Genomic DNA, 144179 nt, shown 5'->3' with positions numbered 1-144179 from the left:
AATGCAGCCAACTCGGGCTCCGACATGGAATACAAACGCCCCACTGGGAGAGGCGCATCAGGAACTAGTTCAATGGAACAGTCATAGGGCCTGTGCGGGGGTAATTGGTCCGCCTCTGACTCGCTGAACACATCAGCAAAGTCGGACAGTTCGGGAGGCAAAGAAACTCCTGAGGAGCCCTCCACCTGGCCGGCACAGATATGGCGGGTGTGGTCCACGCACTGCAAACTTGGGAAGGTGACCAAGTTCTGAGACCAATAGATCTGTGGATCATGCGCCCGGAGCCACGCCAGTCCCAGGACCACGGGGAAGTGCAGATCCGAAGTGATGTAGAACTGAATGGCCTCCACATGGGTACTGATAGCCATACTCACTGGTTGCGTGGCGGCCGTAATAGGCCCGGACAGGAGCACTCGACCATCAATAGTCTCCACTAGCATGGGCGGATCCACCGGACACAGAGGAACAGCCCATTTGGCCACGAAGGCCGAGTCCATAAAGTTAGTGGTAGCCCCAGAGTCAATTAAGGCATGGACCGGAATCCCCTCTGGCTTGCCAGGAAGGATCAGTCGTGCCTCCAAAATCAAATGCCGTGGAGGTTCACAGGCACCATCGGAATGGCGTCGCTCGGCGTGGTCGTGGTGGGTCGTCCGATCTATCACACCGTCTAGATCGGGCTCGGGCCGTTTCCCGACAGCAAAGCAGGGGACTTTCTCGGGGCCGGCTTGGTCACTGATGCCCGCTGACGCTTCTTTGGACAAGAAGCAGCCAAATGTCCAGGGTCCCCACAGTAAAAACACAACCCCTCCGATCGTCGTCTGTCCATTTCCGTCACCGATAGACGGGACCTGGCGGCACCCAGCTCCATTGGCTCCTCCCTCTGGACTGGGGGCTCACGCACAACAGGGGCGGCAGGGGTCTGTGGGGTGGCACGGCGACTCTTTCGCTGCTGCAGCCGGGCATCGATCCGCAGACAAAGATGGATCAGCCCATTCAGATCTGAGGGAATGTCCACGCGGGCCAGCTCATCCAACATCTCCTCTGACAAGCCATCCTGAAAGGCATCCATGAGCGCAGCCTCATTCCAGGCGGAATCCTGGCTAAGCAGCCGGAAATCGCTGATATAGGCCTGTAGAGGGCGCTGACCCTGCCTCAAAGCTTTCAGGCATCGGGTGGCAGTCTGCGCCTTAATCGGGTCCTCGTACATGAGGCACATATGGTCACAAAACCCCCCCAAAGTTATCCAACAAAGGGCTAGGCTGTGCCAACAGAGGCGTGCCCCAACGAGCTGCATCTCCCGACAGAAGGCTCAACACGAATCCCACCTTATCTCGGTCAGTGGGGAAATCAGCTGCTCTCACGCTGATAAAAAGCTGGCATTGTCCCAGGAAGGCAGGAAACAGTTCTGGCTTACCAGCAAATTTATCCGGCATAGCTATCTGACATTTCCTCCTGGGTGGGGGTGCAGCATGTACCTGAGCTTGCAGTTGAGCCACCTGAGCTGCCAGCAAAGTGAGTTGCTGGGTGAGCTGGGCATTCTCGGCAAGAAGCTGCTCCATCGTAGTAATAAGGGGTGGGTGGCTGAAAGCAAACTGTTCTGAACCAGCCCTCTTCTGGCCTTGTAATAAGGCAAACCCCTATTCAGAAAGAAGAGACTGGAGAGCGTCCAAGGCTAAAAGGCATCTGCCAAGATTTATTACGCAGTTAACAAAAACACTAGAGCTTGTCTTCTCAAGCGGAAAAGTTGCTTTCAGCAACCAGCCCCTCCCCAAACACTCCTTTTATAGAGAGCTCAGGGCGTGGTCTCCCTGTGCCTCCTCCCGAGGAGTCCCGCAGCCTTTCTTTGTTTGTTCCTGCTCGACTGCCTCCTGCGTCGGGCATCCTTGAACAGGGCCAGCTGTGGGTCATCTTCCTCCGCACTCTCGGGCTCACGCAGCTGAGAAGAGGTCCCCGGCTGAGGGCTCTGCAAAGCCTCCAAACCGTCATCAGCCGGTTCGTTTCCCTCCTCCCCCTCATCTGAGTCATCCGATACATCGGAGCCGGCTGTCGGACCCACAGGCTGGCCCTGAGTCACAACACTATCCCGCACCGCAGGGCCCTTCCCCCGGGTCTGCCGATCTGGATGCGGTCGGGATGGGAACTGTTCGTGAAAAGCAGTCACCAACGCAGGGGCATGAACGGCGGTCGCGTCTTCCCATGTGAAGTCCTCCGGCCCGTACCCTTTCCACTCGATCAGGTACTGGAAGCGACCTTTCAGCCAGCGGGAATTCCTGATGCTGGCGACCTCGTACTCGGGGGTGCTGTCGCCATCACCAGGTCCTGATGGGGGAGGTTCCGCTTGGCGAAGTGGACAAGCCGGTTGTTCGGGGACCAACAAGGACCGATGGAAGACGGGGTGCACGCGCAGGGAACGTGGCAGAGTTAAACGATAGGCGACCGGGTTGATGACGGCCTCGACTGGGAACGGTCCAAGGTAACGGTGGTCCAGCTTCCTCGCCGGCCGAGTGGATGGTAGGTTCCTGGTGGACAGCCAGACCCGATCCCCCACCGATAATGGAGGCGTATCCCTTCTCGACCGATCGGCGAACCTCTTGTAGTCGGCCTTGGCCTTCTCCAGCTGCCGTCGCACCAACCGATGGATCGCCTGTAATTCCGCCATGAATTCGTTCGCTGCCGGCTCCGGTGAGTCCACGGGAGAAAGGGGGAAAAACCTGGGGTGATAACCCACGTTGGCCAAGAACGGTGTCATCTGCGTGGAGGTGTGCTGCGAGTTGTTAAAGGCAAACTCGGCTATGGCCAAATAGTCCACCCAATTGTCCTGCTGCAGGTTAACATAGCAGCGCAGATACTGCTCTAAGATGCCGATGACCTTCTCGGTACCCCCGTCGGTCTGAGGATGATGCGCGGACGAGAGGCAAACCTTAATGTCCAACGCCCGCATCAACTCCTGCCAGAAGCGGGCTGTAAACTGGGCCCCCCTATCGGAGACGACCCTATCGGGAAGGCCGTGCAGCCGGAACACCTGTTGGATGAACATGCGACTAGTGGCGCGAGCTGACGGTAAGCCGCGACAGGGGATGAAGTGCGCCATCTTGGTCAACATGTCCACCACCACAAACACTGTCGTGAAGCTGGAGGATGGGGGTAGATCCGTCAGAAAGTCCATGGACACAGCCCCCCAGGGTCTCTTGGGCGTTGGCAAAGGCTAAAGTAAACCAGGCGGGGCCCCTGTCGCTGACTTGGCCTGCCTGCATGGGACGCAGGAGGTGACATAAGACTGGACATCGTGTCGGACTCGGGGCCACCAGAAGGTACGGGAGACCAGGTTCAGAGTCTTGAACAGGCCAAAATGCCCCGCAGCCGGGTTATCATGACATTGGCTGAGGACGAGTCCCCTGAGTGGCCCTCCTGGAACATAGAGCCGGTCACGATAATACAGGAGTCCATCCGTGACCGACCAAGGCGAATCTGGCCCCACCTCTTCCTTCCGCTGAGCCACCCACGCCTCCTGCTGCTGCGCCTCCCGGATCCGAGCCCGTATATCCACCGGCTCCCGCACCGCAGCAAAAGACTCGACGGGGATCACTGTCCTGGGCGGAAGCTTGTCTTCCACTCGGGTGTACTCGGGCTTCCTGGACAGAGCATCCGCTCTCTGGTTGTGCCCGCTTGGTATGTACCGCACCCGGAAGTCAAACCTCGCAAAGAAGAGGGACCACCGGATCTGGCGTTGGTTCAAATTCCGAGCGGTCTGCAGGCTTTCCAGATTCTTGTGGTCCGTCCGGACCTCGATTTGATGCCGCGCCCCCTCCAGATGATGCCTCCAAGCCTCGAACACCGCCTTAATGGCCAGCAGCTCCTTCTCCCAAATGGTATAGTTGCGCTCCGAGGGGTTCAATTTCCGAGAGTGATACGCGCAAGGGAAAAGGGTACCGCTGGGCGTCGTTGCCTGGAGTAACACCGCCCCAATGGCAATGTCGGAGGCGTCCGCCTCCACGACAAACGGCCGTTGCGGGTCAGGATGCTTCAAGATGGGCTCCTTCATGAAGGCGTCCTTCAAAGCTTGGAACGCCTGTTGTTCGGGGGCGTTCCACTGGAACCGAGTCTTCTTCTGCAGGAGCCGGGTAAGGGGGGCTGTCAAGGCAGCAAAGCCAGGAATGAATGTTCGATAGTAGTTGGCAAATCCAAGAAGTCGCTGAACATCCTTCACGCGACGTGGGGGTTGCCAACTCTGCAACGACTCAACTTTACTCGGTTCCATGGCGATGCCCTCAGGAGAAATGCGGTGACCCAAGAAATCGATGGTCACCTGGTAAAACTGGCACTTCTCCAACTTGGCAAACAGCCGATGTTTCCGGAGGCGCTGCAGGACCTGACGGAGATGCTGATGATGCGCTTCACGCGACGGGGAGTAAATCAGGATGACGTCCAGGTAAATCACGACAAACTGGTCCAACAGATCTCGAAAGATGTCGTTCATAAAATGCTGAAACACAGCGGGGGCGTTGGTCAGGCCAAACGGCATCACCGTGTACTCGAAATGTCCATAGCGAGTACCAAACGCCGTCTTCCACTCATCACCCGGCCGAACCCTGACGAGGTTGTAAGCTCCACGCAGGTCCAGTTTCGTGAAGATCTTAGCCTCCTGGAGTCGGTCCAAGAGCTCGGGGATGAGGGGCAGCGGGTAGCGGTTACGCACCGTGATGGCGTTGAGTTTCCGGTAGTCACAGCAGAGCCGTAACTCGCCCGACTTCTTTTTGACGAAGAGCACGGGCGCAGACACTGGCGAGGACGAGGGCCGGATGAAACCACGAGCCAAATTCTTTGTCAAGAAGTCCCGCAATGCAGCCAACTCGGGCTCCGACATGGAATACAAACGCCCCACTGGGAGAGGCGCATCAGGAACTAGTTCAATGGAACAGTCATAGGGCCTGTGCGGGGGTAATTGGTCCGCCTCTGACTCGCTGAACACATCAGCAAAGTCGGACAGTTCGGGAGGCAAAGAAACTCCTGAGGAGCCCTCCACCTGGCCGGCACAGATATGGCGGGTGTGGTCCACGCACTGCAAACTTGGGAAGGTGACCAAGTTCTGAGACCAATAGATCTGTGGATCATGCGCCCGGAGCCACGCCAGTCCCAGGACCACGGGGAAGTGCAGATCCGAAGTGATGTAGAACTGAATGGCCTCCACATGGGTACTGATAGCCATACTCACTGGTTGCGTGGCGGCCGTAATAGGCCCGGACAGGAGCACTCGACCATCAATAGTCTCCACTAGCATGGGCGGATCCACCGGACACAGAGGAACAGCCCATTTGGCCACGAAGGCCGAGTCCATAAAGTTAGTGGTAGCCCCAGAGTCAATTAAGGCATGGACCGGAATCCCCTCTGGCTTGCCAGGAAGGATCAGACGTGCCTCCAAAATCAAATGCCGTGGAGGTTCACAGGCACCATCGGAATGGCGTCGCTCGGCGTGGTCGTGGTGGGTCGTCCGATCTATCACACTGTCTAGATCGGGCTCGGGCCGTTTCCCGACAGCAAAGCAGGGGACTTTCTCGGGGCCGGCTTGGTCACTGATGCCCGCTGACGCTTCTTTGGACAAGAAGCAGCCAAATGTCCAGGGTCCCCACAGTAAAAACACAACCCCTCCGATCGTCGTCTGTCCATTTCCGTCACCGATAGACGGGACCTGGCGGCACCCAGCTCCATTGGCTCCTCCCTCTGGACTGGGGGCTCACGCACAACAGGGGCGGCAGGGGTCTGTGGGGTGGCACGGCGACTCTTTCGCTGCTGCAGCCGGGCATCGATCCGCAGACAAAGATGGATCAGCCCATTCAGATCTGAGGGAATGTCCACGCGGGCCAGCTCATCCAACATCTCCTCTGACAAGCCATCCTGAAAGGCATCCACGAGCGCAGCCTCATTCCAGGCGGAATCCTGGCTAAGCAGCCGGAAATCGCTGATATAGGCCTGTAGAGGGCGCTGACCCTGCCTCAAAGCTTTCAGGCGTCGGGTGGCAGTCTGCGCCTTAATCGGGTCCTCGTACATGAGGCGCATATGGTCACAAAACCCCCCAAAGTTATCCAACAAAGGGCTAGGCTGTGCCAACAGAGGCGTGCCCCAACGAGCTGCATCTCCCGACAGAAGGCTCAACACGAATCCCACCTTATCTCGGTCAGTGGGGAAATCAGCTGCTCTCACGCTGATAAAAAGCTGGCATTGTCCCAGGAAGGCAGGAAACAGTTCTGGCTTACCAGCAAATTTATCCGGCATAGCTATCTGACATTTCCTCCTGGGTGGGGGTGCAGCATGTACCTGAGCTTGCAGTTGAGCCACCTGAGCTGCCAGCAAAGTGAGTTGCTGGGTGAGCTGGGCATTCTCGGCAAGAAGCTGCTCCATCGTAGTAATAAGGGGTGGGTGGCTGAAAGCAAACTGTTCTGAACCAGCCCTCTTCTGGCCTTGTAATAAGGCAAACCCCTATTCAGAAAGAAGAGACTGGAGAGTGTCCAAGGCTAAAAGGCATCTGCCAAGATTTATTACGCAGTTAACAAAAACACTAGAGCTTGTCTTCTCAAGCGGAAAAGTTGCTTTCAGCAACCAGCCCCTCCCCAAACACTCCTTTTATAGAGAGCTCAGGGCGTGGTCTCCCTGTGCCTCCTCCCGAGGAGTCCCGCAGCCTTTCTTTGTTTGTTCCTGCTCGACTGCCTCCTGCGTCGGGCGTCCTTGAACAGGGCCAGCTGTGGGTCATCTTCCTCCGCACTCTCGGGCTCACGCAGCTGAGAAGAGGTCCCCGGCTGAGGGCTCTGCAAAGCCTCCAAACCGTCATCAGCCGGTTCGTTTCCCTCCTCCCCCTCATCTGAGTCATCCGATACATCGGAGCCGGCTGTCGGACCCACAGGCTGGCCCTGAGTCACAACAGCCTTTTGGATAAAAATTTGGTGGAATATGCAGAAGATTTTCAAGCAAAGGATAAAGTTTTGTCCGCAACTCTTCTTGTTGGGAATAATTACAGATGCTACGGTTGTGGACACTAAGTTGATGTTGAATTTAATCACGGCAGCAAGACTTTTAATAGGTCAGTACTGGAAGAAAGAGGAACTGCCGACTATAGAAGAATGGACTTTAAAGGTTTCCGACCTGGCAGAGATGGCAAAGATTTCGGCTTACTTGAAAGATCACTCGCAAGAACGTTATATTATGGAATGGAGAAAATGGGTTGAGTACATCCAGAACAAATATAGGGTTAAGAAGTTTCATGTAGCATTTGAATAAGTCTTCCTTCGCTTTTTCTTTCTTTATTTCCTTTTTTTCCTTTCTTTTTTCTTTTCTATATATATTTAATATCATTAAGATTTGTATTATCCTGTATAAGCTAGAGAGTGATGGATTTTAGAGTTTATGGTTGTTAGTATATGGTTGTTTATGATTGTTTTTCTTTTCTATACCTTGTATTTAGCTCTGGGAAGTCGGGGGGGAGGGGGGGAGGGGTAGGGAGGGAGGGAGAGGGGAGGGGGAGGGGGGATTGTTAAAGATAAACTGTATGTTAAAACTTTTCAATTAAAAAAAAAGAAAGAAAAAGAAAAAATAGAATCTTTAAGGGAAAATTGCAGTACCTAGTACAATGGGATACCCACTGTCTGAAGTCATTTGGGTGAAATCTAGCAATGTGAAAGCTGACAGACTTATCAAAATGTTTTATGAGAGACACCCCAGTAAACCAAAAGCCAGCTCCTACCTTGTGTTTGTTTACATTACAGGATCTGTTCTTTTGTCAGGGTGGCTGGATGTCAATGCTGCAAATATTGACATGTTTTTGCACTGACAATATAAGAGACAGCCTGTTATTTTAATTGCTTCATTTGGGATTAAGGAATCACCCGGAAGTTGTGGTAAGATAGCAAAAGCCCACGTAAAGAATGGGAAGTGAAACCTCATATGTAAAACTAATTGGATAATGTGATTTATGATGTGTAGATAAGGGCGGGGATTGTGTGTGTGTTATGATAGGTTTGGGGGGAGGAGATTTCAGATTCTGGCATCCCTCCATGAGTGCCGATGTTTTGTTTCATTACTAAGACTTTTTAGATAAATAATATGCCTGCAAATTGTTTGATTTGTCTCATTCATTGGAACCATGACACCAAGATGTACTTCTGCAGAAGTGATGGGGGGCAGTGAGTGAGGAGATTATGTTAATAGCGCTATGAAGGCTACCACCAATGGCTTAATAAAATAACCAAACACCTTCTTGGGATTAAAAATGGAGTCCCTTTCCTGCCGCTGCTTCTCCTTTGCAATCCTCCACTGCTGCTACATGCAAGGAAACAAAGAAGTCTTTTTGAAAAAAAAAAGGTCAATCAATTCCAACTTGGCGATCTTTTACAAGAAGTTGGAATTGATCTATTGACCTTTCCCCCCCCTTAAAAAAACCTTTTGTTTTCTTGCACACGGCAGCGGTGGCAGATCACAAAGGAGCAACGGCATGGGGCTGGGAGTCAAGTCAGGCCACTTGTTCTGAGGCCACTTTTTGCTGAGATGAGTTGCTCTTGCCAATGGCCCAACTGCCCACTTCAGCACCCTCCCTCCCCGAGCCTCCATGCTTCACCTGCTGCTATGGTTGGCCTGCCGGGCCCTGCCTCAACGCCCTGCCCACTGTCGCCTAGCATAGCCACACGGGCTGCAGGGGCTGGTCTGGTATGGGAAGGGCACATGCCCCACCCTCCTGCCACCATGCAGGGTAAGGTTGTTGTGCCTGCCCCCACCCAGATGCCCTTGCCTCCCCCCAAAGTTTTTTTTTTACTAATCTGCCTTTCAGCTTCATTCCATTTCTCCATTTGCTTCTCAGTCTTTGTGTTTGAGATCTTGCGAGAAGTTAGAAAGTCTGATGGAACTTTTTTTTTACCAATAGTCCCAAAAATACACAGCGAAGGCTGAAAAGTAAACAGAGAAATGGAATGCAGCTGTGTAAAAAAATGCTTGGGACAAGCGAGGGCGGGCATGGCAACCTTATCCTGTGCGGGTATTGATGCAAGTTGCTCATGGATGAAACTGAAGGCCTAGGACTGGGATGACAGTGTGCATGCCCACAGAGAGGGCTCAGCATGCCACCTGTGGCATGCGTGCCAGAGGTTTGCCACCACAGACCTAATACTTTTTTCAACATTATAGAGGAAATTGGTGTGCAAGATACTTGGAGAGAAATGAATCCAGAAAAACTACAATATACATTTTACTCAAACAGTCACAAATCTTGGTCCAGAAATGACATGATTTGGATGATGCCTGAACTAAAAATTAATATGCAGGAAACTGAGATAGAATTAAGCACTTGGGCAGACCATGATCCCTTAAAGATTACATGGAAAAAATACAGAAAAAAATAAGGTGGACTTTGAACCTATCAATATTAAAAGAGAAAGAGTTTATAGAACTAGCAACAAATGAAGATACAACATTACAAAATGTATGGGACATGGCCGAAGCATATTTTCGAGGTGTAGCTATAACATATATGGCAAAAAGGAAGAAAGAAAAAAGACAACAATGTGTGCTATTAAGGGAAGAATTTAAAAAAATAGAATTAGAACTACAAATAAATCCACAAAAGAAAGTATTGAAAAGACAAATGGAAATAATAAAACATAAACTATATTTAACAGAATCAGAAAAACTGGCACAACAAATTAAAAGAGCAAAACAATTGTTTTTGAAAATGCAAATAAACCAGGAAGATGGCTAGCTTATAAACTTAAAAAACAGGAGAAAAATTTAATAAGCAATTTAGCAGATAAAAAAGGCTGTCTACAATTTAAAAATGAGGCAATAAAAATATAATTAAAGAATATTATGAGAAACTGTATGATATGGAAGAAATTCCACAGGAGGAAATGATTCAATATCTGGAAAAAAAATAACTTACCAAAAATTCCAGAAATTTTTAAGACTATCTTAAATGAGAAAATAACGATGGAATTGATAGAGGTTATAAAAAGACAAAATATATATATAGAAAAAACACCCGGACCAGATGGGTTACCATTTGTTGTTGTTAGTTGCGAACTTGTTCCAACCCATCGCGACCCCCATGGACAATGTTCCTCCAGGCCTTCCTGTACTCTACCATCTTCTGGATAGGTTTCATATTGTGTTAGCAACAAAATATATATCATTGTTAAGATATAAGGCATTAGTGATTATAACCTTGGAAGAATAATAAATTCTCCAGGTGTGGAGGAGGGAAAGACAAAGATCATGTATAAGTGGAAGGGTTGGTTGACGTCATTTAGAAAGATGACAAGCAAATCTAACAAGAGTTGGGACTGGAAGAAGGCAGATAACCCAAGCCTCATTGGCAGAATTAAGCCCAGCAGGGCAAAGATCCATAGAAGAGATGATGCCATGGGAGAGAGCAGGTTCACTTAAAGACCTACTAGCAATGCTACAATCCATGCAAGAGGTTATGCTGAGAAATCATGAGGATCTAAAAAAAGAAATAGGTGAAATAAGGAATGATACTGGAGAACTTAAAGAGAAGATGGGAGCAATGGACGGAAAATTTGAATGTTTCCAACAACAAATATTGAAAAATGAACAGAAATTATTAGAAATGGAGGACAGAATGAATAAAGAGGAAAGAAGAGTAGATGAAATGAATGAAAAACTCTCACAAGCAAACAAAGAACTAGAAAAAAGGTCATTCTGCTTGAAACTGAGAAAGCAGATCATTATCTATGTTTCCAAAACGTGAAAGAAGAGAGGGGGGAGGACCTCCCAGAAATGATGACGGAGTTGTTAGCAAGGGCCCTAGGGACAGGGAAAGAAGAGATGGCAAATGAGATTGATGAAATATACAGAATCCACACAAACTACGTGAGAAGAAATAACCTACCCAAGGAAGTACATACTAGATTTGTGAAGAAGTCAATTAGGGATGAGATTTTGCACAGAACAAGGGACGACCCAATAGAATACAGAGGCAAACAACTGTTCTCAAACAAGTCCCCAGGAGGGTAAGAGACCTGAGAAGGCCCTACCAACATTGTTGTTGTTGTTAGTTGCGAAGTTGTGTCCAATCCATTGCAACCCCGTGGACAACGTTCCTCCAGGCCTTCCTGTCCTCTACCATCTTCTGGAGTCCATTTAGGCTCATGCCTACTGCTTCAGTGACTTCAGCCACTTCATTCTCTGTCGTCCCTTTCTTCTCTTGCGCTCAACCTTTCCCAGCATTAGGCTCTTCTCCAGTAAGTCCTTCCTTCTCATTAGGTGGCCAAAGTATTTGAGTTTCAACTTCAGGATCTGGCCTTCTAAAGAGCAGTCAGGGTTGATCTCCTCTAGGACTGACTGGTTTGATCGCCTTGCAGTCCAGGAACTTGCAAGAGTCTTCTCCAGCACCATAGTTCAAAGGTCTCAATTCTTTGGTGCTCAGCCTTTCTTACGGTCCATCTTTCACAGCCATTCATTGCAACTGGGAAAGCCATGGCCTTGACTATATGCACTTTTGTTGGCAGGGTGATGTTTCTGCTTTTTAGTCAATGAAGCAAAAGTAGATGTTTTTTTGGAACTTCCTAGCTTTTTCCATGATCCAGCATATATTGGCAAATAATAATAATAATAATAATAATAATAATAATAATAATAATAATAATAATAATAATAATAATAATAATAATAATAATAATAATAATAATAATAATAATAATAATTAATAAGAAGAAGAAGAAGAAGAAGAAGAAGAAAAAGAAGAAAAAGAAAAAGAAGTTGGAAGGGACCTTGGAGGTCATCTAGTCCAACCCCCTGCTAAGGCAGGAAACCCTATACCATTTCAGACAAATGGCTGTCCAGTCTCTTCTTAAAAACTTCCAGTGTTGGAGCATTCACCACTTCTGGAGGCAGGTTGTTCCACTGGTTAATTGTTCTAACTGTCAGGAAGTTTCTCCTTAGTTCTAGGTTGCTTCTCTCCTTGACTAGTTTCCATCCATTTCTTCTTGTCCTGCTTTCCGGTGCTTTGGAGAATAGCTTGACTCCCTCTTCTTTGTGGCAGCCCCTGAGATATTGGAACACTGGTATCATGTCACCCCTCACCCTTCTCTTCATTAAACTACACATACCCAATTCCAGCAACCGTTCCCTATATGTTTTAGCCTCCAGTCCCCCAATCATCTTTGTTGCTCTTCTCTGTACTCTTTCTAGAGTCTCGACATCTTTTTTACATTTGATCTCTAGTTCCTCTGCCTCTTCAGAATCCTGGTAGTTCTTGATCCACATACTGCTGGAGTCTAGCTTGTAGGATTTTAAGCATAACTTTACTAGCATGTGAAATGAGTGCAATGGTGAGATAGTTTGAACATTATTTGGCATTGCCTTTCTTCGGAATTGGAATGTAAACTGACCTTTTCCAATCCTGTAGCCACTGTTGAATTTTCGGCAAATTGTGTGTAGCACTTTTACTGCATTGTCTTTTAAGATTTTGAATAGCTTAGCTGGAATACTGTCCCCTCACTAGCTTTGTTTTGCTCAGATTTCCTAAGGCCCATTTCACTTCACATTCTAGGATGTATGGCTCGGGGTCAGTGACCACCCCATCGTGGTTATCTGGGATGTTAAGCTCATTCTTGTATAGTTCTTCTGTGTAGTTTTGCCACCTCTTCTTAATCTCTTCTGCCTCTGTTAGGTCCCTGCCATTTTGGTCCTTTATCATGCCCATCTTTGAATGAAACGTTCCCTTCATATCTCCAATTTTCTTGAAGAGATCTCTGGTCCTCCCTATTCTATTGTTTTCTTCGATTTCTTTGCACTGTTCATTTAAGAAGGCATTCTTATCTCTTCTAGCTATTCTCTGGAATTCTGCATTCAATATGGTGTATCTTTCTTTTTCTCCCTTGCCTTTCACTTCCCCTCCTGTCTGCTTCCTCAGACAGCCATTTTGCTTTCTTGCATTTCTTTTTCTTTGGAATGGTTTTAGTTGCTACTTCTTGTACAATGTTGCAAACCTCCATCCATAGTTCTTCAGGCACTCTGTCTATCAGATCTAATTCCTTAAATCTATTGTCACCTCTACTGTGTATTCATCAGGGATATGATTTAGTTCATATCTGCGTGGCCTAGTGCTTTTCTCTACTTTCTTCAATTTAAGCCTAAATTTTGCAACAAGAAGCTCATGATCTGAGCCACAATCAGCTCCTGGTCTTGTTTTTACTGACTGTATAATCCAGTCAGTTCAAAAACGTAAAAAGCCCTCTATCTCCAAATAGTTTCTATAATAGTTATATCCAGGGTCAAAAGATATAATTGTAGGAGGCCTTTTCTAGTATAGATTTTTGTTTACAACTGGTGTTAATCCATTTCTCTGATTCCTTTTGTATTATTGTAGTGCCTTCTTCTCACCACTAGATGTCCACAAAGGTTTGGAGCTCCTCCGTCTCTCCTGGGGTTATGGAGTACACCTTTGGTTTGGGAAGTTTTGCCCCAGCAACAACTCAACTGCACAGTCTGTGGGGCAGTGAGGAGAGAGTGCATAAGATTCCCACTCACTAAATACTTCGATTAAGTGTTAATACTCTTTCGGGATGCTTGGTTCTGCTTCACTGCTCTCAGGTAGCTGTTAATTGTCCCCACTTTCACAGCCAATTGGACTGTCACGGAACAATTAACAGTCCGACCAGAGGTGGATGGACCGTGGTTCATTTGCATGGTCAATATCAAAGAAAAGAAATCCAAGGCATATTCTATAGTAAAACTTTTAATGAGAAAACAAAAGACCTAGACTGACTACATTCTCTCATCAGGCAGAAGGAGAAAGTGAAACAGAACTGTGAGAACTTTTTCAGGCCTGCGCACAAAACAGTTTAAAACCAAAACATTGGCTGGACATAGCTGGAGTCACTATGGTTACAAGATAAGATAATACACAGTGCAGAGCAGAAAAAGATGTACAATTAGAAATGAGCGAAGCTGGCAAAACTAAAAAACACGCAGTGACATCCCTTCTTTTGTCAGCGAAGCAGAAAATCAGATAAGGCACATCTTCTTGCGCAGGTACTCGTGTTGGGCTGTAGGAAGTGGTTTGTTCAGCATATCAGCAATTTGGTCATGTGTAGGCACATACTGCAATTTGACAAAACCTTGTTTAACTGCTTGTCTTATATTTTGGTAACGGATGTCAATGTGTCTAGACCTGGAACCTGTAAAGCGATTCTCAGATATATAGACCACAGATTCGTTGTCCTCCATCACAGTGATTGGTTGAATCGGAGGTGTCCAGATATCTGTGATTAAGGCATCACAGATATCTGTCTCTAATGTGGTTACATTAGAGAATTACATGCATCTGAAACACAAGCATACTCAGCTTCTGTAGAAGAACAAGAAACAAAATTCTGTTTACGCACATGCCAGTAAACAGGACATCCATTTAAAAACATCATATAACCTGAAGTGCTTTTACGTGATTTCTTATCACTTGCCCAATCGGAATCCGCATAACAACATAACTCTGCATAGTCAGTATGTGTGGGTTCTAACAACAACTTCATGTCTTTGGTGTGTTTTAGATATCTCAATAATTTCTTAACACATGTCCAATGAAACTGTTTTGCCTTGCCTACGTGTCGTGATAGGAGATTAACACTAAGTGCAATGTCAGGTCTAGTCCAACTACTAATATATAGCAGCGACCCAATGACTGAGCGATATAGTGTTTGATCTTCGAACTCAGGACTTGGTTCATGTGTCAAGTTGTGAAAATCAGTTTGCATGGGTATACTCACAGGGTTAGCATCCTTCATGTTGCAGTGATGCAATAGTTGTTCAATTTTATCTTCCTGTGTAAGACTGAACCCCTTCTGAGTTTTGGTAACTTGAACACCTAAATAAGTGTTAATATGTCCTAAAGACCTCAATGTGAAAAACTGTTGTAAAGCTTTAGCAAAACATTCACTCATCTGCTTATTTGGACCAATATAAACAATATCATCAACATAAACAAGAAATATCTCATACCTATTATCAGATCTTTTTGTAAACACGCATTCATCTGTTTCGGACTTAATAAAGCCCATTGAATTTAGTTTGTCAGAAAGACATAAGTACCACATTAAACCAGACTGTTTCAGACCATAAAGACTTTTGTGTAGAAACCGAGTATCCCCTTCTTGCTGTCGGAAACCTGGAGGACCTTTGACATAAATTTCTTCATCAAGATCAGCGTGAAGATAAGCTGTTTCAACATCAAACTGGAAAACTTCTAGGCCAAGGATAGTTGCAGTGGCTAAGGCAATTTTCACACTCTCAGTCCGCACTGTGGGTGAATAGGTATTTGTATAGTCCTCAGGATAACATTGAGCGAAACCCTGGGCTACAAGTCTGGCCTTGTACAACGACTCATCATTCGGCTTCTTTTTAATTCTGTAGACCCACCGAGTGCCAATAACTTTCTTGTTTGCTGGAGAGCTTGCAGGCGTAAACACCTGAAGTTTCTTTAGACTGTTCATTTCAGCCTGCATTGCCTCAAACCATTTATCTTGCTCTGCTTCAGGAAGATGTTTGATTTGTGTGAACGTCTCAGGAGGAAGTGTAACATTACAAATCAAAGGTAAAGGTGCTTTCGTTACCTGCCACGAATATCGCTTTGGAGGAATTCCCTTTGTGGTCCTCTTGAAACGTCTTGGACCAACCGTCCATTCTTCTTCCATTTTGTCCTCGTCTTCATCATCGTCACCAGCAGCATCGGCGGCTTGCGAAGACGGAACAATGGGTTGAGAAGAACTCGTGGAAGGAACATTCGCCTGTGCGTAGCATCAGCAGCATCATCTCTAGGAAAATAAACTCCAGGATCGTTAGAATGAATCCTGGACCAGTCAGCATCTTCCTCAAAAATAGCAGATTGTGAAATGACTACGACGTGATGAGAGTCCATGTATTTGCTCCATTTTGAATTATCATCAATGCCCATAAATCTCAATCTTTTTGCTGCAGGACCCCCTTTCTTTCTTTGGGCTAAAGGAATATTGACCATAGCATAGGAACCAAAAATATGGAGACGTGAGAGGTCAGGCTTGTGTCCATATAACATGAAATAAGGGGTCTGATTTATGACACTACTCCAAGTGCGGTTGATGATATGATTAGCATATTTGATAGCTTCACCCCAGTATGGAAGACTGAGGTTAGCATCTTCAAGGAGGCAACGCATCATGGTTTGCAGAACTCCATTTCTGCGTTCTGCCACTCCATTTTGAGCTGGAGCGTAAGGAGCTGAGGTCTGGTGTAGTATCCCATTCTTACGCATCCAGTCCTGGAAACGCTGAGACATGAATTCAGCACCACGATCACTCTGAATTCTGGCAATGCTGACTTCGAATTGGGTATAGACAAGATTGGCAAAGTCTTTAAAGATCTGAAAGGTCTCAGATTTTTCTCTCATAGGAAATACAATTATCAACAATTGTCAAGAAATATCTTTTACCACCAATTGTTGGTGCAAAAGGACCCACTATGTCAGTGTGTACCAAATCAAAAATGCGTGTTGACAGGCGTGTAGCGCGTTTTGGAATTTCTGCTGCTTTAGATTTGGCTTTCTTGCAGACAGCACAGTCCAAGAACACCTTACACCCCTTTAGATCCAAACCTCTTGCGAACTCTGGCATCTTCTTCAGAACACGGAAACTGGCATGACCCAATCTTCTATGCCACTTATGGATACACCTGGAATGCAAAGGTTTACCTGTTAGTGAATTCTCAACATTAGCATTTTTATTAGGAACCTCAGGCTTGCTATGAGCAACCTGTGTCTTATTTGTCCTTTTATTGGCTTTAGGAGCCTTTGGAGTAGCAACAGGATCTCTCTCTGGGACATCTCTCACTGGGCCTGGGCCCTCCCTTTTTGGAGCTTGTATACTTGCCTGCTCTTGCGGCTTAGACTTTGGTTTTAAGTAATAAACACCACCAATCAACGTGGTTTCAGCAACAATATCTCCATCTTTAACTACATAACTTGCTTTTTCGAGATGGTGTACCTGGAATTTTGACACCCTAAACAAGTGACTCTGACTAAGCAAACTACTATTAGCTGATGGTACGTAGTAAACATCGGGAATGAATGCACCGAGCTCTTCAATGTAGACAGTTCCTTTTCCCATGACCTGAACAGGATGATTTGAAAAAGAGTACAGTTCATGAAGTTCAGGTTCAGGCTCGTGCATCTCTGTGTAAAGCTCTTTTCTGTCCAAAGTCCAAAGTAGGCGTCTGTCATACTCTGGTTGAGGCTGTGGATCGTTGGTTACAACCAATGTGGCAAGTGGAGCTTGAGGATCACGCCTGGGACCACGACCACGACCTTGTCATCCGCCTCTACCTCTGCCTCCTCTGGAATCTGTTCCTCTGGGCTGGTACATGGTGGGCGCTGGAAACCGTTGGGGACAATCCCGGGTGGCATGTCCCACACGATTGCAGATGTAGCATCTTGGCATTCTTGGAACGTAGGCTCTTCCACGGAAGGGACGCCTCACTGGAGCCTTCGATGCAGGTGGTTCCCTTAAATGTGGCACAGCTTGCATAAGTGCCTCTTCTTCGGTTAAAATTCTGCATACATGATCCACTGTGCGTTGAGCAATGGGCACTTGATTAATCTTGGAAATAGCATCTTTCCAGTCATAATTCAAAGAGTTAATGATAATGCTGATCATTTGAAAGTCATCAATAGGATAGCTTTTTTCACCCAGTTCTTTTCTTATTCCTTTCATTTTAGTTAAGTGTTCTCCCATATGCTCACCAGGTTTTAATCTGGAACCATGGAACTCGGACAAAAGTAAACATGTAGACTCAATTGATGTAGGCCGATAACATGTCTCTAACTGAGTCCAAATTTGTTGGGCAGTTGCATCTTGTGAAAATGTGAGCTGCAATTCAGTGTCCATGGACATCAATAATGTTGTGCATGCTCTATTATTCAAGTCCCTTATGTCAGGAGGCCATGGCTGGGCAGGAGGATTAAACACCATCACATGGGTACCTTCTCTACGAAGCAAAATTCCAACTTCACTGACCCATGCCCTGTAATTCTGTCCTGACCGCTTCAGTTTTGAATCACCAGCCAGTGGTACAATAGAGGGTGCCTGTTGAGGAACATGCAATTGGGGTACTGGCTGTGCAGGTTGTGCAATTGGGACTTGGCCTGCAGGGGGCACCAGTGGCCCCTGTGCCAGGGCCTGCGGCAGTTGCATTGAAGCTGCTACAGGTACTGGTGCTGGTGGTGGCTGTACTTGAGCTGCAATGCCACCCTGGCCAGCAGAAGGTGCTGGTGCTTGAGCTGCTACATTAAGTTGGCCTGCAGTCAGCACTGGCCTTTGTATTTGAGGAGCCAGTGGAGGCTGCACTTGGGGTGAAAACTGCTGTGCTCCATCTGAGACAGGAACTTTAATAGTAGCAGTATTAATAGGCATTCTAGCTGAAGCTCCCAATGAATGAGGAGGTGTGGCAGCTTGGAGTGATGCCTGCTGAAGGGATATCTGTGAAAATGCATTCTGCATTCTTTGACACAGAAGACAGTCACCTCCCATTCGTCTGACACAAGATTCCACTGTGGGTGTGCCTCTGTCTTTGAGGAAGAAGGCAAAAAGGTGATCCCTTGTGGGTGTGGCTTTGCTTGTGAAGAGCGAGGCAAAATGGCCGATTCTGAAAACTGAATGCCAGCAGAGGCTCTCCCATGCTTTTCATACCATGCTGCACACAACTTGCATTTAGCAGATCCTTCTCAAAAACTTCATTTTGTTCATAAATAACTTTGCAAAGCCTTCTCATGCACAGTTTGGCCAGGGCTTGGAGGATAATAGCTCACTTCCTTCCCTAGTGAAGCCTTAGGTCTAGCACCAAATCTCTCATAATCAGCCTGATCCCCATGAGCAGAGGTTACAACTGGGGCATCAGCTTGAGAGTCTGTAGAAACAGAAAATGGTGAAACTGACCTTGGCTCAGAGGCTGCTTCTCCGTAGCCGATGCCAACAGAGTCTGTAAACTTGAAGGAAGATCTCTCTGTGAAACGGCTTCCTCCTCCTCAGCAGACAGATAACCGGCCTTCTTCTTTCTCCTTTTCCTCGGCATATTTGCAGCAATTAATCACAGCCTCCTCAGTGCCGGACTAACTGCCTGGCTAATTGCCTATCAATAAATCTTGAAAATAAAAATAAACCATCCTCGGGGACAAAATGTCGCGGAACAATTAACAGTCCGACCAGAGGTGGATGGACCGTCGTTCATTTGCATGGTCAATATCAAAGAAAAGAAATCCAAGGCATATTCTATAGTAAAACTTTTAATGAGAAAACAAAAGACCTAGACTGACTACATTCTCTCATCAGGCAGAAGGAGAAAGTGAAACAGAAACTGTGAGAACTTTTTCAGGCCTGCGCACAAAACAGTTTAAAACCAAAACATTGGCTGGACATAGCTGGAGTCACTATGGTTACAAGATAAGATAATACACAGTGCAGAGCAGAAAAAAGATTTACAATTAGAAATGAGCGAAACTGGCAAAACTAAAAAAACACGCAGTGACATGGACTCACCTAACTTCCAGCAGTTTCTCCATCCCCCACCATTCCTCGGCTTTACTCCTCAGTCGCTACTTGTTACTCCCCCATCAATTGATGGGTTCCACTTTTTCAGCCACAACAACCCCAATATCATAGTCTGCTATTTTCAGGGCTACAACAACATGGATAATCTCTTTCTGGCTCCCTGCCCTTAAGACTGGCAGGTGGCAGGCAACACCTACTCCAGGTAAGCGAGGCATCTATGTGCTCAAATTTCATGGGTTGCTCCAGTCTCTTAAGTCTTAGTCCCAATGCATCCACTGTCTGTTGGCTGATTAAGCAGTGAATGCACCCCAAGTCTAACAGGACGGTGAAAACGCCCCTTGGTCCTGACTGGGAAACTACCAGTTCCACCTGGGCAGTCAATGGCACCCCATTGACTGCCCAGGTGGAACTGGTAGTGTCCCAGTCAGGACCAAGGGGCGTTTTCACCGTCCTGTTAGACTTGGGGTGCATTCACTGCTTATTCAGCCAACAGACAGTGGATGCATTGGGACTAAGACTTAAGAGATTGGAGCAACCCATGAAATTTGAGCACAATGCCACTTACCATTGGGTCTTCTTCCTCCTTGCTGTCACTCTCATAGACCAGTCCAGGGTTGCCAGGGGTCGGAGTTCCCTCTCCTTTGCTTGATTGGGGGAAACCCCCATGTCCTGCTGCACTGCTCACAGTTTCTCCTTCAACTTCTTTGGAGTTTTCTTTGGCTTGGGTAGGCTTGGATCCTGAGCATCGACACAGGTTGGGGGAGGCAGGCAATTGTCCATTTGGTGGCCTTCTTTCTCACATCAGAGGCAAACTCCTGCAGGGCAGGAGTTCTCTAGTGACTTTCTCTAGTGATCAGAGGAGGGGGCCCTCCTCCCCTGTATGTTGATGCATTCTTTTCTTGGCTTTGGTGAGGGTGGTTCCCAGGTGTGGTGCACCACTGATAATTCATCAGATCCAAGTCCACTGTGGTGGCTAGTTGGTACCATGCTTGGAGATCATCAGGGATCCCTCAGGGTAGGCAGTTCTAGTACACCTCTCTGCTTAGCCCATCTCAAAATTAGTGGACCAGTAGGTGTTCTGGACATGGACCAGATATCGAATTCTGCCAGTGGTGAGATTCAAATAATTTAACAATCAGTTCTCTGGTTGCTATGATAGACACGAAGTGAGGGGGAATGTCATGTGATTGAAAATGATAACTATGTTGATGTAATTAGTGCTTTTTTTCTAAAAAAAGGTGCTGGAACTCTCATCTAGTTAATCTTTTATTTATATAATTTTATTTACATATTTATTTATATAATTAAAAATTATATATTTACTGATTATTTGGAGTTTTGTCACTCAGCCTTAGCTGCACAATCACTGGGAAGGGGGATGTATTAAAATGTGACACAAATTCTACCCCTTACATCACAACACCAGTACAAAAGGGGGCTGGGCCGGGTGTTGCTGGTGGAGTTGCTGCAGGCTCAGGTGGCATTGCTGCTGCAGTCAGGGCATGAGAGGTATCATCAGCAGACTGCTTGCCGCGTCCCACATGCACCACCTCTGCACCCAGCGCCTGCAGCCACCCCACCAGCGCTGCCCACCCCACCATGTAGAGTGGGCCCTGCGGCTCCCACAGAACCAGCTGCTCCAGCGCTGACTCTGGCCTCAGGGGGCAACCTGCCGTCACCACACCATGCCCCATTTGCAGCCATCCCACCAGTGACGGCACTCAACCCTGTGTAGAGCAAGCCCCATGGCTCCCACAGCACCAGCCGCTCTGGCCCCGGGGGACAGCCCACCACTGACGCTCCCTGCCCACACCAGTGCCACTGCCCCTGCCTCCTGGTCTCTCTTACTTACCACTAGGAGATGGTGTAGTTGGGCAGCAGGGAGCAGTGCAAAGTTCCTGCCAACTCGCCTTTGCTGCAGACAACTTTCATATGCTATGTTTGCCATCCAGGTCTTTTGGCACACTCAGCAGCAATTCCTATTGGCTTTCAAAAGCCAATAGAGAAAGTAGCACAGCTCGTGCAAAAGTTGAAAAGATCTACCAAAAAAAGGTGCTGGAATGCCGTTCTGAGCGTTGTATGACAAAAAAAGTGTGGGATGTAATGCACTTAATTAAGTTAATTAAATACCTACACATATTAAGCTATATGTAGGGCTAACAGACTGCAAAAATAACAGCTTTGCTCTCTGGATGTGTAAATGTGTAGCTTAACCTGCTGGCAAAAGATAGTTTCTCAAGTCACCTCCACAGTCTGCCTCTCTGATGGGTGCAGCTGCTCCCTCAAATGGCACTCTGCACAGCTGGTCAACATATATCTATGACCTCCGCCTTTACTTTTCCTGTTTCCGGTCTCACCCATTTTCAGTGGTAGCGGGGCCTGTGGGGCAATGGCAGCTCTATGGGGCCTCAGTATTTTGATGAACACAACCAAGACGGAGCCCATGGAAGTGGAAGAGGGCAAGCTGTTGGTTCAGATTGGTGCCCCTGCTACCACCTTGCCTCTGCTGACATCAGTGGTGGGATGCTTGCTGAGGCAGCTGCTATCATAAAAGATAAACTTTATTGAATTGAAGAAGGAACTTGAATTGAAGAAGGAAAACTGGTTCTGGTTTTTCCTGCACAAAAATCTGCCTAGTTAACAATAGCTTCCCTTAATCACCAGCCATTGAATCTTCAGGTTGCCAAGCATATGTCAGTGGTTTTGTCAGAATGCATTTATATTTCATTTCTAACTATCTCCTCTGAGCTAAAATCAAATCTCACTTTCTCCTGGATTCTGCCATATTCCCAAGGGGGAGAGTGACCAGGCATGGTGCTTTATTGCTTTCACTTCCTCCATTAAATGTAACCTTTTGTTCATTTGCCTGTCTGCTATCCATTACAATGTAATCAATTGCTTTCTATATTAGGTATTCTCTCTGAACTTACTGGGCAACTAGAAAAAGGGGTGGGGGGGGAAGAACTGCCTGGTTTGTTTCTCCGAAGAGGTGTGAAGAGTGCTGGAAATGATAATGCTGCAAACGGAAGCGGACTGATGTTATCTTTCTTTTCCCATGATGGACTTGCCGCCTGGAGATTGGCTGATCTGGAACTGGCTGAATGAACTATGAGGTGGGGTTTGCTTGGGGGCATTTTAAAAATATTAATCTGTAAGGGAATCCCTCAGATCCTGTCTATTATGCCTGCTATCTTCTATTTCTTAGTAAAAGTTTCTGCTTGGAAAAAACTGTCTCCAAGAGTTCTGCTTTCTTAAGATGTGGGTGAAGTAGGTCCTAACAGGTTTGTTATGAGATTGGTCCATTTCTCTATCAGACACCTGCATTAGTGACCTTCACATTCTTGTAGACTCTCAAGATCTGTGGACAGCTTCTTAGACTTCCATTTCCTCTCCATGCTTTCTACCCCTTCCCCATTTCTATGGCAAATTGAATAGTGATAAAATTTAGCATCAAAACTACTGTTTCTATTACAAACAATACTTACAAAAATAGAGAACATTTTTTTTATTATTTTGAAATTTATTTGGAAAGGGAAAAAAGCTAGAATTAGGCTGAAATTGTTACAAGAATTTAAAGAAAATGGAGGCTTTAGATTCCCGGACTGGGTGTCATACTACCAAGCATGTGCATTAACATGGTTAGACATAAAAATATTATATTTAGAGGGACATGACCTACAATTGGGATGGACCACTTTTCTATGGTATGGGAAGAACAAAATTCATTGTGTAAGAAATGCTTTATTTTAAGTATGGGGAAAAATAAACATAAAAATCTATATGAAAATAGATTGGCTCTCAACAATGGAAGAATTTGCTCACTCATATTTAATTAATCCTGAGAAAATTGTAACCTACAAAAATATCTTAAATATTCAAGGGAATTTAAAAACTAAACAAGAGTTTGAAAAACAGAGCACTGATTTATCATGGTGGCCTCATTTACAAATATAAACGGGATATGAGAAAGATAATAAAATATATGGTTTTTATAAAAAGCAGACAATGTTTGATCAGGTATTATTAACATCAGATGAAAAACTGATTAAGAAATTGTATAATTTTTGTTAAGCTTAAAGATGGAAGATGAACAAGTAAAAGAAACAATGCGAACATGGGCTAAAAATTTTGGGCACAATATAGAGTTAAAAAAATTGGGCAAAACCTTTCAGAAAGAAAATATAAAATAACAATGGCAACTGCATATAAAGAAAACCTGTAAAAATGTTTTATAGATGACACTTACCACCTACTACACTAGCAAAAATGTTTAAAAATATGTGTAGCAGTTGTTGGAAATGTAGGCATAAACCAAGAACATATTATCATCTCTGGTGGATGTGCCCTAAAGCAAAAAAATTCTGGACAAAAATTAATACTTGGTTAGAAAAATGTTAAGCTAACATGTAGATTTTAAGCCAGAACTATTTCCATATGTAGGTATAATTACAGGAAACTATAAGAAAAAATATATATTTAATGCTACATGAGCAGCCAGAATTGTTTTTGCATAGCATTGGAAAAATGAAGAAACCACCATCTGAAGATGACATAATTAAGAAAATTCTGGAATGTGCAGAAATGGATAGACTAACATTAAAGATTAAAGAAAAAGCAGATTCAGAATATTTTCAAATATGGGATGTATTTTACCAATCACTGGAAAAATGGAAGCCATAAGCGATTAAATTAAGCGAATTGAAAACAGCATGTTTGAATCTGGGTAAGAATACTGATTTTTTTTAAAAATCCCATTTATATCCCGCCCTTCTCCGAAGACTCAGGGCGGCTTACAATCTAAGCACAAATCAATGTGCTTAGCAATAGCCTTCATTCTATGTATATGCCTGCTTATTAGGGCTTTTGCCCCCCTCCCAGCAGCATTATTACAATTATTACAATTATTTTCTCTATCCTACCTACTTTCCTGAAGAAAAAAATCCACAAAATAAGAGATCTCTGAAGAAGGAAAGAGGGAGGGGAACTCCGTTGCTTCTCTTTCATTTTGGCGGTGGAATTTACTCTTTAGAGAAACAAAAAGCTAGAAAAACATGAAAAATGAGCAAATGCTGACCTCTGCTGGTGAATGAGGATATTTTTTCTTTTTTTTTTCTTTTCCCTTTGAACTCTTAAGCTTTTAGGAATGCACCTGTCTAAACAATAACACAGCTGAAGCAATGAATACTTTACAAAAACATGTGATGAGCGACAACAATTTCAAAGGACAATGGCTTTAAACTACATAGAAATTCAGAATAACTTTGAGAGTATGAATCAACTTATTTTCAACTTAATTTCACTCCAAGAAATTTCTCAGGAAAATACAATAGAGATGATTGAACAAAATTCTGAAGATAAAGACAAGGAACTTTATAAAATGCTCATTTCACAAAAGGAAACATATGATAAGCAGCAAAATTTCCAAAGGACAATGACCTTAAACTACAAGGAAATGCAGATAAACCTTGAGAGCATGAATCAACTTATCTTCAACTTAATTTCACTTCAAGAACTTTCTCAGGAAAACATAGCAGAGATGATTATATATAACTCTGAGGATAGAGACTTGAAGATGGGATTATATAAAATAAAAAACTATGATTTAATCAAAATGGGAAATATTTTAATACGTATGAACAATTTTGAAGATAAGGAAAAGAATGAGAAAAAATTCCTTTTAGGGTAACAAATGATACAGCAAAATATATTGATTATGAAAGACAATGACCAGATCAAAATAAAATTCCAGGAAAAAGATGGAATTTATCAGAAAGAATACTTCAAAAAGAGACATTTGTTTGAATATGGCTAAGAAATGGAAATTTTTTGAAATATATTACTTTTAGAGGGAATTTTTTTCTATTTTTTTCTCTTACTTTTAACTAATACAATTGTGTTTTTTTTCTTGTTCTATTCTTCTAAGATGAAATGATTGAAACAAAAGTAAAATATAAAAAATATTCTTTGAATAAGTTTTAAAGGATCAGATGATTATAATCATTGAAGGGAATGGTTAAAGTTTAAATAGTTTAAATACACTCTTAGCTAAGGTTAAAAAAATGAGAAATTGAGGGAATAAATATATATTAAATTAGGAGAAATATAGATCTACATACTGTATGTTATTTTTTGTAATTTAGTATTTTTGTCTCTTTTTTTCTGTTCTCTTCTTTAATGATTGTTATTTGTAAGAACATTTAGAATTTGGAGGGAGAAATAAGCTGTTCTTTTTTGTTGTTGTTTCTTTTTACTTTTTTACTTATTGATTGGGAAATACAAAAGCATGAGAGGGTTTGTATGGAAAAAAAGCAGAATGAAATTCACCAATGTAAATATAGTTAAGTGTTAAAAAAGATTGTCACTTGTAAAAATATTTAGAATTTGGGGGGAGAAATAAGCTGAAATAAATATGGTGACAGGATTCATGATAAGGCAACTAAAACAATACACAGGACTACTGAAACTATGTTGTTGTTGTTGTTAGCTGCGAAGTCGTGTCCGACCCATCACGACCCTATGGGCCTTCCTGTCTTCTACCATCTTCCTGTCTTCTACCTTCCTGTCTTCTACCATCTTCTGGAGTCCATTTAAGCTCACGCCTACTGCTTCAGTGACTCCATCCAGCCACCTCATTCTGTCGTCCCCTTCTTCTATTGCCCTTGATCTTTCCCAGCATTAGGCTCTTCTCCAGTGAGTCCTTCCTTCTCATTAGGTGGCCAAAGTATTTGAATTTTAGCTTCAGGATCTGGCCTTCTAAAGAGCAGTCAGGATTGATCTCCTCTAGGACTGACCGGTTTGATCGCCTTGCAGTCCAAGGGACTTGCAGGAGTCTTCTCCAGCACCATAGTTCAAAGGCCTCAATTCTTCGGCGCTCAGCCTTTCTTATGGTCCAACTTTCACTGCCATACATTGCAACTGGGAAGACCATAGCCTTGCCTATACGCACTTTTGTTGACAGGGTGATGTCTCTGCTTTTTAGTGTGCTGTCTAGATTTGCCATGGCTTTCCTTCCCAGGAGCAAGCGTCTTTTAATTTCTTGGCTACAGTCCCCATCTGCAGTGATCTTGGAGCCCAGGAAAACAAAATCTGTCACTACCTCCATTTCTTCCCCATCTATTTGCCAGGAATTGAGAGGGCCAGATGCCATGATCTTGGTTTTCTTAATGTTAAGTTTCAAGCCAAGTTTTGCACTCTCCTTCTTCACCCGCAACAAGAGGCTCTTTAGTTCTTCTTCACTTTCTGCCATTAGAGTGGTATCATCTGCGTATCTTAGGTTGTTGATATTTCTTCCAGCAATCTTAATTCCAACTTTTGATTCATCTAGCCCTGCCTTTCTCATGATGTGCTCTTCATATAAGTTAAATAGGCAGGGCAACAGTATACAGCCTTGCCGGACTCCTTTCCCAATTTTGAACCAATCAGTGGTTCCGTGTCCAGTTCTCACTGTTGCTTCTTGACCCGCATATAGGTTTCTCAAGAGACAAATAAGATGGTCTGGTACTCCCATCTTTTTAAGAACTTGCCACAGTTTGTTATGATCCACACAATCAAAGGCTTTAGCATAGTCAATGAAGCAGAAGTAGATGTTTTTCTGGAACTCCCTAGCTTTCTCCATGATCCAGCGTATGTTGGCAATTTGATCTCTAGTTCCTCTGCCTCTTCGAAATCCTGCCTGTACCTCTGGTAGTTCTCGATCCACATACTGCTGGAGTCTAGCTTGTAGGATTTTAAGCATAACTTTACTAGCGTGAGAAATGAGTGCAATGGTGCGATAGTTTGAACATTCTTTGGCACTGCCTTTCTTTGGAATTGGAATGTAAACTGATCTTTTCCAATCCTGTGGCCACTGTTGAGTTTTCCAAATTTGCTGGCAAATTGAGTGTAGCACTTTTACTGCACTGTCTTTTAAGATTTTGAATAGCTCAGCTGGAATACTGTCACCTCCACTAGCTTTGTTGTTGCTCAGCTTTTCTAAGGCCCACTTCACTTCACATTCTAGGATGTCTGGCTCGAGGTCAGTGACCACCTCATTGTGATTATCTGGGACGTTAAGCTCATTCTTGTATAGTTCTTCTGTGTAATTTTGCCACCTCTTCTTAATCTCTTCTGCCTCTGTTAGGTCCCTGCCATTTTGGTCCTTTATCATGCCCATTTTTGCATGGAATGTTCCCTTCATCTCTCCAATTTTCTTGAAAAGATCTCTGGTCCTCCCTATTCTATTGTTTTCTTCTATTTCTTTGCACTGTTCATTTAAGAAGGCATTCTTATCTCTTCTAGCTATTCTCTGGAATTCTGCATTCAATTGGGCATATCTATGTTTTTCTCCCTTGCCTTTCGCTTCCCTCCTTTCCTCAGCTATTTGCAAAGCTTCCTCAGACAGCCATTTTGCTTTCTTGCATTTCTTTTTCTTTGGGATGGTTTTGGTTGCTACCTGTTGTACAATGTCGCGAACCTCTGTCCATAGTTCTTCAGGCACTCTGTCTATCAGATCTAATTCCTTAAATCTATTTGTCACCTCTACTGTATATTCAACAGGGATATGATTTAATTCATACCTGAGTGGCCTAGTGATTTTCAGTTTAAGCCTAAACTTTGCAAGGAGAAGCTCATGGTCTGAGCCACAGTCAGCTCCTGGTCTTGTTTTTACCGACTGTATAGAGGTTCTCCATCTTTGGCTGCAGAGCATATAGTCAATCTGATTTCTGTGTTGACCGTCTGGTGATGTCCATGTGTAGAGCCGTCTCTTGGGTTGTTGAAAAAGAGTGTTTGCTATGACCATCGTATTCTCTTGACAAAATTCTATCAGCCTGTGCCCTGCTTCATTTTGTACTCCAAGGCCAAACTTGCCTGTTATTCCAGTTATCTTTTGGCTTCCTACTTTAGCATTCCAATCCCCCATGATGATAAGGACATCATTTTTGGGTGTTACTTCTATAAGGTGCTGTAGGGCTTCATAGAACCAGTCAATTTCATCCTCTTCAGCACTGGTGGTTGGGGCATAGACTTGGACTACTGTGATATTGAATGGTTTCCCTTGGATTCGAACTGAGATCATTCTGTCATTTTGAGGATTGTATCCCAGTATTGATTTTCCTACTCTTTTATTGACTATGAAGGCTACTCCACTTCTTCTGAGGGATTCTTGCCCGCAGTAGTATACGTGATGGTCATCTGAATTAAATTCACCCATTCCTGTCCATTTTAGTTCGCTGATACCTAAGATGTCGATGTTCAGTCTTATCATCTCTTGTTTGACCACGTCCAGCTTTCCTTGATTCATGGATCTTACATTCCATGTTCCTATGGAGAAGAAATCTTTACAGCATCGGACTTTCCTTTCACCACCAGACACATCCACAGCTGAGCGTCCTTTCGGCTTTGGCCCAGTCGCTTCATTCTTTCTGGCGCTACTAGTACTAGCCCTCTGCTCTTCCCCAGTAGCATATTGGACGCCTTCCAACCTGAAGGGCTCATCTTCCAGCGTCATATCGTTTTGCCTTTTGGTACTGTCCATAGGGTTTTCATGGCAAAGATACTGGAGTGGGTTGCCATTTCCTTCTCCAGTGGATCACGTTTTGTCAGAACTCTCTGCTATGACCTTTCCGTCTTGGGTGGCCCTGCACGGCATAGCTCATAGCTTCATTGAATTACGCAAGCCCCTTCGCCACGACAAGGCAGTAATCCATGAAGGGGACTGAAACTATATACTGTATTTAACTGTTTGTTAAGCAAAAAAAACTGTATTAATCTAATGTTTTGCAAAGAAAGATACGTTGGGGAAAGGGGAAATTAAATGAAATTAACATATGGAATATAGATTATAGAAATTAATTAAGGACTGTCTTATAAATGTTACCCAGACATTCTGTTTTATAATGCTTTATGTTATGTTAAAAAAATTCCAATAAAATATCTACAAAAAAAAAGAATCAAAATCACATGAAATATTAGTACCACCTTATAAAGCCTTAATAAGGCCACCCATGGAATACTGTATCCAGTTTTGGTCATCACATTATAAAAAAGATGATGAGACTTTGGAAAAGTGAAAAGAAGAGCAACTAAGATGATTAAAGGCCTGGAGACTAAAACATATGAAGAATGGTTGCAGGATTGGGGAATTGACAATCTAGAGAAAAGAAGGACTAGTGGGGGAGATGATAGCAGTATTTCAGTATTTGAGAGGTTGCCACAAGGAGGAATAGAACAAAGCTGGAAGGAACCTTGGAGGTATTGTAGTCCAACTCCCTATTCAAGCAGGAGAACCTATACCACTTCTCTCTTTGGTCAGTTTCCATCGTTTCTTGTCCTGCCCATGGTGCTTTGGAGAATAATTTGACCAACTCTTCATTGTAGCAGCCCCTCAAATACTGGAATACTGCTATGATGTTACCTGTTTCTTCTTTTCTTTAGACTAGTCAAACCCAATTCCTGCAACATATTCATATGTTTTAGTCTCCAGGCCTTTAATCATTTTAGTTGCTCTTCTGTGAACTTCTTCCAAAGTCACAATGTCTTTTCTGTAGTATGGTGACCAAAATTGGTTGCAGTATTCCAGGTGTGCTCTTACTACAGTTTTATAAAGCGGTACTAATACTTCATATGATCTTCGTATGATCTCTGTTTATACAACACAGGATTGTATTAGCTTTTTTGGCTGCTGCTGCACACTGCTAGCTCATATTCAAGTGATCATACACTAGAACTCCAAGGTCCCTCTCACAGTTACTGTTTTTGAGTCAGGGCTCACCTATCTGTACTTATACCTTTGATTTTTCCTGCCTAAATGTAAAACTGCTTTTTTCCACATTAAAATTCATTTTGTTAGATAGGGCCCATTGTTCAAGTTCATTAAGAACTTCTTGGATCCTGAGCTTGTCTTCTGGGGTGTTGGCTATTCCTGCCAGTTTAGTGTCATCTGCATATTTGATGAGTTCCACATGTATTCCTCATCAAATTCATTTATACAAGGATCAATTTATTTTCCAAAGGAATTGAGTATGTCCAGTCTAGAGAAAATAATTATTAAAGGTGAGGTGATAGTAATATTTAAGGGGATGCCATAAAGAAAAGGAGGTCAACTTATTTTTTGAAGCAACTGAAGGCAAGACAAGAAACAATGGATGGAAACTAATCAAGGAGAGAAGCAAGCTGGAATTAAAGAGAAACTTCCTAACAGCTTGCCTTCAGACATTGTGGGTCCCCCTCCCCTCTCCCTCCCTCCCTACCCCTCCCCCCCTCCCCCCCCGACTTCCCAGAGCTAAATACAAGGTATAGAAAAGAAAAACAATCATAAACAACCATATACTAACAACCATAAACTCTAAAATCCATCACTCTCTAGCTTATACAGGATAATACAAATCTTAATGATATTAAATATATATAGAAAAGAAAAAAGAAAGGAAAAAAGGAAATAAAGAAAGAAAAAGCGAAGGAAGACTTATTCAAATGCTACATGAAACTTCTTAACCCTATATTTGTTCTGGATGTACTCAACCCATTTTCTCCATTCCATAATATAACGTTCTTGCGAGTGATCTTTCAAGTAAGCCGAGATCTTTGCCATCTCTGCCAGGTCGGAAACCTTTAAAGTCCATTCTTCTATAGTCGGCAGTTCCTCTTTCTTCCAATACTGACCTATTAAAAGTCTTGCTGCCGTGATTAAATTCAACATCAGCTTAGTGTCCACAACCGTAGTATCTGTAATTATTCCCAACAAGAAGAGTTGCGGACAAAACTTTATCCTTTGCTTAAAAATCTTCTGCATATTCCACCAAATTTTTATCCAGAAGGCCTTAACCTTTTTACAAGTCCACCATACATGAAAATATGTTGCATCTTCATCACCACACCTCCAACATTTTGGTTGATAATTCGGATACATGCTTGCAAGCTTTTTAGGATCTAAATGCCATCTATAAAACATTTTATAAAAGTTCTCTCTTAGATTTTGAGCTTGTGTAAATTTTACATTCCTCACCCAAATCTTTTCCCACGTATCCATTGTAATAACTTCTTGAATATTTTGGGCCCATTTTATCATACAATCCTTAACAAGTTCTGTTTCTGAGTCAATCTCTATCAATGCAAGATATATCCGTTTAATATGTGCTGGACCCTGATTTCTGATTTGCTTTATCAGATTTTCATCAGTCATTGTAAAACCATTTTTCTGATCTTCTTTCCACCTGGCCCGTAGCTGAGTATATTGAAACCAATTCTGAACAATCTTCTCATCTCGCAAGAGACTATATGGTTTCAAACACCAGACATTTCTTTCCAAGTTTAGAATCTCCTTGTACGTAGTCACATCATGTTTGAAACCAGCATGTATATTTTCTATTGCGTGTTTTGGAATTGCCCACAATGGTATCTTGCAGTCTAGCTTATGTCTGTACTTCTTCCAAACTCTCAGCAATGCCTGTCTTAGAATATGCACTCTAAACACATTGTCTACCTTCTTGTCATACAACAAATATGCATGCCAGCCAAACAACAAATCGTGGCCCTCAAGACTTAATAATCTCTCTTGTGTCAAATTAATCCAATCACTTATTCCTACTAATGCAGCAGCTTCATAGTATAGTTTAAGATTAGGCATTTTAAGACCACCTCTCTCACAAGTATCCTGCATAATCTTAAGTTTAACTCGTGGCCTTTTCCCTGCCCAAACAAATTTATTGATACCTCGCTGCCATTCCTCCAAATTAGAATCTTTCTTAAGAATCGGTATCATTTGAAATAAAAATAGAAATTTAGGCAGGACGTTCATTTTCACTGCTGCGATCCGTCCCAACAAGGACAATTGCAATTTTCCCCAACTCTCCAATTCTTTTTGAATATTCCCCCATAGTTTTTCATAATTATTTTTATATAATTTTGTATTAGAGGGCGACAAAAGCACCCCCAAATATTTAACCCTTTTAACAATCTCAAATCCAGTTAATCCTTCTAAGAGAGCCTTTTGCGAAACTGTCATATTTTTGGCCAGAATTTTGGTTTTCTGTATATTAACTTTAAATCCAGAAACCTTCCCGTATTGTGTTATTATCTCCATCAGGTCCACAACAGAGTTCTCTGGCTGGGTCACTGTAACAACCAGATCATCTGCGAATGCTCTCAATCTATAATCCTGATCTCTAATTTGTATACCCTTAATTTTTTCCGAATTCCGTATTTTAACCAATAATATCTCTAATGTTAACACAAATAACAAGGGCGATAACGGACACCCTTGCCTTGTGCCCTTCTCAATATTACATACTTCTGTCAAACTATTATTAACTATAATTCGGGCAGTTTGTTTTTGATATAATGCCCTAATCGGTTGTAAAAATTTTTCCCCAAAATCCATTTTGTCTAAAACTTTCATCAAAAATTGCCAATTCAATTGATCAAAAGCTTTTTCAGCATCTAGAAAGATTAGCGCCGCAGGGACCTGGTTGTTCCTTTCCAAAAACTCTAACACATCAACTATATGCCTCACATTATTTTTCATTTGCCTACCACTAATAAACCCCGTTTGGTCCCCATGAATCACCTGTTGCAGAACCCTCATCAGTCTATTAGCCAACACCTTAGCAAATATCTTGTAATCTGTATTTAAAAGCGATATCGGTCTATAATTTTTAACTTGAGTAGCATCTTGGTCTTCCTTCGGAATCAAAGAAATAAAAGCTGTTCTCCAAGACGGTGGCACCTTTCCCCCCCTCTGGATTGTCTGGAACAGTTCCTTTAACGGTTTCATCATCTCTAATTGTAAATTTTTATAATAAGCCGCAGACAAACCATCCGTACCTGGTGCTTTATCCATCTTCAATTCCTTAATTGCTGTAAAAATTTCTTCTTCTGTAATTAATTGATTAATCCCCTCTTTTTGTACTTGCGTAAGAACCGGGATGCTAGCATTCTCCAAATATATATCAATGTCTTTTTCATTAATCTTCTCCTTAGCATATAATTTAGAATAAAAATCCACAAAAGCATCCTTGATAAGGTCCTGTTGAAACACAACCCTTCCTTTATGCTCAATTTTGTCTATATTAGAAGCCCTTTGCTTTTTCCTCAATCTATAAGCTAACCATCTACCTGGTTTGTTGGCGTTGTAAAAGGTATTATGCCTGGCAAACCGCAAATTGGTTGCCACTTGGTCAGCCATTAATTTATCAAATTGTCCTCTTAACAGTTTAATAGCCTCCTTAATCTTCACATCCTCTGAATTCAAAATCAAAGCCTTTTCTTTTTCCTTTATTTCATTCTCCAGTTCTTTCCTCCTAGCTTCCACAGCACGTCTGTGTTTATTATTCATATATATCAACACCCCTCTCATATAGGCCTTACTAGCATCCCAAACCATGTCCATAGAGGTACCCTTATTCATATTCATTTCAAAAAAATCCTTCATCCACTGTTTGCATTCTTCCACATTTCTCTGATTTCTAAACAAATTCTCATTTACGCGCCACGAGCGCCTATCTCTATTCTCCTTACCAATCTCTAGCCAGACTGGGCTGTGATCAGAAATAGTTCTTGCACAAATCTTCACCTTCTTAGTCCTTAAAAAAAAATCATTAGTCAACAAAATAAAATCGATCCTAGAAAAAGATTGATGTCTGTCAGAAAAAAAAGTATAATCCTTTTCCTGCAAATGTCTCTCGCGCCAAATATCTCGCAGTTCCAAGTCATCCTTCATTTCAAAAAAGGATTTAGGCAGTCTAGCATGACTTGGGACGCGCTTAAAAGCTCCAGCCTTGTCCATCTGTACATCCAAAACACCATTCCAGTCCCCCATAAAAATAAAAGATTTATAATCCAACTGGGTAAGCTTTGTATGAAGTAAACTAAAAAAGTCAGCTTGTTGTTGATTAGGAGCATATAATCCAACTAAAAGTGTCTTTTTACCTTCTAGCAGCAGCTCTATCATAACGTATCTTCCATGCTTATCTGCTTCAATTAAGTCTGCTGTTAAAGCACTTTTAACATAAACAACCACTCCATTTTTCTTATTCATTGCAGAAGCAACAAATTGCGTACCCAACCTTGAGTTCGATAAATACTTTTGATCCACAACCCTAATATGCGTTTCTTGCAAACATATAACATCTATCTTGAATTGTTTTAAATATTGAAAAACTTTCTTCCTCTTCTGTGGTGAATTTAGTCCATTAACGTTCCAAGTTAAAAATTTAGTTGTCATGCATATCATCCCAAAGCTCTTGAAGCACTGCTTTGATAGGACTATCTTTTTTAGGCCGTGCTCCTCCCACTGCTTGGCTGTAAGTACGTTGTGGAAGTTCCATAGACTTCTGCTGATCTTGTTCTTTTATTTTTTTTTGATCGTTTTAAAGCAGCACGCGTCACCCTCTGCTCTCTAGGATCATCCAAAGAAGTTGTAGCTTGATCTCCTCCAGCACCGTTCCCCTCTGTCTGTCCATCTTCAGCCTCTTGATGTTCTCCTTCTCATTACTAGATGTTTTTAAGAAGAGACTGGACAGCCACTTCTCTGAAATGATATAGGGTCTCCTGCTTGAGCAGAGGGCTGGACTAGAAGGCCTCCAAGGTCCCTTTCAGCTCTATTCTGATTAATTAAATTAATGCTCATCCTACCCTACTTCCTTTGCGTATTTCAAGTCATTGAAGTCACTTATTTTAAGGTAATAGGGCATTAAGCTTAACATATTTTTACATTTTAAAGCTGCCTTTGCAACTGGGAAAATACTTTCAAACCAGTGATGAAAGTATGAAGATAGCATCATAGTATTTCCAGAAACCCCTTCATGGATTACTGCCTTGTTGTGGCGAAGGAGCTTGCATAATTCAATGAAGCTATGAGCTATGCCGTGCAGGGCCACCCAAGACGGAAAGGTCATAGCAGAGAGTTCTGACAAAACGTGATCCACTGGAGAAGGAAATGGCAACCCACTCCAGTATCTTTGCCATGAAAACCCTATGGACAGTACCAAAAGGCAAAACGATATGACGCTGGAAGATGAGCCCTTCAGGTCGGAAGGCATCCAATATGCTACTGGGGAAGAGCAGAGGGCTAGTACTAGTAGCGCCAGAAAGAATGAAGCGACTGGGCCAAAGCCGAAAGGACGCTCAGCTGTGGATATGTCTGGTGGTGAAAGGAAAGTCCGATGCTGTAAAGATTTTTTCTCCATAGAAACCTGGAATGTAAGATCCATGAATCAAGGAAAGCTGGACGTGGTAACAAAAGAGATGACAAGACTGAACATCGACATCTTAGGTATCAGCGAACTAAAATGGACAGGAATGGGTGAATTTAATTCAGATGACCATCAGGTATACTACTGTGGGCAAGAATCCCTCAGAAGAAATGGAGTAGCCTTCATAGTCAATAAAAGAGTAGGAAAAGCAATACTGGGATACAATCCTCAAAATGACAGAATGATCTCAGTTCGAATCCAAGGCAAACCATTCAATATCACAGTAGTCCAACTCTATGCCCCAACCACAAGTGCTGAAGAGGATGAAATTGACCAGTTTTATGAAGCTCTACAGCACCTTATAGAACTAAAACCAAAAAAATGATGTCCTTATCATCATGGGGGATTGGAATGCTGAAGTAGGAAGCCAAAAGATAACCGGAATAACAGGCAAGTTTGGCCTTGGAGTACAAAATGAAGCAGGGCACAGGCTGATAGAATTTTATCAAGAGAATACGATGGTCATAGCAAACACTCTTTTCCAACAACCCAAGAGATGGCTCTACACATGGACATCACCAGACGGTCAACACAGAAATCAGATTGACTATATGCTCTGCAGCCAAAGATGGAGGAGCTCTATACAGTCAGTAAAAACAAGACCAGGAGCTGACTGTGGCACAGACCATGAGCTTCTCATTGCAAACTTTAGGCTTAAACTGAAGAAAGTAGGAAAAAGCACTAGGCCACTCAGGTATGAATTAAATCATATCCCTGTTGAATATACAGTAGAGGTGACATATAGATTTAAGGAATTAGATCTGATAGACAGAGTGCCTGAAGAACTATGGACAGAGGTTTGCGACATTGTAAAACAGGTAGCAACCAAAACCATCTCAAAGAAAAAGAAATGCAAGAAAGCAAAATGGCTGTCTGAGGAAGCTTTGCAAATAGCTGAGGAAAGGAGAGAAGTGAAAGGCAAGGGAGAAAAAGAAAGATACGCCATATTGAATGCAGAATTCCAGAGAATGGCTAGAAGAGATAAGAATGCCTTCTTAAATGAACAGTGCAAAGAAATAGAAGAAAACAATAGAATAGGGAGGACCAGAGATCTTTTCAAGAAAATTGGAGAGATGAAGGGAACGTTTCATCCAAAAATGGGCATGATAAAGGACCAAAATGGCAAGGACCTAACAGAGGCAGAAGAGATTAAGAAGAGGTGGCAAAATTACACAGAAGAACTATATAAGGATGAGCTTATTGTCCCTGATAATCACAATGAGGTGGTCACTCACCTCAAGCCAGACATCCTAGAATGTGAAGTGAAGTGGGCCTTAGAAAAGCTGAGCAACAACAAAGCTAGTGGAGGTGACAGTATTCCAGCTGAGCTATTCAAAATCTTAAAAGACGATGCAGTAAAAGTGCTACACTGAATTTGCCAGCAAATTTGGAAAACCCAACAGTGGCCACAGGATTGGAAAAGATCAGTTTACATTCCAATTCCAAAGAAAGGCAGTGCCAAAGAATGTTCAAACTATCGTACCATTGCACTCATTTCTCATGCTAGCAAAGTTATGCTTAATATCCTACAAGCTAGACTCCAGCAGTATGTGGACCGAGAACTACCAGAAGTACAGCTTGGGGGGGGGGGGCGAAAGCCCTAATAAGTAGGCATATACATAGAATGAAGGCTATTGCTAAGCACATTTGATTTGTGCTTAGATTGTAAGCCGCCCTGAGTCTTCGGAGAAGGGCAGGATATAAATGGGATTAAAATAAAAAATCAAATAAAAAATCAAATTGCCAACATACGTTCGCTCATGGAGAAAGCTAGGGAGTTCCAGAAAAACATCTACTTCTGCTTCATTGCTAAAGCTTTTGATTGTGTGGATCATAACAAACTGTGGCAAGTTCTTAAAGAGATGGGCATACCAGAACATCTTATTTGTCTCTTGAGAAACCTATATGTGGGCCAAGGAGCAACAGTGAGAACAGGACACAGAACCACTGATTAGTTCAAAATTGGGAAAGGAGTCCGGCAAGGCTGTATACTGTCCCCCTGCCTATTTAACTTATATGCAGAGCACATCATGAGAAAGGCAGGGTTAGAGGAATCAAAAGTTGGAATTAAGATTGCCGGAAGAAATATCAACAACCTAAGATATGCAGATGATACCACTCTAATGGCAGAAAGTGAAGAAGAACTAAAGAGCCTCTTGTTGCAGGTGAAGAAGGAGTGCAAAAGTTGGGTTGAAACTTAACATTAAGAAAACCAAGATCATGACATCCAGCCCTCTCAATTCCTGGCAAATAGAAGGGGAAGAAATGGAGGTAGTGACAGATTTTATTTTCCTGGGCTCCAAGATCACTGCAGATGGGGACTGTAGCCAAGAAATTAAAAGACGCTTGCTCCTTGGGAGGAAAGCAATGGCAAATCTAGACAGCACACTAAAAAGCAGAGATATCACCCTGTCAACAAAAGTGCGTATAGTCAAGGCTATGGTCTTCCCTGTTGCAATGTATGGCAGTGAAAGTTGGACCATAAGAAAGGCTGAGCACCGAAGAATTGAGGCCTTTGAACTCTGGTGCTGGAGAAGACTCCTGCGAGTCCCTTGGACTGCAAGGCGATCAAACCGGTCAGTCCTAGAGGAGATCAACCCTGACTGCTCTTTAGAAGGCCAGATCCTGAAGCTAAAACTCAAATACTTTGGCCACCTAATGAGAAGGAAGAACCTAATGCTGGGAAAGATTGAGGGCAATAGAAGTTCACTGAAGCAGTAGGGGTGAGCTTAAATGGACTCCAGAAGATGGTAGAGGACAGGAAGGCCTGGAGGAACGTTGTCCATAGGGTTGCGAGGAGTCGGACACGACTTCGCAGCTAACAACAACAATTTCCAGAAAGTGTTCGTGCTATAGTTAGGTATAAGCAGGGAAAGATCACTTAAGCAAAATTTGATAACATTTTAACTATTTTGGTAAATATTTTAACTATTGAAAAGTACAAGGTATCTTAGTACAAGGTGCATGTTGGGAAAAGAAAGTGTACTTCTCTACATCTGTTTACAAATACTTGCATATTCTTCCCATAGTGCACAGGAAGGGATTAAAGCAGGGAAATTACATGCCTTCTCTACCCAACGCTCCTCATTCACTTGGGGCAGGGGGAATCTTTCTCTCATATTCTCTATTTTATTAAATGCAAAAAATGGAAATCAGTATAGTTTTGTCCTGAAGGTAGAAGGGGATAAAAGAGAGAGCGCATAACTTAAAGAAATGAATGAATTGGAGCAGTATTTACCTACAATACCATCTGAACATGCAGGTTAGGTGGCATGCGTGTTTCTTACACTGATTTGTCTCTTGTTTCCAATACAATGTTCCTTCTTGCAAAAGCAATAGAAACGCCATTGTCCGCGCTCCCGCGTTTCTCACATTTCCTTCTGCTCGTCTTATCTAATGTGCAAAGTGTTGTATAAATTAGATGGCGATGTCATCATCGCTATCAGTTCCCGACCAGAAATAAGCCTCCTCCCGCTGCTTCACGAAAGCGGAACCAGAGCAGGCGACAAGGAACTCACAGAGCTATTGCATCTCGAAGCCAGCTTGCGGGCATCATTTTTGCAAGCGCTCTCTCACCCCTGGCAACCCCGGCAAATCACCCTTCCGTGGGGCAACAAATTACGTTTCGAGAGCAGGCGGCAATTCCGGAGGTCGGCAAACAATCGAGAGAGGGACGAAGCCACTCAAAGCGGAGGAAAGTACTCTTCAGGCTACCCTTACGCGGATCGAAGAAGGAGGGGACAAGCGTGCTCCAAGAAAATCGTATTGTGAAAACGCCAGGGAGGAGCCCGTCTTTGCGCTCGGGTAATTGGAATTGAGGCTTCACTTCTTAAACGAAGAGAAGTGGGCAGCGGGCGGGAGTGGAGGCCCCAGTCGCCGGTCGGATTTTCTGCCTTCCGGACGGAGGATGGGAGACAAAAGACGAGCTGCTTGCTTTCCCGAGCCGAGGAGCAATCGCTGACCGATCTGGAATGAAGGGAAGGAAAAAATCAGCCTACTAAAGGCTATGCAAGGCTATGCAATGGAAGGTAAAGAGAGGAAGAGCTCTTCCTGTCCTTTGGGGCCAGAGCAGCAGCGGGAACTTTTGCACTGGGGACTGGGGGGGGGCGGGAAAGTTGTAGTCTATGTGTATTGTATGTGTGCAGCGATAAAGGCAAAGTACTCAGCTTAACCAAGAAGAAGCTTATTGCTGCAAGGCTATCATAGGCGGTTATTTCCTTTAATTGATTTACGTTAAGGTACAATCCGTGTAACTGCATTGATACATACTGTTTTCCATCCTATCCTTAGTTCTGCTAGTTAGCTCACCACCAAGCTTCCTTGAAATAGGTATTTGGTTGTATTTTTTTTTTAAAAAATGCCATATCTCTGTGAAGATTCCCCCCTCCATTTTTTTAAATTAAATGAAGATAAATACAAAATGGAGGGGGGAATCTTCACAGAGAGTAAGATATATGAACATTTGATTTATATTATTTGCTAGATTTTCTGTCCTGTTTCTGTCATAATGAAATTCAACATACAGTACCTAGTTCTCAGATAAAAACCAGGAAGAGTCTGGTAAAGCCTTTCCAGAACAAATTTTATTACAAGGCATAAGCTTTTGAGAAACACATCTCATTTCCTAAGGCACTTGCAAAATCCAGATTTAACTTCAGCAAATGGCCTAGACATTGGTATTTGAACATAGATCTTTTTAACATTTATTTTTTGTCTGTGTTTTACTGATCTAAGTGAAATATTAATATATTTTGCTAGTCCATGTATGATATTCCGTATGTTAAATAAATAACTTCAGCAAAGTGGTTGCTTTATATAGGCTTGTGTGCTCTTGTATATATTGTTGCAATATTTCATCTTCCATCAAATCTGATGGATTATTTCAGTGTTTAGGTGCAAAATTTAGGATGAACAACATATTCTGGGGAGTATTTTAGAGTCTAAATCCATGAATGTTCCTCTTTAATTTCCCTAATGTATCTCCTCAACACCCTCTCACCTTGAAAAATTGAGCACCTTTATAATATAATTCAAAGTTATGCTCTAGTAGCTAATTTTCATTCCCTTAAAAATCACAACAAAAGATACCTTGCTAATTATTGATAATTACAAAGATGATAGAATATGTTTTTGAAATACAACAAGAATTCACTTAAATGAACAATGTATGTATTTCAGATATGATAACTACTATATAATGAAATAGGGGAAATGTGGGTTACCTGAAAATTAAGTTTCTTAGATACCATAGGCTAATTTGGAGCACTGTATTGAAATTAGATAAAACTTTAAAACAGGACATGGATAAGTATCTGTGAAAATATATTGATAATTGTTCTAATTGAATCTGTCACAACCAGAAATGTATTAATTTAATTTTGATATTATGATTAAGGGAATTGGAGAGGGAATTTTTGTTGATCTATCCTGACCTATGTACAAAAAGATTTTGTTCTTGGACTTTTGATTATCCAGTCACCACATTGCTTCATAAATATTTTGGATGTAAAATTAGAAAAGTAATAAAACTTGTTTTTTAAAAATAAAAATAAAATTTGAGCACCTCAATTTGAAAGACTTGTTGAAAAGAAAGACTCTATGGAACTTCCTTCATCAGGATATGGAACTGTTTACACACTGCAGTAAACATTTTTGTCTTTTAAGCTTTTGTTTTTGTATGCAGTTGCTTAAGGAATAAGTTTATTGAACAACAGGTTTAATTTCTGAGCACACGATACTACATAATGCTGAAATTTAGAAATTGAAGATAAGATTCTTAAATGTAAATACTATTTACTATAATTATTTAAAATAATTCCTTGCCTTTTCTCAGCATCTGTTTATATGTAATAAGGTTTGCTTCCTGTTTTTTTTAATGTTAGACAATAGGACTTTTCTGTACTAAAAAAAGTTTTTATGGATGTTTTTAAAAAATGATTATTTTTGAATATATATATATATATATATATATATATATATATATATATATATATATATATATATATATATATATATATATGTATATGTATATGTATATGTATATGTATATGTATATATATATTTAAAAGCATATAATACATTTTTGATGGGAACATTTTGAAATTGTATAGAATTGTTCAGTCTATCATGTAAAGTCATGAGTAAGCCTATAGATGGATATTTATTAAAATATCCATTGAGATAATGGATTACAAGAAAGAGATACGCTTTATGAACTAAGGAATAGAGGGGTGAAATATACATCAAATAAAATATTAATTTTGCTCATTGACTAGCAGAGAGAGAGAGATGCCATTTCATATCTAGGTTTTGAAGTTTACAAAATGCTCAAGCAGAGATTTAAAATATTGATGAATTTATAGTACTTGTCTACATTGTTCTATGTTCTGGATAATTTTGTTCTTTTTTTGTTTATGTACAATTTGTAAAAAAGCAATGATTACTTTGTCCTCCCTCTCACTCAAACATACACGCACACACACACAAACACTAAAACCAATATTTTAAAGGTAAACTCATTATCTTGTTAGAATTTACTACTGTTGTGAAGTAATTCTACCCCTTCCTCTTCCCAACTTCCTCTTCCCTCAGTTAATGTACTTTTAAATTTTTTTGTATTGACATCTAAGCATTATAGTGATTTTCTTCCCCAGCAATTTATAATTACTAAAAGGGCAAATTTCTCATCCTATTTCTTTTTAAAAAGTTATTTAGTTATCTGTTTAAGTGATGTAGATTCTTATTCTACTCTCAGATATGGGAAGCTGAAGTTGAAAAGCATCAGTGTATTCAGGAGTGTTCAACGTCCATAGTTATGCTATATTTTGAAACTGAATCTCTAAGAGCCAGTGTTTTTCTTGGCCTGCTTTTCATTTTTACACACACACACACACACACACACACACACACTGTTTTCTATATAAAAATGCAGAATCATTTGAAGTATTCTAACTCATCTCTTCCCAGGGACTGTGTATTGACTGGCCGACATCCTTTGATTTGAATGAAATATGTTTTGTCCATCTGAGATGCCTTAGATGATTCCCATTAATACTGCAATGGCATTTGGGGCTCTTTCTAGTTCTCTTCTTATGACATGCTGCCTGATGGTTGTTCTGTGTAATTCTACTACACCATTGCAAAAACTATCCAAGGCTCAAGACAAGCAGGAGATAAAAACAAGTGAGGAAAAAAAATATCAATCATTAGCCCAGGAAAGACAGAATCATGGACCAGGAAAAATGAATGAAATGACTATGAATGGAAGAGAAGAAGGCACCAGGGACTGGAAAAGCAAAGGCAACAGAAATTACTCTAATAAAGAATCTTGGACAAAGCAAAAACAGGTTATGAGTATTCAGGCAACAAATAATAAGTTTGGGAATCTCGAAACTCATAATCAGGTCAAAGATATTCAAGAGGAACTTCCTGCTGCTGAAGATTTCTCCCTCTTAGATATTATTGCTGATACCACATCCGAACCCCCAGAGGAATATATTTATCCAGACTACCGTGGAAAAGGCTGTGTGGATGAGAGTGGCTTTGTTTATGCAATTGGGGAGAAGTTTACTCCAGGACCCTCTGCATGCCCTTGTCTTTGTACTGAAGAAGGTCCGTTGTGCATCCAGCCAGAATGCCCTAGACTCCACCCTCGCTGTATTCATGTTGACACTACTCAATGCTGTCCACAGTGCAAAGAACGTAAAAATTATTGTGATTTCCATGGGAAAATCTACCGGACACTGGAAGAATTCATGGTAAGGCAACACTGATTGTGGTGAATTAGAGGTTGTTCATTCATTGTTGATCTGCTCTTCCTGTTGATTTGTCAACAATCGGAATTGTGAGGTTATTATCACATCCTTATCTTTTTGCATTTTAAGTACTACCAAAACAACCTACAATGTTAAATGAAATAATATATTTTAACAAGGAAGGCTGTGATCAGTTTCAAATACTGGATTTTATACACTACCAGGTACTGAAGTTGCATAATTCTAGATATGTCATTCTTAGTAGCATCAATGCCTTATGCTATCAGCAGGGCTTTTTTTCTCATAGAACGCTCAGAATGGTGTTCTGGCACCTTTTTTTGCAAAAGAAAAAAGAAACTCCCTCTATTGGCTTTCCTAAGCCTATTGCATGCCTAGGCAATCTTGGCTCTTTTTATGACTCGTGGACTTCAACTCTCAGAAATCCTGAGCCAGCCATGCTGAGGGGAAAAGGAGAGGTTTCCAAGCTGAGCCATGCTGGCTCAAGAATTCTGGGAGTTGAAGTCCACGAGTCATAAAAGAGCCATGGTTGCTTACCCCTGCACTAGAGGAGGACATTAAAATTATTTACAGGGTTACTTCTTTAGGAACTAAACTTTTAGAATCTAAAGCAGCTAATTCAAAAAAGCCAACAGGAAAGAACCTCAGATTTTTCATCTGCTTCTGTCTTTTGGAAGGTAAAATTAGATAACAAAATAATCTATTTCCTATGTTAACATTTCTGCAATGATGATTTCATAAAGTTAACAGGAAAGAAATGGGAAACATTTTTCTCAATGTAATATGTCTAATTTAGCTGATGCTAGAAAAAATAGTATCTTTTGTACTATTTTGTACTATTGAAAACTATTTTGAATCTAACCATCTATTACAACTAAACCACTTTAAATTAAACAATTCTTAAGAATGAAACATTCTTAATTTAGACTTTACTTTTACTGTTTGGACTGTTGTGTGTTTTGAAAAATGGATTATTTAGAATCTAGTTATGTTACACTTCAGTCTTTAAATAATTAACCTAGTATATACATAACAGAGTGAGCACCTGTTATTCATCCCAGCTTCTGCCAGCCTAGCAGTTTGAAAGCACGTAAAAATGCAAGTAGAAAAATAGGGACCACTACGGTGGGAAGGTAACAGCGTTCCGTGCGTCTAGTCATGCCAGCCACATGACCACAGAGAGGTCATGTGGCCTTTATACATAACAATATATGATGTTTTCCATGGTGAGCTTAACATCAATAACAACATTTATTAAAAAGGCTAAAATAATTTCTGGTGGTATTATCCATACATTAAAATTTTGTTTAGTGCAATCTTTCACTTTTCACATTCTGGAAAAGCAGTGGTCATGTATTCTAGCAAAAGGATGTTACATATGTGCATAAGCATAGTCAGTTGCATATGCCTTTTTAAAAATATCAAACATGCAAAGAAACAAAAATAAGTCCAAAATATCTGTATTACATCCAGAAATGCCAACTTTGCAACCAATATTTCTCATCCATAACTATTACACCCTAAGGATACCTGAATACATGCAAATGGTTCTTTGGGATCAGTAACGCAGCAGGGATTGCTTTTTCCTTCCAGTAACATATACTTAAAACCAGTTTATTGCATTTGGCAATTGTACTAAAAAAATCTCATTGTCAACCAATATAATTCATTTAATTTGAAATCAAGTGAAAAATTGATTTAAATTATTTTATTAAAAGAAATTAATGGCAATTCTTTTATAAGAAGTTGCCTCAAACAAAATGAGTTCGACATGCCTGCTCTAGATAGTTGAATGCTCCAAAATAAATTCTAGACCAGGCCTGTACGTGCAGCCTGCCAAGCACCCTTGGACAGAGCACAGACTTTTTTTTAAAGTAATAAAATCACTACCACTGCCCTAAAAGTCATGTTGCCTAGTGCCTCCATGACCACGAGCTCCAACACTGTAGATGCTCCTCTAGTCACCAAATATTGATTAGCCCACCAGCATTCCTTTGCAGACCACAAAGATTTTTAATTTATCAGTGTGGGCCTTTCCCTTCTACAAGTTGCACAGACCTCTTCTAGACTTTCCTCTTGCCTTTCCGAGTTAACTCCTTGGTCTGTTGTTGAGCAAGAATTGACTTTGTAGGGAAGCATATTATCATTTGATGTATATTTAACATATGTTCTACCTTTATTTACCGATTATATATTTGTATGCAATCCACATGGCGAGGTGTGAGGCAACTTACAATAGAAAAAAATATATTTTTAAAATCATAAGATCAAAACATAAAAGCAGGGCTTTTTTCTCATTGAACGCTCTGAATGGCATTCCGGCACCTTTTTTTTTTGCACACACACAAAAAAAGCTTTTGCACAAGCTATGTTACTTCCTCTTTCCCACAAGCTATGCTACTTGAAAGCCAATAGGAATTGCTGCTGAGAGCACCAAAAGACCTAGCTGGCAAACATTGCACTGGCAAGTTGTCTGCAGCGAAGGTGAGTTGGCAGGAAGTTTGCATCCCTCCCTGTTGCCCAACTACACCATCTCAACTAGGTAAGTAAGAGAGGACAAGGAGTGGGAGGTGGGTTCTGAGGAGTCCATGTACACTCCTTCCTTGTGCTCACCCGTGTCAGCCAGGCTGGTGGCCTACCCAGTGCTGGACCTGCGCCACCATCGCCTCACCCTGCACACCTAAGTGACTGCCCTGCATCGTCTGGCCTGCCACGCCTCCGCCGCCCACCTCGTGCTGCCCTGCTCCATAGAGCAGGCCCCGCTGCTCCCATTGCACCAGCCATGCCGGCTCCGGCCCCGGGGGACAGCCCACCACCAACATCCCTCATGCTCATGACCGCAGCAGCGCTGCCCCCCCACCCCCTGCGCCCACCAAGATGAGAGTTCCTGCACCTTTTTTTTTAAGAAAAACCCTGGTTATCAGAATATGTTTTACAAGTATTAAAATATATTGCTCTGGTAGGATAATTTTTACTTATTCTACAAGTATTCTACAAGTATTCCACAACTATTTTCCACAAAAGGAATTGTGGGAAAATGTATTTAGGTAACTTATTATTTTAATTTATTTATCATTTTCTTCATAAATGAGATGGCAGACTTTTATAATTTGTATCACACTTATTATGGAGTTTATAGTATAATAAACCTTTATTGTCAAAGTACAACATGTGTACATTGAGATTAGCTGAGCCTCCCCCCGTGCTCTCTCCCCCCAACACACAGTGACAACAAACCCTCCATCCTACCACACCATGTTAGTATAATACTAACATTAAACTGAGAGAACATGGAAAATATAATCACTCAGTATTTATAGCTGGTAAATCTTTCTAGAGAGACAGTATTTTAATTATCCTGAAAAAATGTAATTTATACTTGTAGGCATACTGATTAATTTCGATTTGGGGCTCAATCAGAAACATATTTTTAGGTTAACTTTAGGTTCTTAGGTAATTACATTATTTAATATTGGAAAAGTATAATTTGTTTGTAGAGAATTGTGTTGTATATAGGTTGCCTAAAGGGCATGCATTAAGATTAAAACTATATATTCTATGCAATATTCCTGTTTTTTAACTAAGAACAGTAATGGAACGATCAGCCTTAGGTAGATTGCAGCAAGGGGGGAAACTGCTAAGCTCTGAGGAGCAAAGGAGCAATTATGGAAGAATGAGAGTTAGAAATGGAATCAAGGAATGGCAGAGATGTAAAAAAGATGGATTGCATAAAACACTATAGGTAATACTAGAGAGAGATTCTGGAATAGTCTAGAGCAGAGCTCTTTGACCTTTTCATAGATTGTACCACTTTTAGTCCCACAAGTGCTTAGCAAGGTGTCAAAAACCTGATGACTAAAAGAAGGAAGGGATTTGGGTTTTAGTGGTTACATTCATTTGTTGCTATAGAAATAGGTAGTTTATAATATTATGGAAAAGTAAAAAGTTGAGGTTCAGTGTTAATGTTTCCTTCTACTGCAACAGATGAAGTTAGAAGTCAATGCCTTTTCTTTTTCCCTTCTCCCCCTCATTTCCCCCCCTTTCCCTCTCCACTGTGTCTACTATTTGCTTTTGTATTTTTGTATTTTATTCCATAATGTAATAAAATGTTACAAACTGTAAAAAAAAAGTACCGGTTTTAATTTCTTTGGTGGCAGTTCCTTTGCTGAATCACTTTCCTTTTACACTGACAAATGTATGATGAATTTCTCCATATTTATTAATATGCACCACTACCTTGATGGTCTTTCTCTTTCCCTCTCCATGAATTATTCATTTGAGATGATGGTTATCATAACTAATAAAGAGCCAAAATGCTTCTTTACTGTTAGTTTTTAATTTTATTTTAATTGCATATGCTCAGATTCTTTAGATTACATTACTTTATATTATTTTCTTCTTGGTAAGCTAGAAAAATGAAGGATAGACAGCTTCACCACCAGATGGATTAGTAACTGGCTGACAAATTCCACTCAATGAATAGTCCTTAATAGTACTAAGTCTACATGGAGAGAAGTAAGCAGTGAGGTGCCACAAGATTCTGTCTTAAGCCTAGTACTCTTCAATATCTTCATAAATGACTTAGATGAGGGAATAGAAGGGGAAGTCATCAAGTTTGCAGATGACACTAAGCGGGAAGGTATAGGCAACACTCCAGATCAGAACAAGGCTGTGGAAGTGGCAGGCACTCATGTTCGCACAGGAAGGTACATTTGGAAGGTCCCTTCCAACTTTATTATTCTGTATTCTGTAATTCACTTCTATGAAATAGAAATTATGTTACTGAGTATGTATCAAGATATAATAGATTGATTTTTAATCAAGATTTTATTAAGATTTTTAGTATGTGATAAATTTTGCATTTTGTGTGCCACAATAAGTAGTTTAGATTTAAAATATTTTATGTGATGCTGTTTTCAACAGTCCTCTGTGTGGTATAGGTAGTCCTCCATTTATGACCACAATTGAGCCCAAAATGTCTATTGCTAAGCAAGTAGTTGTTAAGTGAGTTGCACCCCATTTTAAAACTGTTTTGCCATAATTGTTAAGTGAATTGTTACAGTTGCTAAGTGAATCATAGAGCTGTTAAGTGAATCTGGCTTCTCCCATTAACTTTCCTTGTCAGAAGACAGTTGGAGAAATTACAGGATTCACATGAATCCAAGATGCTGCAAACATGTCAGGTCCCACCCCAATCCACGTCTTAGGAAAGCAGAACTCTTGGAGACAGAATTGTCCAAAAAGAAATTTTTACTAAAACATGATTGTCAGTGGAAAATCTAGACAGGATCTGAAAACTGTGTTACAGATTGATACTTTTAAAGTGTCCCCTCCCCTCAGTCCATTTGGTCAGCCCCGGATCAATTAAGCTTCTAGTGTCAAAACTTCCAAGGGAAGAGGGATCTTCCATGCATTTAGGACATTTCCTTCCTCCCTTTCAGATTTTAATCGGAGATACAAACCAGATCTCTCCCCCCCTCCCTTTCTTTGTTCTTCTCAGTTCAGAGGTTCTTCCCCTGTTCTAATGACGGCCTCCAGGCAGGCTAAAATAAACACCCTTGCATCAAATGGATAGGGATGACCAATTAACATCTTCTCTTCTCATCCTTGGGAATGGCAGAATCCAGTGAGGGGTGTAAGATTTTAGAACATACAGATAGGGATTTATGAATGGGATATAAATGGATTCTGACAATCTGCTCCCCTTAAAAGAAAGATAGGTCCATCTGTAGAGGAAATAAAACATAAATGTTAGCCCAGTTTGTTAGGATATTCTGCATGAAACCTCTTAAGTAACTTTGGTGCTTTAACGTGGTGTTTATTGACCCACTCATTTTCTGAGGAGGGGAGGTGTTTCCAAGCTACTATATACTGGTGTTTCCTGGAATCTAGGATTTCCTTCACCTCAAAGTGTTGTTCTCCTTCCACCATGATGGGAGGTGGTGGTGGTGGGGTTTTTGTTCGTAGGGGTGACTGTTGTTCTCTTTTTATAAACTGCAGTGAAAAATTGGGTGTATTTGTCTAAGATTTTTGGGTAGTCCTAATTCAACTGTTACTGGGTTTATGATTCTTTTAATTGGAAAAGGTCCAATATATTTTGGTCCGAGTTTTTTACAGGGTTGTAGTGATTTAAGGTATTTTGTGGATAAATATACCATCTCTCCCACCCTGAATGGTATGGGATCGACTCTTTTTTTGTCCGCCTGTGTCTTATATGCTTGTCTAGCTTCATCTAAAGCTTTCCTAACGATTGGCCAAATGTTTTGTAATTGAGCAATCCATTCCTTCAGTTCAGGAATTACTGGTTCGGTAATTCCAAAATGCCGACATAAATTGTACCCCTCTATCAGATATGATGCATTGTGGTTCCCCATGCAATCTGTAAATATGCTGTACGAAGAATTTTGCTAAAACGTTTGCAGTAGGGATCTTTTGGCAAGGTATGAAATGCACTTGTTTAGAAAACAGATCTGTGACAGTCCAGACTACCGTGTTCCCGCTGCTTTCTGGTAATTCCACTATAAAATCAATGGTTATTTCTTTCCATGGGGCTGAGGGGTTCGCCACCGGTTGTAATAGTTCTAGCGATTTTCCTTGCAGCCTCTTGGCCATCGCGCAAATTTGACAGCTGCCCACATAGCTTTCTATGTCCTTTTTCATGGATGGCCACCAAAATTGCCTTTTAGTTAAGTGTAAGGTTTTTACAAACCCAAAATGCCCTGCTGATTTTGTATCATGGCACAGTTGCATGAAATTGATCCTTTTGTTGGCAGGTATGTATAACTTCTCACACACCCAGGGTAGTCCATCTTTAATTGTGCACACATGTCTATTTTTCTGGAACCATTCATCACTTTCCAAACACTTCTGGAATTCTATTCCAGTTTGGCTTCATTTTGGCTTCATGAACCTTCAGCTTCATTTTTATTTGAGCCCTGGTGCTGCCAGTTGTTGTTCAGGCACAAGTGGTTTAGAGTCAGTAACCCGTGTCCTGTTATATTGGGGCATGCGAGATAATGCATCCGCCAGGAAATTCTGCCCCCCCCCCCCCGGTAAGGGTTTGAGAGTGAAATTGAATCGGTGAAAATGTTGGGACCAGCAGGCTTGCTTAGGAGTGAGTTTCCTGGGTGTTTTTAGTGCTTCCAAATTTTTGTGGTCTGTCCAGACCTGGAAGGGGATTTTATTTCCTTCCAGGAACTGGTGCCATGTAAGTAAAGCCCATCTCACAGAATATGCCTCCTTTTCCCATGCGGGCCAACGTTGTTCTGTCTCTGTGAGTTTCCTGGATGTATATGCACATGGTTGCAACGCCCCCTCATCATTTTCCTGTAATAATACGGCTCCCACCGCTACATCGCTAGCATCTGCCTGTATTACAAAAGGTTTATCGGGATCTGGGTGTCTCAGGACAGGTTCAGCAGAAAAAAGTCTCTTTACCCTCTCAAATGCTGCTTGACATTCCATTGTCCACTTCAGAGGCTGGCTGGGTTTCACTCCCCCCCCCCTTCGTTTTCAACAAGTTTGTGAGGGGCAGGGCTATTTGGGCAAATGAAGGGATGAATTGGTGATAGAAATTTGCAAATTCCAGGAAACTTTGCAATTGCTTCCGTGTGCGGGGGGTGCCCATTCTAATACTGCCCTGACTTTCCCAGGGTCCATTTCAATGCCCTCTGGGGATATGTGATACCCCAGATAGTCTATTCTTTCCTGGTGGAATTCACATTTCGATAGTTTAGCACATAGGTGGGCAGCCCGCAACTTTTTCAGGACTGCTCTGACTAGGTTGATATGTTCCTCTTTGGTCTCAGTGAAGATAAGGATATCATCTAGGTAAACCAGGACCTACATAAAGACTGCGGGGGGCCCTTGCACTCCAAATGGCAGTACTTTGAACTGGTAGCAACTCATTGGGCAGTTGAATGCAGTCTCCATTCATCTCCTTCCTTAATCCTAATGCGGTAATATGCTTCTCTCAGGTCTAGTTTGGTAAAAATCCTTCCTTTTGATAGGTGGGATAGCATATCCTTCATTAGGGGTAGGGGATACAGATTACATTCACTAATTGCATTTAGGGATCTATAGTCCATGCTATAGTCCATAAACAATAAGAACCCGTCCTTCTCCCTGAACAGAACCGGGGCGGCCACTTTGGGTTTGGCAGGCTCAATAAATCCTCTTTCTAAGTTTTTCTTTATGAATCTTTTCATCTCTGCCGTTTCCTTTGGGCTCATGGCATACATCCTGGGCTTTGGGAGTTTTGCCCTGGGTTTGAATTCTATAGCGCAGTCTGTGGGGCGGTGGGGGGAAAGCTCATCTGCCCATTCCTCACTGAAAACTTCAGCAAGGTCCCTATATTCCTCTGGTATTTCTGGTAACCCCTTCTCTTCCCCCACCGATGCTGACTCCTCTCTTTGGGTTGGGGGGATACTTTGGGGTTTTAAGCTCCTAGGCTCCCCCTCTGGGAAGTTGAGTTCTGCTGTCCTCCAATTTATACCGGGGTTCCATTTCTTCAGCCATTCCAGTCCTAAAATCATTGGGCATTCCATGCCTGGGGCCACTACAAATGTTATGTCTTCCTCATGGGACCCCAGGGATAGGTGAATTGGTAAAGTGGCTAGGGTAGCTGCCCCCCCCACTATTGACCCATCTAATTGGCTAAAGGAGATTGGTTGTTTTAGTCTCCTTACTGGGGTGCTCAATCTTCCCACCGCGTCGGGCTGATGAGGCAGCGGGTGCAACCAGAGTCTATTAGGGCTCTTTGACGGCTTCAGGCATAGAGGAAGCTAATATAGTCACTGTCTTAAGGATGGGTGGAATGGATCCACTTATCAAAGGTTGTCCCTCTGAGCTGTCTTCTGAGTTGTCTACCGCCCCTGCGGTGTATGCTGAAATCCAATCCCAGTTCTTGGCCTCTGTCTCCTTCATGGAAGATTCTTTTGGGTTGCTTTGGGGCTTCCCTAGTTTCTTGGAAGGTGATGCCACTGATTTACGCTGGGGGGCTTTTGAGTGGCATTTTGCGGCACGGTGGCCCTCTCTCCCGCATTTGAAACAGCCTGTTGATTTCTTAGCTGTGGACGGTGGTTTTTCCCCCTCGCATGTTTGCTCGGGTGGCGTGCGGGCCCATGGTTTCCCCCGGTGGTGCCTCTTCAGTAGGTCCATCTACACCTCCTCTGCCAGGACATACCAGTCGTTGAGATGGTGTGGGTCTCCTCGAGGCAGGTAGGCGTCATACAGGTCGTAGTTTAGCCCATCTTTGAAATGGCTAAGGAGGATACCTTGTGGCCAGTTCAGCTTGCTGGCAATGGCTCGGAATTCTTGGGTATATTCAGCCACCGGCCGTCTGCCCTTCCTGACTGTTTTGATTCTCTCCCGGGCCTTACGATCAGCCAAAGGATCCTCGAATCGCCTCCTCAAGGATGACATGAATCGGTTGAAGTTGTTGAGTTCTGGGGCGTTGGAATCATGCAGGTTTACCACCCAGTCTGCAGCCGGTCCGTCTTGGGCGGGTTGTATGATATGGATGCAGCCTTTGTCACTGGGGATGTCCTGTCCATATTCTTCCATATAGCTGAGGACTTGGGTTAGGAAAACCCCCAAGTGTGGTGGCTCCCCCCTGAATTTTGATTCCAGGGGTGGAAGTCTTTGAATGGATTGTTGTCTGTGCAGCGGGTGGTATTGCCCCTCATCCTGATCCCTGTCTGTGGTTCTGGGGGGGTATTACTGAGGCAGCAACTCCTGTTCCAGCGGATGGCCCCGGTGTTGCAAGTACCGGATCCCCCCCACTGTCTCTCCAGTTGCAGCCCCAGGCACTGCTGCGGCTGCGGTACTCAGCTTTCTCCTCTCAGTGAGCTAAGGGTTTTCTTCATCAGGTCAATAGCTCTCTCTAGGATCCACTCCTCTTCACTGACGTGCAGGGAGTTCTCCATCTCTTGCCTCCATTCAGGTTGGTGGCCACCCCGCCTTAGGGTCACTTTCCATGATGCCTTTTCCCACTCACTTTTCCTTCCAACGCCCATCGACCACCGCAGTTTGTGGTCGTGCGTCTCCGCCACCTCTTCCCCGGAGGAATCCAATGCTTCAGCTTCCGACCATTGGTGGGGTTTTGGTTGGGGGGAAAATTCCCTTTCCATGGGGCTTTCCTTCTGCCTTGCTTTGTTGTTAGACATTGTATTATTTGCAAAGTCCCCCGGTAAGGGTTTTCCTTCCAGGTTGACTCTTACTGCAGATCCTGTCTAATGTCAGGTCCCACCCCAATCCACGTCTTAGGAAAGCAGAACTGTTGGGGACAGAATTGTCCAAAAAGAAATTTTTACTAAATCATGATTGTCAGTGGAAAATCTAGACAGGATCTGAAAACTGTGTTACAGTGTAGTTATCCTAGACTCCCAAAGACCTTTTTGCCTTCTATATTGAAAGTTATAAAGTTCTGCATTCCTGTCTCTAGTGATAAACCTCTGCCTCCTTCATTTACAATTGTATATAACAAGACTTGTCTCCTGTAATTGCCCTTGCCTCAAGATATGGCTTCCTGTCTCCTGTAATTGTCCTTGCCTCAAGTTATGCCTTCCTGTGATAACCCTTGTCTTCTCTGTTAGCATTTGTATATGGTTCCTGTCTCCTGTAATTGTCCTTGCCTCAAGTTATGCCTTCCTGTGATAATCCTTGTCTTCTCTGTTAGCATTTGTATACGATAAGCTATGCTTTATTGTTTCCTGTGATGACCTTTGCCCTCTTCATTAGCAGTTGTATGCAATGAGCTATGTTTTCCTATGACCTCCCATATGTGTGTACTTCCCCCTCCCTGGTGAAACTGCTCAATAAAAGAGTGCTGTGCAAAGCTGTTCGGGGGGCAACACCATCCACCCCGGGCACTCTGTGCTCTCTCACCTTGAACAAACTTGTGTTGGTGCCTCAGTTTGTCCTAGGATTCTGTTCCTGCGCTATCGCAGTTCCCAAGTGTGACCGTCGGAACGTCCGGCACACTGGGTCGGTGGCAAAGGGCAAAATCCTTCCATATTCAAGGTGTTCACCCTTGCGAGGGTCCCTCTAAATTCTCACCCCTGTTACGGGGCTCTAAGAGTTGAGGCCGGAACCCTGATCGGTCGCTCGACGCGACATTACAGATTGATACTTTTAAAGTGTCCCTGAGTGAAACCCCCTCCCCTCAGTCCATTTGGACAGCCCCGGATCAATTAAGTTTCAGGTGTCAAAACCTTCCAAGGGAAGAGGGATCTTCCATGCCTTTATGTCATTTCCTTCCTCCCTTTCAGATTCTAATTGGAGATACAAACCAGATCTCTCCCCCCTCCCTTTCTTTGTTCTTCTCAGTTCAAAGGTTCTTCCCCTGTTCTAATGACGGCCTCCAGGCAGGCTGAAATAAACACCCTGCATCAAATGGATAGGGATGGCCAATTAACATCTTCTCTTCTCCTCCTTGGGAATGGCAGAATCCAGTGAGGGGTGTAAAATTTTAGAACATACAGATAGGGATTTATGAATGGGATATAAATGGATTCTGACACATCATAAATACATTCCAGTTGCCAAGCACTGGAATTTTAATAACTTGACCATAAGGATGCTGACATGGTTGAAATGAAAAGTAGTCATAAGTCATTTTTTTCAGTGCTGTTGTAACTTTGATTGATCACTATCTGTGTAACTTTCCAAACTGTTTCTTAGCATTTTTACTTTGATCTCCAACCAAATGAATGATCAGTGTACAGGCAGTGTCTGCTCTTAAAGTCAGACTCTAAAAAAGAGAATTTAAGAGGGGAAAGTTATAAGGATATTTTTTAAAAATTACATTTAAGAAAGTTCTAGATTCTAATTCCTTATGTAAGGAATGATATGGTAAAATTGAAAATCAAGTTGGCTTCAGATACCAGATATAATTGGCTCTATCTGCTTGTCTAATCTTTACCACTCAATTGTGTTTTAGCCCAAGTATGAACTAGTAACTACTGATGGCATATTTACATTATCATAAAGATTTCTTACTTTCATTATGCATTCTTTCCATTTTCATTGTCTGCTCTAACTTTGTGGAAAATCTACTTTAATAAAGAAGATTAACATGCATAGAAATAATCAGGATATCTCTATACTATATAGTGTAAGGTGGACTTTGTTAAACTGGCTCATCATCTCTAGCTATGCTTATCAGGAATGGAGTTTCTTAGGATATGTAAAAATCTGAGTAAAGAAAGAATTGTGTTGATAAGTAATTGGATGTGAAGTATTTGTCTTATCTGTACAATAAAACAACAGAAATAGATCTGTGATTCTTTGGCTAATCTAACATCAGCAGTAATGTAGGAAGAAAAGTCTTCATCATGGTTCCATCCAAACCCGAGATAAACAACATGGAGACTGCTTTAGGAAGAAGGTTACAGTTTATTACAAAGGAAAGCCAGACAGAAAGATGGATCCAACAGAAAAGGACTGAGTGCATGTGGGTAGTGGATTTTTATTCCCCCTTAGACTCTACAGGTGAAACTCGAAAAATTAGAATATCGTGCAAAAGTTCATTTATTTCAGTAATGCATCTTAAAAGGGGAAACTAATATATGCGATAGACTCATTACATGCAAAGCAAGATAGTTCAAGCCGTGGTTTGTCATAATTGTGATGATTATGGCATACAGCTCATGAAAACCCCAAATCCACAATCTCAGAAAATTAGAATATTACATGCAATCAATAAAACGAGTGTATATAGAACAATATCGGACCTCTGAAAAGCATAAGCATGCACATGTACTCAGTACTTGATTTGGGCCCCTTTTGCAGCAATTACTGCCTCAATGTGGCGTGGCATGGAAGCTATCAGCCTGTGGCACTCCTGAGGTGTTATGGAAGACCAGGATGCTTCAATAGCGGCCTTCAGCTCTTCTGCATTGTTCAGTTTCATGTCTCTCATCTTTCTCTTGGCAATGCCCCATAGATTTTCTATGGGGTTCAAGTCAGGTGAGTTTGCTGGCCAATCAAGCACTAATCCCACGGTCATTGAACCAGGTTTTGATGCTTTTGGCAGTGTGGGCAAGTGCCAGGTCCTGCTGGAAAATGAAGTCATCATCCCCGTGAAGCTCGTCTGCGGAAGGAAGCATGAAGTGCTCCAAAATCTCCTGGTAGACGGCTGCGTTGACCCTGGACTTAATGAAGCACAGTGGACCAACACCAGCAGATGACATGGCTCCCCAAATCAACACAGACTGTGGAAACTTCACACTGTACTTCAAGCATCTTGCAGTGTGTGCCTCTCCATTCTTCCTCCAGACTCTGGGTCCTTGGTTTCCAAATGAGATGCAAAAGTTGCTCTCATCAGAAAAGAGGACTTTGGACCACTGAGCAACAGACCAGGTCTGTTTTTCTTTAGCCCAGGTTAGATGCTTCTGACGTTGTTGGTTATTCAGGAGCGGCTTGACAAGAGGAATACAACATTTGAAGCCCATGTCCAGGATCCGGCTGTGTGTGGTGGCTCTTGATGCACTGACTCCAGCCTCAGTCCACTCCTTGTGAAAGTCCCCAACACTTTTGAATGGCCTTTTTCTGACAATCCTCTCCAGGCTGCGGTCATCCCTGCTGCTTGTGCACCTTTTTCTTCCACACTTTTCCCTTCCACATAACTTTCTATTAATGTGCTTTGATACAGCACTTTGGGAACATCCAACTTCTTTTGCATTTACCTTTTGAGGCTTTCCCTCCTTATGGAGGGTGTCAATGATGGTTTTCTGCACAACTGTCAGGTCAGCAGTCTTCCCCATGATTGTGATTCCAACTGAACCAGACTGAGAGACCATTTAAAGGCTCAGGAACCCTTTGCAGGTGTTATGGCTTAATTAGCTGATTAGAGTGGGACACTTTGAGCCTAGAATATTGCACCTTTTCACAATATTCTAATTTTCTGAGATTGTGGATTTGTGGTTTTTATGAGCTGTATGCCATAATCATCACAATTATGACAAATCATGGCTTGAACTATCTTGCTTTGCATGTAATAAGTCTATCTCACATATTAGTTTCCCCTTTTAAGTTGCATTACTGAAATAAATGAACTTTTGCACAATATTCTAATTTTTGAGTTTCACCTGTATTGTTTGGTGTTATTTCCTGTTCTTGTTTGAGGCTATTTCCTGTGTCAAGTATTCTGACCTGAGTCCAGGTGTGCCCTGTTAAGGTAAAAATCACCTTAGTAGAGGGCGAAGGACCGTGCTTCAGAGAATGCATGATGTGCATGAAGGAAGGAAATAAAACACGACGCATAACCTTACTAAATACCTTTTAATTACAAAAATATAAAAACTAAATATATATTATAAAGAGACCTAGCTGACTACATCCTAACGTAACAGACAGTAACAGCAAAGTGAAAGGCAATAAAGAAAAAACTCTGAGAACTTTTTCTAGACATGCGCACTAAACAGACTGAAACCATAACATAACTAGTCATATGGGATTCACTATGGTTACCAGATACGTTATCACAACAGGTGCAGAGAGCAGGGGAAATGTACAGTTAGAAATGAACTTTTCTGACGAACAAAAAAAAACGTGCAGTGGCATTCCCCTTCTTTCGTCAGCAAAGTGAAGACTCAAGTAAGGCACATCTTCTCACGCAGATACTCATGCTGGGGTGTAGGAAGTGGTTTGTTCAGCATATCACCAATTTGATCACGTGTAGGCACATACTGTAATGTCACAAAACCTTGTTTAACCAGTTGCCTTATGTTTTGATATCGGATGTCAATGTGTCTGGACCTTGAACCTGTAAAACGTGTTTCAGAAATATAAACCACAAATTCATTATCTTCCATCACAGTGATCGGTCGAATCGGATGTGTCCAGATATCTGTGACTAAAGCATCAAACCAGGTTAAAGAATTGCATGCATCAGACACACGAGCATACTCAGCTTCTGTAGAGGAACAAGAAACAAAATTCTGTTTACGCACATGCCAGTAAACAGGACATCCATTTAAGAACATCATGTAACCTGATGTACTTTTCTGTGACTTCTTCTCACTCGCCCAATCTGAATCTGCATAACAACATAACTCTGCATAATCAGTATGTGTGGGTTCCAACAACAACTTCATGTCTTTGGTGTGTTTTAGATACCTCAATAACTTTTTAACACATGTCCAATGAAACTGTTTTGCCTTACCTACGTGTCGTGATAAAAGATTAACACTAAGTGCAATGTCGGGTCTAGTCCAACTACTAATATACAGCAGCAACCCAATAACTGAGCGATATAGTGTTTGATCTTCGAACTCAGGACTTGGTTCATGTGCCAAAATGTGAAAGTCAGTTTGCATGGGTATACTCACAGGCTTAGCGTCCTCCATGTTGCAGTGATGTAACAGTTGTTCAATCTTATCTTCTTGTGTAAGACTAAACCCCTTCTGAGTTTTGGTAATTTGAACACCTAAATAAGTGTTAATACATCCTAAAGACTTCAATGTGAAAAACTTTTGTAAAGCTTTAGCAAAAACCTCACTCATCTGCTTATTTGGACCAATATAAACAATATCATCGACATAAACAAGAATTATCTCATACCTATTACCGGATCTTTTAGTAAACACGCATTCATCAGTTTCGGACTTAATAAAGCCCATTGAATTTAGTTTGTCAGAAAGACATAAGTACCACATTAAACCAGACTGTTTCAGACCATAAAGACTTTTGTGTAGAAACCAGGTATCCCCTTCTTGCTGTCAGAAACCTGGAGGATCTTTGACATAAATTTCTTCATCAAGATCAGCGTGTAGATAAGCCATTTCAACGTTGAACTGGAAAACCTCTAGGCCAAGGATCGTTGCAGTGGCTAAAGCGATTTTCACACTTTCAGTCCGCACTGTGGGTGAGTATGTATTTGTATAGTCCTCAGGATAACGTTGAGCGAAACCCTGGGCTACAAGTCTGGCCTTGTACAACGACTCACCATTCGGCTTCTGTTTGATCCTGTAGACCCATCGAGTACCAATAACTTTCTTGTTTGCTGGAGGGCTTGCAGGCATAAACACTTGAAGTTTCTTTAGACTGTCCATTTCAGCCTGCATTGCCTCAAACCATTTATCTTGTTCTGATTCAGGAAGATGTTTGATCTGTGTGAACTTCTCAGGTGGAAGTGTAACATTACAAATCAAAGGTACAGGTGTTTTTGTTACTTGCCATGAATACCGTTTTGGAGGGAATCCCTTTGTGGTCCTCTTGGAACGTCTCGGGCCAACCGTCCATTCTTCTTCCGTGTCGTCCTCGTCTTCATCATCGTCGCCAGCGGCAGCAACGGCAGCTTGCGAAGACGGAACAGTAGGTTGAGAAGAACTCGTGGAAGGAACATTATCCTGTGAATCTTGATCATCAGGTTGCGTGGCATCAGCAACATCATCTCTAGGAAAATACACTCCAGGATCATTAGAATGAATCCTGGACCAGTTAGCATCTTCCTCAAAAGTAGCAGATTGTGAAACCACAATAACATGATGAGAGTCAATGTATTTGCTCCATTTTGAATTATCATCAATGCCCATAAATCTCATCCTTTTTGCTGTAGGACCCCCTTTCTTTCTTTGGGATAAAGGAATATTGACCATAGCATAGGAACCAAAAACATGGAGATGTGAGAGATCAGGCTTGTGTCCATACAACATGAAATAAGGGGTCTGATTGATCACACTACTCCAAGTACGGTTGATGATATGGTTAGCATATTTGATAGCTTCACCCCAGTATGGAAGACCAAGGTTGGCATCTTCAAGAAGGCAACGCATCATGGTTTGCAAAACCCCATTTCTGCGTTCTGCCACTCCATTTTCAGCTGGAGTATAAGGAGCAGATGTCTGATGTACTATCCCATTCTCACGCATCCAGTCCTGGAAACGCTGAGACATGAATTCAGCACCACGATCACTCTGGATTCTGGCAATGTTGGCATCGAATTGGGTATAGACAAGACTAGCAAAGTCTTTAAAGATCTGAAAGGTCTCAGATTTTTCTTTCATAGGATATACATATCCATATCTAGACTAATTATCAACGATTGTCAAGAAATATCTTTTACCACCAAGTGTTGGTGCAAAAGGACCCACTATGTCAGTGTGTACCAAATCAAAAATGCGTGTTGACAGGCGTGTAGCGCGTTTTGGAATTGCTGCTGCCTTGGATTTGGCTTTCTTGCAGACAGCACAGTCCAAGAACACCTTACACCCCTTTAGATCCAAACCTCTTGTGAACTCTGGCATCTTCTTCAGAACACGGAAACTGGCATGACCCAATCTTCTATGCCACTTATGGATACACCTGGAATGCAAAGGTTTACCTGTTAGTGAATTCTCAACATTAGCATTTTTATTAGGAACCCCAGGCTTGCTGTGAGCAACCTGTGTCTTTTTTGTATTTTTATCATTATTAGGAACCTTTGGAGTAGCAACAGGATCTCTCTCTGGGACGTCTCTCTCTGGGCCTGTGCTTTTTGGAAGGTGTATACTTGCCTGCTCTTGCTGCTTAGACTTTGGTTTTAAGTAATAAATACCACCAATCAACATGGTTTCAGCAACAATATCTCCGTCTTTGACTATATAACTTGCTTTTTCAAGATGGTGGACCTGAAAATGAGAAAACCTAGACAAATGACTGACTAAGCAAATTACTACTGGCAGACGGAACATAGTAAACATCTGGAATGAGAGCACCAAGCTCTTCAATATAAACAGTTCCTTTTCCCATGACCTGAACAGGATGATTGGAAAAAGAGTAAAGTTCACGAAGTTCAGGTTCAGGCTCGTGCATCTCTGTGTAAAGCTCTTTTCTGTAGGTAACATGTAATGCTGCTCCACTGTCCAAAGTCCAAAGAAGTCGTCTGTCATACTCTGGTTGAGACTGTGGATCGTTGGTCACAACCAATGTGACAAGTGGAGCTTGTGGATCACGCCTGGAACCACGACCACGACCTTGTCGTCCGCCTCTACCTCTGCCTCCTCTGGAATCTGTTCCTCTGGGCTGGTACATGACGGGCGCTGGAACTCGTTGGGGACAATCCCGGGTGGCATGTCCCACACGATTGCAGATGTAGCATCTTGGCATCCTTGGAACGTAGGTCCTTCCACGGAAGGCACGCCTCGCTGAAGCTCTTGATGCAGGTGGTTCCCTTAAATGTGGCGCAGCTTGCATAAGTGCCTCTTCTTCAGTTAAAATCCTGCATACATGATCCACTGTGCGTTGAGCAATAGGCACTTGATTGATCTTGGAAATAGCATCTTTCCACTCATGATTCAAAGAATTGATGATAATGCTGATCATTTGAAAATCATCAATAGGATAGCCTTTTTCACCCAGTTCTTTTCTAATACCTTTCATTTTAGTCAAATGTGCTCCAGTATGTTCACCAAGTTTTAATCTGGAACCATGGAACTCAGACAAAAGTAAACATGTAGACTCAATTGATGTAGGCCGATAACATGTCTCTAACTGAGTCCAAATTTGTTGGGCAGTTGCATCTTGTGAAAATGTGAGCTGCATTTCAGTGTCCATTGACATCAATAATGTTGTGCATGCTCTATTATCCAAGTCCCATATGTCAGGAGTCCATGGCTGGGCAGGAGGATTAAACACCATCATGTGAGTACCTTCTCTGCGTAGCAAAAGTCCAACCTCACTGACCCATGCCCTGTAATTCTGTCCTGACTTCTTTAATTTTGAATCACCAGCCAGTGGTACAGTGGAAGGTGTTTGATGAGGAATATACAATTGAGGTACTGGCTGTGCAGGTTGTGCAATCCGACCATAACCTGCAGGAGGCACCAGTGGTGTCTGTGCCTGTGCCTGGACATGCGGCAGTTGCATTGAAGCTGCCGGTAGTATTGGTGCTGGCTGTGACTGTCTTTGAGCTGCTATTGTACCCTGGCCAGCAGGAGGCGCTGGCGCTGGGGCTGGTGCATTAGCATAACCTGCAGATGACACTGGCCTTCGCATATAAGAACCCGGTGGCAATTGCATGTGGGTTAAATATGGCTGTGTTCTGCCAGGTAGAGGGACTTGCATAGAAGCAATATTAACAGGAGAAGCAATAGTAACAGGAATCCTAGCACCATCAGGGGCTGGAGCCTCAGATAACGGCAGAAATCTTGTATCTCTGAGCAAAGATTCCTGCATGGACAGTTGCGAGAGTGAGAGCTCCAATTTATGTCTTAATGCAGCTTCACCAGTAGATGGTGCTATACCATTTGCTTCAGGCATCACTGTGGCTCTGTATGTCCTTTGGGACAGCCCATAATCATGTGACATAGGAGCCTCCGGTTCCCATTCGTCTGGCATGACACTCAATGACTTTGGCTTTGGGGAAGAAGGAGGCAATATGGCTTCTTCTTGTGGGTGTGGCAATATGGCCGGTTCTTGCTCATAACACCTCTCATATTGCTGAACCATTGACACATATTCCTTTGCCTGCTGCAAACGCTTTTCAAAAACCCCAATTTGTTCACAGTAGCCTTGCATAGCCCTATCTCGCATAGTTTGCTTGGGGCTTGAAGGAGCAGAAGGAATTTTCTTCGGCTGAACTTTAGGTTTCGCTCCAAGCCTTTGAAATTCATCTTGAGCCCCTGGAGTGTGAACATTTTCAAAAGCAGCTGCTAGGGAGCTTGGAAAAGTAGAAAAAGGAGTGACTGACCTTGCATCATCGACAGGAGCAGGTGCGTCTTCTCCAAGGCGTGTGGCTGAAGCGATCGGAGTTCTTAAAGTTGAAGGGAGATGCCCCACAGACAGACTCCTTTTCAGCCGTGGCTTCCTTCCTGACATGTTTCAGCAGGTAATCACCGCTGCCTCGCTAGCACTAACTAACTGATAACAGCCGCAGAAACATGCATCTCTAAAACATAAATCAAACCATCCTCGATATCAAAATGTTAAGGTAAAAATCACCTTAGTAGAGGGCGAAGGACCGTGCTTCAGAGAATGCATGATGTGCATGAAGGAAGGAAATAAAACACAATACATAACCTTACTAAATACCTTTTAATTACAAAAATATAAAAACTAAATATATATTATAAAGCGAGCTAGCTGACTACATCCTAATGTAACAGACAGTAACAGCAAAGTGAAAGACAATAAAGAAAAAACTCTGAGAACTTTTTCTAGACATGCGCACTAAACAGACTGAAACCATAACATAACTAGTCATATGGGATTCACTATGGTTACCAGATACGTTATCACAACAGGTGCAGAGAGCAGGGGAAATGTACAGTTAGAAATGAACTTTTCTGACGAACAAAAAAAAACGTGCAGTGACATGCCCTTCTAGGATTCTTGATAGTGGTGGGTATGTCCCAGCCCCTGCTTCCCTGGGGCTGGAGTATGTAGATGTTAGGCCTTTGTCTTCCTAAGCTTCTAGCTCCAACATTCTTGATGGTTCACATTTGCATGTCTATAGAACTGATTTTCTGTTTGCGGGGGAAGGAGACCTGAGACTATTAAGAAAACTGGGCATGCTTTCCTGGTTCTTCTATTTCTTTTTAGGAAATATATTTTTCTGCCCTTTTAATATTTCCTTCTCTGGAGAGCTGATTTCCCTTAGTAAGATCCCAAAAAATTAAAAGATGGCCAAACTGTTCTCTAGGATTTTGACTACATATAAAGAAGTTACTGAATAGAATGGATCTGGAAGGGACCTTGGAGGTATTCTAGTTCTTCTCAAGCAGCAGGACCTATACTATCTCAGACAAGCGACTGTCCAGCCTCTTCTTAAAAATCTCCAGTGATAGAGTGCCCACAATTTAATCCTATAAAACAAGATTTTAGGATCTTTTCTGCAAATAACACTTGATATGTGTTCAGGAAGTAGGGTAATACTGCTGTAGTTAGTCAGCATTGAGGTTGTTGTTGTTAGTTGCGAAGTCGTGTCCAACCCATCGTGACCCTATGGACAATGTTCCTCCAGGCCTTCCTGTCCTCTACCATCTTCTGGAGTCCATTTAAGCTCACACCTACTGCTTCAGTGACTCCATCCAGCCACCTCATTCTCTGTCGTCCCCTTCTTCTCTTGCCCTCAATCTTTCCCAGCATTAGGCTCTTCTCCAGTGAATCCTTCCTTCTCATTAGGTGGACAAAGTATTTGAGTTTTAGCTTCAGGATCTGGCCTTCTAAAGAGCAGTCAGGGTTGATCTCCTTTAGGACTGACCGGTTTGATCGCCTTGAAGTCCAAGGGACTCGCAGGAGTCTTCTCCAGCACCATAGTTCAAAGGCTTCAATTCTTTGGCGCTCAGCCTTTCTTATGGTCCAGCTTTCATTGCCATACATTGCAACTGGGAAGACCATTGCCTTGACTATACGCACTTTTGTTGACAGGGTGATGTCTCTGCTTTTTAGTGTGCTGTCTAGATTTGACATGGCTTTCCTCCCAAGGAGCAAGCGTCTTTTAATTTCTTGGCTACAGTCCCCATCTGCAGTGATCTTGGAGCCCAGGAAAATAAAATCTGTCACTACCTCCATTTCTTCCCCATCTATTTGCCAGGAATTGAGAGGGCCGGATGCCATGATCTTGGTTTTCTTAATGTTAAGTTTCAACCCAACGTTTGCACTCTCCTTCACTCGCAACAAGAGGCTCTTTAGTTCCTCTTCACTTTCTGCCATTAGAGGGGTATCATCTGCATATCTTAGGTTGTTGATGTTTCTTCCGGCAATCTTAATTCCAACTTTTGATTCATCTAGCCCTGCCTTTCTCATGATGTGCTCTGCATATAGGTTAAATAGGCAAGGCGACAGTATACAGCCTTGCCGGACTCCTTTCCCAATTTTGAACCAATCAGTGGTTCCGTGTCCAGTTCTCACTGTTGCTTCTTGGTCCGCATATAGGTTTCTCAATAGACAAATAAGATGGTCTGGTATGCCCATCTCTTTAAGGACTTGCCACAGTTTGTTATGATCCACACAATCAAAGGCTTTAGCATAGTCAATGAAGCAGAAGTAGATGTTTTTCTGGAACTCTCTAGCTTTCTCCATGATCCAGCGTATGTTGGCAATTTGATCTCTAGTTCCTCTGCCTCTTCGAAATCCTGCCTGTACCTCTGGTAGTTCTTGATCCACATACTGCTGGAGTCTAGCTTGTAGGATTTTAAGCATAACTTTACTAGCGTGAGAAATGAGTGCAATGGTGCAATAGTTTGAACATTCTTTGGCACTGCCTTTCTTTGGAATTGGAATGTAAACTGATCTTTTCCAATCCTGTGGCCACTGTTGAGTTTTCCAAATTTGCTGGCAAATTGAGTGTAGCACTTTTACTGTATTGTCTTTTGAGATTTTGAATAGCTCAGCTGGAATACTGTCACCTCCACTAGCTTTGTTGTTGCTCAGCTTTTCTAAGGCCCACTTCACTTCACATTCTAGGATGTCTGGCTCGAGGTCAGTGACCACCTCGTTGTGATTATCAGGGAAGTTAAGCTCATTCTTGTATAGTTCTTCTGTGTAATTTTTCCACCTCTTCTTAATCTCTTCTGCCTCTGTTAGGTCCCTGCCATTTTGGTCCTTTATCATGCCCATTTTTGCATGCAACGTTCCTTTCATCTCTCCAATTTTCTTGAAAAGATCTCTGGTCCTCCCTATTCTATTGTTTTCTTCTATTTCTTTGCATTGTTCATTTAAGAAGGCATTCTTATCTCTTCTAGCTATTCTTTGGAATTCTGCTTTTAATTGGGCGTATCTTTCTTTTTCTCTCTTGCCTTTCGCTTCCCTCCTTTCTTTTTTTTTTATTGAAAAGTTTTAACATACAGTTTATCTTTAACAGTCCCCCCTCCCCCTCCCCTCCCCCTCCCTCCCTACCCCTCCCCCCCTCCCCCCCGACTTCCCAGAGCTAAATACAAGGTATAGAAAAGAAAAACAATCATAAACAACCATATACTTACAACCATAAGCTCTAAAATCCATCACTCTCTAGCTTATACAGGATAATACAAATCTTAATGATATTAAATATATATAAAAAAGAAAAAAGAAGGGGAAAAAAGGAAATAAAGAAAGAAAAAAGCGAAGGAAGACTTATTCAAATGCTACATGAAACTTCTTAACCCTATATTTGTTCTGGATGTACTCAACCCATTTTCTCCATTCCATAATATAACGTTCTTGCGAGTGATCTTTCAAGTAAGCCGAAATCTTTGCCATCTCTGCCAGGTCGGAAACCTTTAAAGTCCATTCTTCTATAGTCGGCAGTTCCTCTTTCTTCCAATACTGACCTATTAAAAGTCTTGCTGCCGTGATTAAATTCAACATCAACTTAGTGTCCACAACCGTAGCATCTGTAATTATTCCCAACAAGAAGAGTTGCGGACAAAACTTTATCCTTTGCTTGAAAATCTTCTGCATATTCCACCAAATTTTTATCCAAAAGGCCTTAACCTTTTTACAAGTCCACCATACATGAAAATATGTTGCATCTTCATCACCACACCTCCAACATTTTGGTTGATAATTCGGATACATGCTTGCCAGCTTTTTAGGATCTAAATGCCATCTATAAAACATTTTATAAAAGTTCTCTCTTAGATTTTGAGCTTGTGTAAATTTTACATTCCTCACCCAAATCTTTTCCCACATGTCCATTGTAATAACTTCTTGAATATTTTGGGCCCATTTTATCATACAATCCTTAACAAGTTCTGTTTCTGAGTCAATCTCTATCAATGCAAGATATATCCGTTTAATATGTGCTGGACCCTGATTTCTGATTTGCTTTATCAGATTTTCATCAGTCATTGTAAAACCATTTTTCTGATCTTCTTTCCACCTGGCCCGTAGCTGAGTATATTGAAACCAATTCTGAACAATCTTCTCATCTCGCAAGAGACTATATGGTTTCAAACACCAGACATTTCTTTCCAAGTTTAGAATCTCCTTGTACGTAGTCACATCATGTTTGAAACCAGCATGTATATTTTCTATTGCGTGTTTTGGAATTGCCCACAATGGTATCTTGCAGTCTAGCTTATGTCTGTACTTCTTCCAAACTCTCAGCAATGCCTGTATTAAAATATGCACTCTAAACACATTATCTACCTTCTTATCATACAACAAATATGCATGCCAACCAAACAACAAGTCGTGGCCCTCAAGATTTAATAATCTCTCTTGTGTCAAATTAATCCAATCACTTATACCTACTAACGCAGCAGCTTCATAATATAATTTAAGATTAGGCATTTTAAGACCACCTCTTTCACGAGTATCCTGCATGATCTTAAGTTTGACTCGTGGTCTTTTCCCTGCCCAAACAAATTTATTGATACCTCTCTGCCATTCCTCCAAGTTGGAATCTTTCTTAAGAATCGGTATCATTTGAAATAAAAACAAAAATTTAGGCAGGACATTCATTTTCACTGCTGCAATTCTTCCCAGTAAAGACAATTGCAATTTTTCCCAACTCTCCATTTCTTTTTGGATTTTTCCCCATAATTTTTCATAATTATTTTTATATAATTTTGTATTAGAGGGCGACAAAAGCACCCCCAAATATTTGACCCTTTTGACAATCTCAAATCCAGTTAACCCTTCTAGAAGGGCCTTTTGCGATGCTGTCATGTTTTTGGCCAGAATTTTAGTTTTTTGTACATTAACTTTAAATCCAGAAACCTTCCCATATTGCATTATTATCTCCATCAGGTCCACAACAGAGCTCTCCGGCTGGGTCACTGTAACAACCAGATCATCTGCAAACGCTCTCAATCTATAATCCTGATCTCTAATCCGTATGCCCTTAATTCTTTCCGAATTTCGTATTTTTACCAATAATATCTCCAATGTTAACACAAATAACAAAGGCGATAGCGGGCACCCTTGCCTTGTACCCTTCTCAATACTACATACTTCTGACAAACTATTATTAACTATTATTCGAGCTGTTTGTTTTTTATATAATGCCCTAATTGGTTGCAAAAATTTATCCCCAAAATTCATTTTATCTAAAACTTTCATCAAAAATTGCCAATTCAATTGATCAAAAGCTTTTTCAGCATCTAAAAAAATTAGCGCCGCAGGGATCTGGTTGTTCCTTTCCAAAAATTCCAACACATCAACTATATGCCTCACGTTATTTTTCATTTGCCTACCACTAATAAACCCAGTTTGATCCCCATGAATCACCCGTTGCAGAACCCTCATCAATCTATTAGCCAGCACCTTAGCAAATATCTTGTAGTCTGTATTTAATAGTGATATCGGTCTATAGTTTTTTACTTGAGCAGCATCTTGGTCTTCCTTCGGGATCAGAGAGATAAAAGCAGTTCTCCAAGATGGAGGCACCTTTCCCCCTCTCTGGATTGTCTGGAACAATTCCTTTAACGGTTTAACCATCTCTAATTGTAAATTTTTGTAGTAGGCCGCAGTCAAACCATCTGTACCTGGCGCTTTGTCGACCTTCAACTCCTTAATTGCTGTAAATATTTCTTCTTCTGTAATCAATTGATTAATCTCCTCTTTTTGTACTTGCGTAAGAACCGGGATGCTAGCATTCTCCAAATACTCATCAATATCTTTTTCATTAATCTTCTCCTTAGCATATAATTTAGAATAAAAATCCACAAAGGCTTCCTTAATAAAATCCTGTTGAAACACTACCTTCCCCTTATGTTCAATTTTGTCTATGTTAGAAGCCCTCTGCTTTTTCCTTAGTCTATAAGCTAGCCATCTACCTGGCTTATTAGCATTGCAAAAAGTATTATGCCTGGCAAACCTCAAGTTGGTTGCCACTTGATCAGCCATTAATTTATCAAATTGTCCTCTTAATAGCTTAATAGCCTCCTTAGTCTTCACATCCAATGGATTCAAAATCAAGGCCTTCTCTTTTTCCTTAATTTCATTCTCCAATTCTTTCCTTCTAGCTTCCAAAGTACGTCTGTATTTATTATTCATATATATCAGCACCCCTCTCATATATGCCTTGCTAGCATCCCAAACCATGTCCATAGACGTATCCTTATTCATATTAATTTCAAAAAAATCTTTCATCCGTTGTTTACATTCTTCCACATTTTTCTGATTTCTAAACAAGTTCTCATTTACGCGCCACGAGCGCCTATCTCTATTGTCCTTATTGATCTCTAACCATACTGGACTATGGTCAGAAATAGCTCTTGCACAGATCTTTACCTTCTTAGTCCTAGAAAGAAAGTCATTAGTCAGCAAAATGAAGTCAATCCTAGAAAAAGATTGATGTCTATCAGAAAAAAAAGTATAATCCTTTTCATGCAGGTGTGTGTCACGCCAAATGTCTCGCAATTCCAAATCATCCTTCATTTCAAAAAAAGACTTAGGCAGTCTGGCATGGCACGGAATACGCTTAAAAAAACCAGCCTTATCCATCTGTACGTCCAAAACGCCATTCCAATCCCCCATAAAAATAAACGATTTGTAATCCAACTGAGTAAGCTTTGTATGAAGTGAGCTAAAAAAGTCAGCCTGTTGTTGTTGTTGATTAGGAGCATACAGTCCAACTAAAAGCGTTTTTTTACCTTCTAACAACAAATCTATCATTACGTATCTTCCATGCTTATCTGCTTCAATTAAGTCCGCTGTTATAGCACTTTTAACATAAACAACCACTCCGTTTTTCTTATTCATTGCAGAGGCAACAAATTGCGTACCCAATCTTGAATTCAGTAAAAACTTTTGGTCCATAGCCCTAATATGTGTTTCTTGCAAGCATATAACATCAGTCTTAAATTGTTTTAAATATTGAAAAACTTTCTTCCTCTTCTGAGGCGAATTTAGTCCATTAACATTCCAAGTTAAGAATTTAGTCGCCATTCTTATCGCCCCGAAGCTTCTGGAGCACCTCTCCAATGGCCCTATCTTCTTTGGGCCGCGCTCCTCCCACTGCCTCGCTGTAAGTACGCTTTGAAAGTTCCATAAACTTCTGCTGGTCTTGTTCTTTTATTTGTTTTGCTCTTTTTAAAGCAGCACGCGTCACCCTTAGCTCTCCAGCATCAGCCAACAAAGTTGTAATTTGATCCCTTCCAGCACCATCCTCCTCTGTCTGACCATCTTCAGCCTCATGAGGTTTTTCTTCACCAAATCCCTTTGCCGCTTCCAAAAGTGATAGTGGGGTTGCTTTTAAAACATTATTGTAGAAATCACGCGCCTGTGCCACAGTAACCAGGCGGTATCTTTTACCTTCATACATCGCCACCAGCCCAACTGGAATCTCCCATCTGAACCTTATATCACGTTGCTTAGGTTCCTGCACAAGAAATGCAAAGTCCTTTCTTCTCCTTAAAATCTTTGGAGGAATTTCCTTTAAGACCAAAACTTCTTGGTCAGCAACCACTACTTTAGTATCGTAGGCAGCTTGGATAACTTCATCTCTGATTTCTCTCTTTGTAAAGTAAACCACCACATCTCTAGGTAACTTCCTCTGTCTGGCAATCCATGAGTTAACACGAAAAGCTTTATCCATACATCCCTTTATTTCAGATGCTGGCTGACCCAATACTGCTTCCAGGGCTTCAGAGATCAGCTGCTTTAAATCTTCTTTAATATTTTCTTTTAAGCCTCTGATTCTAACAGCATACTGCATCTGGTGAAACTGAACAAGGCTTAACTCTGTCCATTTTGTCTCTTAAGTCTTCATTCTCCAATACCTTTACTTCTAGTACAGCATTTTTTTGAGTCAAATCTTCCACTTTTTCTTCCAAACCTTGCACACATTCAGCCACACTTTCCACTGTAGACAAAATGTCTACCCTCATCGCACTAAATTTCTCTTCCATCCTCTCTTCTATTCTCTCCTCCATTTTTGCCAATTTATCACCCAATGTTACTAAAATTACCTGGGCATGTTTTTCAAGGGCATCTTGTAAATCCTTCGATGTCAATGCAGCAGGAGGAAGCAAGGCTTGCAACGATGTCTGTTGCACCGGAGAAGTTCCAGCACTCCGAAGAGTTTTTGAGGGAGGTTTAGCCGCCATCTTTTACTTTCACTTGTGACGCACTTTCACTTTAAGTTTAAAAAGTCCATTAAGCTCGAGAGTAAAATAAAAGATCCTCTTCACCTTTTCCTCTTGTACCGCTCTGCCTGCTCCTTTTATTCCAGGGTCTTTCCTTCTGGCAGGGGTGGTCGTAAACGCCTGGCTCTGCTCCAAGAAATCCGGAGCAGAGACGCTGACCAGCTGGGAGCAACCCAGGCTACAGGGGAGTTCGATCCTTCAGCCGCCCAAGCTTTAAACTCAGGCGGCCCCGGAGAACTCGACCCCTACCTGGGGCCTCACCCCCTCCTCTTCTCCCGAGGAGGGGGCTTCAAATTCACCCGAACAGCTGATCGGCGCTGTTTCGGGTGAAATCTACACAGCTGAGCCGCGGGCAGCCCGAAAAGGCTGTCTCTGGCGCTCCGCCGCCACCGGAAGTCCGCTTCCCTCCTTTCCTCAGCTATTTGCAAAGCTTCCTCAGACAGCCATTTTGCTTTCTTGCATTTCTTTTTCTTTGGGATGGTTTTGGTTGCTACCTGTTGTACAATGTTGCGAACCTCTGTCCATAGTTCTTCAGGCACTCTGTCTACCAGGTCTAATTCCTTAAATCTATTTGTCACCTCTACTGTATATTCAACAGGGATATGATTTAATTCATACCTGACTGGCCTAGCGCTTTTCCCTACTTTCTTTAATTTAAGCCTAAACTTTGCAACAAGAAGCTCATGGTCTGAGCCACAGTCAGCTCCTGGTCTTGTTTTTACTGACTGTATAGAGCTTCTCCATCTTTGGCTGCAGAGCATATAGTCAATCTGATTTCTGTGTCGACCGTCTGGTGATGTCCATGTGTAAAGCCGTCTCTTGGGTTGTTGGAAAAGTGTGTTTGCTATGACCATCGTATTCTCTTGACAAAATTCTATCAGCCTGTGCCCTGCTTCATTTTGTACTCCAAGGCCAAACTTGCCTGTTATTCCAGTTATCTTTTGGCTTCCTACTTTAGCATTCCAATCCCCCATGATGATAAGGACATCATTTTTGGGTGTTAGTTCTATAAGGTGCTGTCCATTTTAGTTCGCTGATACCTAAGATGTTGATGTTTAGTCTTGCCATCTCGTTTGACCACGTCCAGCTTTCCTTGATTCATGGATCTTACATTCCAGGTTCCTATGGAGAAAGAATCTTTACAGCATCGGACTTTCCTTTCACCACCAGACATATCCACAGCTGAGCGTCCTTTCGGCTTTGGCCCAGTCGCTTCATTCTTTCTGGCGCTACTAGTACTAGCCCTCTGCTCTTCCCCAGTAGCATATTGGATGCCTTCTGACCTGAGGGGTTCATCTTCCAGCATCATATCATTTTGCCTTTTGGTACTGTCCATAGGGTGTTCATGGCAAAGATACTGGAGTTGTTTGCCATTTCCTTCTCCAGCATTGAGGTGGGACAATGCAATATATTTTGCTTCGATGAAAGCCAGTTTGATCTAGTGATTAAAGCACCAGACTAGAAATGAGGAGACAGTTCTAATTTCACCTTAAGTATGAAAACCAATTAGGTGACTTTGGCCCTGTCATTTTCTCAGCTGACTCACCTTTACAGGGTTTTTGGTATGGGGAAAATAAGAGGAGGAAGGAGTATTAGGCATGTTTGCCATTTTGAGTTATCTATAAAAATAATAGTGAGATTTTTAAAATGTAACTAAATAAATAAAATTTCAAATCTAATGGAGCTATAGAAAGAAAGAATTTTTGTTACTATTTTTAGTTCTGAAAAATTCTTCAGGCTAAGAGACAACCAATATCCCTAGCGCCTAGGTGATGTGATATCTGTTATTTTTCATCATTCCTTCAAAATCCATACCTCATTTCATTGAAGGACTTTCATTATTTCAATTTTAATGAAAAATGGGGACAAGCACTGACAAAAGGATTTAGATTGATACTTACATTTCTTTGGGGGGGGGGGAAGGGAAAACAAAACTTTATTTTAGGTATGTTAGAAATAAGTAAGCAATAAAGCAATGAAGGCACTCCAGTACCAAAAAGTAGCAGAATTTTATTAACGAATTTGCAAATAAGGGTGCACATGAGGTAGACCCAGATTAAAGCAGGCAACAGGTTTTTATACCCCTTCCCCTGCTCCCCCCTGGCGCTCAGCACTGTTCTGGTTTCCCATCCGCTGGATACTAACAAGCTCACAACCTATCTAGAGTTCCTATTCACAAACATTCCCTAGCTAGGATAAAGTCACCCTAGCTACAGGGCAAAGTCTCCCTAGCTATAACTCAGAAAGCACCCCCTCTCCCTTATTTTTTTTCTGGACTTTTCTGAACTACACTGTTAACTGTAAGAACAATACTAATTTTTCAAAAGGTTTCCCAACTTTCTTTATAATTAAACTTAGAAGCAGTATTTCATATTTCACAATTCCCCCATTTTCTTCTTTTTATTGCCTTCTAAACCCTAATACATGCTATAAATGCTATAATTTTGTTCAAATTGTTGTAATAGCTTTTCATATTCCTCTCTCATGCACATTAAATGTGCTTCTTTATAGGGAGGGGGTTCTCCTAGTGGCATTCTCTTAGTTATGGCTGTTTCTTTGAGTTAAGCCTCTGAAAACAAGGTATACAAGAACCTAAAGCTGTTAGAATTCCAAATACTGCTATTACTGAAGTCATTAATGATAGAACTGCTCCCTTTCATTTTCTAGACCAAGAATTGAGCCACCCAGTACAGAAGGTATCTGTTCTAGTGTTATCAGCCAATTCCTCTGCTAACATAGTGAGGCCTTATAAGGCCTTTTGATTGTTCCATCAGATGCTGTGTTATTCTGAACAAAGGTACAGCACCTACCTCCTAACGTTACACACACTCCTCCTTTCTCTACCAATATCATCTAGCACCATTCTATTTTCCCAAGTTATTCTACTGGTGGCATCTAGCTGTGCAGCTATGTCTTTGATCTCTGATGTAATTAATAAATTGATTATAATAGATATAATTGATCCAATCTACATTCTTGTTTAGTCACTCAACAGAGCAGTGATTCAGACGCAGTGGCTATCTGGTTTCGGACCTTATATTCATCAGGAATTCCTCTGGGAATCAAAATAGCATCCAAATAGAATTTGTCATCAAAGGATGTTCCTAATACATCTCTTTTTATTCTATGGTGTTCTTTTACTATCTTTCTCAAATGCCAGGGTGAAAGGGATAGCCAATTGGACAATTGCACAAGTACCTGCCCAATTTTGGGAAACAACATATCTTAATATTTTATCCTCATAATACCACCATAAGTCAGCTCTAGGTATGCCCATGTTGGAATAATTCATTTTTTCAGCTGCTGTGGTTACATCTACTGTTTCCACACATGCTTCCAGTTCTCCTACTATCAGGTCAGAATCCATACCTTGGCTTTTGAGACATGCAATGTGGTTACCATAGGTTGCAAAGAATGTAGGTGGTTTCTTAATATCTAGGGTTTTTACTGGTGGAAAGAGGAGAGAAAAGGATTTACAACTTTCATTTTCCCAGGCCATTCTATGTTGATAGCCAATATGCATGTTATGCCTTCTGGGTTTTTAGTCCATTCCAGTGGGAAGGGGACTACATGGATTACATGTTTCCCCTGAACACAAGCATAGCAATTACTTTTATTCAAAGTTTCCATCCATTGCTTCTTGTCCTGTCTTCAGGCACTTTGGAGAATAGCTTGACTCCCTCTTCTTTGTGGCAGCCCCTGAGATATTGGAACACTGCTATCATGTCACCCCTAGCCCTTCTCTTCATTAAACTAGACATACCCAATTCCAGCAACCATTCCTTATATGTTTAAGCCTCCAGTCCCCTAATCATCTTTGTTACTCTTCTCTGTACTCTTTCTAGAGTCTCAACATCTTTTTTACATTGTGGTGACCAAAACTGGATGCAGTATTCCAAGTGTAGCCTTACCAAGGCATTGTAAAGTGGTATTAACACTTCACATTATCTTGATTCTATTCCTGTTAATACACCCTAGCAGTGTGTTGGCTTTTTTTGGCAGCTGCAGCACACTGCTGGCTCATATTTAAGTGATTGTCCACTAGGACTCCAAGATCTCTCTCAGTTACTACTATTGAGCAAGGTACCACCTGTACATTTGGTTTTTCTTGCCTAAATGCAGAACCTTGCTTTTTTCACCATTGAATTTCATTTTGTTAGAAAGCACTGAGTATTTGAGTCTGTCCAGATCCTTCTGTATCTTAAGCCTATCTTCTGGAGTATTGGCTATTCCTGCCAGCTTGGTGTCGTCTGCAAATTTGATGAGTTCCCCATCTATCCCCTCATCCAAATCTTTGATGAACATGTTGAAGAGCACTGGGCCCAGAACAGAGCCCTGGGGCACCCCACTACACACTTCCCTCCATGTAGATACAGTTCCATTGAGGACCACATGCTGAGTATGGCCAGTCAGACAGCTACGAATCCATCTGGTGGTGATGCTGTCTAGCCCACATTTTTCTATCTTATCAAGTAGTAGGTTGTGATCTACTTTATCATATGCCTTACTGAAGTCCAAGTAAATTATATCCACAGCATTCCTCTGGTTCACTAATTTTGTCACTTGGTCAAAGAATGCAATAAGATTTTTAGTAATGACTTTGTTTGCCTCTAGGTGTTCGCTGAATCGTTGTTTAATTATCTTTTCCAGAATCTTCCCAGGTATTGAGGTAAGGCTGATAGGTCTGTAGTTTCCTGGATCTTTCCCCCCCTTTTTTGAAGATGGAAACTACATCAGCTCTTTTCCAGTCCTCTGGTAGTTCCCCAGTGCTCCAGGATCTTTGAAAAATATAGTTCAGTGGTTCTGAGATCACATCTGCCAGTTCCTTCAGAACCTTATAGTGTAATCCATCTGGTCCTGGTGATTTGAACTCATCTAGTGCTCACTTATCATTTTCTTGCCTATCTTAACCTGTGTTTCTAATCTGTTTTTTATGGCACTGTTTTTGGTAGATTGGACTGTTTTTTCCCTTTGTGTAAAGACAGATGCAAAAAAATGAATTAAATAGTACTGCTTTCTCCCTGTTGTTTGATAACTTCTTGCCACTTTCCCCCACTAATGGACCAATCATTTCCTCAACGTTTTCCTTGTTTTTTACATGCTGAAAGAAGCTTTTTTTTATTTAAAAAGTTTTACAATACATTTTGACTTTAATCCCCCCCTCCCCCACCCCCACCCAACCCTCCCTATCCCTTCCCCCCATTCCCTCCTCCCCCCCCGACTTCCCAGAGCTAAATACAGGGTATAAAATCAAAAAACAAACATAAGCACCCCTATGTTATCAGCAATAAACTATTAGTTCTATCTCCCTCTAGCTCATGTAAAATGAATACAAACAATATTAATATTACAAATAAGGTAAAAAAGAAAAAGAGAAAAACAGAAAAGAGCTTTACTCAGGATAGATTTTCTTAATCCCAGTCCTTATTCATATTAATTTCAAAGAAAAAAAAATAAACAAATTCTCAGTTACGCGCCAAAAGCACCTATCTATTAACCTTAATAATCTCCAACCAAACTAAACCATAATCAAAAATAATTCTTGCATGTATCACACCAAATGTCTCGCAGTTCCAAGTCATCCTTGAGTTCAAATAAAAAGAGTAAAAAAAAACACAAAAAAAGGGTTAAGCAGTCTGTAAGACAACTTATTGTTAATTAGGAGCTTGCATACCCATTCTTAGTTCAACACATACTTTTAGTCTATAACCCTAATATACTTTTCTAACAAGCAAATAACATCCATCTTAAATTGTGTTAAATATTAAAAAAAAACTTTCTTTCTCCTCTATGATAAATTTAATCCATTAAGATACTAATTTAAAAATTTAATCAGCAATCTTAACGCCCCAAAACTTTTGGAGCACGTCTGTCATGACCCCCAAAACTTCTTTGGACCGCGCCCCTCCCACATCTTCACTGTAAATACACTTTGGAGATTCCATAACTATCTGCTGGTCTTGCTCTTGCTCTCGTCTCGCTCTTCTTAGGGCGGCACGCGTCTTCCTCTGGCCTCCTGCAACATCCAATGAAACTGTATCTTGATCCCCTCCAACACCATTGTCCTCTATCTGTCTGTCTGCAACATCTTGAAGCTTTCCCTCGCCGTATCCCTTTACAGCTTCCAAAAATGATAGGGGGGTTGCTTTTAACACATTGCTATAAAAATCACGTGCCTGGGCCACAGTAACCAGACGATGTCTTTTACCTTCATGCGTCACCACCAGTCCAACTGGAATCTCCCATCTACCTGTAAACTTAATATCACATTTCTTAAGTTCCTGTACTAAAAATGCAAAATCTTTCCTTCTCCTTAAAATCTTCGGAGGAATCTCTTTTAAAACCAAGACTTCTTGCTCAGCCACTACCAGTTTAGTATCATAAGCAGCTTGAATAACTTCATCTCTAATTACTCTCTTTGTAAAATAGACCACCACATCTCTGGGTAACTTCCTTTGTCTTGCAATCCATGAATTTACACGAACAATTTTGTCCATATTTCCCTCAATTTCAGATGCTGGCTGGCCCAATACCCCTTCCAGAGCCTCAGAAATCAGCTGCTTTAAATCTTCTTTACAGTTCTCCTTTAAACCCCTAATTCTAATAGCATACTGCATCTGATGATACTGAGCAAGGCTCAATTCTCCGTCCATTTTATCCCTTATATTTTCATTTTCTGATACCTTTGCTTCTAATATAGAGTTCTTTTGACTGAGATCCTTCACTTTTTCATCCAGCTGTTGCACACATTCAGCTACAGATTCAATCATAGACAACATGTCCACCCTCATTGCTCTAAACTTCTCTTCCATCTTCTTCTCCAGTTTCTCCTCCAACTTTTTCAGCTTTTCATCCATCATGTCAGACATCAATTGTGAATGCTTTCCAAGAGCATCTTGTAAATCCTTAAGCGTCAATGCCGGAGGAGGTGCAGGAGGAAGCAAAGCTTGCAATGAGGTCTGTTGCACCAGGGAAGACCCCGCACTCCGAAGAGCTTTAGAAGTTTTAGCCGCCATCTTCCCCCACTTTCACTTATTGCGCACTTTCACTTTAAAGCTATAAAATCCATTGAGCTAGAGAGTAAAGATAAGAGTCCACATCACCTTGACCTCCTGTACCGCTCTGCCTGCATCTTGATAATCAAAAGTATTTCCTTTTGGCAGGGGTGGTTGCTAACGCCTGGCTCTGCTCCATAAATCCCGGAGCAGGGGCGCTGCGCAGCTTGGAGCAACCCAGGCTTCGGGGGAGCTCAATCCTTCAGCCGCCCAAACTCTCAGCTCAGGCGGCCCCGGAGAGCTCAACCCCTACCTGGGGCCTCACCCCCTCCTCTTCTCCCAAGGAGGGGGCTTCAAATCCATCTAAACAGCTGATCGGCGCTGTTTACGATGGAAAAACACAGCTGCGGAGCGGGCAGCCCGAAAATGGCTGTCTTCGGCATCGCGTCGCCACCGGAAGCCTGAAAGAAGCTTTTTTTTGTTATTTTTGACTTTGGTCACAAGCTTTAGTAGAGGGTTGCATTCAGAGCACTAATAGACTCTGGCTGCACCTGTTGCCTCATAAACCCCACTTTAGTGGGAAATTTAGAAATTCCGGTGAGGAGGCTAAAGAAACTGATCTCATTCAGTCAATTAGATGGGTCCATTGCAGGGGGGACACCAGCCACTCTTGCCACATTACTTATCCAATTCACCATAGGGAATCATGTAAAGACTATAATATTCGTAGTGACCTCTGGCATGGAATGCCCCCTTATCCTGGTCATGGCATGGCTAACCAAGTGAAACCCGCAGGTGGACTGGAGGATGGGAGAACTCAGATTCCCAGATGGAGAGGCAGTAAGAACTCCGACTCAACCCCAAACTAGGGAAAGCCCCTTCAAAAGTGCAGCAGCGATGGGGGAAAAAGAATTACAGGACATTCCAGAGAAATATCGGGACCTAGCTGAAGTATTCAGTGTGGAGAAATCTGACAAATTGCCTTTCCACTCACCCATGGAAATCCATCGAAATCTTCCCAGGGGCAATATTACGCAAGCCAAAACTGTATTCCATGAGCCCACGGGAGCTAGAGGAGATGCAAAAGTTCATAGATAAAAACCTGGAAAGGGGTTTTATCCAACTGGCAAAGCCCAAGACCACAGCCCCCGTGCTATTTTGAGAAGGACAGGACTCTTCGCCTCTGCATGAACTATAGATCTCTGAATGCAGTGAGTGAGAGTAACCTATACCCCCTCCCTCTCATGAAAGACATGCTAGCACATCTATCGAATAGGAAAAATCTTTACGAAACTGGACTTAAGGGAGGTGTATTACAGGATTAGAATTAAAGAGGGAGACAAATGGAAAACAACTTTCACTTGCCCCTTAGGATGCTACCAGTTCAGGGTTGTACCCCTTCAGGCTGCAGTGTTCAATCAATAAATGACGTGCTCTGAGAGCACCTATATAAAAGGGTGCTCATTTTTCTAAAAAATATTTACATCAATTATCAGCCACTTCATGAAGGTAGCAACACATATATGTATGTTGATGATCAAGCAATGGCTGTACAGGGAAATCATTTGAGAAGGTTCAATAACCTAGACTGACTGACACAGATTAGAACCTACAACATTATCCTGGGACACAACCTTCATTCCTGAGGTTGAACAATGATTGAGATAGTACAATACTATTGTGATAGTTAAGACCAAATGCAGCAAAAATTCAAGTATGTGGGTTCCATTTTTGCAATAAGCAGGCTGCAAATTATATGAAGAGGGATGTTATTGGAATATTGCCACAGCCTAAATATTTAGAAGTCACTCTAGATAGGGCCCTTACATATAAGCAGTACTGTACCAGCACTAAACCAAAGGTCAGTGGATGAAATAACATTGCCAGGAAATTAATGAGCTCTATTTGAGGTGCTAAACCAAGAGTCCTTAAGACAAAGCTTTAGCTCTTTGCTACTCAGCAGGCAAATATGCCTGCCCAGTCTGCTATAAATCTGCATATGCTGGAAAAGTAGATGTTGCTCTGAATTAAGCTAGCAAAATTATTACCAGATGCCTTAAAGCTACCCCTCTAGATAGAATCTATCACCTAGCCCAGGGCTTTTCAACCTTTTCACCCATTGTACCACATTTAGGATATGGCAACATCCGAGTACCACCAATTGCCTAGCAAGGTGTCAAAAACGTGATGATCCCCCCAAAAAGGAAAAAAGTGATGAAGTACAGGTAGTCCTCGACTTACAACAGTTCGCTTAGTGACTGTTTGAAGTTACAATGGCACTGGAAAAAGTATCAGCTGAGCAAGATACCTGCCTGCCTGCCGGGCGGCACTCTTCCTCCTGTCCAAGGTTTTCATTGTTGTGAGCATTTCTGTTGAGGATTGGCAGCGAGGGTGGTTGCAGCAGGTTTTGGTCATTTCACATGACCCTGGACACTGTGACCATCATAAATATGAATCAGTTGCCAAGCAGAATGTAAATCACAAGTCCTTGGAGATGCTGCAACATTCCAGCTGATCGGTGCTTCTTCTGGGTGCAGAAGCGCCAGGATCAGCGCCAAGCTCCAGTTGGTTCAGCTCATTCCCCTCCCCCACTACCACTTTTCTAGGATGGTCCCGTACCACCTGCCAGGTGCCAATGTACCACAGGTGGTACCCGTACCACTGGTTGAAAAGCCCTGACCTAGCTGGCATTGCCCTGCCTGCTGTTTGCAGAGAAGCAGCAGCATACAGAGACAGACTCAAATCATCAATATCTAGACCAGGGGTCCCCAACCCCCAGTCCGTGGACTGGCACCGGGCCGCAGCATGCCAGAAATCAGTCCATGCAAACAAGCAAAGCCCCACCTGCACGATGCAGTACATGAAACCACGCCCTCTCTGGTCCACAGAAAAACCTCTCAAAAGGTTGGAGACCTCTGATCTAGACAACACCCTTTCCATGGCTTGCAACAAGCTTAAAGGTAAAGGTAAAGGTTCCCCCGCACATGTGTGCTAGTCGTTTCCGACTCTAGGGGCCGGTGCTCATCTCCGTTTCAAAGCCGAAGAGCCAGCGCTTGTCCGAGGACGTCTCCGTGGTCATGTGGCCGGCATGACTAGACGCCAAAGGCGCACGGAACGCTGTTACCTTCCCACCGTAGTGGTCCCTATTTTTCTACTTGCATTTTTACATGCTTTCGAACTGCTAGGTTGGCAGAAGCTGGGACGAGTAACAGGCGCTCACTCTGTTACGCGGCACTCGGGATTCGACCCGCCAAACTGCCGACCTTCTGATCGACAAGCTCAGCGTCCTAACCCACTGAGCCACCGCGTCCCTCTTGCAACAAGCTTAGTAGAGAATAAAATCCAGGAAAAGCTTCCTTAGGTTAACAGAAGACTTTGAAGAATTTGAAAGCAGAATGGATCTATGGAAAGCTACAAAGAATCAACACTGGATGGAACCAATGGAGGAGCTGGCACTTGGGTCTGATGAAAGCTGGGAAAAAATGGAAATCATTAAATAGACTGTAGAAGGGTACAATATCCAGAGACCCTTTGAAGAAATGGGGCTATCCAATTGTCAGAATCCAGTTAGATTTCATTTCTATCTATCTTCTCTGATTAAAAATCCAACCCTTACTGTCTCCTGGATTCTGTCATGCTAAAAAAGGGGAGGGGTTATGCATGGGGACTTTTATTACTTTCACTTCCTGTTTTCACTACAAAGTAACCTTTTGTTGATTCACTCCTAAACATAACAATGTAGCCATCTCCCTTTTATCCTATGCCTCTCTGAAGCTCTTCCCTTTACCAACAGGGAGGGAAAAGGGGAGGGGGAAAGATACAACACTTGGAGTCTGGACAATAAAAGGATTGAATGATTGTGCCAAGGGAGCCGGACTGATAATATCTTTCCTGAAATAAACACCTAGAATCTGCTGCTTTGGATCACCTGGAAGAACTGCGGGTTGGGGGGGATTGCTTGGGAACACTTTAAAACATTGAATGGTGGGGAGGACTCCCCAGATTCAGCCTAGCATGCCTTCAGTTAATTTCTCTTAATAAAGATTCCTGTTGGAAGAAACTAATTCCAAGAGTTCTGTCATCTTAAGATGTAGATTGAAGTGGGTCCTTACACCAGTTGCTTCTGCTCTTTGTGATTCTGGTGACATGTAAACAACATGTATGTAAAACTGCCATTTGTGCTCCAATCAATTTATATTTGAGGCCCTCAAGGCAACACAACAGAATGCAATTAATGTTAGTTTCTAGACAAGATCTGTTTAATTTGTACATATTTAATGTTGTTTTTATATTTTAAATTTTATGGCAGATATTATGCCTTATTTTAATTGTGATGCTTCTGACAAATAAATTGCAATGTCATTATTGTAAACCAGGTGCTGCACACCCAGATTGTGATCACATGATTGCTGTGTTGCTGCAACCATTGTTAAGTATGAGGACAAGTCATAAGTTTCTACATGAAACCGCTGGGAGAGATCATTCATGGTTTTGGAGTTGGGTATCATCAATACGCTGATGATACCCAGCTTTTTATTTCGACCCCAAACCACCTCAGTGATGCCCTCGATGTGATGTCCCGTTGCCTGGAAGCAGTTTGGGTCTGGATGGGGAAGAACAGGCTTCAACTCAACCCTGACAAGAATGAGTGGCTTTACGTACCGGCATCTCGGCATATTCAGAACATTCCATCTCTTTCTATAGGGGGTAAGTTACTACCCCTTGTAGATAGGGCCCGTAACTTGGGAGTCCTCCTAGACTCACAGCTTTCTTTGGAAGACCACATAATAGCTGTGACAAGGGGAGCCTTTGCCCAGGTTCGCCTGGTGCGACAATTATGGCCCTATCTGGACCAGGATGCCCTGCGTACAGTCACTCATGCACTCGTGACCTCTCGTTTAGATTACTGCAATGCTCTATACATGGGGCTGCCCTTGAGGACCACTCAGAGGCTCCAACTGGTACAGAATGCAGCTGCGAGAGTTGTATTGGGAGCCTCCTGATACTCCCATGTTACACCTCTACTCCGTGAGCTGCATTGGCTCCCAGTTATCCTCCGGGTGAGATTCAAGGTGCTTGTAATGGTTTTCAAAGCCCTACATGGCATGGGTCGCTCCCACAGAGAGGGCCTCCTAAGGGTGCCACCGTTCGGAGAATGCCGCTTGGTGGCTCCCAGGGGGAGAGCGTTCTCTGTGGGCGCGCCTGACCTATGGAACCATTTACCGGTTGAGCTCCGGATGGCTCCCGACCTTCGCTCCTTCCGACGCGATCTAAAAACATATCTATTTAAGCAATCCGGTCTGGTCTGAGGGGTTTAATTTTAATTGTGGTTTTAATTTATCTTCTACATTTGGGCAGTAGGGCTTAATTTATTTTCAATTTTCTGTATTTGTGCATTTTGACATTTTTTCAAATAAATAAATAAATAAATAAATAAATAAATAAATAAATAAGAACCATACATTCAGCTCTGTCATAATTTCAAATGGTAGCCCTGAATGAATAATTGTTAAATAAGGATCACATGTAGTTACACAGCAACTATTTTCCTTCTCCTTTTATCTTTTTTAGTTTGCATGATTATAATTCTACCTAGAATATTAATCCAAATATACATACCTAGTTTAAATGTATCCCTTAAGCCCCCATTCTGCAACTATATTCACTATCTCTCTCAGTTTGGTGGAACTCAAAGATCCAGCAGAAAAAAAAGTTTGAGGGTTAAATCAAGAATTTTCATGTCAGGTCCCTATAGATCTCTGTCAGGATGCTGCCATCGTGAGGGGAGGGGAAACCTTTGGAGCTCTACTTTACTGTACTGTGCTTAGTTTGCTTTGTTTACTCAGTTCCTCTTCGCTTTGATGTATCTTTCTGGGGAATGTAATGGGGAGGCAATTGCCCAAGGCTATCTGCTCCACTTCACCATGGTAGAGATACCTGTGATCTTCTTATCATTGTCTCTGTCCCAAGTTCTCACAACATTTTAACACCCCTGGATTGCCTCCTATTGGAGAGGTTTTAAACTTTGGGAGAGTTTTTAAACTTTGGGAGGGTTTTTAAACTTTGGTGTGTAACCTAGTGAATTTGTGCGGGCTTTTCAGATCCTGCCTGCCTTCCTTTGCTTTCACTAACTCTCAATGAAAGTTCCTGTTGAAATGATGCCAGTTTCAGGAGTTCTGCTTTCTTGAGAGATTCAGCTGAGGCAGTCTTACATTTCAGCACCTTAACATTAATGTGCTTTGATTTATTTTTAGGTTTCATCTTGTGAGAAATGTCACTGTGAAGCCAATGGTGAAGTAGTGTGCACTGTGTCTGCTTGTCCTCAGACTGATTGTGTGGATCCTGTATATGAACCAGATCAGTGTTGTCCCATCTGCAAAAATGGTAGGTAACAGATGCAAATGTCTTTGCATAAGCATTTCAGCCCTCTCCCAACTGAACCCCAACCCCATTGGTACATGCTGTCATTAGCTGAAGAAGTACATTCCAAAATCATTTTTGTCTGCACATGATCTAGAAGTATAAAGCTGAGCAAATGTAGCATAATTGAACTATGCCATATACTTAGTGTAAAATGGGTAAAGAAAAAATTGCTTCAGATAACCTAGGGAAACTAAGGATGGAAAAAGAAGAAAAGAAATATAGGAGAACACACCTGTCTAGAACAATAAAAAAAATTGTTGCATGTCTGACTTGCTGATTTTTAATTTATGCATTATGATTAAATGATGTATCTAATAGCAGATTATTGATTTAATAGATTGTTTTGAAGTATATATTGCATATCTTTCTCATTTAAGTGTTCACATGAGTTGCGTATAAAACCTGGACATGCTATCTGTGCTAATTTATACAGTTTTCCTGTCATATTCTTATTATCTTCCGATATTTTCAAACTTATCTATTTTATTTTTGTACAGTTAATCTGTATTTCAGAATAACTAAAGTTTTTGATTACAGATAATCCTCAACTTACAATCATAACTGAGCTCAAAATTTTCATTGCTAAGTAAGATAGTTGTTAAGAGAATTTTACCCCATTTTACAATATTTTTGGCACAGTTAAGTGAATCACTGTAGTTGTTAAGTTAGCAACACAGTTGTTAAGTGAATCAGCCTTCCCCTTTTACTTTCTTGTCAGAAGTTCACAAAAGATAATCATATGACCCCTGGTGCTGCAACAATCATAAATACATGACAGTTGCCAAGCTTCCAAGTTTGATCAGAAATTCTTTTCCCATTATTTTTCAAGGCTTTAATAAACCTCTTTTGTAAGTCTAGTCATTGTCCAGGTCACTGACTTTTATTTTAACTGTCATCTCTATCTTATAATTCATTTTGTTCATTTTTCAGTATTTCATCCTTACGTTCTAATTTTTCAGCATCAGATAAAGCTTGTTTCTTTTTTTCCTTTTTAAAAGTTTTATTAGTTTATAATATATGATATAATGGAAATACAAAAGTAAATAGCAGAAAAGATGGGGGGAAAGAGAATAGAGAAGTGAGGTAAGGGAGAAAAAAAGGCATTGACTTCTGACTTCTTTTGGTGCAGAAAAGTAGAATACCTCAAATCTCAACTTTTTACTTTTTACTTTTTACTTTTAATACAAATAATATAAGCTAGCCATTTTGATAACATCAAGTCTATCTAATTGGTAAGACCCAAAATCAAAATTTTATTTTTTTCCATCTCGAGCACAAAGTCTAGAACAGGCCTTTTCAACCTTTTCAGCCATTGTACCACTTTTAGGATATGGCAACATCCGAGTACCACCAGTAGCCTAGCAAGGTATCAAAAACTTGATGACCAAAAAAAAGGAAAAAAGTGATAAAGTACAGGTAGTCCTCGACTTATAACAGTTCACTTAGTGACTATTCAAAGTTAAAATGGCACTGAAAAAAGTGCCCCCCAAGCCACAGCCGAGCAAGACACCTGCCTGCCTGCCCGGAGCGCTCTTCATCCTGTCCAAGGATTTCATTGTTGTGAGCATTTCTGTTGAGGATTGGCAGTGGGGGTGGGGTGGGGGGGAGTTTGGTTTTTATCCTTCCCCCATCTGCTGGGTGGTTGCAGCAGGTTTTGGTCACTTCACATGACCCTGGGACACTGTACCTGTCATAAAAATGAATCAGTTGCCAAGCATCTGAATGTAAATCAGAAGTCCCTGGAGATGCTGCAACATTCTAGCTGATCAGCACTTCTGGGCTCAGCAGACACGCTGGGATCAGTGCTGCTTTCCAGATGATCTGTGCTTCTTCTGGACTCAGCAGAACTGCCAGGATCAGCGCCGAGTTCCAGTTGGAGTTTGGCGCTGATCCTGGCGCTTCCACTGAGCCCTGACAGCCCCGAAGAAGCGCCAATCAGCTTGAAAGCGGCAGTGATCCTGGTGCTTCCGCTGAGCCCTGACAGTCCTGCAGCTCCAGCTGTCTCTCGCTCAGGCTTGTGTGGTGCTGCCACCGGTTCAGCTCATTCCCCTCCCCCACTACCACTTTTTAGGATGGCCGCATACCACAATGTACCACAGGTGGTACCCATACCACTGGTTGAAAAGCCCTGGCATATATAACATCAAAGTTCCATATTTTTTGGTCTTTGTCCATTAGCCCCAAGAGAAAAGTGTATAGTTTTCTTTCTATATTCACTTTGAGAATTTTCTGTGTTAACATTTGAATCCTACTCCAATATTTTCTTGCTTTATACACTTTGACCATAAATGGTAAAAAGTCCATTCTTTATCTTTACATTTCCAACATTCATTTGAAATACCTTTATACATTTTTGATAACTTGTCTGGTGTCATGTACCAATGGTACATCATCTTATAAAAATTTTCTTTTAAATTATAATTTAATTTAAGAGAAGGGTGAGGGGTGACATGATAGCAGTGTTCCAGTATGTCGGGCTGCCACAAAGAAGAGGGAGCCAAGCTATTCTCCAAAGCACTTGAAAGCAGGACAAGAAGCAATGGATGGAAACTAATCAAGGAGAGAAGCAACCTAGAACTAAGGAGAAACTTCCTGACAGTTAGAACAAATAACCAGTGGAACAACCTGCCTCCAGAAGTGGTGAATGCTCCAACACTGGAAGTCTTTAAGAAGAGACTGGACAGCCATTTGTCTGAAATGGTATAGGGTTTCCTGCCTTAGTAGGGGGTTGGACTAGATGACCTCCAAGGTCCCTTCCAACTTCTTCTTCTTCTTCTTCTTCTTCTTCTTCTTCTTCTTCTTCTTCTTCTTCTTCTTCTTCTTCTTCTTCTTCTTCTTCTTCTTCTTCTTCTTCTTCTTCTTCTTATTATTATTATTATTATTATTATTATTATTATTATTATTATTATTATTGTAAATTTTAATCCTTTATTCCACATATTTTCCCATTGTTCAAGCATTATATTGTACCCAAAATTCCTTGCCCTCTGAATCACACAATGTTTTGCTTGTTCATTTTCCAGATTTAAATTCAATAACATTTTATAAACTTTAGTAATAATATGTTCATCACTACTGCACAACAGGGTTTCCAGTTCATTTTTAACAAAATTAAACCCATGATTTTTTTATCTAACTTAAATCTTTCTTTCAATTTCATATATGCAAACCAATGGCAAACATGATTCTAGCTCCTCCTTGGATTTGAGGGTAGGCTCACCAGATTAAGAAATATTATTTTACCGTATGTCCATTAATTTGGCTTCATCACCATCTCTTTTTTAAAAAAGGCTTCTTGTGGGGAAACCCAAAGTGGCATATTGTTGAAAGTTTATTCCAAACTTTCAAAATGGCATGCCTAGAAAAATGGTTATTAAAATCAACATTTATCATACCACAAGTAACCATGCCAACCAAACCTTAATTTATGGCTTTCTAGATCTAGTAACGTCTTATTCTGAAGGTTCACCTATTCTTTTAGCCAAACCAAAGAAAAAGCATCGAAATACAGTTTCAAATTTGGTAAGCCCAAACCCCCTCTTTCCTTAGCATCTTGCAATAATTTGTATCTAATTCTCATTTTTTCCCCTGCCATATAAACTTAGAGATATCCCTGTGCCATTGTTTAAATGGAGTATCAGTTGCAAGTAGTGGTAATGTTTGAAACAGGAAGAGCATCTTTGGTAAAACATTCATCTTAATCACAGAAATTCTACCCAGTAATGATAAATGCAATCTGACCCATCTTAATAAATCTTTTTTGATGCCATTCCAGAGAGGCACATAATTATCTTTGAACAAGTTTGTGTTTGAGTTTGTTAATGTAACCCCCAAATATTTCACCTTTTTCTCAACCCCAAAAGTGCACTTTTTAGTTAGTATATCACCATCCTGTGCAGTCATATTCTTAATCAACTTTGATGTTTTCTGCTTATTAATTTTGAAAGCGGCCAAGAACCCAAACTCATTTTTTTTAATCCCATTTATATCCCGCCCATCTCCGAAGACTCAGGGTGGCTTACAATCTAAGCACAAATCAATGTGCTTAGCAATAGTTTAGTTTCCTCATCAAGCGTCCTATATTATTTTTTGGGTCTTGCAGAAATAACACCAAATCATCAGCAAAGGCCTTCAATTTATAAACTTCCTTCTTAACATTAATACCTTTTATTTTGTCATCTTGCCTTTTTTTACTCTTTCTGCCAAAATTGCAGCAAATAGTTTATTATCCTTATTTAATAATGAGATCGGTCTGTAATTCTTTATCATTGTGGCATCCTGACCCTCCTTCAGAAGTAACACAATATTAGTTTCTGTCCATATTGGGGGTATAATATAATGGAATGGAATGGAATATAACATTCTTTACATCCTCTAATGGTGAAGAAGTTCATCTTCAAAACATTTATAATATTGACTTGTAAGTCCATCTGGGCCAGGGGCAAATATTCACTTATTTTTGACCTATCTAACTCCTGTGTCCTATTACTTTATTACCTTCACAATTTTTTCAATCATTCCCTTTTCCCTCTACTTTCTTAATCTATATGCCAACCATCTCCCTGGTTTATTTGCAAACTCAAAATGTCTTTGTTCACATAACTCAATTTTGTTTCTAGTTCCTGGACTGTCAACATAGACAGTTATTGACGTAGTAACTTAATTTGGTGCAAAATTTTAGAATCCGTAGGTGACTTTTGTAGATCAATTATTTTCTGTCTAATTGCATTGAGTATCTTTTGGGTCTTTTCTAAAAAAAAATTTCTTCTCTGATTGTATTGTATAAAATAACCCCTCATAACCTCCTTACTAGCCTCTCAAGTAGTTATTAGATCTGTCCCTTTACCCAAATTGTTCTCAAAATATTAGTGTAATTTCTTTTTAGAGTCCGTTACAATTGTCTCCTTTTGTAAAATAGATTAATTTAATCTTCATCTATAACTCAAACTCTTTTTTCTAAAGACCAATACAACTGGGTTATGTTCAGAAAAAAAAATTAGGTAAAATGTCAACTTTAAAAATTCTATTTGCTACGTTTTTAGAGATTCATAGATTCACATCGATCCTTGAGAAGGATTTGTGTCTTTCTGAGAAAAAGGTATATTCTCTTGCAGAGCCATTTTTAAGCTTCCATGAGTCTATTAGCATTAAATTATCCATCATTTCAAAAAATGACTTTGGTAGTTTGCCTTAAGATGGTTTGATCCCTTTAATAAATGTTCTGTTCCAAAGTGGTGAAGTCACTCCATTCCAATCCCCCAGCATAAGCCAATTTTCATATGAAAAAGGCAAGAGTTGGTCCATAAGATACTCAAAAAAGTTGCTTTTTCCCCTCATTTGGCACATATAGACCAATCACTATTGATAAAGCTTGTTTCAATGCAATGATATGTGGGGATGACCTTGGGTATGACAAGGGAGTGCCTAGTAAAAGGTTGTAAAAAAACAGCAGGAGATTTGTATTATCAGATTTGCAAGATTCTATTAGTGTATCCTTAAAAGTAGAATTAGCTCATCTAGTCATATTTCCTTACCTGGGAAACATTAAACTGTTTATCCTCTAGATCCTCTAAGATAATTCCTTTTTGCACATCAGTCATTTTTTAAAATATCTTTTGGGCATAGTCTATCCATAGATGCAGAGAACATTGCTGACATTACAGCTGCTATTTCTTGTCCCCATTCTTCATATATCTCCTGGAGCATTTCAGCTGTCATATCATTTTTGTCATTTTGTTGCTATGCTGACCAAAGGCAAAAAGCAAAGCCTCTCTCTCTCTTTTTTTATGCCTGGAATCTTTAGTCCCCTCTAGTATCCAATTTCTGGAATCATAAAATCTTGATTTTCTCTTATGATTTATTTAGGGTAGACAAAGTAATTTAGTTCTCACGAGGAAGGTATTTATTATTTCTAAAGTCTTATGGCAAAATTCTTAATATTCCAAATTTGTCTGGTCTCTTAATTTATTCATAATTTTCTTGAATTAAAAATTAGATTTTGTCATTTATTTTATAGTCTTTCAATTCTTAAACTTATCATTACATTTTCCTTTGTTCTAGAATGAAGGTAAAGTTACTAGGTGCACTTTGATTTGCAAACTTGTATTTTTGAAGATGTCTATAAGCTCTGAGATAGGTAATTTCCAAAAGTTACTAGAAAGTTAAGTTTGCAAACCCAATATCCTTAAATAGACTCTGCCACAGATGGCTTCCCTTTGTCTCTCAGAACCAAAGATAATCACTATCCTGCAGTCTCTTTGAAAGGAGCAGCCATCAACAAGTAGACAATCTTCCATTTTCTTCTTATAAGGAGACCCTCCATGGGAATTGTCTCCTTGCTGGTCCTTTGGTTATACCCACATTGTTATGTATGGGGGTTTAAGAGATACAGTAAGCCGCGGCATAGCTGATACCACCAGGTGGCACTGTACCGAAACTGCTGTAGCCAGTTAGTTTTGGCAGGAAACTAAGGTTTAAACTGATTGGCTGAGGGCGTACCTGGCCAGGTATATAAAGGTACAGGTAACCCCTATTTTCTCAGTACAGTTTCTACCACCAATAAAGAGCCTCTATGCTGTACTCATGGGCCTGGTGTCTTTCCTGCGTTCCAGAACCCATTACACAATAGTGGCGACGAAGGTGGGATCCTGCTTCACCTCAGAGCTGAATTCACTCGGGGACAGCATCGCTTGCTGGAGGAAAGAGGCATCTTTCCCCCCCATCAACGACCGACTAGTCACCATGCTAGCTGTCACCTCTGAAGCAGGACTCCTGAACCGGATGCAGCAGAATGGCACAGATTGGCCAAATCCGCGAATTCGACATCCGCCACCCCAAACAATTGGCCTTACACCTGGGGCAGGTCGAGGGGTTCCTCCAGGCCAACCGGATCACAAAAGACAGCTGGAAAGCGGCGGCCCTGCTCTGCATGAGTGGCCCCGCAACCTACGATTTGGCCATCAGCCTGTTTCCGCCAACCCCGATAGCAAGTGAGCTGAATGCTCACTTCTGGCCACAAATGTCTGAGCTGGCCTGGCGGGGCCAGTTCAAAATGTGGTTTCAACGGCCGGGCAAGTCGGCATTGGAATTCATCACAGCCTTGTGAGAGGCCGCACACCTGTGCAAGTTCAGCAACCTGGATGAGAGGCTGCGCGACCAGCGTGTGTACAGCCTACGTGACAAGCGCCTACAACAGCGGCTGTTTGCGAGGCCCAAGTTGACCTTCCAAGATGCCCAGGATGAGGTCTTGGCCAACAGGCGGCTGGCGGCGCAGTACATGCGGTCCAACCCCCCTGACCCAGCAGCCCAGAAGGATCCATTCACCTGGCAAACGCTGGGTACGACAGGAGCGGCGAAGCAGATGGGGAGGCCGAAATCGACTTGGTTCACCGGAGGCCAGAGCAACCACAGCAATGTTGGGAGTGGGAGGCACAGTTTTTCAGTGGTTCTCCTCCTATCTCCTGGGACGTTTGCAGTCAGTGTTGGCAGGGGGGCAGAGGTCGACCTCGAGGCCTCTCGCTTGTGGAGTTCCTCAGGGGTCGGTCCTCTCGCCTCTCCTGTTCAACATCTACATGAAACCGCTGGGTGAGATCATTCGTGGTTTTGGAGTTCGGTATCATCAGTACGCTGATGATACCCAGCTTTTTATTTCGACCCCAAACCACCCCAGTGATGCCCTCGACGTGATGTCCTGTTGCCTGGAAGCGGTTTGGGTCTGGATGGGGAGGAACAGACTTCAACTCAACCCCGACAAGACTGAGTGGCTGTGCATACCGGATATTCAGAATATTCCATCTCTTTCTATGGGGTGTGAGCTATTACCCCCTGTAGATAGGGCTCACAACTTGGGAGTCCTCCTAGATTCACGGCTTACTTTGGAAGATCACATAGTGGCTTTGACTAGGGGGGCCTTCGCCCAGGTTCGCCTGGTGCGCCAGTTGCGGCCCTATCTAGACTGGGATGCCCTGTGTACGGTCACTCATGCGCTCGTGACCTCTCGTTTAGACTACTGCAACGATCTCTACATGGGGCTGCCCTTGAGGACCACTCGGAGGCTCCAACTGGTACAGAATGCAGCCGCGAGAGTTGTGTTGGGAGTCTCCCGATACTCCCATGTTACACCTCTGCTCCGTGAGCTGCATTGGCTCCCAGTTGTCTTCCGGGTGAGATTCAAGGTACTGGTAATGGTGTTCAAGGCCGTACATGGCATGGGTCTGGAGTACCTCAGGGATCACCTGCTGCCGGCATCAGCTTCCCTCCGCCCTGTGCGTTCCCACAGAGAGGGCCTCCTCAGGGTGCCACCGGTCAGAGAATGTCGTCTGGTGGCCCCCAGGGGGCGGTCCTTCTCTGTGGGCATCCCGGATTTATGGAATCGGTTGCCGGTCGAGCTCCGGATGGCGCCCGACCTTCGCTCCTTCTGGTGCGATCTGCAGACTCACTTGTTCGAACAAGCCGGCCAGGCCTGATGGGGGATGGGTTGGGATTTTACTGTCGTTTTTAATATATCTATTTATTGTTTTAGCTTGGGCATTGTGTTTAATTCTTTTTTAACTTTTGTATCTTTGTATTTTTATATGTTTGCACTGTTCACCGCCCTGAGTCCTTCGGGAGAAGGGCGGTATATAAATACTATTATTATTATTATTATTATTATTATTATTATTATTATTATTATTATTATTATTATTATTATTATTATTATTATTATTATATTGTTTTCTTCTATTTCTTTGCACTGTTCATTTAAGAAGGCATTCTTATCTCTTCTAGCTATTCTCTGGAATTCTGCATTCAATTGGGCGTATCTTTCTTTTTCTCCCTTGCCTTTCGCTTCCCTCCTTTCCTTAGCTATTTGCAAAGCTTCCTCAGACAGCCATTTTGCTTTCTTGCATTTCTTTTTCTTTGGGATGGTTTTGGTTGCTACCTGTTCTACAATGTTGTGAACCTCTGTCCATAGTTCTTCAGGCACTCTGTCTATCAGATCTAATTCCTTAAATCTATTTGTCACCTCTACTGTATATTCAACAGGGATATGATTTAATTCATACCTGAGTGGCCTAGTGCTTTTCCCTACTTTCTTCAGTTTAAGTCTAAATTTTGCAATGAGAAGCTCATGATCTGAGCCACAGTCAGCTCCTGGTCTTGTTTTTACTGACTGTATAGAGCAGGGGTAGGCAACCTGAATCGATGAAAGAGCCACTTGGAACTGGTTCTCTCACTAAAAAAACCCCTGGGAGCCGCAAAATACACGTGCGTATGCGCACGTGCGCGCACATGCACAGAACAGGATTTGATTAAAGTGGAGCTTACCTAAGTGAGAGATACACCAGAGAGGAGGCCGAGCAAATTTCCCCCGCCTTGCTAGGCAAGCAAACAGAGGCTTCAAACACACATACACACACACACACACAAACACGAGGAAAAGGTGCAGAGCAAATTTCCCCCTCCATCCCCAGAGGCGGATCAACGCAGAGAGGCAAAGAACGTGGAAGAAAAGGAAGGAAAGAAAGAAGATATAACCTTCAGCAAAGCAGCTTCCATGCAGAAGAAACGCACTTACACTTATGTGAGCAGTTCCCCCACAAGCAGCTCCCCCTCCCCCAGCCTCCCCTGAGCCAAAAAACTCACCCTGCCTTAATTGCAGGCAAAACCTGCAGAAAGCCCAACCAGCCCGTGCAGATGCGCTGCCTGCTCGCCTTTCCAAGGCACTCCAGCCCAGATTCTTTGCTCCCTTTTAGCTGGACAACCTTTAAAATTGGCTCCCCCCTCCTTCTCCAAGGCAAGCTGCCCTCCTCTCCATCCTGCGCCCCCACTCCCAAAGAGTTTGGCTGGCAGTTTGTCAATCACAGCTCTTCCTCCTCATCATCCCCCTCCCCAATCCGGCTTCAGCACAGAGTTTTTGCCTGAAGAAGAAACGAGGCGCTCCTCCCCCTCTTCCCATCACTTCTTTGGCGCGTGTTTGCTGGGAGCCCACCCAGATTTGAACACCTTGGCGTCCCCATTTCTCACCAAAAACAAAACATTGGGAGCTGCAAAATTTATGAAATCAATGAACTTCTACAAAGAATTTTTTTTATTTCTGTATACATCAAAAACATTTTGAACTTCCAAAAAAAGTCGCTGGGTCGAAGGTTACTTTCAAATAAAATACTCAATGTCCATTTGAGTCCTCCTCATATTTATTAAATAAAAAAAACAAACTTAACTTTTCCCCATGCAGCAAACCCAAAATGCTGTCTGCTTGTCATTCTGTCCATCCGCCCATCTGCCCATTATTATTATTATTATTATTATTATTATTATTATTATTATTATTATTATTATTATTATTATTATTATTATTATTATTATTATTATTATTATTATTATTTTTATACCGCCCTTCTCCCGAAGGACTCAGGGCGGTGTACAGAGATGATAGACAATACAAATAATAGATGATAGACAGATGAGGGAATAGACGACAAATTATTTTCCTCTCCAGAACACCCCTGCCCCCAAATGGGAACTCCTTCTATTAATCCTCTGCCAGGTCTGGGTCAGGAACAAGCATATGGGGCAGACCATCTACTTCAAGATCTTGAAAATCAGCTCCTGGGATTACACCTCCACTTAACAGGGGGACCCGAAACCGCGGGCCACAGATGTTAGTGGGGCTCCCAACCCCAAAAACAGAGCTCCTAAACTTTGGGTTCTCCCCAGACACAGCAGCGATGCCCAGACCGAGATGACAAGCCGGATCATAAAACACGATGCTGCTCTTCAAGGGCTGTGGCTTATGGTCCTTGAGTTATGGCAAGCTCCAGCCAGAAAGCTGCGATGCCAGGACTGGAGCCTCTTGTCTGTCCATCCGCGCATCCGCCCTCTAGTCCATCTGCCATCTGTCCACCAGTCCATCTGCCTGCTCATCCGTCCATCTGTCCATCCGTCTGCCCATCCACCTGTCCATCTGCCCATCCGCCAGTGCATATGTCTGTACTGTAGCATATATATGTCAAATGCTTGTTAACTATTTAGATTACCTTGCTAGGCCCCAAACATGGGACAAATCTTTATTTCCTGTTTCAGCCTATCTTGAAGGCCATCGAACAGGCAGTAGTCACACCGGTGACAGCTCATATATTTGTGTAAATTGCTAACAAAGAATTAAGGGAGACTGATATGCATTTCAAACTTATTAGTTTTCATCAGTCAGCCATACCATACACAAATATATGAGCTGTCACCAGTGTGACTACTGCCTGTTCGATGGCCTTCAAGATAGGCTGAAACAGGAAATAAAGATTTGTCCCATGTTTGGGGCCTAGCAAGGTAATCTAAATAGTTAACAAGCATTTGACACATATCTCCCCTTGCTTCTCAAGCTAACAAAGCGAGAGAGATCCTGTGGCTTAGAAGTGAAAATAACTGCCTAATGTGCAATCAGCCCAGGTTCGAATCTCAGAAGGGTATGGCTGACTGATGAAAACTAATAAGTTTGAAATGCATATCAGTCTCCCTTAATTCTTTGTTAGCAATTTACACAAATATATGAGCTGTCATCGGTGTGACTACTGCCTGTTCGATGGCCTTCAAGATAGGCTGAAACAGGAAATAAAGATTTGTCCCATGTTTGGGGCCTAGCAAGGTAATCTAAATAGTTAACAAGCATTTGACACATATCTCCCCTTGCTTCTCAAGCTAACAAAGCGAGAGAGATCCTGTGGCCTAGAGGTGAAAATAACTGCCTAATGTGCAATCAGTGTTATATATATAACACTCAGTGTCTATTTGAGTCCTCATATTTATGAAATGAAAATCCAAACTTAACTTATCCACCTGCAGCAAACCCAAAATGCTGTCTGCTTCTGTCGTTTTGTCCATCCATCCACCCGTCTGCCCGCCAGTCCATCTGCCCATGCGTCCGCTTGTCTGTCCGTCTGCTCGTCACCAGTCCATGTGCTCGTCTGCCAGTCCATCTGCCCATGCGTCTGCTTGTCCATCCATCTGCTTGTCCACCAGTCCATGTGCCTGTCTGCCAATCCATCTGTACTGGAGTGTGCAGTCAGCTGGCAAGGAATAAAAAAGCACTCTTTCACTGAAAAACATCAAATATATATTTGCAAAATAATAGCAAATTAAAATAATTATTTTACCTGGTTAATGTGATTTTTGCTTCTCAACATCAGCACACAGCATCTGCATATCAGGGCTGTAAGATGTCACCTTCATTTTTAAACAAGATTGCAGGCTGTTGTCTGTGACGCGTGAGTGATATTTGTTTTTAATATAGTTCATATTGGAGAAGACCTGTTCACATACATATGTGGATCCGAAGATTGACAGGACTCCAAATGCATATTTCTTCATATTTCTGTACGTGCTGGGGAGGGCATTCCATGTATCAAATATAAGCTTGTCCTGTTTGGGAAGGTTTTCAATATCACTCCATTTGTGATTCAGTGAAAGACTGGCCTTCTAATGGGCAACATCTTCAAGAGTATCTGTCAAGCGTTGGAACCTGGACGCCCATATCTCTTTGTCGGCTATGTCTGTAAGTTCCATCTCCAGAACTGGTTGACTTACACCTGCAAATGCAGTCATATTCAAAGCAAATGGATCGCTGGTCAGGGGAGTGACAGGGAAAGATAATGTATTTTTTTCCTCTCTGAACTCACAGAATTGCTTCCCAAATGATGTTTGCATTGCAATGATTGCAGACTGCAAATACTCTGAATCTATCACATTGTTACCTTGTTTGAACTCTCTCAAAGAGGGGAAGTGAGACAGTGTACCTCTCTGTAAATCTCTGTCAAACACTGTCAACTTGCGTTCAAATGCCATAACTTCCTCCAGCAAGTGCAGGGCTGTGCCTCCTTTACCCTGAAGACTTGTGTTCAGCTTGTTCAGGTGTGCTGTCATATCTACCATGAAGTATAGCTTTTCCAGCCACTCTGGATGTTCCAGCTCAGGATAGGTGAGCCCTTTGCTGCCCAGGTACGTTTTCACCTCTTCCAGACACGCAGCAAAGTGTTTTAGCACCTCCCCTCTGGACAGCCACCTGACTTTGTTGTGCAGCAGGAGATCAGAATACGTACTTTCCACCTCCTCTAGTAGCAAACGGAACTGACAGTGATTTAAACCTTGTGCCATTATTTTATTGACAATCTGAATGACAAGGTTCATCACTTCTGTGCATTCTGGAGGAAATGATTGAGCGCACAATGCCTCTTGGTGCAGGATGCAATGAAATGTTAGCAGCTTTCTACCCAGCGACTTCTGCAGTAAAGCCACAAAGCCCTTCTGCGCTCCTGTCATACTCGGTGCCCCATCAGTAGCCACTGACACAAGGTGGGTGGTGTTGATTTCATTGGTTCTAAAATAATCCAAGACAGCCTCACAGATGTCCTCTCCCCTTGTTTGGCCTTTCAGTGGTATCAACTCAAACATTTCTTCCTGTGGCCCAGCAGAGTTCACATATCGGCAGAATAGCGCTATTTGTTCAATATCACCTGTGTCTTTGGATGCATCACAGGCAATTGAGTATGCCTCAGCTGAATTGATGTCTTTAATTTGCTGTCTGGTGATGTTTTCTGCCATTTTTAGGGTTCTGTCTTTAACAGTCTTCGCAGAGAGGGGCATATCTCTGATTTCACTCTTGTTTTTGAAGTCTGAGAATAGATGTTCTGAAATCTTAATGAATGATTCCTTCATATATTCTCCATCTGTGAACGGCTTCCCGTGCCTGACTATTTCCTGAGCAGCCACAAAACTAGCATATGTAGTTGAACTTGCAGACTGTTGTGTATTTACATGTTTATTAACGTTAACATAATTATAATAGAATACGGGGCTGAGGTAAAGCCGCGGCAGCTTTTGACAGCTGTCAAAAGCTGCCGGACAGAACCACGCAGGCGCCCGCCGTCTGACAGCTCTCGGCTGTCAGAATCACCTGGCAACAGCACGCGCTACCGATGACAGCTCCGAGCTGTCAAAACTCAGCCGGCTCGAATTGGCGAAGCAGACGGCGCGGGAAACCGGCTTAGCCCTGATTGGACAATACGTTGACAGCTGCGAGTATAAATAAGAGCGCTGCTCTTCTGTTCCTTGCCTGGTTCTTAATAAAGTTAAGTTTACTTAACTTTGCTGTCTCGCCTGCTCTCTTCACTAAAGCACTGGCGACGAGGGTGGGATGCCTGCTTGCATAGCTGAAGTCACCGCCTAAGGGGAGAAGAGATTTTTCCCCTTAGCCTGAGCTAGTCACTCGCTGAAGTCACTTGGAAGCCTAGCTTCCACACAACGCAAGCAGCAGCACCCACGACAAGACAGACAGCATGACGAACCACGGCCATATTCGCGAGTTCAACACTCGCCACCCAGAATGCTGGGAATCTCATCTAGGCCAGGTAGAAGGATACCTGGTGGTGAAGAAGATTACGGACGACCGGGCGAAGGCAGCCGCCCTCCTCTGGCTCAGCGGGCCCGCCGTCTATGATGCCGCTGTGGGACTCTTCAGTCCAGAACCCATCGCTACAATCTCCTACGCTGAACTCACCGAGGGGCTGAGTAAACACTTCATGCCCACGAAGTCAGAGCTCTTCTGGAGGGTAAATTTCGCCCGACGAGTACAGCTTCCTGACGAGCCCGCCAATGACTTTATAACCTGGGTCAGACACGCCGCACGGCGATGTCGGTTCCCTGATTTAGAGGACCGAATCCGGGACCAAATTGTCATAGGGCTTAAAGATGAGCGGCTGAGGAGAAAGCTGATCGCCAAACCCGCTCTGACACTGGCTGAAGTGGCGATGGAAGTCATCGCCTACGAGGACAGCCACGGTGACAACCAACGTTCCCCTGATAGCGGGCCCAGCGGGTCCGTGCACCAGGAGGATGGCGGTTTCAGCGGTCCAGAGGATGACGACATCTCCATGGACATCGATGCCATGCAGCGGCGATTCGAAAGGCTCAGGCTGCAACGCAACAACCGAGGGGGCCCTGCCAACAACCAAAAGAGCACCAGCTACCAGCCGAACAGGGCTAAATGTGCCAGCTGCAGCGGAAGCCACCCGAGAGCATCGTGCCGGTTCCGCAGTGCCAAGTGCCATGGATGCGGGAAAACAGGTCACCTCAAAGCCGTGTGCCGTAGCCGGAGTCGAGAAAATCTACATGAATTGGAGGTGACGTCTGCAGGTATGAACCAACCCACACCCAGGGTCAGGCACAAATCCAAATCCCTAGTGCAAAATGTGAAGGGAAAAGTGAGGGAGCACACAGTCCACAGTACCCTTAAGCCCAAAGTCAAGGTGGACGTCCTAATTCACGGAATTCCCTGTGAGATGGAAGTGGACTCTGGGTCCTCCGTCTCACTCATTTCTTGGCAAACTTACAGGGACATTTGTAACCGCAGCCGAAAACGGCCTGCCCTACGCCCCACTAAACTCCGCCTAGCGGATTTTCAAAAAACGCCCATTAAACTCCGGGGGAAGGCTTCCGTCCCAACAGAGTTTAAGCAATTTAAGGGACCCCTTACTATACTAGTGACCCAGGAAAACAGGACCAGCCTGCTAGGGCTGGACTGGTTCGAGGCGCTAGGGATAGCGTTGACAGGCGTCAACGCCACTCAGCTGTCAAACTTAGAATCCATCTGCCTTCAATTCGCGGACGTTTTTGACAGCTCACTAGGGAAATACACAGGACCCCCAGTATCATTAAAACTAAACCCGGATGTAATGCCTGTCAGAATCAAGGCGAGAAGAGTTCCCTTCGCCTTGAGAGAAAAAATAGAAAATGAACTAGATCGGTTAATTAACTTAGGGGTCTTAGAACCAGTAGAAGGGGCCGAATGGGAGACACCCATAGTGACCCCAATTAAGCCCAATGGCCAAATCAGATTATGTGCTGATTATAAGGCGACCCTAAACCGCGCATTAAACGCCCATGCCTACCCGGTCCCGGCTGTCAAAGACATCCTCGCGGCCATTAAGTCAGGCGCCATTTTCGCTAAGTTAGACTTGGCGCAGGCATATTTACAGCTGCCTGTCACCCCTGACACCGCCTTAGCACAGACAATTGTCACGCACAAGGGAGCGTTTAAAATTAACTGCCTTCAATTCGGCATCTCTGCAGCCCCAGGGATCTTCCAAGAAATCATGGAAAAAACACTTAAAGGGATCCCTGGGGTCTGCCCATATTTTGACGACATCCTAATTGCAGGGGAATCAGAAAACGATTTAGCGGACAAATTAACAAAGGTGCTCCTTAGATTCAGGGAGGCTGGCCTTAAATTAAGAAGAGACAAATGCTCCATAGGGGTGCCCTCAACGGAGTTTCTAGGTTTTAAAATTGACGCAAAAGGAATTCACCCCACTGAATCAAAAATAAAAGCCATCAAGACAGCACCCACCCCCAAAAATAAGCAGGAACTGCAAGCCTTTCTAGGTTTAGTTAATTTTTACCATACCTTCCTGCCTCACAAAGCCTCCATCGCTGAACCCCTCCACAGGCTATTAGACAAAGGCAAACCCTGGATTTGGTCACCTCAGCACGACAAAAGTTTTAAACTTCTAAAAAACTTACTGACTAGCAACGCTACGGTGGCACTGTTCAACGAACAGCTACCTTTATGTCTGGCTTGTGATACCTCTCCCTACGGCATTGGAGCAGTCCTAAGCCACTTAACTAAGGAGGGAACGCAAACCCCTGTAGCGTTCTATTCCAGAACGCTGTCAAAACCTGAGCGCAATTACGCTCAAATTGATAAAGAGGCTTTAGCTATAGTTGCTAGCGTAAAAAAGTTTCATGACTACCTATATGGTCGTCAATTTACCATTTTTACGGACCATAAGCCTCTATTAGGAATCTTTACAGTAAACAAACTGACACCCCAAATATTATCTCCCCGCATCCTTAGATGGTCTACCTTTTTGTCAGCCTATTCATTCACCTTAGAATACAGACCAGGGAAAAGCATGGGCCATGCTGATGGGCTTAGCAGACTGCCCCAACCAATAATCGACCCAGACCCTGCACCAGCTGGAAAGATACTGGCTATCTCTGAACTGCCAGAATGCCCATTATCTGTCAAGGACATTTCTGCAGCCACAGCTGCAGACAAAATCCTGGGCAGAGTCTTAGGCTATGTCACGTCAGGCTGGCAATCCACACCCCCAGACCCAGAATTCCAACCTTATATTTTGAAACAAAAAGAATTATCCACCCATCAAGGATGTTTATTATGGGGCAGCAGGGTAGTAATACCCGAAAAGCACAGATTAAAGGTGTTAGAAAGCCTCCACGAAGGTCACCCGGGCACCGTCAAAATGAAGGCTTTGGCCAGAAGCTACGTCTGGTGGCCAGGATTAGACAAGCAAATAGAAGCACATGTAGCTGGGTGTTATCCCTGCCAACTTGTCAGAGCAGCCCAGCCCCAAGCTCCCATACACAGATGGGAAACAACCAAGACACCCTGATCACGCATTCACATAGACTTTGCGGGTCCATTCCAAGGATAAACATTCCTAATAGTCGTGGATAGCTATTCCAGATGGCTAGAGGTGGCCCCAGTTACAAGCACAACTTCTGCAGCCACAATACAAGTCTTAAGGGGGTTGTTTGCTACACATGGGCTTCCGGATGTATTAGTCTCCGATAACGGCCCACAATTTACTTCCTACGAATTCCAGAGTTTCACAATGGCGAACTCTATTAGGCACACCACCACGGCTCCGTTTCACCCATCCACGAACGGCTTGGCTGAGGTGATGGTGAAGTCGACCAAAGAGGCACTGCGGAAAATCATCACCGGCAATTGGCACCGCAGACTTGCTCAATTCCTTTTATCACAACACACCACCCCCTGCACAACTACAGGAAAGTCTCCAGCAGAACTTTGCTGGGGCAAGAGACTAACTACCAGACTGGACCGTTTACATCCTGACAGATCCCCACCAGACCCAGAGCTTCCCCTCCAGTACAGAACTCTCAGCACCGGGCAAGCTGTCTGGGCCAGGGACTATGGAGGGGGCAATAAGTGGACACAGGGGGTCGTCTTAGAACAAACAGGTCCCCTATCATACGTCATTGACACGGGAAATAATTCCCACATCCGCAGACACATTGACCAACTACGGCGTCGCAGCCCACAAAATATGGGGGAAAGGGGGAACCTGGAAATGCAATCTGAACCACCGCCGCAGGCAACTGCACATCAAGACACCCCTGAACAATTGACACCACTACAAAACCCCGCACAACGGGACTTCTTCCATCAAGGAAACCCCGAAGCAAGAGAATCAAGCCCCCCACCCCCCGAGCCAGATTCCAACACATACCAAGAAAAGGAACAAACGGAAGAAACCATTCCCCGACGGTCCGAAAGAATAAAAAGACCCCCCACTTATTTAGAAGACTTCGAATGGGGCAACCCCAAAAAGAAACAATCGGGGAAACGGCAACTCAATCAGAGGGAGGGGTAAGGGGTGTTGTGTATTTACATGTTTATTAACGTTAACATAATTATAATAGAATACGGGGCTGAGGTAAAGCCGCGGCAGCTTTTGACAGCTGTCAAAAGCTGCCGGACAGAACCACGCAGGCGCCCGCCGTCTGACAGCTCTCGGCTGTCAGAATCACCTGGCAACAGCACGCGCTACTGATGACAGCTCCGAGCTGTCAAAACTCAGCCGGCTCGGATTGGCGAAGCAGACGGCGCGGGAAACTGGCTTAGCCCTGATTGGACAATACGTTGACAGCTGCGAGTATAAATAAGAGCGCTGCTCTTCTGTTCCTTGCCTGGTTCTTAATAGAGAAGAAAAACAGAAAAATTGAAGAGATAAAAAGGGAAGAAAAACAAAATACACCTTTGAAAATCTGAAAAGGAGGGGATGGGGAAGGGGTTCTCTGAAAGATTCTGAGGATGGGGGAGGGGCGTGCAGACGGAGAAGAACGGGGAGACACCAAGAAGGGGAGATGAGGGGAAAGAGAGAGAGAGAGAGAGAGAGAGAGGAAGGGGGGGAAAAACACCCAAATATCCCCACGGGGGTTACAGAACCTCTTTACAGATCGAGGAGGGGGCAGGAGGGAGTGGGAAAAAGGGGAAGAAATATACACCATGCGGGCTTCCCACCCACACGCCGGCCTGTGCACCTCTCCGGTCTATGTACAACACGCGTGCACGCGCGTGCACACGCACACACAGAGATCCCGTGTCAGCTGCCAGGACCACCCAAAGCCATCCAGCCGAGCCTCGCAGCCTGCTCCGAGAGCAGAGGGTGAGAAGGAGGAGGAGAAAGAGAGAGAAAGAGGGAGGGAAGGAGCCAAGGGTCTTCCTGCCCCCCTCCCGAAGCCCACCAAGCAAGAGAAGCTGCAATTCCATCTCTTGGGGGGGGGCGGGGGGAGAGGAGGAGCTCCCCCTGCAGAGTCTGAAACATTTATTAGAGGGTTGCACAATCTGTGTGAAATATAAAGTCCCTTATAAAATACTCGGTTTGCAGCTCTCTAGAAATCCCTTTACCAGCTCAGACCACAATCCCAAACAAGGATAAGCTCTCTGCAATAATAGTGGTAACTTGCTCGTAAGGTCTGCTCTAGAAGTTTCACAAGATAGGAATTTTATAGCTATGGAAACACTTGAAAACTGGACCTAATAAAAATATCAATCATATAACATTTGGATTTAAGATGTTAAGAAGTAGGTCCAGTGACCCAAAATACCAATGGAAAAGCTTTTAAGAATAAATGTGCTTTAGCTGTACAACTAAATATCACAACAAACAGAAGGGAGGAATTAAAAGTAGTAAAGTCAGGTCAAGATCGGCTCCAAATATACATACAAATTTAATACAGTAATTGCACAAAATGAAAAAGCAATGTTAGCTGCTTATGATTATCAAAGTTAAAGTTACATGCTTCACAAATGAAGTTTAAATAAAACCCTTAAAATTTGGATATGTCTTTTTTGCTTCCTTAGTGGAAAACCAAGTGCAGAACATTTTTATGAAGCTAGAAACTAATGTGCAAACTAGAGATTAATGTATTAGTTTTTGTGAAAGAGTCAAGTAATGATTCGGTTACATGTTTATGGAGGAACTGTTTCAAGCCTCGCAGAGAGAAGGGGAGGCAAACCGCCCCTTCTCTCTGCTCGGGCTGCTAGCCTCTGCAAGGAGAAGGGGAGAAAAACCGCCCCTTCTCTCTGCTCGGGCTGCTAGCCTCGGCAAGGAGAAGGGGAGGCAACCCTAACCCTACCCCCCCACACTGCAAACGAAGAGGTGGTGAAGGCAGCAGATCTGCAAGCCTCCGCCACCCCACCCTACTCACCTTTTTAGTTCTCCCGTCTCTTCCTCCACTCTGCCAAGTGCAGTCACAAACCAACCAATCAATTTAAACTTTTCAAGTTTTTTTTGTGAGAAGTTTAAATTGATTAAATTTTTTTAGTGCCACTTTTCCCCCCCAAAAGTAAACATGGCAGAGGGAGGAGGCCTGGGAGCTGCATGCGACAGCTCAAAGAGCCACATGCAGCTCCGGAGCCACAGGTTGCCGACCTGTGGTATAGAGCTTCTCCATCTTTGGCTGCAGAGCATATAGCCAATCTGATTTCTGTGTTGACCGTTTGGTGATGTCCATGTGTAGAGCCGTCTCTTGGGTTGTTGGAAAAGAGTGTTTGCTATGACCATCGTATACTCTTGACAAAATTCTATCAGCCTGTGCCCTGCTTCATTTTGTACTCCAAGGCCAAACTTGCCCGTTATTCCGGTTATCTTTTGGCTTCCTACTTTAGCATTCCAATCCCACATGATGATAAGGACATCATTTTTTGGTGTTAGTTCTATAAGGTGCTGTAGGGCTTCATAGAACCGGTCAATTTCATCCTCTTCAGCACTGGTGGTTGGGGCATAGACTTGGACTACTGTGATATTGAATGGTTTGCCTTGGATTCAAACTGAGATCATTCTGTCATTTTGAGGATTGTATCCCAGTATTGCTTTTCCTATTCTTTTATTGACTATGAAGGCTACTCCATTTCTTCTGAGGGATTCTTGCCTGCAGTAGTATACCTGATGGTCATCTGAATTAAATCCACCCATTCCTGTCCATTTTAGTTCGCTGATACCTAAGATGTTGATGTTTAGTCTTGCCATCTCGTTTGACCACGTCCAGCTTTCCTTGATTCATGGATCTTACATTCCAGGTTCCTATGGAGAAAAAATCTTTACAGCATCAGACTTTCCTTTCACCACCAGACACATCCACAGCTGAGCGTCCTTTCGGCTTCGGCCCAGTCGCTTCATTCTTACTGGCGCTACTAGTACTAGCCCTCTGCTCTTCCCCAGTAGCATATTGGATGCCTTCCGACCTGAGGGGCTCATCTTCCAGCGTCATATCGTTTTGCCTTTTGGTACTGTCCATAGGGTTGTCATGGCAAAGATACTGGAGTGGGTTGCCATTTCCTTCTCCAGTGGATCACGTTTTGTCAGAACTCTCTGCTATGACCTTTCTGTCTTGGGTGGCCCTGCACAGCATAGCTCATAGCTTCATTTAATTACGCAAGCCCCTTCGCCACAACAAGGCAGAATCCATGAAGGGGTATGTTTGATAGAAAATGTTAATTTTACTATTAAAAATAGTGAAGTATAATGGAGATGCTTGCCATTAGTCACAAAATCATAGTGGATTTTTTAAAAAGTAGCAATGGATTCCCATGAGAATTCCTTATTTTAAAGACTAATTAAAGTTTGTATCAAAACTACCAAATAGATGTTACATACATTTATTAGTATGATTTTTTCAAATATAGCCATATGTAAGGAAACAACACTTTACAGTTTGCATTTTTTATTCTGTAAATATAAAAATAAAGCAGAAACAGTTCACTTATTCTGCACATGTGGAAATCTCATTGCCTCAGCAAATTGCAAAGAATGCTATTTTCTCTGAGGCTGAAAGCGCATACCAATTTAAAAAACCCATGTTTTAAATCTAATCAGCTTTCTAAACATCAGAACTTCCCTTATTTTAAGAATGCAGAGATATTTAGAGCTGATTTGTGTATGGGGAAACATGGTGTACTTTTGTTAATATTGGCATACAATTCTAAGATTAGAGACAGAGTGAGGATTATGATGATTGAAGGATAAAACTTTTCACCAATTGAACTTGTTTCACCTATTGAAGAATTTCAGACTCTCAAATTCCCAGATCGATTTTTGCCTGCCAAAATACCTGTGCCCTATTAAAAATCTCATATTTTTGCTCAAAATTTCCAAATGTGAGATATTTTTGTCAGTAGAAATGCTTAAAGTTGCTGCAAGTTTATTACCAGTATAATGGATACACAGCAATTTTCATTTATTTTGCTGGAGAGAAAAGGATCCACTGAAAGGTTTCCCTTTTCTTTTCCATCAAGAAATTGAAAATTGGAAGATGGATAGATATGGAGGTCAGGTGGGTAAGTGCTTCCAAAGGGCTGATTAGAGGCTGATACAGTTCTCAGGACCCTGTAAGTTGCACATTCTTAGGAGTTTTGCATTGTAAATATTATTATTGTCTAGAAAAGATATAATTCTATTGTTGTGTACCAGACCAAACATTCTATTCTAGTTTAAGGATTTGGTTCTTTCTTGAGCTTTGGTATATGTTTCCAATCATAAGATGTCAACAAATTTTTATTTACTGTGAATAAATAGGACATAATTAGTTTTTTAAGTATAATGGAATTATAGGCATATTGTAAAGTTGTTTTATTTTATAACATGTCATTTTATTTATTTATTTATTTATTAGTTTTTATAAACCGCCCTTCTCCCGAGGGACTCGGGGCGGTGTACAGAGGAAGGAAGGTCTACAGATGAACAATAAAAAAGTAATAAAAACAATATTGAAAACAAACTGGGACCCCAATTAACGCTATCATGCCAGGCCGGACTGCTGGAACAGGAAAGTTTTTAAGTCGCGTCGGAAGGTACGGAGGTCGGGGGCCATCCGGATTTCGGTTGGTAAGCTGTTCCAGAGGGCTGGCGCACCCACTGAGAATGCCCTCCCCCTGGGGGCCACCAGCCGACATTCCTTGAGCGGTGGCACCCTGAGGAGGCCCTCTCTGTGGGAGCGCACAGGACGGTGGGGTGCTGACATCGGCAGAAGGTGCTCCCGTAGGTAGTCCGGACCCATGCCATGTAGGGCTTTGTATGTCATTGTTAGCACCTTGAACTTCACACGGAAGGCAACCGGAAGCCAGTGCAGCGCACGGAGGAGAGGTGTGATATGGGAGTATCGGGAGGCTCCCAAGAGTGTCCGTGCCGCTGCACTTTGCACCAGCTGAAGCTTCCGAGTGGATCTCAAGGGCAGCCCCATGTAGAGAGCGTTGCAATAGTCTAGGCGAGAGGTCACAAGGGCATGGGTGACTGTACGTAAGGAATCCAGGTCCAGATAAGGCCGTAGTTGGCGAACTAGTTGTACCCGGGAGAAGGCCCCCTTGGTCACAGCTCCTATGTGGTCTTCTAGGGAGAGCTGCGAGTCTAGGAGGACACCCAGGTTGCGGGCCCTATCAACAGGGGGTAGTAACATGTCCCCGATGTTAAGCGATGGGACATTCTGAATATCCTGGTTTGCCGGAACGTACAGCCATTCAGTCTTGTCCGGGTTCAGTTGAAGCCTGTTCCTCCCCATCCATTCCCGGACCGCTTTCAGGCAGCGGGACATCACGTCTAGGGCATCACTGATATTGTTTGGAGTTGAGATGAAAAGCTGGGTGTCATCAGCATACTGATGGTACCCTACTCCAAAACTGCGAATGATCTCACCCAGCGGTTTCATGTAGATGTTGAACAGGAGAGGCGAGAGGACCGACCCCTGAGGGACTCCGCAAGCGAGAGGCCTCGGGGTCGACCTCTGTCCCCCTGTCAGCACCGACTGCGAGCGACCCTGGAGAAAGGAGGAGAACCAACGCAGAACCGTGCCTCCCACTCCCAGTCCCCTGAGGCGTCGCAGCAAGATACCATGGTCGATGGTATCGAAAGCCGCCGAGAGGTCTAATAAGACTAGGACAGAGGAATGGCCCCTGTCCCGGGCTCTCCAGAGATCATTCATCAGAGCGACCAATGCCGTCTCTGTGCTGTAGCCCGGCCTGAAACCCGATTGGTACGGGTCTAGATAAACCGCTTCATCCAGGATCTGAGGAAGTTGGTGCGCCACCACGCTCTCAACAACCTTCGCGAGGAAGCGAAGATTGGAGACTGGACGAAAGTTATTCAAAGAGGATGGGTCCAAGGTGGGCTTCTTGAGGAGAGGTCTCACCACCGCCTCCTTCAAGGCAGTGGGGAAGTGACCCTCACTCAGAGAAGCAGAGATGACCGCTAGGAACCAGCCACGTGTCCCCTCTCGAGCTGCATAGGCCAGCCAGGAAGGGCACGGGTCCAGTAAGCATGTGGAGGAGCTCAACCTTCTCATAATCCTGTCCACTTCCTTAGGAGTTACAGGATCAAATTCTTCCCAGATGACGTCGACAAGACTGTCCATGTCTTGTTCTTCCATCTCAGCCCAGTTGGAGTCCAGGTCAGTTCGAATCCGAGCAATTTTATCCAGCAGATATTGACCGAATTCCTCGGCTCGACCCTGCAAGGGTTCCTCCCTCACCTCTTGGTTTAATAGGGAGCGAGTCACCCTGAACAAGGCAGCCGGGCGATTATCTGCGGACGCGATGAGGGTGCAAAAATAGTTGGATTTTGCCACCCTTATCGCAGCGAGATAAGACCTGGTGAGGATTCTTAGTCGCAATCGGTCGGATTCGGATCGGCTGGATCTCCAACGGCTCTCTAGGCCCCGTCTCCGACGCTTCATCTCCCGGAGCTCCTCGGTGAACCATGGGGCTCGCTGGGATCTGCGCCGGGTCAGAGGCCGCAAGGGTACAACTCGGTCCAGAGCCTCCGTGGCTGCCTTTTCCCAGGCTTCCACTAAGGCATCCGCCGAGCTGTGAGCAGGGAGTGCATGCGTGTCCCTAAGCGCTGCCTGGAACTTATCAGGGTCCATTAGGCGCCTAGGGCGGTACCATCTGACTGGTACCGTGCACCCACGGTGGGGGGTGGCAAGGGGGAAGTCTAGCCGCAGGAGGTGGTGATCGGTCCATGACAGGGGCGTAACAGTTGTGGTACCCCCACCGATATCATCACGCCACCGTCCAGACAAGAACACCAAGTCTGGGGTGTGGCCTCTCTCATGAGTCGGTCCAGAAATTATTTGCGACAGGTCCATGGCCGCCATGGAAGCCATGAACTCCCAAGCCAGTTCGGACGATCCTCCCAGGGACGGTAGATTAAAGTCGCCCAAGACCATGAGTCTTGGGAATTCAACCACCAACCCTGAGAGGGCATCGAGTAGCTCGGGCAGGGCCGCCGCTGCACGATTAGGTGGTAGGTATGCCAGCAGCAGGCCTAACTGCGCCCCTGGGCCGTATCTCAGTAGGAGAGACTCACACCCGACCATCTGAGGGACGGTGGTCTCTCGCGGGCTAAGGGATTCCCTGATGATAACTGCCACTCCCCCACCCCTCCCATGAGCCCGAGGCTGGTGCAGCACCTGGAAACCTGGCGGGCAGAGGTCAACCAGAGGAACACCACCCTCTGGGCCCAGCCAGGTTTCCGTGATGCAAGCCAGGTCCGCATGCTCGCTCTCCACTAGGTCACGAATGAGGTGAGCTTTGTTAGCTACGGACCTTGCATTCAGGTAGACCAGCCTTAGCATGGGAGGGGGCGCACCTTTGCTCCCGGGTCCTCCGGGGGAGAACAGAGGGTCGGAGCGTCTCACCGCTTTTACAGAGCGGAGATGACACTCCCGGTGACGATATGGCCCTCTGTCTGTGCACCTTCTGCCATTCCCCACCATCCTAGGGATGGGATGTTTGTCAGTACGCCACTGGGTGTTATCGGCGACTGGTCCTCGTTGTACGCTGTCGCGAACGGTCGTGGGCCTGGCATGCGTTATGGTGGCTGGAAGGCGTGCCTTTCCCGTGCAACCATAGTCTTCTCCCTCCCCCCTCCCTAACCCCACAAAAAACTTAGCTAAGAACTTAATCAGGGGCCTCTTGTTGGGCTTATGCTGGAGGAAAATGCCAGACTTACAAAAATGTGTAAAATTTTAAATCTACATTTATTATGATGTTTATTTAGGTATCATTAGCAGTTTTTAATGTAGCCCAGTTTCTATAGTCTTTCAGAGTCTAGTCTTCTTAATATGAAAGAACACTTGACTATTTTCCATCTTGATACTAATATTTTAGTGGTTAAAATACACTATAATTTCTCCTCATAAATATTTTTCATTTGAAAATATTTGAAATGCAGCTGATATTTATTTTCTAATTTTGATCAATATTTTTGTTTCCTTAGGGTCAGCTAAATCTTATTTTTGTCTTAATTTCAGAGTTATTTTAACTGTACAGATAAATAGTCATTATAATTGGATTCTTTCAGTTTGGAAACCATAATTATGCTTTATGTATTATCCTTCCTTATATATTACTACATTTTCTTTAGCTGCAGTAATATTTACTACAACTTTCCCATAACTTTTAGCATTATAATGATTCTATATACCGTATATACTTGAGTATAAGCCGAATTTTTCAGCCCACTTTTTGGGCTGAAAAATCCACTTCGGCTTATACTCCAGTGAACAAAAAAAAAGAACTTACCGAGGACTTGCGCGCGGCCGAGGCTTCGGTGCTTCTGGGATCGCGCGCACCTCTCCCAAGCCGCCGCCGTCCGGAGACCTGCCGAAGTTTGGGGAGGTTTGGGGAGGTGCGCGCGCACCTCCCCAAACCTCCCCAAACGTCGGCAGGTCTCCGGACCTCCGCGCCCTGCCTGCCTGCTTCTTTCCGCTGCCTGGCTGCCCTACAATGTAACCCGCTTCATGATAGAGTGCGACGCCTGCAAGGACTGGTTTCACGGCAGGTAACACAAAGCGGTCATTCTCGCCTTTCCCTCCCCCCCTCGCCCGCCCGCTCGCTTTTTTTTTCCTCTCAAGCATCACTGGACTGGGCCAGGGAAATCAGAGAGAAGCTGGGCGTGCAGCGTCACGGCGACGGCTGGAAGCCTCGCCCAGCTAGAGACAGAGAGGAGGGAGGGAGGGCGCGCGCAGGCAGAGAGGGTTTGGTCAGGGTGGCGGCGGCAGCGGACGCAGGGGGCTGAGGCGCCGTCCGGTAGGTAGAGGCCGTTATGGGAAGGAGGCGGGAGAAGGGACATGTGGGGGAAGTACGGGGGCCGTGTAAACGGAGTACGTGCGGCGCCGCGCGGGTCTGATAGAACTGGGCCGGAAACGGGTGCTTGTGAAGCGGCTGAGGGCTGGCTAGGAAGGGGGCGGCGGCGGACGCGGGGAGCTGAGGCGCCGTCCGGTAGGTAGAGGCCGTTATGGGAAGGAGGCGGGAGAAGGGACGTGTGGGGGAAGTACGGGGGCCGTGTAAATGGAGTACGTGCGGCGCCGCACGGGTCTGATAGAACTGGGCCGGCAATGGGTGCTTGTGAAGCGGCTGAGGGCTGGCTAGGAAGGGGGCGGCGGCGGACGCGGGGAGCTGAGGCGCCGTCCGGTAGGTAGAGGCCGTTATGGGAAGGAGGCGGGAGAAGGGACGTGTGGGGGAAGTACGGGGGCCGTGTAAACGGAGTACGTACGGCGCCGCGCGGGTCTGATAGAACTGGGCCGGCAACGGGTGCTTGTGAAGCGGCTGAGGGCTGGCTAGGTAGGGGGCGGCGGCGGACGCGGGGAGCTGAGGCGCCGTCCGGTAGGTAGAGGCCGTTATGGGAAGGAGGCGGGAGAAGGGACGTGTGGGGGAAGTACGGGGGCCGTGTAAATGGAGTACGTGCGGCGCCGCACGGGTCTGATAGAACTGGGCCGGCAATGGGTGCTTGTGAAGCGGCTGAGGGCTGGCTAGGAAGGGGGCGGCGGCGGACGCGGGGAGCTGAGGCGCCGTCCGGTAGGTAGAGGCCGTTATGGGAAGGAGGCGGGAGAAGGGACGTGTGGGGGAAGTACGGGGGCCGTGTAAACGGAGTACGTACGGCGCCGCGTGGGTCTGATAGAACTGGGCTGGCAACGGGTGCTTGTGAAGCGGCTGAGGGCTGGCTAGGAAGGGGGCGGCGGCGGCGGACGCAGGGAGCTGAGGCGCTGTCTGGTAGGTAGAGGCCGTTATGGGAAGGAGGCGGGAGAAGGGACGTGTGGGGGAAGTACGGGGGCCGTGTAAATGGAGTACGTGCGGCACCGCGCGGGTCTGATAGAACTGGGCCGGCAATGGGTGCTTGTGAAGCGGCTGAGGGCTGGCTAGGAAGGGGGCGGCGGCGGCGGCGCTGGCGCTTTGCGGGTGGGACAAGGCTCTCGAGAGAGAACATGGCGGAGGCGGAACCGACCCTGCCGCTCGCTGCAGGGGAGAGAAGCCGGGCAAGCGCTGCTCCAGTCCTCGCTCTTCTTCCCTCTCCCGATTTTGCCTTCCTCTCCAAGATAAGTTCGAGCTGTAGGGGAAAGTTAGAGCCCCTTTCCGAGGCCGCCCCTTACTTGGGATTGTTGGGCGAGAAGGCGACGTGGGCACGGAGGAGGAAGTAAGTCGCGCTTTACTCGTCGCTGCGGGGCGGGGAGAAAAAAAGTTCTTGCCGGCCGGACTTGGATGGCGGCAGCGGCCTCAGCTGGGAACCGCAGCCCCGCCTAGTCCGGCTGAGCTGAACCAGCTCAACACAAAGCGATCGGGCCTTTCCTCCCCCCCTTTCCCTCCCCCCTCCCGCTCTAGGGCAGAGATCCCCTTCCTATTGCTTGGGGCCTTTCGTCTCTTTGGCTCGCCAGGGCTGGAGTGGCGAGAGCGAGCGGCAGAGGAGAGATGGTGGGCTCCTGGCTGCCGCTTCTGCTCTGTGCAGTTTTCCAACAGGCCTTTTTGGAGAAGAGGAGGCAGAGGCTTGCGGAGTGTGGATCCAGCCTCCGCCGGCGGCAGAGGCTTGCGGAGCACGGATCCAGCCTCCGCCGGCGGCAGAGGCTTGCGGAGCGCGGATCCAGCCGGCGGCAGAGGCTTGCGGAGCGCGGATCCAGCCAGCGGCAGAGGCTTGCGGAGCGCAGATCCAGCCTCCGCCGGCGGCAAAGGCTTGCGGAGCGCGGATCCAGCCGGCGGCAGAGGCTTGCGGAGCGCGGATCCAGCCTCCGCCGGCGGCAGAGGCTTGCGGAGCGCAGATCCAGCCTCCGCCGGTGGCAGAGGCTCGATCCGCCGTTCTGCAAGCCTCCGCCGCCGGTTAATACCCTGTATTTAGCTCTGGGAAGTGGGGGGAAGGGGGAGAGAGGGGGAGTTTGGGAGGAGGGGGAGGGGGAGCTCCACGGTGCAAAAATAAAGCCCTGCCGCTCTTCGCGTTGCTTGCCCAACTGGCTGTCACGGGACCGCACGGATCGCCTCGCTCCCACCGGCAGCTGATTCCTTCGAGTTTGGTCTCGAGCGATTTTGCATTTTCTCCAGTGCTGAAAGCCACTCGGGGAACTTGAGTTACCGGCTCCCCGATCGCTCTACCCTCATCTTCTCTTCGTTCCCACTTCCCCTTCTGAAGGTTCCTCTCGCCGTCCGTGACTAAAGTCCCACTCCCACCCCCCGCGGCAGGTTGGATCCCCCCAACTATCTTGAGTACCTCCTAGAGCCCCGCGCTGCCCTCCCCCAGGCCACCGCAGCCGGAGAGGACGGCTCTGAAGTTAGATATTCCGCCCGTAAGTCGCAGAGGGACCCCGGGTGTTCATAATTGATCCATAAAAACCTAATACCGAATAAAAGTACGATACATCAATAAAAAGATCCAATTTGATTTCCCCCCCCCCCCGCCACACACACACACACACAGGTTGGAGACCCTCCGACGTGGCTTGGGCACCCAGAGGCTCCCGCTGCCCCCTTTTCTCCACTGAGCGAGAGAGGCAAAACGTGCACCAGCCCTGCCCCCATCCACCTCCACTATGGATGGCTCTGCCAAAAGAAAAGCAGCCGAAGCAAGCCTCCCATTGAGAGAATGGGGCAGTGGAGGCTTGCAGAACGGCGGATCGAGCCGAGGCTTGCAGAACGGCGGATCCCAGCCTCGGCTTATACTTGAGTCAAGAACTTTTTCCAGTTTTTGGGGGTAAAATTAGGGGTCTCGGCTTATACTCGAGTCGGCTTATACTCAAGTATATACGGGTATTCCAGATTAGTAATTTTACTATTCTATTATTCTAAGCAATTATTTAGTTACCTTGTATATCATATTTTACTACTTTAATCTTTACATCTCAAATTCTTAAATTTTAAATTACAATTTCACTTCTATTTTTTATGATTTTACAGCTTGATTCACTCTAGTCAATTGTGACTTTTGTTTTACCAGTCAATGATTGAAATAAAATAATTAATTGAAAGATAAATTGTTTTCTCTTACTGCTAATATATTTAAGAATACTGCTTTAAACATGTTGGAATTGAGCTAAAATAGAAACTTTAAAAGAAGCAAATTGCTCAAGTGCATACATTTTTCAGTGCAACACAATCTGTTAGGTCAGGTCTACATGGAGTCTTCCAGAGCCTCCAATACTAGCCTTAGAGCTCTTGTTTGTATTTTTAATACTTAGGAGGGGGAAAAATATTTCTGATAATTAAAATTGTAGCTAATTAAATTTCAATTCAGTTTGAAGACAATATACTTAAATCAACTTATATCTAGAGATATAGTTGAGTAACATCAGCATATTCATTGTTGTGTTGTGGGTTCTGAAGAGCAGGAAAGACGCCAGGCAGATGAGTACAGAAGAATCATAGCTTTATTGTAAGTCAGACTGAACTGTACTGGGGCTTTTGGGTAACGTTGCACAATATATATAGTCCACATGCTCTGAATAACCAATCAGATTGAACCCATTATTCCCGCCATGTTAACTGCTGCCAGGATTGTCTGGGTTGCTGGAGAACCGTTAGTTCTCCAGCAGCACACGTGATTAAACCCCCCAAAGCTCAGTACATAACATTGATCATACCTCAACCCATGGTAATGAGATCTCACCAGCAGCTTCATGTAGATGTTAAACAAGAGCAGAGAGTACTGAGCATACAAGAGCAAAGGGGGGAGTGGGGGGTGGATCTCTGACTCTGTATCAACACTAATTGGGACCAGTCTTGGAGAAAGGAGCCAGACCAGTGCAGACATGTGCTGCCTAACCCCCCACCCTGCAGCTGATCCAAAAGAATACTATAGTTGATGGTATCAAATGCTGTTGAGAAGTCAAGAAGAGCAAGGATGGTTGCCCCACCACCACCCCGCTGTCGCCAGAATGTCACATCCAGAAGTGTGATCGGTGATGTCCCCTAGCTGGGGAAAGGAGTCCAGAAAGTTTATTTCATCCAGGACCCTCTGAAGCTGCTAAGTAACCACCTTTTCTAAAAGGGAAGATGGGAAACTGGACAAATATTGTCCAGCCAGAGGTGATCAAACAATGGGGTTTTAAGGAGAAAGCAGATCGGGCCTCTTTAAAAGGCTCTGAGAATGTCTCCATTTGCAGTGAGGAATTTATCCATGCATGAACCCACCTGATGGTCACCATCCTGGAGGCTTTCACCAACCAGGAGGAACAAGGGTCTAATTGACAGGTGGTTGCACTGACAGAACCAAGGACCCTGTCCAGTTCCTTAAGTCCAGCAGGATCAAGCCATTCCCAGATCACCAAGCAAGGTTTTTCCTGAGACATCTCACGATGACCTGCACCATGCTTGGGTTCCAACCTGGAATGAATCCAAGTGACTTTATCCATCAGCAAGTTCCTCTGCATAGCCCGCCAAATGATTGTCTGAGTCTCCCTGGTCCAGGAGGGACTGGATGATTTGGTCCAAGGTTGATGGACCAGATGCAATAAAGACAGAAAAATGCCATTTCACCACTCTTATAACCACAAGATAGGCCTTAATGGCACCTCTAAGTCATGTCCATTTGGAGTCATCCTTCATTTTTCTCCAGTTATGCTCTATGCACTTAATCCTTTTCAAAACCTACAGCTCCTCTGTGAATCACCAGGACTAGATAGATTACATCCCAGAGTTCTGAAGGAGCTGGCAAATGTGATATTAGAATCACTGAACTATATATTTCAAAGATCGTGGAACATTGGAGAATGACCAGCAGACTCGAAAAAAGCTGATGTGGTTCTCATCTTCAAAAAAGAAAAGAAATAGATCCAAGAAAGTACAGACTAATCAGCCTGACATAAATATCTTGGAAGAACCTGGAAAAAATAAGCAATGGATCTTTGAACACCTGGAAGCAAGCAAAGCTATTATTAGAAGCCAATATGGGTTTGTCAAAAACAGACCATGCAAACAAATCTTATTACATTCTTTGACAGTGACTAAATTAGTGGACCAGTGAAATGCTGTGGACCTAGTATACTTGGACTTCAATAAGCATTTGACAAAGTAGATCACAATCTGCTGCTTCTTAAGATAGAATAATGTGTATCAGTATCTCCACCAGATGAATTTGTAACTGGTTGACAAACCACACTCAATATGTAATGGAACTACATCTATATAGAAATTAAATTATTATTATTATTATTATTATTATTATTATTATTATTATTATTATTATTATTATTATTATTATTATTATTATTATTATTATCATCATCATCATCATCATCATCATCATCATCATCATTATTATCATTATTATTATTATGAAAGAAATATGCAATTGGGTATTCCACTTAGGTCCAGTATTTTTTAATATCTTCATAAATGATTTAGATGACTGGATAGAAGAGGAATTCATCAAATTTGCAGATGACACCAAGCTTGGGGAAAGAGCCAACACTTTAGAATATAGGCCCAAGATCCAGAAAGATTTTGACAGACTTGAACACTGAGCCCTAGGCAACAAAATGCAATTCAGTGATGAGAAAAGTAGGTTTTGCCAGCCTGTGATGCCAGTCCCCGCTGATGATGCGCCGGAGTGCGTACTTGGTTGTCCTTACCATACGTTCAGCTTGCCCGTTAGTCAATGGGTGGAAGGGTGCGGAGGTGACGTGTCTAATCCAATTCACCTTCAATTCACCTGGAAATCATTAGCAGTAAACTGAGGCCCGTTATCAGACACAATTACATCGGGGAGGCCGTGTGTGGCAAAGAGGGCTCGGAGCACCTGGATTGTCCTTGCTGAGGTCATGTTGGGGACGGGAGCTACCTCCAACCACTTGGAGTGGCTATCCACTACCACTAGGAACAGTTGGCCCTGGAAGGGCCCAGCATAGTCAGTATGAATGCGGGACCAGGGTGTGTGTGTGGCTGTTCTGTACCAGCCTGCTACCGGCCTTGCAGAAAAGGCAACCCCTTTACAGACGGCAAAAGGCTGGAATACGTCTGCCAAATTTATTACAAAAACAAACAAAACATGAAACAAGATACCGGAGCTTTGAAACACTATTGGAGCGGTTGCTTTCAGCAAACCAGCCCTCCCCCAAACATTCCCTTTATAAAGAGTTCAGGGCGTGGCCTCTCTTTGCCTCCTTCTGAGAAGTCCCACAGCCTTCCTCTGCTTGCTCCTACTTGACTGCCTCCTGCGTCGGCCGTCCTTGAACAGGGCCAGCTGTGGGTCATCTTCATCCACACTATCAGGCTCACACAGCTGGGTCTCCACCAGGTAGGAGGGGCCTGGCTGGGGGCTCTGCGGAGCCTCAAAGCCATCATCAGCAAGTTCTTCAACACCCCCCTCCTCCCCCTCATCTGAGTCATCCGACCCAACTGCCGAACCCACAGGCTGACCCTGAATCACAACACTATCCCGCACCGCAGGGCCCTTCCCCCGGGGCTGCCGATCCGGATGCGGTCGGGATGGGAATTGTTCATGAAAAGCAGTCACCAACGCAGGGGCATGAACGGCGGTCGCGTCTTCCCAGGTGAAGTCCTCTGGTCCGTAACCTTTCCATTCAATCAGGTACTGGAAGCGACCTTTCAGCCAACGGGAATCCCTGATGCTGGCGACCTCGTACTCGGGGGTGCTGCCTCCATCACGAGGTCCTGATGGGGGAGGTTCCGCTCAGCGGAGTGGACAAGCCGGTTGCTCGGGGACCAACAGAGACCGATGAAAGACTGGGTACATGCGCAGGGAACGTGGCAGAGTTAAACGATAGGTGACTGGATTGATGACAGCCTCGACTGGGAACGGTCCTAAATATCAGTGATCTAACTTTCTCACCGGCCGTGTTGACGGTAGGTTCCTGGTGGACAACCAGACCCGATCCCCTACCGATAGTGGAGGCGTATCCCGTCTTGACCGATCAGCAAACCTTTTGTAATCGGCCTTGGCCTTCTCTAACTGACGTCGCACCAATCGATGGATCGCCTGTAACTCTGCCATGAAGTCGTTCGCTGCCGGCTCCGGTGAGTCCACGGGAGAAAGGGAAAAACCGGGGGTGATAACCCACATTGGCCAAGAACGGTGTCATCTGTGTGGAGGTGTGCTGTGAATTGTTAAATGCAAACTCAGCTATGGCCAGATAGTCCACCCAATTGTTTTGCTGCAGATTGACGTAGCAGCGCAGATATTGTTCCAGGATACCGATGACCTTCTCGGTTCCCCCGTCAGTTTGAGGATGATGCGCGGACGAGAGGCAAATCTTGATATCCAACACATGCATCAACTCCTGCCAGAAGCGGGCTGTAAACTGGGCCCCCCTATCAGAGACGACTCGATCAGGGAGGCCGTGCAGCTGAAACACCTGCTGAATGAACATACGACTAGTGGCGCGGGCTGACGGTAAGCCGCGACAGGGGATGAAGTGCACCATCTTGGTCAGCATGTCCACCACCACATACACTGTCGTAAAACCAGAGGATGGGGGTAAATCCATCAGAAAGTCCATGGACACAGCCCCCCAGGGTCTTTTGGGTGTTGGCAAGCGCTGCAGTAATCCAGGCAGGGCCCCTGTCGCTGACTTGGCCTGCCTGCATGGGATGCAGGAGGTGACATAGGACTGGACGTCGTGTCGGACTCGGGGCCACCAGAAGGTACGGGAGACCAGGTTCAGGGTCTTGAACAGGCCAAAATGCCCCGCTGCCGGGTTATCGTGACACTGGCTGAGGATGAGTCCCCTGAGTGGCCCTCCCGGAACATAGAGCCGGTCACGATAATACAAGAGTCCATCCGTGACCGTCCAAGGAGAATCTGGCCCCACCTCCTCCTTCTGCTGAGCCACCCACACCTCCTGCTGCTGTGCCTCCCAGATCCGAGCCCGTATATCAACCGGCTCCCGCACCGCAGCAAAAGACTCGACGGGGATTACTGTCCTGGGCAGAAGCTTGTCTTCCACTCGGGAATATTCGGGCTTCCTGGACAGAGCATCCGCTCTTTGATTGTGCCCGCTAGGTATGTACCGAACCCGGAAGTCAAACCTCGCAAAGAAAAGAGACCACCGGATCTGGCGTTGGTTCAAATTCCGAGCGGTCTGCAGGCTTTCCAGATTCTTATGGTCCGTCTGGACCTCGATTTGATGCCGCGCTCCCTCCAGATGATGCCTCCAGGCCTCGAACGCCGCTTTGATGGCCAGCAGCTCCTTCTCCCAGATTGTATAATTGCGCTCCGAAGGGTTCAGTTTTCGTGAATGATACGCGCAAGGGAAGAGGGTACCACTGGGCGTCGTTGCCTGGAGTAACACCGCCCCAATGGCAATGTCGGAGGCGTCCGCCTCCACGACAAACGGCCGTTGCGGGTCAGGATGCTTCAAGATGGGCTCCTTCATGAAGGCTTCCTTCAAAGCCTGGAACGCCTGTTGTTCTGGTGCGTTCCACTGGAACCGAGTCTTCTTCTGCAGGAGCCGGGTGAGGGGGGCTGTCAAGGCAGCAAACCCAGGGATGAAAGTTAGGTAATAGTTGGCAAATCCAAGAAGTCGCTGAACATCCTTCACGCGACGCGGGGGTTGCCAACTCTGCAAAGACTCAACCTTACTCGGCTCCATGGCGATGCCCTCAGGAGTAATGCGGTGACCCAGGAAATCGATGGTCACCCGGTAGAACTGGCACTTCTCCAACTTGGCAAACAGCCGATGTTCTCGGAGTCGCTGCAGGACCTGATGGAGATGCTGATGGTGCACCTCACGCGACGGGGAGTAGATCAGGATGTCGTCCAAGTAGATCACGACAAACTGATCCAACAAATCCCGGAAAATGTCATTCAGGAAATGCTGAAACACAGCGGGGGCGTTGGTCAGGCCAAACGGCATCACCGTGTACTCAAAATGTCCATAGCGAGTACCAAACGCCGTCTTCCACTCATCACCCGGCCGAAACCTGACGAGGTTGTAAGCTCCATGCAGGTCCAGTTTCGTGAAGATCTTAGCCTCCCGGAGTCGGTCCAAGAGTTCGGGGATGAGGGGCAGCGGGTAACGGTTGCGCACCGTGATGGCGTTGAGTTTTCTGTAATTGCAGCAAAGCCGTAATTCGCCCCACTTCTTTTTGACGAAGAGCACGGGTGCGGACACTGGCGAGGACGAGGGCCGGATGAAACCGCGAGCCAAATTCTTCTCCAGAAAGTCCCGCAATGCAGCCAACTCGGGGTCCGACATGGAGTACAAACGCCCCACTGGGAGAGGCGCATCAGGGACTAAATCAATGGGGCAGTCATAGGGCCTGTGCGGGGGTAATTGATCCGCCTCTGTCTCGCTGAACACATCAGCAAAGTCGGACAGTTCGGGAGGCAAGGAAACCCCTGGGAAACCCTCCACCTGGCCGGCACAAATATGGCGGGAGTGGTCCACGCACTGCAAGCTTGGGAAGGTGACCAAGTTCTGTGACCAATAGATCTGTGGGTCATGCGCCCGGAGCCACGCCAGTCCCAAGACCACGGGGAAGTGCAGGTCTGAGGTGATATAGAACTGGATGGCCTCCACATGGGAACTGATGGCCATACATAATGGTTGCGTGGCGGCCGTAATAGGCCCAGACAGGAGCACTCGACCATCGATAGTCTCCACTAACATGGGCGGATCCACCGGGCACTGGGGAACAGCCCATTTGGCCACAAATGCTGAGTCCATAAAGTGGTGGCCCCAGAGTCAATTAAGGCATGGACTGGAATCCCCTCTGGCTTGCCAGGAAGGATCAGACGTGCCTCCAATATCAGATGCCGTGGAGGTCCACAGGCAGCATCAGAAAGACGTCGCTCAGTGTTGTGGGACGCCCGATCTATCACACCGTCTAGATCGGGCTCGGGGCGTTTCCCGACAGAAAAGTAGGGGACTTTCTCAGGGCAGACTCGATCACTGATGTCCGCTGTCGCTTCTTTGGGCAAAAAGCAGCCAAATGTCCAGGGTCCCCACAGTAAAAACACACCCCCCCCAATCGTCGTCTGTTCATTTCAGTCACCGATAGACGAGACCTGGCGGCACCCAGCTCCATTGGCTCCTCCCTTTGAACTGGGGGCTCACGCACAACAGGGGCGGCAGGGGTCTGTGGGGTGGCACGGCGACTCCTTCGCTGCTGCAACCGAGCATCGATCCGCAGGCAGAGATGGATCAGCCCATTCAGGTCTGAGGGAATATCCACACGGGCCAGCTCATCCAACATCTCCTCCGACAATCCATCCTGGAAGGCATCCACGAGCGCAGCCTCATTCCAGGCGGAATCCTGACTAAGCAGCCGGAAATCGCTGATATAGCCCTGTAGGGGGCGTTGACCCTGCCTCAGAGCTTTCAGACGTCGAGTAGCAGTCTGCGTCTTAATAGGGTCCTCATACATCAGACGCATATGATCACAAAACCCCACAAAGTTGTCCAACAATGGGCTAGGTTGAGCCAGCAGAGGCGTGCCCCAACGAGCTGCATCACCCGAAAGAAGGATTAACACAAACCCCACCTTATCCCGGTCAGTGGGGAAATCAGCTGCTCTCACGCTGATAAAGAGCTGGCATTGTCCCAGGAAAGCAGGAAACAGTTCTGGAGTGCCTGTAAATTTATCCGGCATTGCAACTTGGCATTTTCTCCTGGGTGGGGGTGATGGTGGGGGTGCAGCATGAACCTGAGCTTGCAGTTGAGCCACCTGAGCTGCCAGCAAAGTGAGTTGCTGGGTGAGCTGAGCATTCTCAGCACGTAGCTGCTCCATAATATTAGTAAGAGGTGGGAGGCTGAAAGCAAACTGTTCTGTACCAGCCTGCTACCGGCCTTGCAGAAAAGGCAACCCCTTTACAGACGGCAAAAGGCTGGAATACGTCTGCCAAATTTATTACAAAAACAAACAAAACATGAAACAAGATACCGGAGCTTTGAAACACTATCAGAGCGGTTGCTTTCAGCAAACCAGCCCTCCCCCAAACATTCCCTTTATAAAGAGTTCAGGGCGTGGCCTCTCTTTGCCTCCTTCCGAGAAGTCCCACAGCCTTCCTCTGCTTGCTCCTACTTGACTGCCTCCTGCGTCGGCCGTCCTTGAACAGGGCCAGCTGTGGGTCATCTTCATCCACACTATCAGGCTCACACAGCTGGGTCTCCACCAGGTAGGAGGGGCCTGGCTGGGGGCTCTGCGGAGCCTCAAAGCCATCATCAGCAAGTTCTTCAACACCCCCCTCCTCCCCCTCATCTGAGTCATCCGACCCAACTGCCGAACCCACAGGCTGACCCTGAATCACAACAGTGGCCTCCCACCTGTGCACGGGGGTGTGTGGCATCTCTGATCTGGATCTCTGGCATGTGTAACAACCCTTGACCCGTTCCTCAATGTCCTTGTCCAACCATGGCCACCAGAGGTAACTCCTGGCCAGTACCTTCATCCTGACCACCCCTGGATGCCCCTCGTGCAGGGATTCCAACACTCTGCCCCGGACTGCTGTGGGAATGATGACCCTGCTACCCCAAAGGAGGCAACCCCGGTGTGTGGATAGCTCATGTCGCCTGGTGAAGAATGCCTGGAATTCGGGACCCGGGGACTTGTTCTGCCAGCCTGTGCAAACCCACGAGTGTACCCTGCTCGTGATGTTGTCTGAGGCTGTCTTGGCTGCAATGTCCTTGACACGTACTGGGCATTCTGGTAGTTCCTGCAGTGCTAGGATCTGTGTTGCTGGGGCCGGGTCTGGTTCTGGGGTGTCTATGGGTAGCCTACTTAGGCCGTCTGTGTGGCCCATCTCCTTCCCTAGCTTGTGCACAAGCTTGGAATTGTATGCTGCAAGGAAGATGGACCACCGGAGCATTCTGGGAGATAGAATTTGGGGGGTCTGCTTGTCTGCTGTGAACAGGCCAAGCAGTGGTTTGTGATCTGTGTAAATTGTGAACTCCCTGCCTTATAGATAATCATGGAACTTTTTTACCCCTACCACTATTGCCAGGGCTTCCTTATCTATTTGGGCGTAGTTCCTCTCTGCTCCAGACAGCGTTCTGGAATAATAGGTGATTGGAATTTGGGCCCCTGAAGGTTCCAGGTGGCTTAGGACAGTGCCCACGCCGTAAGGGGACGCATCGCATGCGATGCAAATGGGCTTGGACTCTATAAAATGTGTTACTGTGGATTTGTCTGACAGGAGCACTTTTAAGGCTCTGAAACTCTGATCGTGGATGGGGGTCCAGGTCCATGCTGCCTTCTTGTCCAATAACCTGTGTAATGGTTCTGCTATTGCTGCCTTGTGTGGAAGGAAGGTGTGGTAGAAATTGAGCAGACCCAGGAAATGCCTGTAGCTCTGCTTTGTTCCTAGGCATGGGTGCCAGCTTGATTGCCCTTACCTTGGACTCTGTATGGTGGACTCCCTTGGCATCTATCCTGAACCCAAGAAATTCCGTGGAAGGGACACCTATGCTGCACTTTTCCCTTTTCAATTTGAGGCCAGCAGCACGCAGCCTGGTTAGGACTTCCCTAAGCCTACCTGCCAGTTCCTCAGCTGATGCTCCTGCAATCAGGATGTTATCGAAATAAGGGCAGACTCCTGGGATGCCCTTGAGGTTTTTTTCCATGATTTCCTGGAAAATTCCAGGGGCTACGCTGATACCAAACTGCAGCCTGTTCACCCTGAAAGCTCCCCTGTGAGTCACTATTGTCTGAATGTCAGCCGTTGCCCGGGTAACCGTGAGCTGTTGGTACGCCTGCGCAAGATCGAGCTTTGCAAAGATGGCGCCGCCTTGGAGGGAAGCGAGAACGTGGCTGACTGTGGGAACCGGGTAAGCGTGTGGGTTTAGGGCACGGTACACCGAGCACTTGTAGTTGGCGCAAATCCTCACCTCCCCATTGGATTTCAGTGGGGTGACTATCGGGGTCTCCCACTCTCCCCCATCTATGGGCTCTAAGATTCCCTGGCCCACCAGCTTGTCCAGTTCGCTCTCGATTTTCTGTTTGAGTGCGAAAGGGACTCGCCGCGGCCTGACCCTAATGGGGGGGACGCTCGGGTTCAACTTGAATGCGATAAGGGGCCCTGTGTACTTCCCCAGCTTCCCATCGAAGACGTCTGCAAACTCCTTGCAGACAGCCTTGATGGATTCTCCCTGGATCCAGTGGATCCCCGTGACCGCGATTCCCAGGGCCTCAAACCAGTCTAGGCCGACTAGACTGGCTCTCCGGCCCTCTACCACCACTACATCCAGGTGCTCCTCGCGACTCTTAAACCCCACGGAAAGGGTGGCCTCCCCCCTTACCTTGACCGGCGTGTTTTGGAAGTCGGTCAGCGCTAATTTTGAGGGCCGTAATTGAATCCGCTGCTTGCTCCGGCTGTTAATGTAATTAAAGGTCTCATCGGAGATGATGGAGACCACAGAGCCGGAGTCAAGTTCCATGTTGCAGGGAACGCCCTGCAAGCAGATTGTTAATCTAATTTTGGGTCTGAGCAGCCGGCGGCTACCTGTGTGGTGTATGCCCAGCCGGCTCTTGACATAGCCAATTTTAATTTGTATCAGGGCCCCAGTACCTCTCAACGGCGACTCCTCCCGGCACAGCTCATGGATCTCCTCTCGGGGGCGGCGGCTACGACAGACCGCGGCTATGTGGCCTGTCTTCTTGCAGGCCCGACACGTGGCCGACTGGAACTTACAGAGGCTGTGCACATGGTTTCTGCCGCAGCCTGCACAGTTCTGCGAGTTGTTGGCCAGCTTGGGCTTGTCCAGGTGCCCACCTCATTGGTCGGGGGTTGACGTCTGCCGGATGAGGTCGATGCTTTGTTCGTCCTCCTCGTCCTCAGCTGAGGTGACTTGCTGGTGGATGCTGGCCGTCTGGCTGCCGGTTCTGGACTCCTGGACAGCCTGGACAGCCCCGCAGGCTGCTTCGTGGGCCAGGATTGCGCCCTGGGCCTCCTGGAGCGAGATCTCGTCTTTCGCGAACAGGTGCTCCTGCAGCCTCATGTCTCGTAGGCCGCAAACCAGCCTGTCACGTAGCCGCTCCTCCAGGTTCGAAAATTTGCAGGCGACGGTGGCTTCTCGCAGGGCGGCGATGTATTCGGCCCCGGACTCATCAGGACATTGGTCCCTCTTCTCAAACTGTGACCTCAAAGCCAGTTTGGACATGCGGGGCCGGAAATTGGTGTTTAGCTTGGTGACGAGGTCCCGGTAAGAGACGGTATCTATGGCCTCCGGGGCAAACAGGTTTGCGGCAACCTCGAGGAGTGCGGGTCCACCTATGCAGAGCATGGCAGCTGCCTTTGAGCCGTCCTCCGAGATCTGGTTAAACCTCATGTACAGCTCGGCGTGCAACAGGTACCGGGCCCATTTTTCCGGGTGGCGGGTGTCGAACTCGCGGGGTTGCCCTGTTCGTGCCATCGCTGTTCCATTGGCTGCTGTGGCGTGTAGTTCCATTGCTTGTTGCGGTGGCCGGAGCCAGTCTCGGGTCTCTCATGGTGGCCGGTTGCGGTGGCTGGCGGTCGCGTTGGGGGAAAAGGAAAAGATTCCTCCTTTTCTTCAGCGCGCGGTGCGTTTCCCTAGTGACTTCAGCTCTTCTGTCGGCAGAATCCCACCTTCGTCGCCACTGTAATGTAGTGGGTCTGACGCAAGGAAGAGACGCCAGCCAGAGTACATGTTCAGCTCTTTATTGTGGGGGGTTCGTACTGGAGAACAAGGGCTACCTGGCCTCCTTATATAACTGGCTAGGTAGGCGGCTAGCCAATGGGGTTGGCCCTAGGTTTCCCACTGAAACTGGGTTTCCCGCCAAAACCGTCCAGGCCAACACCCCCTGGTGGCTGCTGCTATGCAGATGCCTGCACCTGGATACATAACAGTAGTACCTGGCTCAACAATAGTAACTGTGAGAGGGGTCAAGGTATCATAGTGAAAACCACTTAAATATGAGCCAGCAGTGTGTTACAGCTACCAATGCAGTGTAGGCTGCATGAAAAGAGGAAGAGTATCAAGATCACATGAAGTATTAGTACTACTATATAGTGTCTTGGTAAGGCTACACTTGAAATACTGCATCCAATTTTGATCATCACAGTACAAAAAAGATGCTGAGACACTAGAAAGAATGCAGAGAAGAACTGGGTATGTCTAGTCTAACAAAGAAAAGGACTAGGGGTGACATCATAGTCTTCCAATATTTGAGAGGCTGTCAAAGAAAAGAGAGGGACAACCTATTCTCCAAAGCATCTGAAGGTAGGACAAGAAGGAATGGATGGAAACTAATCAAGAAGTGAACCAACCTAGAAATAAGGAGCAGCTTCCTAATAGCTAAAACAATTAATCAGGGAACAGATTGCTTTCAAAAGTTGTGGATGCTCCATCACTGGAAGTTTTTAAGAAGAGACTAGACAGCTATTTGTCTGAAATGGTATAGGCTGTCTTGCTTGAGCAGAGGATTAGACTAGAACAGACATGTCAAACACAAGGCCCAGGGGCCGGATCAGGCCCACAAAGTGGTTTCATGTGGCCTGCAAACCCATCCTGGAAACAGTGAGGGAATGGCTCCCACTGCCTTGGCCCTGGCCCAGGCCAGCGGGGAGCCAATGTACAATTTCATGGTGGCCATCTATGCTGAAACGCATTTAGTCTTAGCTCTACAAGGCCGTCTGGAAACAGTGAGGGACCAGCCCCTGCTGTGTTGGCCCCGCCCACTGGGCGCACGCTGGGAAGGTATCACCCTTTGTGAGGAATGAAGAAATGCAGCATTGCCTGGAAGTGGCCAGCCCATGGCCCTGCCTACTTCAGGCAGGCTAGGGGCTGGTCAGCATTGCGCTTCTCTTCAGATTCATGCCACCCAGCTCAGCCTCTCAGCACTGTGAGGAGAGCACCCCGCTACCTGCCAAAACCAGGCAGGCTGGGGGCTGGGCAGCATTGTGCAGGTAACACCAACTCTCATGCTGCTCATGGCATCCCCTCCCCCAGAGCCTACCAAGCCAGATATATGAAGTAGGTGAGGGCCATGTGCTGGCCACTTCCAGGTGATGGCGCATTTCTTCATTACTCACAAAGGATGACACTTCCCCAGCTGCATTTCTTGCCTGTTTTTCTCCCTCCCTCATCTCAAATATTTTCCCACCACTCAAAAGAAGGAAGGAAATAGAAGGAGGGTCTGAGGGAAGTCCTACCTTAGTCCTTCACTGCTGCCCTTTCACCATCCCCTTGCCCCCTCCTCCTGGCCTATCCTGGGGGGGGGTTCCATCCTATTGCTAAGGAAGCTTTGGATACAAAGCCAGGTCTCCTCACATGGAGAGGGAGTGGGCCTCCCTCTTGACTTTGCTGTCATACCTATCATGAGCAACATGGCTAAGGAGAGGAGGTAAGTGCAGCTGGGCGCACCCTTGGGGAAGTGGGGCTGGGCTTAGTGCCATGGGTGCTTGAGGGCTGGACTGTGCATTTGACCTCTGCGCCATTGTCCAACCTCCCACACACACATGCCTGAGAGGAACAGTGAGGCTCTTCCAGTGGACTATGCCTTGGCACTTACCCCAGTCCCATCTCCTTCTGCCAGAGACCCTCAGATCTGTCCCACTCCTGCCCAGCCCCCCATAGGTACCCTTCATGCAAATGATGTAGAGCTGGCCATGCCCACCCAGTAGGCCACACACACTCCAGCCATGCCCACCCAGTAGGCCATGCCAACCCTGGCCACACCCATCCGGCCCCCAAGGGCAGCTGCAATGCTGATGCAGCCCTCAATGAAATTGAGTTTGCCACCCTTGGACTAGACGACCTCAAGGTCTTGTCCAAATTTGTTATTTTTTTTACTTCCTAAAATATCCACTTCATCATTAATTTGTTGAACTTCTGTAAAGTACCCTATAGTAATTACTAACTTCTTTAATCTTCTCTTTTCTCTGTACAAACCTTTTTTTATTCTCTCTTCAAATTCAACTAGCTCAATTTTAACTGATTTCACCTGTCTGAGATGGTATAGGTTCTCCTGCTTGACCAGGGGGCTGGAATAGAAGTCCTCCAAGGTCCCTTCCAGCTCTATTGTATTCTAAGTGGATCTTATATGCTGCTGCATAAAATCTAGCCATATGCACAGTAATAAATGGTAGTTCATGTATAATCAGCATCTGAGCAACCAGGATATTTGCTGATCAAAGGAAGATTGACTCTGATTCAAATGTTTTTATAAAAGGAGAGTATATTTTGTGATTTCCATATCTCTAGAATCAAAAAGGTAGAGTGTTTCATTCAATGCTTCTTTTCTCTATTTGCCATCTGGAGGAGAGAACATGGCACTGGATGAGAGACAAAGCTTTCTGACCACTTGATGTTACTAGCTTTGTGAGATAGCCAGCAACAATGATAATACAGGTAGTTCTGGTTTAGCAACTGCAACTAATTCAGGTAAAATAGTCACCAAGCAACATGATCACAAAGCAAACCATATGAAGACTATAGAGTCTTCATAGACTATAGAGTCTTCATAGACTATAGAGTCTATGAAGACTCTAAATAAAATTCTCTTGTGCATTAGTGGCAACAATATTTTCACTCATGGCATGTATTGTCAGGTGCAGAAAATTGTATGTAAGTGTACATTTTGGTTGAAAATTTTTTTTTACTATTATTATTGTCATATTTGCAAACAGTTGCTTAATGAGGCAGTTGCTAAATGAGGGGTTGTTTCACCTGATCATTCCATTCTTGAGAACCAAAGATATAGAGAAACCCAGACTTAGGAGTTTAAACAGCCTTAATCCAGATAGCTCTGATACAAATACTACACATGAAAATGGAGGGAGACCCACTTGATGATCTAAAAGCGTTGATATAAAAGCCTCTTTGGCAAAGGAAGAAAGCTAGAATAAGATTGAAGATTGGGGATTTGATTTATTAAAGGGGAGTCTACCTTGTCAATTACAGGGTTAAAAGGGGAATGGGTTATTAGATTTAAAATAGTGGGAAATTAGTGGGAAATAAGGCTCTGATTTGTATAATATTGAAAAATGAGGATTGAAAGGGAAATAAAAGTTAACTATCAGGAATATGTTTGACTTACTGATTAATCCAGGCAATATGTATAATTGCTATGATCTACTAAAAGGGGATATTTTATTATTAACTAGAAAATTTAGTATGGTGGGAAATAGAAAATCTTTAGGAAATAGAATAAGATTAAATTTAAACAGGTAAAATGTGTATTTTGGATATTAATAGTTTCTTATGAAGTGAGATAAGGGAAACCTTGGTTACCTAGAGCTTGAAAATAATGGATTTTAAAGGTTGATTGGAATATTGGTGAGAATTTTAAAATTAAGTAAAAATTAATAACAGGACATGGATTGTTATACCCAGATTAATTAAAATATGTATAAGCTAAAATGCATTGATAAATGTAACAATGATGTTTTTATTGAGTTGATTTAATCAGAAATGTACTAGCTTGATTAAGGGAAAATGAAGAAGAAATATTTGATGATGTAACCTGAGATGGGTACTAAAGTTTATGTTACTGAATTATTGTTTAACCCTGCCACCCTGTTGCTTTTCAAATAGGTAAAGGTAAAGGTTCCACTGCACATGCGTGCTAGTTGTTTCCAACTCTAGGGGCCGGTGCTCATCTCCATTTCAAAGCCGAAGAGCCAGCGTTTGTCCAAGGATGTTTCTGTGGTCATGTGGCTGGCATGACTAGACGCCAAAGGTGTACAGAACGCTGTTACCCTCCCACCATAGTGGTCCCTATTTTTATACTTGCATTTTTACGTGCTTTCGAACTGCTAGGTTGGCAGAAGCTGGGACGAGTAACAGGCGCTCACTCTGCTATGCGGCACTCGGGATTTGACCCGCCAAACTGCCGATCTTCTGATCGACAAGCTCAGCGTCCTAACCCACTAAGCTAAATGTAAAATTGGAAAACCAATATTATAAAAAATATTATAAAAGCACCCAGCCTCAGATAGAGCCTCTTTCCCCCTTATTAGAATTTATTATAATTTAATATTCAGATAGCAATAAAGATCAGAAAGGAAGGAGAAAGATGGGTGAGAGTGAGGATGTTAAAGAAAAAAAATCAGTGACATGACCTTTTTCATTGCAGTAGAGTACAAAATTAAGTTACATCCTCAACTTTTTACTTTACAACTCTTCTAGATAAAAGTCATTTCAATAACAACTAAGTTAATTGTCACAGCCTGAAATCAAAGTTTCATTTTGTGTGTGTGTGTTTTGAGGTAAAGTCCCACTTAAGTATGAGCCAATGGTGAACTGCAGCTGCCAAAAAATGCAGTCCTAGGTTGCATTAACAGGGATAGTATCAGGATCAGGTGAAGTTTACTACAGCTTTATACTGTTTTTTAAGATCACACTTGGAATACTGTATCCAGTGTTGGTTACTGCGACACAGAAAAAATGTTGAGACTCTAGAAAAAATACAGAGAAAAGCAACAACAAGTAGGGGACTGGAGACCAAAATGTTTGACAGTTACAAGAACTGGGTACATCTAGTCTAACAAAGAAAATTAAGGGTGACATGGTAGCAGTCTTCCAATATTTGAGAGGTTGTCACAGAGAAGATGAGCAGCCTATCTTCCAAAGCACCTGAGGACAAGACAGATGGAAATTTATCAGGGAGAGAAATAACCTAAAAGTAAGGAGAAATTTCCTGACAGTGACAAAATTAACCAGTGGAATGGCTTGCCTCTAGAAGTATTTAAGAAGACATTGACAGTCATTTGTCTGGAATGGTATAGCATCTCCTGCTTGAGTAAGGCATTGGACTAGAAGAACTGCAATGTCCCTTCCAATTTTGTTATTCTGTATTCTGAAAATTCAACAAAGGTAGCACTTAGCAATAGCACTTAGACTTATATACCAGTTCAGGGTGCGTTACAGCCCTCTCTAAGTGGTTTACAGAGTTAACAATCTCAGGCCTTATTTTACCAGCCTCAGAAGGATGGAAGGCAGAGTCAATCCTGAGCCAGTGAGACTCGAACTTCCAAATTGATGGCAGTCAGCAGTCAATAGAATTAACCTGCAATACTGCATTTTAACCACTTCACCACCACAGCTCCTCCCTTAGAACTGGAACAAGATCAAAGTAAAATGTAAAGAAATAATTATAAGGGTTTAGAATTAATTGAAATAAAAAATGTTAAAAGTTTGAATTATAAAATTTAAAATGGATTAAGGAATATTTTGAATATTTATTTCAAAGTACTTGAATTTAATTAAACAAATATCTTCATGGGAAAGTAGACTTTCTTAAGAGGGTTAATTGGTGGATTAGGAAAGAAAATGAGTGTCAACTGAGCAAATCTGGATTTTCCCAGAGACTATACAAAGGATGATGTACAAATCTGAAAATAATATTTATTTACCAATAAAATTTATATAACTTTCCATTTTACAAATATTATTGTGGCATCTATTCAGAGAAATTTTATTTTATTTGAAGGGAGAAGGGAAAAAGATTTACAAATACAGAATAAAAGAAAGGATAAATATAAATCTGAAGAATTTGCAATATAAATGAGTGAGACAGAAACAATAATTCAAGAAATGAAAAAAGATTTAGACAATATGACATTACTGGATTTAAATGGAAAAAGGATTTTGCCTGAGATGGAGAATAGCTATAGAGCAATCTAGTGAAGAAAGAAAGGATAGTGTTATTGAAACCCTAAAAAAATTTTCAGAATGAGAAGAAAACATGGATGTAGAAGTGAATAAGATACACAGAATTAATAGGGGGAAAAATGAAAAGTTAAGACCTGTACCTTGTAGATCTTATCAGGAAGAAGACAAGAAACCAGTTTCTAAAAAAACATCTTAACATTAAGCTAGGGTATCAGAATAAGGGGGAAAAAATTTGATCAGGGATAATAAATCCTTTATAAAACATCAGAAACCTTTTGTGAAGTTTTCTGCTGAAAATGAATAGAAATGACTTGATGATTTTTGGATTTGCCTATTGAAAAGGGTTAACTATGGGAAGAAGCCATAATGTAATGTAATCGTAGAGGATGGAATGATACTAAGTTTGTTTGTAACTCTGCTAAAGATCAAAAGTCATTTTAAAAAATATCTTTCCTTTGCCCTTTTTAAATTTTTCTGCACTTTCTTTTCTTTCTTAATCTCATTTTCTGTATTTTTTCATATTTTTCTTGTGTAAAAAAAGTCTACATAAATTTGCCCAATTTTCCCCAAACCTCATTTTTAGTTTTTCATTTATCACCATTTTTCTTACATCATTTTTCTTTTGTTTAATTTCAGAAATTTCTTTCTGTTTATTAATTCATGCTATTCACATTTACTCCTTTTACACAGTCATAGTCTTTCATATGCTCTGATCATCAAGAAGCAAGGCCATGGATAATGATCACTGATGCTGCTGTGGTTAAAAATATCATATGATATTTTTAATAAAATAAAAATAGGTTACTAATTGAGTCAGTATTTAGATGTCAATTGAGTGAATATTTAGACCACTATGTCAATAAACACCTACTTCTCACACTATTGTACACAAGTTAGGATTTCTAAACTAGAGATGGTCTTGCAAGCTAGCATATTGTTGCTTGCATCTTTTCAACAAGGAAATATATGGAAAACTAATATACATTTGGAGACACCTCATGCTAAATCATATGTAGAAATAATTTCATTACTGTTTTAGTGTACTGTGTATTCATCTTTACAACTTTCTGACATAGGTCAAGCAGAAAGCGATCAACGTAAGGGCACACAGTGAGGTTTTGGACATGAAAAGGATTTCAATTCACCTATCTATATATGCCAGCCAATCTCATGGAATCAGGGTCATATGAAACACCTCTTTTTTTTCTATTTTAGGGCCAAATTGTTTTGCTGAGACCATGGTTATTCCAGCAGGTCGAGAAGTGAAGACAGATGAATGTACTATATGCCACTGTACTTACGAAGAAATTACTTGGAGAATTGAACGACAAGCTATGTGTACCAGACACGAATGCAAGCAAATTCAGATCTATTAATCTAGGGACTCAGGATACTTTTATAAAATATTTAAATCCACCAGATGTTTTGGTAAAAAGCAGTCAATTTCAAGGGACATTTTGTTGAAGATTAAGCAGGCAGCAGATTTTGTTTTCGACAGGAAGAAATATATATGTCAACATTTACACTTAAAATAGTTATGTCATTGTGTTATATTTCCAAGTGAGTACTTTACAATAGAATCACAGATTATATTATTTCTATAGTTCCATTAGTTTAAATTTAATGTTTTATATAGATACTAATTAAAGTAACATAAATGGTTGACTGTCTTCTTGCATAACTGACCATGCATAAAATAATGTTTGTTATATTATATAGACTATTTTTATGAAGGAACAACAACAGGCTTAGAAAAGGTAAAAAATAGATAATATTATAACCACTTAAATTTGCAAAGAGTTGTTATTGACTTTAGTAATTTTCATCTGCACAGAAATATGCACACAATATGTGCCAATATTACTTTACTGTTGACATACACTGGCATGAACATACGGTAATCTGAGAGTAACTGGGCTACTTCATAATCTGCTGCCTAATTTTTACATTCTGTTATAAGAAAATTAGTCTCCCATCAATAGTCTGGAAATATAAGTTGTGAATTTTCTGTGGTTAAGCATTTAATGCATATGAATAAATCATATAATTTATGTTTATTCTATTTTAACTTAATTGAAATTACTTTTCCTGATAGGCAAATAATATCTGACAAAACATTGTAAAGTTTAGAGCCTTGGTGGAGCAGTGGGCTAATGCCTCCTTAAGTAACGCCAGCTGCCTGCAATTAGTGCAGGTTCGCATCCCACCAGGCTCAAGGTTGACTCAGCCTTCCATCCTTCCGAGGTAGGTAAAATGAGGACCCAGATTGTTGGGGGCAATTAAGCTGACTTTGTAATAATGCCGCTTGGGGGTGTGTGTGAAAGCCCTAATAAGCAGGCATATACATAGAATGAAGGCTACTGCTAAGCTTGTAAGCCGCCCTGAGTCTTCGGAGAAGGGCGGGATATAAATGGAATTAAAATAAAAAAAATAAATAAAGTATATAACACATGGCATTCCTACCTAATATGTAATAGTAATAACAATAGCACTTAGACTTATATACTGCTTCACAGTGCTTTACAGAACTCTTTTAAGTGGTTTACAGAGTCAGCATATTGCTCCCAACAATCTGGGCCTTCATTTTACTGACCTCGGGAGGATGGAAGACTGAGACAATCTTGAGCCAATGAGAATCAAACTGCTGAACTGCCAGCGGCAGCAATCAGCAGAATTATCCTACAATACTGCATTCTAACCACTGCTCCACCATGGCTCTTTATAAATTATTTGTGAAAAGACAGATTGTCAATCATGTTCAAGTCAAGTGCTCTTATGACATCATTTTCAAGAATCCAAGACAGAATGAAAAATATTACAGTTTTTATGTTAGAAAATTAAATGCTGGAAAATCCTGGCATCTCTTGATCTATAAAAATGACCTTTTTAAAATAAACCCCAATAAGGAGAATTTTTAAGCATTTAATTAATTTAGGCATCTTTCCCAAATATCTCAAAATAATTTACTGTTATTAAGACCGTTAAACTTGTTAAGATTAGTATTTCTTTTCAATTTAAAGGCTAAAGAACTGATATAATTCCAGTGAGAAATAGCACTTTTCAAATATACCTCAGCTCTTGACAAAGAAGTGGAAAACATTTGTTTTATGTTTGTTTATTAATTAGCCTCCTCATAAATGTTTGTTTCATAAATAAATTTACATTCAGTATTTTGAATATTTTTGAAAATACTAAGGTGTTTTATTTATTGTATTTTTATGATGAAACAATGACACAAATTTTTCAAACAACTTATCTTACAAATTCCAACATTATGTTAAAAGAATGCAATAATAGCAACAGATAATTTTTCTATTACCTTCCTGAGGGGAGAATCATCTTAAATTCAACATTTTCTTCCTCTTAAGTAAATATAAGTGTCATGGTTCTGATTAATGAGACCGTTCAAACAACATTCAAGCATTGTTTTATCTAAAAGTCTATAATAATGAAACGAAGCATCGGCACTCATGAATGGATGCCAGAATCTGAATTCTCCTCCCCTTGACCCCCACATCATACAGAATTTCCCTCCCTTATTTATATGTCATGAATCACATTTACCAGTTAATTCAACACACAAAGTTTCACTTCCCTTGTGAAGCGGCTCCTTTGTCAAAACATCCAGGTTGCATTTCTCCCATGTTTTAGTGATTCAAAACCCAACAGTTAAAGCAAAAGGCTGCCTCTTATATTGTCAGTGCAAAAACATGTCAATGTTTGCAGCATTGACATCCGCCCCCCCTTGCAAAAAGGACAGATCCTGTAATGTAAATAAAACACAAGTTAGGGGCTGGCTTTTGGTTTGTTGGGGTGTTTCTCATAAAACCTTTTGATAAGTCTGTCAGCTTTCACATTGCTAGACTTCACCCAAATGGCTTCAGACAATGGGTATCCCTTCCATTGTACTAGGTACTGTAATTTTCCCTTAAAGATTCTAGAGTCAAGAATATGTTTCACTTCATAATGGGTCTGACCCGCTACTACAAGGGGTCCAGGTGCCTTCTTAGGGGGAGGTCTTAAAGTGGAGGCCCAAAAAGGTTTCAGTAAGCTACAATGGAAAACCGGGTGAATTTTTCCCAAAAGTCTGGGGAGTTTCAATTTTACTGTGACCTGTTTGATGATTTTCACAATGGGAAAAGGCCCCAAGAATTTTGGTCTCAATTTCTTGCCGGGTAATTTGAGACGTAAATATTTAGTTAATAGATAAACCTTTTCCCCAACTTGGAATGTTCTTTGGGGAGCCCTCATTTTGTCAGCTTGTTTTTTATGTTTTAGAAGTCTTTTTAAATGCTGTTTTCATGTTCCTCCTCCACCCCCTCACCCATTGATCAAGTGTCTGGGAAGCAGAGGGCACCTGAGGGTAGTCAGGCATTGGGCTGAACTCTTTTCCTGTGGCTACTCTGAAAGGTGTGTAGCCAGTGCTGCTGTGAACAGAATTATTGTAGGCCACCTCGGCGAAAGGAATGAGGTCAGTCCAGTTTTTCTGTTGGTAGGAAACATAGCATCTGAGGTATTGCTCCACCATTTTGTTAGCAGATTCTGCAGTCCCATTGATAGCTGGATGAAAAGCAGATGATAAGCCTTGAGATGATCCAATTAGTTTAAGGAAATTCCTCCAAAATTTTGCTGTGAACTGCACTCTTCTATCTGAAATTATTCATTTAGGGGCACCATGCAGTCGGTAGATATGTTTCAAAAACAATTTAGTCAGTTGTTGGGCAAATGAGAGTACTTTACAGGCGATAAATTGAGCCTGCTTTGAAAACAGGTCTATCACAGTCCAGATGACAGTATTTCCTCTACTTTTGGGTAGGTCTACAATAAAGTCCATAGCTATTTCTTCCCATGGTTGAGAAGGGTCTGCCACCAGCTGCAGTAACCCAGGGGTTTTCCTTGGAATTCTTTTCATGGTGGCACATACAGTACAACTCCTGACATAGTTTTCCACAGCTTGTTTTTGCCCTGGCCACCAAAATTGCTGGCGGATGAGGTGTAGAGTTTTTAAATATCTGAAGTGTCCAGCCTGTTTTACATCATGGCTGCGTTTGAGAGCAATGAGACGGAGGGTTTCACATAGATACAGTCCCCCCCCGCATTGTATGCCAAACCATCCCTGCATGTTAGGGAGGTTTGATTATCTTTGAACCATTGATCGGTGAGGAGCTCTCATTTTATCTTCTTCGCTCCCGGGTCATCAGGATTAGGGGTTCTGCAAGGTGTGAGTTGTGCTGCAGGTTGTGAACTGGGGATAATTGACTCATACACCTCTTTGCATTCACTTTTGTACTGTGGCAATCAGGATAGCGCATCAGCTAGGAAGTTTTTTTCCCTGGTACGTACTTTAAAATTAAAACAGTTAAAGTACTGTGCCCATTGCACTAATTTTGGGGACAATTTGTGGGGAGTTTTTAGAGCCTCTAATTTTTGTGATCTGTCCATACTTCAAAAGGCACCTTGCTCTCTTCTAAATAGTGTCGCCATTTTAACAGTCCCCACCTAATTGCAAAGGCCTCCTTCTCCCAGAGTGTCCATCTCCTCTAGCTTTCAGTGAATTTCTTAGAGGTGTAGGCATAAGGTTGCAGGACCCCACTTTTATTTCTTTGCAGTAACACAGCTCCGACTGCCATGTCACTGGTGTCTGCTTGAATTATGAAGGGCTCCCCTGGGCAAGGGTGCTTTAGAACTGGTTCAGCCGCCAATAGTCTTTTTAAATTCTCAAAAGCTTTCTGACAACTCATAGTCCATGCTAGTGGTTGGCCAGGTTGTGGTTTTCCCCCTCCCTTGCCTGGTTTGAGTAGTTCTGTAAGAGGTAAAGCAATCTTGGCAAAAGAGGGAATGAATTGACGGTAGAAGTTGGCAAACCCTAGGAAGCTCTGAAGCTGTTTGCGAGTTTTGGGGGGCTGCCATTCAATTATAGCTTTCACTCTGGCTGGGTCCATTTCGATGCCCTCATTGGAAATTCTATAACCAAGATAATCTAATTGGTTTTGGTGAAATTCGCATTTTGACTATTTGACATAAAGGTTGGCATTCAATAGTTTCTTTAACACATCTTTGACCAGTCTTATGTGGTCAGTCATATTCGTACTGTATATCAGGATGTCATCAAGATACACCAGAACCCCTTTGTATAAATGATCGTGTAGGACCTCATTAATCAACTGCATAAATATGGCTGGGGCCCCCTGCAGTCGAAATGGCATGACTTTGAACTGGTAGCTTCCCAAGGGGCAGTTGAAGGCAGTTTTCCACTCATCCCCCTCCTTTATTCTCACCCAGTAATATGTTTCTCTCAGGTCTAATTTAGTGAAGACGCTCCCCTTAGCCAGGTGTGTTAGTAAGTCTTTCAGGAGGGGGAGAGGGTATTTATTTTCCACACTCACAGCGTTAAGACCTTTATAGTCTAGAGATGAAGAGACACATCTTTTTTCTCTTTGAACAACACAGGGGCTCCCACAGTAGACTTGGCCTGTTCAGTGAATCCCCTCACTAGGTTTGTATCCACATATCGCTGCATCTCCTCCATTTCAAGGGGCGACATAGCATACATTCTTGGTCGTGGAAGTTTGGCCCCTGGCAACAGTTCAATGGAACAATCATTGGACCAGGGTGGGGGCAAGGTACTCTAGGTCCTGGTACTCGCTGGGGATGAGCGGCTCGCCTGGTGGGCATGAGGCAGCCATGTGTACTCACTCAATGGGTGGGCTAAAATCCCCTGTAACATCTGTTGAATCAATGGGGGGATCGGGCCCTATGGATAGTCTCACAGTTCTCATTCCTTTCTCCCACCAGATAAACAGCTTCCATTTGTCCAACCAGGCTAATCCTAGAATCACAGCCTCAGTCATTTTTGGAGCCACCAGGAAGCAAATAAATTCCCAGTGCTCACCTATTTCTAGGCGTAGGGGCTCTGTTAATTGTGTGACTAAAGTCCCTCTCATCAGGGAGCCATTGGCTTGCTCGAACCTCACAGGTTTGGAGAATAGTTTTGCTTGTATGCCCAGTTTCATGGCAAATGGCAAGCTAATGATGCATCGGGAGCATTCAGAATCAGTTAGCATCTTTAAATCTACCTGCGTACCTGACTTAGGGATTATGAGCTTGGCAGGTAGCGATAAAGGTGGGACATGTCAGCTTACCATCAGGTCGTTTCCTCTTTTGTTATCGCTGTCAAAAGAGTGTAGAATGGGGGTGGGTCCGTTCTCCTGTGGAGGATGTGACCTGGTCAGCAGGTTCCTGCGTCATCTGGTTGGACTTCTCTCCACTTAGCCGCTGAGCAGGTTTCTTTCTCACTACTGGTCCTGGTCTGTTCTGCTGTTGGGGGAAGGGGACTGGGTATTTTGCTGCTTGATGACTCTGCTGCCCGCATCGGAAACACTTAATTGCCAGGCCTACAGGTGGCCTGGGTCTTTCAGCCATCACAGTAGCTGGAGATTTTCATGGGAGTGATTGCCATTTGGGTTGTTCTGACCTTCAGGTAGGAGAGGCTTCTTACAGTGGGCAAGCTGAACATCTAATTTCACCACTGCCTGGTATCATTCATGCAGCTGGTCAGGCACAGCTTGGTAGATACATGCCTGACAAAGGTGGTCATCTAAGCCTTCTCTAAAAAGATAAATTATGGATTGCTCAGGTCATCTCGCTATCCGACTGGCCATCTTTCAAAACTCCCGCACATACTCCAGGGCAGTCCGGTCAGCTTGTTTTATCTTGTGGATTTGTTCTTCTGCTTTGAGGGCAATGGATGGGTCCTCCATGGATCTTTCCCTCAGCCCTAGGAGGAAAAGGTGGGGGTCCTCCAACTCAGGGGCCTGCTCGTTATATAAATTGTTCAACCATTCGGATGCTCCTCCCTCGGTTGGACGCAATCACATCGACCATAGCACCTGGGTCTGGGTAGAGATGGGCCCAGCGATTCAAGTGAGAGCATACTTGGTTGAGGAAGAAAATCAGTTTGTTTGGGTTCCCATTTGTTAGGCATATGGTGATAGCCTACAATGTTGGGTTGAAAATATATTAACCATGATGTTATGTCTTTAAGATGTTAATTGGCCAATGGGTGTGTAAGTGTTCTCATGGCCATAAGGGGAAGCTAGGAACGTAGCTTCTCTCTCTCTGAATTCACTGCTCTCTACTATTACTGTTTTGCTGTACTGTTGGTTTACTACTGTGATAAACCTGAACTGTGTATTGACCTCTGGACCAGTAAGAAGACTTTGTATTTTGGATTACTCCTTGGACTGTTGCTATTGTGTATGACCTGGACTGTTTATTTTTGACCGTGCATCACCACCTCAAAGTAAAATACTTTTTGCTTTTTACAACTCAGTGTACTCTTGTGGTTACTGTGTGACTCTTACTGCTCTCAGTACCCTTCCTTGTCTGTGCAACTCTTTGGTAGCACAAGGAGACCTCTGCAGAACAAATCCTTAACACCATTGAAGGTTGCTCTGAAGGGTGGGCTCATCATTGCTTGCTGGGGGCCCCCATTGCTGCTGGCACCACCCTGGTTGTTAGTTAAATGTTTGCTGGGGGCCCCACTGCTGTTGTGTCTCCAGTTGCTGCTGGCCCCACTCTGGTTGTTGATTTAATGGCTGCCAGGGCCCCCACTGCTCCTGGCCCCACTGGTCCTGCTGTATGTTCAGGGGTTGCATGTTTGGGCCCTGCTGCTGCCACCCTTGCTGTTGTCCTCCCACCAGCTTCTGATTTCCGGGCCTCTGAGCGTGCCCCAGCTGTTGCAAGGCCTCTATTAGCTGGGGCAAGCTCAGAGGTTGTTGTGCTTTCACTTGTGGGGGTTCCCCAACCTCCCATTGCTGCAGAGGCCCCAGGCTGGGATCCTACATCTCTGTGGGTCTGGAGGGCCTGGCGGGGGACTCATGGGGCTAGCAGGCAGTCTGGTCTGCTGACAGGATTTTCCACTCACCCAAAGTCTCAGTGGCAGATGGTCTGGCATCTCTCCACCATTCTGCTTTTGAGGGCTTCAGCAGTGCAGTCTCAAGGCCTCTGTAGTCTCCACTGGAGTGGTTCCAGCCTGACAACCAGCTGATTTCTGCTAACTGCTTGGGTTCTGCCCCAAAATGGGAGTCCTGCAAAAACTCATCTTCCCACAGCATTGTTGTTGTTGTTAGCTGCGAAGTCGTGTCCAACCCATCGCGACCCTATGGACAACATTCCTCCAGGCCTTTCTGTCCTCTACCATCTTCTGGAGTCCATTTAAGCTCACGCCTACTGCTTCAGTGACTCCATCCAGCCACCTCATTCTCTGTCGTCCCCTTCTTCTATTGCCCTCGATCTTTCCCAGCATTAGGCTTTTCTCCAGTGAGTCCTTCCTTCTCATTAGGTGGCCAAAGTATTTGAGTTTTAGCTTCAGGATCTGGCCTTCTAAAGAGCAGTCAGGATTGATCTCCTCTAGGACTGACCGGTTTGATCGCCTTGCAGTCCAAGGGACTCGCAGGAGTCTTCTCCAGCACCATAGTTCAAAGGCCTCAATTCTTTGGCGCTCAGCCTTTCTTATGGTCCAACTTTCACTGCCATACATTGCAACTGGGAAGACCATAGCCTTGACTATACGCACTTTTGTTGACAGGGTGATGTCTCTGCTTTTTAGTGTGCTGTCTAGATTTGTCATGGCTTTCCTCCCCAGGAGCAAGCGTCTTTTAATTTCTTGGCTACAGTCCCCATCTGCAGTGATCTTGGAGCCCAGGAAAATAAAATCTGTCACTACCTCCATTTCTTCCCCATCTATTTGCCAGGAATTGAGAGGGCCAGATGCCATGATCTTGGTTTTCTTAATGTTAAGTTTCAACCCAAGTTTTGCACTCTCCTTCTTCACCCGCAACAAGAGGCTCTTTAGTTCTTCTTCACTTTCTGCCATTAGAGTGGTATCATCTGCGTATCTTAGGTTGTTGATATTTCTTCCGGCAATCTTAATTCCAACTTTTGATTCATCTAGCCCTGCCTTTCTCATGATGTGCTCTGCATATAAGTTAAATAGGCAGGGCGACAGTATACAGCCTTGCCGGACTCCTTTCCCAATTTTGAACCAATCAGTGGTTCCGTGTCCAGTTCTCACTGTTGCTTCTTGACCCGCATATAGGTTTCTCAAGAGACAAATAAGATGGTCTGGTACTCCCATCTCTTTAAGAACTTGCCACAGTTTGTTATGATCCACACAATCAAAGGCTTTCGCATCAATGAAGCAGAAGTAGATGTTTTTCTGGAACTCCCTAGCTTTCTCCATGATCCAGCGTATGTTGGCAATTTGATCTCTAGTTCCTCTGCCTCTTCGAAATCCTGCCTGTACTTCTGGTAGTTCTCGATCCACATACTGCTGAAGTCTAGCTTGTAGGATTTTAAGCATGACTTTACTAGCATGAGAAATGAGTGCAATGGTGCGATAGTTTGAACATTCTTTGGCACTGCCTTTCTTTGGAATTGGAATGTAAACTGATCTTTTCCAATCCTGTGGCCACTGTTGAGTTTTCCAAATTTGCTGGCAAATTGAGTGTAGCACTTTTACTGCACTGTCTTTTAAGATTTTGAATAGCTCAGCTGGAATACTGTCACCTCCACTAGCTTTGTTGTTGCTCAGCTTTTCTAAGGCCCACTTCACTTCACATTCTAGGATATCTGGCTCGAGGTCAGTGACCACCTCATTGTGATTATCAGGGACATTAAGCTCATTCTTGTATAGTTCTTCTGTGTAATTTTGCCACCTCTTCTTAATCTCTTCTTAATCTCTTCTGTTAGGTCCCTGCCATTTTGGTCCTTTATCATGCCAATTTTTGCATTAAATGTTCCCTTCATCTCTCCAATTTTCTTGAAAAGATCTCTGGTCCTCCCTATTCTATTGTTTTCTTCTATTTCTTTGCACTGTTCATTTAAGAAGGCATTCTTATCTCTTCTAGCTATTCTCTGGAATTCTGCATTCAATTGGGCATATCTATGTTTTTCTCCCTTGCCTTTCGCTTCCCTCCTTTCCTTAGCTATTTGCAAAGCTTCCTCAGACAGCCATTTTGCTTTCTTGCATTTCTTTTTCTTTGGGATGGTTTTGGTTGCTACCTGTTGTACAATGTCGCGAACCTCTGTCCATAGTTCTTCAGGCACTCTGTCTATCAGATCTAATTCCTTAAATCTATTTGTCACCTCTGAATTCTCCTCCCCTTGACCCCCACATCATACAGAATTTCCTTCTCTTATTTATATGTTATGAATCACATTTACCAATTAATTCAACACATGAAGTTTCGTTTCCCTTCTGAAGTGGCTC

General features: G+C 43.8%; 1 protein-coding gene across 1 annotated transcript; it reads left to right on the top strand.

The window, feature by feature from the left end:
- The first annotated feature begins 43071 nt into the window (after positions 1–43071).
- VWC2 (von Willebrand factor C domain containing 2) lies at positions 43072–134319 on the top strand. Its single transcript, XM_081343635.1, has 3 exons — positions 43072–43554; positions 84817–84946; positions 134123–134319. The coding sequence occupies exons 1-3, from the start codon at positions 43147–43149 to the stop codon at positions 134281–134283; spliced, it is 699 nt and encodes a 232-aa protein (XP_081199761.1). The 5' UTR covers positions 43072–43146; the 3' UTR covers positions 134284–134319.
- The last annotated feature ends 9860 nt before the right edge of the window (positions 134320–144179 follow it).

This window comes from Vipera berus (assembly GCF_964194415.1).
Source record: "Vipera berus genome assembly, chromosome: Z".
NCBI classification, from domain to species: domain Eukaryota; kingdom Metazoa; phylum Chordata; class Lepidosauria; order Squamata; family Viperidae; genus Vipera; species Vipera berus.
Note: the sequence above shows the minus strand (reverse complement) of the source record. Positions and strands in the feature narration are given on the sequence as shown.

Bases quoted from the DNA above. Each gene is read 5' to 3' on its own strand.
- VWC2 (XM_081343635.1), top strand. From the start codon at position 43,147: ATGAGTATTCAGGCAACAAATAATAAGTTTGGGAATCTCGAAACTCAT. The intron at 43,555-84,816 runs GTAAGGCAACAC...ATTTATTTTTAG, and splicing joins GGACACTGGAAGAATTCATG to GTTTCATCTTGTGAGAAATG. The intron at 84,947-134,122 runs GTAGGTAACAGA...TTTCTATTTTAG, and splicing joins TTGTCCCATCTGCAAAAATG to GGCCAAATTGTTTTGCTGAG.